This window comes from Oncorhynchus keta, chromosome 13 (assembly GCF_023373465.1).
Source record: "Oncorhynchus keta strain PuntledgeMale-10-30-2019 chromosome 13, Oket_V2, whole genome shotgun sequence".
Classification (NCBI taxonomy): domain Eukaryota; kingdom Metazoa; phylum Chordata; class Actinopteri; order Salmoniformes; family Salmonidae; genus Oncorhynchus; species Oncorhynchus keta.
In genome coordinates, this window is record NC_068433.1 from 2,037,434 (window position 1) to 2,181,612 (window position 144,179).

The 144,179-nt window shown below is 44.2% G+C and overlaps 2 protein-coding genes and 1 long non-coding RNA gene across 6 annotated transcripts; all 3 read right to left on the bottom strand.

Annotated features, from left to right (window-relative positions):
• Positions 1 to 12,595: 12,595 nt before the first annotated feature.
• Positions 12,596 to 66,688, bottom strand: LOC127906908 (voltage-gated potassium channel subunit beta-2-like). The gene is made up of 14 exons (XM_052460714.1): positions 66,399 to 66,688; positions 55,121 to 55,164; positions 54,868 to 54,905; positions 52,489 to 52,568; positions 52,347 to 52,391; positions 50,989 to 51,033; positions 47,026 to 47,069; positions 43,858 to 43,944; positions 33,925 to 34,010; positions 28,728 to 28,848; positions 23,380 to 23,474; positions 21,102 to 21,222; positions 15,799 to 15,887; positions 12,596 to 12,953 (listed from the first exon to the last, which is right to left on the bottom strand). The coding sequence occupies exons 1-14, from the start codon at positions 66,686 to 66,688 to the stop codon at positions 12,864 to 12,866; spliced, it is 1,275 nt and encodes a 424-aa protein (XP_052316674.1). The 3' UTR covers positions 12,596 to 12,863.
• A 51,708-nt stretch (positions 66,689 to 118,396) lies between these two features.
• Positions 118,397 to 119,889, bottom strand: LOC127906880 (uncharacterized). Of its 4 annotated transcripts, none has more exons than XR_008063021.1 (3): positions 119,714 to 119,889; positions 119,074 to 119,243; positions 118,397 to 118,414 (listed from the first exon to the last, which is right to left on the bottom strand). It is a non-coding gene; the product is annotated as an uncharacterized LOC127906880 (long non-coding RNA). The 4 variants fall into 4 exon arrangements; XR_008063020.1 differs by lacking the exon at positions 118,397 to 118,414 and adding an exon at positions 118,605 to 118,661; XR_008063019.1 differs by lacking the exon at positions 118,397 to 118,414 and adding an exon at positions 118,815 to 118,913.
• Positions 119,890 to 124,095: 4,206 nt separating this feature from the next.
• LOC118380518 (leucine-rich repeat and immunoglobulin-like domain-containing nogo receptor-interacting protein 3) lies at positions 124,096 to 139,074 on the bottom strand. Its single transcript, XM_052458955.1, has 3 exons — positions 138,815 to 139,074; positions 136,016 to 136,192; positions 124,096 to 124,416 (listed from the first exon to the last, which is right to left on the bottom strand). The coding sequence occupies exons 2-3, from the start codon at positions 136,172 to 136,174 to the stop codon at positions 124,108 to 124,110; spliced, it is 468 nt and encodes a 155-aa protein (XP_052314915.1). The 5' UTR covers positions 136,175 to 136,192; positions 138,815 to 139,074; the 3' UTR covers positions 124,096 to 124,107.
• Positions 139,075 to 144,179: the final 5,105 nt, after the last annotated feature.

Genomic DNA, 144,179 nt, shown 5'->3' on the forward strand with positions numbered 1-144,179 from the left:
CTCGTTGTCTCTGATTGGGAACCGTATTTAGGTAGCCTGGTTTCACTGTGTATTTCGTGGGTGTTTGTTCCTGTCTCTGTGTAGTGTTCACCATATAGGCTGTATTAGGTTTCATGTTCCGTTTGTTGTTTTTGTATTTATTTAGTTATTTCATGTATCGTCATAGTTTCATTAAAGACATGAGTAACCACCACGCTGCATTTCGGTCCGACTCTCTTTCAACAAACGAAGAACGCCGTTACAGATCCTGATGTTATTTCATAGCAATGTAAAACCGTAAATGTGGGTTTCGTGGTCAAAGGCAATGAGGAGAAAACGAAGGAGGATGAATTATTCGGAGAATGGACAGTTTGGAAGACCTGATGGAGGTGATGGAGGTCATTACAACTTAGAGATGTCAGCAGCAGGTCATGATGAGATTGGTGCCTCATTGGGGAATCAATGTCTTCCTCGATCACCAGAACCTCAGGAGATATATCTTCACCAAATCTATGCAAACTGGTATGGCAAAAGATTTGAAAATCAGACCAAAAAATTAAATCTGTGGGGCTCAAGATCCTTTATAAACTTATGCCAGGTAATATCTGTAAACTCCCTGTGTTACTACCAAGGGTTTATAAGATAAAACATTTTAATCAACACCATTTATATGAGCACCAATGGTTTTGATAAAAACTACTCCACAGATAGGGCTCTTTGCAACTTGTAGATCAAATCTTTACAGCCCTTAACAACAATGAATACGGCTTGGCATCTGTTTCAGAGCTATCCAAAGCCTTTGACACGGTTGGTCATGAAATAGCCACCTCCAAATTGCATTATTATGTTTTTCATGATTAAACACATAATTGGCTTATAGTTATGTTTATGATAGAGAACAATTTGTTTATACAAATGGCCTTGGCATCTACCAGGGCAAGACAGCCAGAGCCGTTCCTTTCCTAATCTATATCAATAACCTGACTGTTCAGCTACAATACTAATCTATATCATTAACCTTACTGCTGGGTCCTCCTGCTAATCTATATCAATAACCTGAGCTGCTGGGTCTGCATGAAGCAGCCAGAGCTAATATATATCAATAACCAGAGCTGCTGGGTCTGCATGAAGCAGCAGAGCTGTCAGTCTAATATATATCAATAACCTGAGCTGCTAGGTCTGCATGGAGCAGCCTATAAATCACCTTACTGCTGTCAGTCTCATGAAAGCCAGAGCTGCCAGTCTGCTACCATACTGTCTATCTAAATGACCTGTCACTGCTGGGCTGTCACCATACATGGATCAGCCAATAACCAGTCTGCTGGGTCTTCCAGTCTGCATATCAATAACAGTCTGCTGGGTGCTGCCAGCCATACTAATCTATATGCAATGCTGCCAGTCTGCTGGGTCTTCTAGCCAGAGCTGCCAGTATCAATAACCTGCCAGTCTGCAAGGTGCTACCAGTCTATATAAATAACCAGAGCTGCTGGGTCTTCAAAGAACTGTCTATATCAATAACCTTTCTGCTGGGTCTGCCAGTCTCTATATCAATAACCTGCTGGGTCTTCTACAATACTGTCTATATCAATAACCTGTCTGCATGGAGCAGCCAGAGCTAATCTATGATGCAGCCAACCTGCTGGGTCTGCATAGAGCAGCTAATCTATATCAATAACCTTCCAGATCTGCCTTCTACCATACTCTTCCAGATCAATCAACCAGAATCTTCCAGATCCGCCAGCCAGCCAGGATTCTACCAGGTCCCACTTTACCTGCCTGAGCTTCATCTCAGTACTGGGCTGCCTCTCAAATACTGGGCTTCCTCCCTCAGTACTGGGCTTCTCCCAGTCCCAGGCTTTACCTCTTCAATGGATTCTTCCAGGTCCCAGTTTACCTAAACCCTTTAATGGATTCTTCCAGTCCCGACAGTTTACCTCAACCCTTTAATGGATTCCCCTCAGGTCCCAGCTGCCCCTAAACCCGAATGCTTCCCCAGGTCCCAGACAGTTTACCTAAACCCTTTAATGGATTCTCCCAGGTCCCAGACAGTTTACCTAAACCCTTTAATGGATTCTCCAGGTCCCGATTCTGACATCCATCATATAAACACAACACACTGCCCCTTCACCCTCCCCAGCTGCCCCTCAGTCAAGCTGCCCACCAGTTCAGTGGGGTTCTGGGTGAGGACTATTAGGCATTGCAAAAACCTGGATTATCCCTCAGGACGCGAAGGGGAGGAACTATGACATTAATGGATAATCCACGTCCCGAACCGGGGGCCACCATGGACAAATGCCCACCCGGTACCCTCCCTATGGTTTTGAGGTGTCAGCCGGAGTCCGCACCTTAGGGGGTAGGTTCTGTCACGCCTGAAGACTTAGGGTTTTTGTGTTTTTGTTTATTATTTGGTCAGGCCAGGGTGTGACATGGGTTTATTTTGATGTATTTCTATTGGTGTTTTGTAGTTATGAAGACTGGGGAGTCAGGGGTGTTGAACCAAACTACCTGAGGCGGTTCCCCCAATCAAAGTGGGGTGATTCTGATGAACCAAACTGATTGGGAACCCCCATGAAGACTGGGGTCAGCATGATGAACCAAACTACCCCATAATTCCCTCTGAAGACTAGGGGTCAGCAGATAGGCTGTACTAGGTTAATCCCCCATGAAGACTGTTTTTGTATTTATTTACCAATTTACATGTAATCCCCATGAAGACTTCATTAACCAAACTATGAGTAATCCCCCATGAAAACTGGGGGTCATTTCTGATGAACCAAACTATCCGATAATCAACAAATGAAGACTGAGGGTCAGCCTGATGTTATTTCAAACTACCAATAAAACCTTTTTGAAATGGGGTTTCTCTCAGTCAAAGAAATGAACCAAACTGATAGAAATCCCCAGGAAGACTGGGGGTCACATTTGAACCAAACTACTGCCATAATCCTCCTGATGGAGACTGGGGAGGTCAGCATGATGAACCAAATGTCAGCAATCCCCCATGAAGACTGGGGGTCATTGATGAACCAAACTGTCTAATCCCCCATGAAGACTGAACCTCTGATGAACCAAATCTTCACCAAATCTATGCAAGACTGGGGGTCAGCCTGATGAACCAAAGATTTGAAAATTGTCAATGAAATCTGGGGATCAAGATCCTTTATAAACTTAATCCCCAATATCTGTACTACCATGATGAACCAAACTACCCCAAATCCCCTTATAAGACTGGGGTCACATTTTAACCAAACACTGATAATCCCCCATGAAGACCAATATGGTTTTGATAAACCAAACTACCCACAGATAATCCTCTTTTGAAGACTTGGGGTCAGATCAAATCTTTCCAGCCCTTAACAACAATGAATACGCTCTGGCACCAAACTATCCAAAGCCCCCATGAAGACTGGGGTCAGCAATGATTAACCAAACTACCCCATAATCCCCTCATGAAGACTGGGGGTTATAGTTATGATGAACCAAAACAATTTGTTAATACCCTCATGAAGACTTGGGGTCTAGCATGATGACAAACTGGACCATTGTTATTCCTAATCTATGAAGACAATAACCATGATGAACCTACTACCCCATAATCCCCTCAATAACCTGACTGGGGTCAGCATGATGAACCAAACTAATCTATATCAATAACCTGAAGACTGGGGGTCACCATATAACCAAATATCAATAACCTGACTGAAGACTAGGTCTGCATGATAACCAAACTATATAAATCACCTTACTGAAGACTGGGTCTTCTACCATACTGAACCTATATCAATAACCCCCCTGAAGACTGGGTCTCAGCATACTGAACCAAACTATCAATAACCTTTCTGCTGGGTCTTCTACCATACTAATATATATCAATAACCTGAAGACTGGGGGTCAGCATGATAACTAAACTATATAAATAACCCCTACTGAAGACTGGGTCTTGAACCAAACTAATCTATATCAATAACCTGGGGGTCTTCTAGCCATAACCAAACTATATCAATAACCTTACTGAAAACTGGGTCTTCTACCATACTCAAACTATATAAATAACCTTGAAGACTGGGGTTCACAATACTAATCTATATCAATAACCTTTCTGAAGACTGGGGGTCTTCTAACCAAACTAATCTATAATCCCCCACCTGCTGGGGGTCAGCATGACTAATCTAACTATCAATAACCCCCCTGAAGACTGGGGGTCAGCCATAACCAAACTATATCAATAACCTTAAAACTGGGTCTTCTAGCCATACTAAATATATCAATAACCCCCATGAAGACTGGGTCTCACCATGATGAACCAAACTATCCCATAATCCCCTACTGAAGACTGGGTCTTCTATGATTCCCCAGGTCCCAGTTTACCTAAACCCTTGAAGGATTCTTCCAGGTCCCAGACAAACTACCTAAACCTTCAATGGATTCTCCCAGGTCCCAGTTTACCTAAACCCTTGAATGGATTCTAGCAGGTTCCAGACAGTTTACCTAAACCCCCATGAATGGATTCTACCAGGTACCAGACAGTTTACCTAAACCCTTCAATGAAGACTTCCAGGTCAGCCTGTTTAACCAAACCCTTTAATGGATTCCCCCAGAAAACTTACCTAAACCCTAATGGATAATCTCCCAGAAGACCCAGGGTCAGTTTAACCAAAACCCTTTAATGGATTCTTCCAGGAAGACTGGGGGTCCATCTATATAAACCAAACACTGTGATAACCCCCCTCCCCACTGGGGGTCACATAGAACAAACTCTCCACCATAATCCCCCATGAAGACTTGTCTTCACATTGAAAAACTATCATCCCTAATCCCTTCATGAAGACTGGGGTCAGCCTGATGAACCAAACTACCCGATAATCCCCCATGAAGACTGGGGGTCAGCCTGATGAACCAAACTACTCAGTAATCCCCCCATGAAGACTGGGGTCAGCATGATGAACCAAACTACCCCATAATCCCCTCATGAAGACTGGGGGTCAGCATGATGAACCAAACTACCCCATAATCCCCTCATGAAGACTGGGGGTCGGCATGATGAACCAAACTACCCCATAATCCCCCCATGAAGACTGAGGGTCAGCATGATGAACCAAACTACCCGATAATCCCCTCATGAAGACTGGGGGTCAGCATGATGAACCAAACTACCCGATAATCCCCTCATGTATCCGAGCACACACGCACACGCACTCATACATGCACGCACATGCAGACATACACGCACACACACACCCACACACACACAGACAGACACAAAAACAAATCATTCCTGGTTTTTCTGGTTTACTGAGTATGTCATGTACAATTATAATGAAAATTATTTGTTCAGGGTTTCCAACCTCACCTACACACCATGTTCAACAGTTTTCTTCTGTACTGTTTTTGTCTTTCACTTCTTTCGAATAAATAAAACCTAATATATATATATATATATATATATATATATAGGGTTAGAGTTATAGATATGTAGGGGAAGAGTTATAGAGAGTATAGAGTTATAGATATCTAGGGTTAGAGTTTTAGATGTGTAGTGTTAGAGTTGTAGATATGTAGGGTTAGAGGTATAGATATGTAGACATAGATTTATAGATATGTAGGGTTAAAGTTATACATATGTAGGGTTAGAGTTATAGATATGTAGGGTTAAAGTTATAGATATGTAGGGTTAGTGTTATAGATATGTAGGATTAGAGTTTTAGAGAGGATAGAGATATAGATATGTAGGGTTAGAGTTATAGATATGTAGGGTTAGAGTTATAGATATGTAGGGTTAGAGTTATAGATATGTAGGATTAGAGTTTTAGAGAGGATAGAGATATAGATATGTAGGGTTAGAGTTATAGATATGTAGGGTTAGAGTTATAGATATGTAGGGTTAGAGTTATAGATATGTAGGGTTAGAGTTATAGATATGTAGGGTTAGAGTTATAGATATGTAGGGTTAGAGTTATAGATATGTAGGGTTAGAGTTATAGATATGTAGGGTTAGAGTTATAGATATGTAGGGTTAGAGTTATAGAGAGGACAGAGTTATAGATATGTAGGGTTAGAGTTATAGATATGTAGGGTTAGAGTTATAGATATGTAGGGTTAGAGTTATAGATATGTAGGGTTAGAGTTATAGAGAGGACAGAGTTATAGATATGTAGGGTTAGAGTTATAGAGAGGATAGAGTTGTAGATATGTAGGGTTAAAGTTATAGATATGTAGGGTTAGAGTTTTAGATATGTAGGGTGAGAGTTATAGATATGTAGGGTTAGAGTTATAGATACAGTGCCTTGCGAAAGTATTCGGCCCCCTTGAACTTTGCGACCTTTTGCCACATTTCAGGCTTCAAACATAAAGATATAAAACTGTATTTTTTTGTGAATAATCAACAACAAGTGGGACACAATCATGAAGTGGAACGACATTTATCTGATATTTCAAACTTTTTTAACAAATCAAAAACTGAAAAATTGGGCGTGCAAAATTATTCAGCCCCTTTACTTTCAGTGCAGCAAACTCTCTCCAGAAGTTCAGTGAGGATCTCCGAATGATCCAATGTTGACCTAAATGACTAATGATGATAAATACAATCCACCTGTGTGTAATCAAGTCTCCGTATAAATGCACCTGCACTGTGATAGTCTCAGAGGTCCGTTAAAAGCTCAGAGAGCATCATGAAGAACAAGGAACACACCAGGCAGGTCCGAGATACTGTTGTGAAGAAGTTTAAAGCCGGATTTGGATACAAAAAGATTTCCCGAGCTTTAAACATCCCAAGGAGCACTGTGCAAGCGATAATATTGAAATGGAAGGAGTATCAGACCACTGCAAATCTACCAAGACCTGGCCGTCCCTCTAAACTTTCAGCTCATACAAGGAGAAGACTGATCAGAGATGCAGCCAAGAGGCCCATGATCACTCTGGATGAACTGCAGAGATCTACAGCTGAGATGGGAGACTCTGTCCATAGGACAACAATCAGTCGTATATTGCACAAATCTGGCCTTTATGGAAGAGTGGCAAGAAGAAAGCCATTTCTTAAAGATATCCATAAAAAGTGTCGTTTAAAGTTTGCCACAAGCCACCTGGGAGACACACCAAACATGTGGAAGAAGGTGCTCTGGTCAGATGAAACCAAAATTGAACTTTTTGGCAACAATGCAAAACGTTATGTTTGGCGTAAAAGCAACACAGCTCATCACCCTGAACACACCATCCCCACTGTCAAACATGGTGGTGGCAGCATCATGGTTTGGGCCTGCTTTTCTTCAGCAGGGACAGGGAAGATGGTTAAAATTGATGGGAAGATGGATGGAGCCAAATAGGACCATTCTGGAAGAAAACCTGATGGAGTCTGCAAAAGACCTGAGACTGGGACGGAGATTTGTCTTCCAACAAGACAATGATCCAAAACATAAAGCAAAATCTACAATGCAATAGTTCAAAAATAAACATATCCAGGTGTTAGAATGGCCAAGTCAAAGTCCAGACCTGAATCCAATCGAGAATCTGTGGAAAGAACTGAAAACTGCTGTTCACAAATGCTCTCGATCCAACCTCACTGAGCTCGAGCTGTTTTGCAAGGAGGAATGGGAAAAAATTTCAGTCTCTCGATGTGCAAAACTGATAGAGACATACCCCAAGCGACTTACAGCTGTAATCGCAGCAAAAGGTGGTGCTACAAACTATTAACTTAAGGGGGCTGAATAATTTTGCACGCCCAATTTTTCAGTTTTTGATTTGTTAAATTTTTTTGAAATATCCAATAAATGTCGTTCCACTTCATGATTGTGTCCCACTTGTTGTTGATTCTTCACAAAAAAATACAGTTTTATATCTTTATGTTTGAAGCCTGAAATGTGGCAAAAGGTCGCAAAGTTCAAGGGGGCCTAATACTTTCGCAAGGCACTGTATGTAGGGTTATAGTTATAGAGAGGACAGAGTTATAGATATGTAGGGTTAGAGTTATAGATATGTAGGGTTAGAGTTATATATATGTAGGGTTAGAGTTATAGATATGTAGGGTTATAGTTATAGATATGTAGGGTTAGAGTTATAGATATGTAGGGTTAGAGTTATAGAGAGGACAGAGTTCTAGATATGTAGGGTTAGAGTTCTAGATATGCAGGGTTAGTTATAGATATGTAGGGTTAGAGTTATAGATATGTAGGGATAGAGTTGTAGATATGTAGGGTTAGAGTTATAGATATGTAGAGTTAGAGTTATAGAAAGGACAGAGCTATAGATATTTAGGGATAGAGTTATAGATATGTAGGGTTAGAGTTATAGAGAGGATAGAGATAGATATGTAGGGTTAGAGTTATAGATATGTAGGGTTAGAGTTATAGAGAGGACAGAGTTATAGATATGTAGGGTTAGAGTTATAGAGAGGACAGAGTTATAGATATGTAGGGTTAGAGTTATAGAGAGGACATAGTTATAGATATGTAGGGTTAGAGTTATAGATATATAGGGTTAGAGTTATAGATATATAGGGTTAGAGTTATAGATAGATATGTAGGGTTAGAGTTCTAGATATGTAGGGTTAGAGTTATATATATGTAGTGTTAGAGTTATAGAAATATAGGGTTAGAGTTATAGATATGTAGGGTTAGAGTTATAGATATATAGGGTTAGAGTTATAGATATGTAGGGTTAGATTTATAGATATATAGTGTTAGAGTTATAGAGAGGACAGCGTTATAGAAATGTAGGGTTAGAGTTTTAGATATGTAGGGTTAGAGTTATAGATATGTAGTGTTAGAGTTATAGAGAGGATAGAGTTGTAGATATGTAGGGTTAGAGTTATAGAGAGGATAGAGTTGTAGATATGTAGGGTTAGAGTTATAGATATGTAGGGTTAGAGTTATAGATATGTAGGGTTAGAGTTATAGATATGTAGTGTTAGAGTTATAGATATGTAGGGTTAGAGTTATAGAGAGGACAGAGTTATAGATATGTAGGGTTAGAGTTATAGATATATAGGGTTAGAGTTATAGATATGTAGGGTTAGAGTTATAGATATATAGGGTTAGAGTTATAGATATGTAGGGTTAGAGTTATAGAAAGGACAGAGCTATAGATATTTAGGGATAGAGTTATAGATATGTAGGGTTAGAGTTATAGAGAGGATAGAGATAGATATGTATAGGGTTAGAGTTATAGATATGTAGGGTTAGAGTTATAGAGAGGACAGAGTTATAGATTTGTAGGGTTAGAGTTATATATATGTAGGGTTAGAGTTATAGATATGTAGGGTTAGAGTTATAGGTATGTAGGGTTAGAGTTATAGATATGTAGTGTTAGAGTTATAGAGAGGACAGAGTTATAGAGAGGATAGAGTTATAGAAATGTAGGGTTAGAGTTATAGATATGTAGGGTTAGAGTTATAGATATGTAGGGTTATAGTTATAGATATGTAGGGTTTGAGTTATAGATATGTAGGGTTAGAGTTATAGAGAGGACAGAGTTATAGATATGTAGGGTTAGAGTTATAGATATGTAGGGTTAGAGTTATAGATATGTAGGGTTAGAGTTATAGAGAGGACAGAGTTATAGAAATGTAGGGTTAGAGTTATAGAGAGGACAGAGTTATAGAAATGTAGGGTTAGAGTTTTAGATATGTAGGGTTAGAGTTATAGATATGTAGGGTTAGAGTTATAGATATGTAGGGTTAGAGTTATAGATATGTAGTGTTAGAGTTATAGAGAGGACAGAGTTATAGAAATGTAGGGTTAGAGTTATAGATATGTAGGGTTAGAGTTATAGATATGTAGGGTTAGAGTTATAGATATGTAGGGTTAGAGTTATAGATATGTAGGGTTAGAGTTATAGATATGTAGGGTTAGAGTTATAGATATGTAGGGTTAGAGTTATAGATATGTAGGGTTAGAGTTATAGAGAGGATAGAGATATAGATATATAGGGTTAGAGTTATAGATATGTAGTGTTAGAGTTATAGAGAGGACAGAGTTATAGAAATGTAGGGTTAGAGTTATAGATATGTGGCGTTAGAGTTATAGATATGTAGGGTTAGAGTTATAGTGAGGATAGAGATATAGATATGTAGTGTTAGAGTTATAGAGAGGACAGAGTTATAGAAATGTAGGGTTAGAGTTTTAGATATGTAGGGTTAGAGTTATAGATATGTAGGGTTAGAGTTATAGAGAGGATAGAGATATAGATATATAGGGTTAGAGTTATAGAGAGGATATAGATATGTAGGGTTAGAGTTATAGATATATAGGGTTAGAGTTATAGATATGTAGGGTTAGAGTTATAGAGAGGATAGAGATATAGATATGTAATGTCAGGGTTGGAGGTACAGATTTATCGGGTCAGGACTACAGTTCTGCAGACATGCGCCATCCATTCTGGTTTGCGCTTTTTTTTTCAACAGTACAATGACCCAACACACCTCCAGGCTGTGTAAGGGCTATTTGACCAAGAAGGAGGGTGATGGAGTGCTGCATCAGATGACCTGGCCTCCACAACCACGTGACCTCAACCCGATTGAGATGGTTTGGGATGAGTTGTACTGCAGAGTGAAGGAAAAGCAGCCAACCAGGGTGTAACAGATACAGTGTGTGTGTTTACGAGGACAGGGAACTTCTCTGGTCTTTATGACAATATTATTTGTATAGCTCCCTCCAAAGATGGACTCTCTGTCTACACACACAGAGGTAGTCTGGTCCTCTTCTCTCCTCTTCTGTCCTTTCTTCTTCTCTCCCCCTGAACAGGCCATAAGTACTTAAACAGAGCCTTGGCCACAGTCTGTGTGCCTTTGGGGGGGGGGTGGAGGGTCTTGGAGGTGAGGTCTGGGGATATTATTTTTGGAAGACGGCTGCTTCCTCTTCTGTCTGCTCCTTTTGTAGCACTGTTCACCCTACAGCCTCCAGTGTTTCTTAAAGGGATGAGTACAGTGTGTGTTAAAGGGATGACCACAGTGTGTATTAAAGGGATGGCCACAGTGTGTGTTAAAGGGATGACCACAGTGTGTATTAAAGGGATGGCCACAGTGTTTCTTAAAGGGATGAGTACAGTGTGTATTAAAGGGATGGCCACAGTGTGTATTAAAGGGATGAGCACAGTGTGTATTAAAGGGATGAGCAAAGTGTGTATTAAAGGGATGAGCACAGTGTGTGTTAAAGGGATGACCACAGTGTGTGTTAAAGGGATGACCACAGTGTGTATTAAAGGGATGACCACAGTGTGTATTAAAGGGATGAGCACAGTGTGTATTAAAGGGATGACCACAGTGTGTATTAAAGGGATGACCACAGTGTGTGTTAAAGGGATGACCACAGTGTGTGTTAAAGGGATGACCACAGTGTGTATTAAAGGGATGAGCAGTGTGTATTAAAGGGATGAGCACAGTGTGTATTAAAGGGATGACCACAGTGTGTATTAAAGGGATGACCACAGTGTGTATTAAAGGGATGACCACAGTGTGTATTAAAGGGATGAGCAGTGTGTATTAAAGGGATGACCACAGTGTGTATTAAAGGGATGAGCACAGTGTGTATTAAAGGGATGACCACAGTGTGTATTAAAGGGATGAGCACAGTGTGTATTAAAGGGATGACCACAGTGTGTATTAAAGGGATGAGCACAGTGTGTATTAAAGGGATGACCACAGTGTGTATTAAAGGGATGAGCACAGTGTGTATTAAAGGGATGACCACAGTGTGTATTAAAGGGATGACCACAGTGTGTATTAAAGGGATGAGCAGTGTGTATTAAAGGGATGACCACAGTGTGTATTAAAGGGATGAGCACAGTGTGTATTAAAGGGATGACCACAGTGTGTATTAAAGGGATGAGCAGAGTGTGTATTAAAGGGATGAGCACAGTGTGTATTAAAGGGATGACCACAGTGTGTATTAAAGGGATGACCACAGTGTGTATTAAAGGGATGACCACAGTGTGTATTAAAGGGATGACCACAGTGTGTATTAAAGGGATGAGCAGTGTGTATTAAAGGGATGACCACAGTGTGTATTAAAGGGATGAGCACAGTGTGTATTAAAGGGATGAGCAGTGTGTATTAAAGGGATGACCACAGTGTGTATTAAAGGGATGAGCACAGTGTCTTAAAGGTGGTGTGCAGTAGAACAATACACTCTTAGAAATCAGGGTACGTATTGTTCCCTGGGGTAAAAAGGAACATCAGAATAGAGGTACACATAATGGTCTCACATTTTGCTACCTTTTAGGGTACATGTGCAGATAAAGAGTATAATGGTATATTTTAAGGGTGCATGTGCAGATAAAGAGTATAATGGTATATTTTAAGGGTGCATGTGCAGATAAAAAGTATAATTGCACATTAGGGGTACAAGTGCAGAAAAAATACTAAAATCCTGTTTTCACCTTGTCATTATGGGGTATTGTGTGTAGAATGATTAGGAAAACTTGAACTTCATCCATTTTTGAATAATGCTGCAATGTAACAAAATGTGGAACGGGTCAAGGGGTCTGAATACTTTCCCAATGCACTGTGCATTTCTGTTACCCAGGGTACGAACATATTTTGGGTACCCTCAATACCCACTATAAGGTACAATGACACCCTAAAAGGAAAAAAGCATGCATTTGTACCTGTGGAGAAAGGTACTCTCTGAGGTATGAACTGGGATACAATTATGTACCTATAACCAAAAGTACAAAGGAGGACCTCAGTAACAACCAGTTGTACCCCTTTAGGAACACATCTAAACCTTTATTTCTGACTTCACTTCAGATTCTCCTTCTACATAGTATTATCTTTGTTTGTCCTTCCTGTCCTCCTTTTCACTCCTCTGCTTTTCGTCTCATTTTTCCCATTCTCTATCTCTCCATCTCTTGGTTCCTTTTTATTTCTCTCCATCTCTCTCATTCCCTCGCTCTCTTTATGCGAGAGCCTCCTTCTTGGGTCGGGGTTTGTTTCCCAGGAGAGCATCCATCTCTGCTACGGTCTGAGGGGAAAGCTGGGAGAGGACCTGAAGGAGACCAGGGTGGATGGGGGAAACGGGGAAGAGAGAGCAGAGGGAAGGAGAGAGTGTGGATGAGGTGATCTTCATAAATAATAACATCAGATTACTCTACTGGACTATACATCACATCTATACATCACATCTACACATCACATCTATACATCTATACATCACATCTATACATCACATCTATACATCACATCTACACATCTATACATCACATCTACACATCTATACATCACATCTACACATCTATACATCACATCTATACATGACATCTACACATCACATCTATACATCACATCTACACATCACATCTATACATCTATACATCACATCTATACATCACGTCTATACATATACATCACATCTATACATCTATACATCACATCTATACATCACATCTACACATCTATACATCACATCTACACATCTATACATCACATCTATACATCACATCTATACATCACATCTATACATCTATACATCACATCTATACATCACATCTATACATCACATCTATACATCACATCTATACATCACATCTATACATCTATACATCACATCTATACATCACGTCTACACATCTATACATCACATCTATACATCACGTCTACACATCTATACATCACATCTACACATCTATACATCACATCTATACATCACATCTATACATCACATCTATACATCTATACATCACATCTATACATCACATCTATACATAATATATAATAATAATAATATATGCCATTTAGCAGACGCTTTTATCCAAAGCGACTTACAGTCATGTGTGCATACATTCTACGTATGGGTGGTCCCGGGGATCGAACCCACTACCCTGGCGTTACAAGCGCCATGCTCTACCAACTGAGCTACAGAGGACCACATCTCTACATCTCTACATCAGATCTATACATCACATCTATACATCACATCTATACATCACATCTATACATCTATACATCACATCTATACATCACATCTATACATCACATCTATACATCTATACATCACATCTATACATAACATCTATACATCTAATCTATACATCTATACATCACATCTATACATCTATACATCACATCTATACATCACATCTATACATCTATACATCACATCTATACATAACATCTATACATACATACATCACATCTATACATCACATATATACATCACATCTATACATCACATCTACACATCTATACATCACATCTATACATCACATCTATACATCTATACATCACATCTATACATAACATCTATACATCACATCTACACATCATACCTATACATCACATCTATACATCACATCTATCTATACATCTAATCTATACATCTATACATCACATCTATACATCACCTCTATACATCACCTCTATACATCTATACATCACATCTACACATCACATCTATACATCAACTCTATACATCACATCTATACATCACATCTATACATCACATCTATACATCTATACATCACATCTATACATCACATCTATACATCACATCTATACATCACATCATCACATCTATACATCACATCTATACATCACATCTATACATCACATCTATACATCTATACATCACATCTATACATCACATCTATACATCACATCTATACATCACATCTATACATCTATACATCACCTCTATACATCACATCTATCTACATCACATCTATACATCACATCTATACATCTATACATCACATCTATACATCTATACATCACCTCTATACATCTATACATCACATCTACACATCACATCTATACATCAACTCTATACATCACATCTATACATCACATCTATACATCACATCTATACATCACATCTATACATCTATACATCACATCTATACATCTATACATCACCTCTATACATCTATACATCACATCTATACATCAACTCTATACATCACATCTATACATCACATCTATACATCACATCTATACATCACATCTATACATCACATCTATACATCTATAAATCACATCTATACATCACATCTATACATCACATCTATACATCTATACATCACATCTATACATCTCACATCTATACATCACATCTATACACCACATCTATACATCACATCTATACATCACATCTATACATCTATACATCACATCTATACATCTATACATCACATCTATACATCACATCTATACATCACATCTATACATCTATACATCACATCTATACATCACATCTATACATCACATCTATACATCTATACATCACATCTATACATCTATACATCACATCTATACATCTATACATCACATCTATACATCACATCTATACATCACATCTATACATCACCTCTATACATCACCTCTATACATCACATCTATACATCACATCTATACATCACATCTATACATCTATACATCACATCTATACATCTATACATCACATCTATACATCTATACATCACATCTATACATCACATCTATACATCACATCTATACATCACATCTATACATCACATCTATACATCTATACATCACATCTATACATCACATTATATCAGTGATACTGGGTTATAAATCACATCTATACATTTATACATCATTTATTACCTATGCTTGGTCACTTTTTCCTACCTACATGTACAAAATAACTTGACTACCCTGTACCCCCGCACATTGACAGGTACCGGTACCCCGTGTATATAGCCTGGCTATTTTTGTTTTATTGTGTTGCTTGTTAATTGTTTAGTCAGTAAATCTTTTCTAACTATATTTGAACTGCAGTGTTGAACTGCAGTGTTGTTTAAGGGCTTGTGAATAAGCATTTCACGGTAAGGTCTACCTACACCTGTTGTTTTGATTTGAGTGGTGTGTGTTACCCTGATACAGCCGAGGTTCTCTTGCAGCTGGTCTGTGTTGGTGATCCCCAGGAGAACACAGCTGACCCTCTCACTACGCAGACACCAGGCTAGATAGAGAGAGAGAGAGATCAGAGACAGACAGACAGACAGACAGACAGACAGACAGACAGACAGACAGACAGACAGACAGTTAGCCAGACAGACAGACAGACAGACAGACAGACAGACAGACAGACAAAGAGACAGAGAGACAGACAAACAGAGAGACAGACAGAGAGAGAGCAAGAGACAGACAGACAGACAGACAGACAGACAGACAGACAGACAGACAGTTAGCCAGACAGACAGACAGACAGACAGACAGACAGACAGACAAAGAGACAGAGAGACAGACAAACAGAGAGACAGACAGAGAGAGAGCAAGAGACAGACAGACAGACAGACAGACAGACAGACAGACAGACAGACAGACAGACATACAGACAGACAGACAGACAGACAGACAGACAGACAGACAGACAGACAGACAAAGAGACAGAGAGACAGACAAACAGAGAGACAGACAGAGAGAGAGCAAGAGACAGACAGACAGACAGACAGACAGACAGACAGACAGACAGACAGACAGACAGACAGACAGACAGACAGACAGACAGACAGACAAAGAGACAGAGAGACAGACAAACAGAGAGACAGACAGAGAGAGAGCAAGAGACAGACAGACAGACAGACAGACAGACAGACAGACAGACAGACAGACAGACAGACAGACAGACAGAAGAAGAGTGAAGGGAGGAAGATATCAATTGACTAACAGTTGTGAAAATATTAACTAATAATAATTCCAGAATGACGAATGAACAAATTGAATACAGTTTACACACACAGTTACCCAGACACACACGCACAAGTGCTGAGCAATTTGTACGATTGTAAAAAATATGTTACTTAAGATCAATCATGTTTTGTTGTATTTTTTAACATTAAATGCACTATGCATTATGTGGGCTGAATGCTGTAACACAGAATAAAACAATTAACCCACTAGAGTCTATTGACGCACTGCTGCATCAATCTAACTAACATAATAAAATATTCCCAGTCTAAATCCGTCAGTTTAAACTAGAGATATCTGTTGTTTAGCGTGGGCTGTGTCTCAGTCCACAGCGTCCGCCTGTCGCACCACCCAATCTTCTGTGGAAAGTGGCAGAGCTACAGAATGGTTTGTCAGACCAGGAGACATACCGGAAATACCAACGGTTTGTCAGACCAGGAGACATACCGGAAATACCAACGGTTTGTCAGACCAGGAGACATACTGGAAATACCAACGGTTTGTCAGACCAGGAGACATACCGGAAATACCAAACGGTTTGTCAGACCAGGAGACATCCCGGAAATACCAACGGTTTCGAACGGTTTGTGCTACGACCCCCACAAGTGTCTAAAGGTAACCCAAATTAATGGAAGTATGGAGGCAGTTTTGTGCCAATAAAAATAAGCGGTTAAAATGTGTTAAAAAGAGCTATATATATATTTCCTGCACTTTCTTAGATTTCCTAGATACAGGACAGACACTTCAAAAACCTTATTCCTTATGCTTTATTTTTTGACTGTCTATTTTACATTTATGAATGGTTATTCAATATGTTCTATGGGCTACAGTAGTAAAGGCCAAATTCAATATTTTATCAAATAAAAAAATGTGATACCTAAGGCGTCCTAAAATTCAAAAACAAACCGTTAAGGCTAGCTTTTTCAAGCAGAAACATTACGTAGCACAAACTTCAAAAAGTTCTGGGATACTGTAAAGTTCTGGGATACTGTAAAGTTCTGGGATACTGTAAAGTTCCGGGATACTGTAAAGTTCTGGGATACTGTAAAGTTCTGGGATACTGTAAAGGAGAATAGCTGCCCACTGCATTGAGGCTAGGAAACACTGTCACCAATGATAAATCCACTATAATTGAGAATTTCAATAAGCATTTTTCTATGGCTGGCCATACTTTCCACCTGGCTACCCCTACACCGATCAACAGCCCTGCACCCCCTGCAGCAACTCGCCCAAGTCTCCCACATTTCTCCTTCACCCAAATCCAGACAGCTGATGTTCTGAAAGAGCTGCAAAATCTGGACCCCTACAAATCAGCGGGGCTAGACAATCTGGACCCTACAAATCAGCCGGACTAGATAATCTGGACCCCTACAAATCAGCCGGACTAGATAATCTGGACCCCTACAAATCAGCCGGACTAGATAATCTGGACCATCTCTTTCTAAAATGATCTGGCGAAATTGTTGCAACCCCTACTACTACCCTGTTCAACCTCTCTGAGATTCCCAAAGATTGGAAAGATGCCCCTCTTCAAAGGGGGAGACACTCTAGACCCAAACTGCTACAGACCTATATCCATCCTGCCCTGCCTTTCTAAAATCTTCCCAAGGAGCACTGTGCAAGCGATAACATCGAAATGGAAGGAGTAACAGACCACTGCAAATCTACCAAGACCTGGCCGTCCCTCTAAACTTTCAGCTCATACAAGTAGAAGACTGATCAGAGATGCAGCCAAGAGGCCCATGATCACTCTGGATGAACTGCAGAGATCTACAGCTGAGGTGGGAGACTCTGTCCATAGGACAACAATCAGTCGTATAATACATAAATCTGGCCTTTATGGAAGAGTGGCAAGAAGAAAGCCATTTCTTAAAGATATCCATAAAAAGTATCGTTTAAAGTTTGCCACAAGCCACCTGGGAGACACACCAAACATGTGGAAGAAAGTGCTCTGGACAGATGAAACCAAAATTGAACTTTTTGGCAACAATGCAAAACGTTATGTTTGGCGTAAAAGCAACACAGCTCATCACCCTGAACACACCATCCCCACTGTCAAACATGGTGGTGGCAGCATCATGGTTTGGGCCTGCTTTTCTTCAGCAGGGACAGGGGAAGATGGTTAAAATTGATGGGAAGATGGATGGAGCCAAATACAGGACCATTCTGGAAGAAAACCTGATGGAGTCTGCAAAAGACCTGAGACTGGGACGGAGAATTTTCTTCCAACAAGACAATGATCCAAAACATAAAGCAAAATCTACAATAGAATGGTTCAAAAATAAACATATCCAGGTGTTAGAATGGCCAAGTCAAAGTCCAGACCTGAATCCAATCGAGAATCTGTGGAAAGAACTGAAAACTGCTGTTCACAAATGCTCTCCATCCAACCTCACTGAGCTTGAGCTGTTTTGCAAGGAGGAATGGGAAGAAATTTCAGTCTCTCGATGTGCAAAACTGATAGAGACATACCCCAAGCGACTTACAGCTGTAATCGCAGCAAAAGGTGGCGCTACAAAGTATTAACTTAAGGGGGCTGAATAATTTTGCACGGCCAATTTTTCAGTTTTTGATTTGTTAAAGGTTTGAAATATCCAATAAATGTCGTTCCACTTCATGATTGTGTCCCACTTGTTGTTGATTCTTCACAAAAATATACAGTTTTATATCTTTATGTTTGAAGCCTGAAATGTGGCAAAAGGTCGCAAAGTTCAAGGGGGCCGAATACTTTCGCAAGGCACTATGTATATATTGGGTATATGTATATGTGTGTATTGGGTATATGTTGTGTATATGTATATATTGGGTATATGTATATGTATATTTTGGGTATATGTATATGTGTGTATTGGGTATATGTTGTGTATATATTGGGTATATGTTGTGTATTGGGTATATGTATATGTATATATTGGGTATATGTTGTGTATTGGGTATATGTTGTGTGTATGTATATGTATATATTGGGTATATGTATATGTGTGTATTGGGTATATGTTGTGTGTATGTATATGTATATATTGGGTATATGTATATGTTGTGTATTTGTATATGTATATGTATATATTGGGTATATGTTGTGTGTATGTATATATTGGGTATATGTTGTGTGTATGTATATATTGGGTATATGTATATGTTGTGTATTTGTATATGTATATGTATATATTGGGTATATGTTGTGTATATGTATATATTGGGTATATGTTGTGTATATGTATATATTGGGTATATGTATATGTTGTGTATTGGGTATATGTATATGTATATATTGGGTATATGTATATGTTGTGTATTTGTATATGTATATATTGGGTATATGTTGTGTATATGTATATATTGGGTATATGTTGTGTGTATGTATATATTGGGTATATGTATATGTTGTGTATTGGGTATATGTTGTGTATATATTGGGTATATGTTGTGTATTTGTATATGTATATATTGGGTATATGTATATGTTGTGTATTGGGTATATGTATATGTATATATTGGGTATATGTTGTGTATATGTATATATTGGGTATATGTATATGTATATATTGGGTATTTGTATATGTATATATTGGGTATATGTATAAGTATATTTTTGGTATGTGTGTGTATTGGGTATATGTATATGTATATATTGGGTATATGTTGTGTATATGTATATATTGGGTATATGTATAAGTATATTTTTGGTATGTGTGTGTATTGGGTATATGTATATATTGGGTATATGTTGTGTATTGGGTATATGTTGTGTGTATGTATATGTATATATTGGGTATATGTTGTGTATTGGGTATATGTTGTGTATTGGGTATATGTTGTGTGTATGTATATGTATATATTGGGTATATGTTGTGTATTGGGTATATGTTGTGTATTGGGTATATGTTGTGTGTATGTATATATTGGGTATATGTATAAGTATATTTTGGTATATGTGTGTATTGGGTATATGTATATGTATATATTGGGTATATGTTGTGTATTGGGTATATGTTGTGTGTATGTATATGTATATATTGGGTATATGTATATGTTGTGTATTGGGTATATATTGTGTATATGTATATATTGTGTATATGTATATGTATATATTGTGTATATGTATATGTGTGTATTGGGTATATGTTGTGTATTGGGTATATGTTGTGTATTGGGTATATGTTGTGTGTATGTGTTTGTATATATTGAGTATATGTATATGTATATATTGGGTATATGTATGTGTATATATTTTTATATATATGTGTATATATTGGGTAAATGTTGTGTATTATTGCACTGTCAGAGCTAAAACATTACGCAGTTCGATCTGATCTCTAGAGAAACTGTGCAATGTGTTAAAAGAAAGAAAGAAAAACACTATGGAATTCAAATAATTCAAGGACATTAGTCAATTAGTTGTTTAAAACCCCCAATTATGACTTTTTCTGTGAATTGCTCAGCACTAACACACCCAAACACAGAGACACACACCACAATACCTTACCTATAGCGAGTTGAGATAGGGTGCAGTTCATCCGATCAGCCAGAGGGAGGAGCTCTTTGATCTTGGCCAGCTGTTTCTGTCCCTCCTCACTGAATATTCGATCCTTCATCCACACATAGCCCTGCAAACACACACACACACACACACACACACACACACACACACACACACACACACACACACACACACACACACACACACACACACACACACACACACACACACACACACACACACACACACACACACACACACACACACACACACACACACACACAGTTTGTATAACTGGGCTTATTGATGTTTGGTAATGGACAGCCATATTGGTGTTGTCTCAGAGAATGGATGAATTCTACTGCAGGTTAGTTTATATGAAATGTCCAGCGGTATTAATACAGCCTCCAGCTCCCTTTATTCTCTCTCTCTCTTGGAGGACCTGAACCCTAGGACCGTGCCTCAGGACTACCTGGCCCTAGGACCATGCCTCAGGACTACCTGGCCCTAGGACCATGCCTCAGGACTACCTGGCCCTAGGACCATGCCTCAGGACTACCTGGCCCTAGGACCGTGCCTCAGGACTACCTGGCCCTAGGACCATGCCTCAGGACTACCTGGCCCTAGGACCGTGCCTCAGGACTACCTGGCCCTAGGACCATGCCTCAGGACTACCTGGCCCTAGGACCATGCCTCAGGACTACCTGGCCCTAGGACCATGCCTCAGGACTACCTGGCCCTAGGACCATGCCTCAGGACTACCTGGCCCTAGGACCGTGCCTCAGGACTACCTGGCCCTAGGACCATGCCTCAGGACTACCTGGCCCTAGGACCGTGCCTCAGGACTACCTGGCCCTAGGACCGTGCCTCAGGACTACCTGGCCCTAGGACCGTGCCTCAGGACTACCTGGCCCTAGGACCGTGCCTCAGGACTACCTGGCCCTAGGACCATGCCTCAGGACTACCTGGCCCTAGGACCATGCCTCAGGACTACCTGGCCCTAGGACCATGCCTCAGGACTACCTGGCCCTAGGACCATGCCTCAGGACTACCTGGCCCTAGGACCATGCCTCAGGACTACCTGGCCCTAGGACCATGCCTCAGGACTACCTGGCCCTAGGACCATGCCTCAGGACTACCTGGCCCTAGGACCGTGCCTCAGGACTACCTGGCCCTAGGACCGTGCCTCAGGACTACCTGGCCCTAGGACCATGCCTCAGGACTACCTGGCCCTAGGACCATGACTCAGGACTACCTGGCCCTAGGACCGTGCCTCAGGACTACCTGGCCCTAGGACCGTGCCTCAGGACTACCTGGCCCTAGGACCGTGCCTCAGGACTACCTGGCCCTAGGACCGTGCCTCAGGACTACCTGGCCCTAGGACCGTGCCTCAGGACTACCTGGCCCTAGGACCGTGCCTCAGGACTACCTGGCCCTAGGACCATGCCTCAGGACTACCTGGCCCTAGGACCATGACTCAGGACTACCTGGCCCTAGGACCATGCCTCAGGACTACCTGGCCCTAGGACCATGCCTCAGGACTACCTGGCCCTAGGACCATGCCTCAGGACTACCTGGCCTGATGACTCCTTGCTGTTCCCAGTCCACCTGGCCCTAGGACCATGTCTCAGGACTACCTGGCCTGATGACTCCTTGCTGTCCCCAGTCCACCTGGCCCTAGGACCATGCCTCAGGACTACCTGGCCTGATGACTCCTTGCTGTCCCCAGTCCACCTGGCCGTGCTGCTGCTCCCGTTTCAACTGTTCTGCCTGCGGCTATGGAACCCTGACCTGTTCACCGGACATGCTACCTGTCCCAGACCTGCTGTTTTCAACTCTCTAGAGACAGCAGGAGTGGTAGAGATACTCCTAATGATCGGCTATGAAAAGCCAGCTGACATTTACTCCTGAGGTGCTGACTTGTTGCACCCTCGACAACTACTGTGATTATTATTATTTGACCGTGCTGGTCATCTATGAACAGAAGAACATCTTGGCCGTGTTCTGTTATAATCTCCACCCGGCACAGCCAGAAGAGGACTGGCCACCCTTCATAGCCTGGTTCCTCTCTAGGTTTCTTCCTAGGTTTTGGCCTTTCTAGGGAGTGTTTGGGGTTTTAGGCTGAGTTTATGTACAGCACTTTGAGATATCAGCTGATGTACGAAGGGCTTTATAAATACATTAGACTGATCTGGTCCAGAAATCTTAAAATACCATAAAAACATATTTGTAAAAAATAAGAAAGTGTGTGTGTGTTGGTACGTGCGGGTTGTTGTGTCTGTACCTTCATGGCAGCTCTAGAGTCTTCAGGAACTCCGTCATGGTATTTCCCTGATAGCAGACCTCCAGCTAGAGGGGACCACGTCATCACTCCTACACCTGAGAACAGAGAGTTACTAATGGCTCTATTCAATCTGTAACCCTGATATCAGACCTCCAGCTAGAGGGGACCACGTCATCACTCCTACACCTGAGAACAGAGAGTTACTAATGGCTCTATTCAACCTGTAACCCTGATATCAGACCTCCAGCTAGAGGGGACCACGTCATCACTCCCACACCTGAGAGCAGATATTTACTAATGGCTCTATTCAACCTGTAACCCTGATATCAGACCTCCAGCTAGAGGGGACCACGTCATCACTCCTACACCTGAGAGCAGATATTTACTAATGGCTCTATTCAACCTGTAACCCTGATATCAGACCTCCAGCTAGAGGGGACCACGTCATCACTCCTACACCTGAGAACAGTTAGTTACTAATGGCTCTATTCAACCTGTAACCCTGATATCAGACCTCCAGCTAGAGGGGACCACGTCATCACTCCTACACCTGAGAACAGATAGATACTAATGGCTCTATTCAACCTGTAACCCTGATATCAGACCTCCAGCTAGAGGGGACCACGTCATCACTCCTACACCTGAGAACAGAGAGTTACTAATGGCTCTATTCAATCTGTAACCCTGATATCAGACCTCCAGCTAGAGGGGACCACGTCATCACTCCTACACCTGAGAACAGATAGATACTAATGGCTCTATTCAACCTGTAACCCTGATATCAGACCTCCAGCTAGAGGGGACCACGTCATCACTCCTACACCTGAGAACAGATAGATACTAATGGCTCTATTCAATCTGTAACCCTGATATCAGACCTCCAGCTAGAGGGGACCACGTCATCACTCCTACACCTGAGAACAGTTAGTTACTAATGGCTCTATTCAATCTGTAACCCTGATATCAGACCCCCAGCTAGAGGGGACCACGTCATCACTCCTACACCTGAGAACAGATAGATACTAATGGCTCTATTCAACCTGTAACCCTGATATCAGACCCCCAGCTAGAGGGGACCCTAGCACCAGGGTCAGCTGTACCCCCTCTAGCACCAGGGTCAGCTGTACCCCCTCTAGCACCAGGGTCATCTGTACCCCCTCTAGCACCAGGGTCAACTGTACCCCCTCTAGCACCAGGGTCAGCTGTACCCCCTCTAGCACCAGGGTCAGCTGTACCCCCTCTAGCACCAGGGTCAGCTGTACCCCCTCTAGCACCAGGGTCAGCTGTACCCCCTCTAGCACCAGGGTCATCTGTACCCCCTCTAGCACCAGGGTCAGCTGTACCCCCTCTAGCACCAGGGTCAGCTGTACCCCCTAGCACCAGGGTCAGCTGTACCCCCTCTAGCACCAGGGTCAGCTGTACCCCTCTAGCACCAGGGTCAGCTGTACCCCTCTATCACCAGGGTCAGCTGTACCCCTCTAGCACCAGGGTCAGCTGTACCCTCTAGCACCAGGGTCAGCTGTACCCCTCTAGCACCAGGGTCAGCTGTACCCCTCTAGCACCAGGGTCAGCTGTACCCCTCTAGCACCAGGGTCATCTGTACCCCCTCTAGCACCAGGGTCAGCTGTACCCTCTATCACCAGGGTCAGCTGTACCCCCTCTAGCACCAGGATCAGCTGTACCCCCTAGCACCAGGGTCAGCTGTACCCCTCTAGCACCAGGGTTAGCTGTACCCCCCTCTAGCACCAGGGTCAGCTGTACCCCTCTAGCACCAGGGTCAGCTGTACCCCCTCTGGACTGAGAGGGATATAACCTCTCTCTCTACTATAACAGTCTATGGTGATTGGACTGAGAGGGATATAACCTCTCTCTCTACTATAACAGTCTATGGTGATTGGACTGAGAGGGATATAACCTCTCTCTCTACTATAACAGTCTATGGTGATTGGACTGAGAGGGATATAACCTCTCTCTCTACTATAACAGTCTATGGTGATTGGACTGAGAGGGATATAACCTCTCTCTCTCTACTACAACAGTCTATGGTGATTGGACTGAGAGGGATATAACCTCTCTCTCTACTATAACAGTCTATGGTGATTGGACTGAGAGGGATATAACCTCTCTCTCTACTATAACAGTCTATGGTGATTGGACTGAGAGGGATATAACCTCTCTCTCTACTACAACAGTCTATGGTGATTGGACTGAGAGGGATATAACCTCTCTCTCTACTACAACAGTCTATGGTGATTGGACTGAGAGGGATATAACCTCTCTCTCTACTATAACAGTCTATGGTGATTGGACTGAGAGGGATATAACCTCTCTCTCTACTATAACAGTCTATGGTGATTGGACTGAGAGGGATATAACCTCTCTCTCTCTACTACAACAGTCTATGGTGATTGGACTGAGAGGGATATAACCTCTCTCTCTACTACAACAGTCTATGGTGATTGGACTGAGAGGGATATAACCTCTCTCTCTACTACAACAGTCTATGGTGATTGGACTGAGAGGGATATAACCTCTCTCTCTACTATAACAGTCTATGGTGATTGGACTGAGAGGGATATAACCTCTCTCTCTACTACAACAGTCTATGGTGATTGGACTGAGAGGGATATAACCTCTCTCTACTATAACAGTCTATGGTGATTGGACTGAGAGGGATATAACCTCTCTCTCTACTATAACAGTCTATGGTGATTGGACTGAGAGGGATATGACCTCTCTCTCTACTATAACAGTCTATGGTGATTGGACTGAGAGGGATATGACCTCTCTCTCTACTACAACAGTCTATGGTGATTGGACTGAGAGGGATATGACCTCTCTCTACTACAACAGTCTATGGTGATTGGACTGAGAGGATATAACCTCGCTCTCTACTACAACAGTCTATGGTGATTGGACTGAGAGGGATATAACCTCTCTCTCTTACAACAGTCTATGGTGATTGGACTGAGAGGGATATAACCTCTCTCTACTACAACAGTCTATGGTGATTGGACTGAGAGGGATATAACCTCTCTCTACTATAACAGTCTATGGTGATTGGACTGAGAGGATATAACCTCTCTCTCTACTATAACAGTCTATGGTGATTGGACTGAGAGGGATATAACCTCTCACCTGCTACACAACAGTCTATGGTGATTGGACTGAGAGGGATATAACCTCTCTCTCTACTATAACAGTCTATGGTGATTGGACTGAGAGGGATATAACCTCTCTCTCTACTATAACAGTCTATGGTGATTGGACTGAGAGGGATATAACCTCTCTCTCTACTATAACAGTCTATGGTGATTGGACTGAGAGGATATAACCTCTCTCTACTACAACAGTCTATGGTGATTGGACTGAGAGGGATATAACCTCTCTCTCTACTACAACAGTCTATGGTGATTGGACTGAGAGGGATATAACCTCTCTCTCTACTACAACAGTCTATGGTGATTGGACTGAGAGGGATATAACCTCTCTCTCTACTATAACAGTCTATGGTGATTGGACTGAGAGGGATATAACCTCTCTCTCTCTCTACTACAACAGTCTATGGTGATTGGACTGAGAGGGATATAACCTCTCTCTCTACTATAACAGTCTATGGTGATTGGACTGAGAGGGATATAACCTCTCTCTCTACTACAACAGTCTATGGTGATTGGACTGAGAGGGATATAACCTCTCTCTCTACTATAACAGTCTATGGTGATTGGACTGAGAGGATATAACCTCTCTCTCTACTATAACAGTCTATGGTGATTGGACTGAGAGGGATATGACCTCTCTCTCTACTACAACAGTCTATGGTGATTGGACTGAGAGGGATATAACCTCTCTCTCTACTATAACAGTCTATGGTGATTGGACTGAGAGGGATATAACCTCTCTCTCTACTACAACAGTCTATGGTGATTGGACTGAGAGGGATATAACCTCTCTCTCTACTACAACAGTCTATGGTGATTGGACTGAGAGGGATATAACCTCTCTCTCTACTATAACAGTCTATGGTGATTGGACTGAGAGGGATATAACCTCTCTCTCTACTATAACAGTCTATGGTGATTGGACTGAGAGGGATATAACCTCTCTCTCTACTATAACAGTCTATGGTGATTGGACTGAGAGGGATATAACCTCTCTCTCTACTATAACAGTCTATGGTGATTGGACTGAGAGGGATATAACCTCTCTCTCTACTATAACAGTCTATGGTGATTGGACTGAGAGGGATATAACCTCTCTCTCTACTACAACAGTCTATGGTGATTGGACTGAGAGGGATATAACCTCTCTCTCTACTATAACAGTCTATGGTGATTGGACTGAGAGGGATATAACCTCTCTCTCTACTATAACAGTCTATGGTGATTGGACTGAGAGGGATATGACCTCTCTCTCTACTACAACAGTCTATGGTGATTGGACTGAGAGGGATATAACCTCTCTCTCTACTATAACAGTCTATGGTGATTGGACTGAGAGGGATATGACCTCTCTCTCTACTACAACAGTCTATGGTGATTGGACTGAGAGGGATATAACCTCTCTCTCTACTACAACAGTCTATGGTGATTGGACTGAGAGGGATATAACCTCTCTCTCTACTATAACAGTCTATGGTGATTGGACTGAGAGGGATATAACCTCTCTCTCTCTACTACAACAGTCTATGGTGATTGGACTGAGAGGGATATAACCTCTCTCTACTATAACAGTCTATGGTGATTGGACTGAGAGGGATATAACCTCTCTCTCTACTATAACAGTCTATGGTGATTGGACTGAGAGGGATATAACCTCTCTCTCTACTATAACAGTCTATGGTGATTGGACTGAGAGGGATATAACCTCTCTCTCTACTACAACAGTCTATGGTGATTGGACTGAGAGGGATATAACCTCTCTCTCTACTATAACAGTCTATGGTGATTGGACTGAGAGGGATATAACCTCTCTCTCTACTATAACAGTCTATGGTGATTGGACTGAGAGGGATATAACCTCTCTCTACTATAACAGTCTATGGTGATTGGACTGAGAGGGATATAACCTCTCTCTCTACTATAACAGTCTATGGTGATTGGACTGAGAGGGATATAACCTCTCTCTCTACTATAACAGTCTATGGTGATTGGACTGAGAGGGATATAACCTCTCTCTCTACTACAACAGTCTATGGTGATTGGACTGAGAGGATGTAAACACAGACAGCTTGCAGCTACGTCATTTAACATGTGATTCATTGTTAAAAGTAAAGTGAATTATCTGTCTTTCATATTTTTATTTGTTTGTGCTAAAGAGATCCACTGTTGTGTGTGTGTGTACTGTACCTATCTTGTGGTATAGTTCAGGTAGCTGGACCTCCACCTTGTCTCTGTGGTAGTAGTGGTATTCTGCCTGCTCACACACTGGAGGGATGAGGTTGAACTGCCGCGCTACTGAGTATGCCTCCTACACACACACACACACACACACACACACACACACACACACACACACACACACACACACACACACACACACACACACACACACACACACACACACACACAGACGACACGCACACACACACACACACACACACACACACACACACACACACACACACACACAGTGAGAAAGTGACACAGACAAGTTGGAAAGGACATAGATTTCTAAACTGAAAGTGAGAAGTACCCGCGTCAAATCATGATGTCTGGTTCAGGGTTAGGGTGAGGTTCAGGGTTAGGGTGAGGTTCAGGGTTAGGGTGAGGTTCAGGGTTAGGTGAGGTTCAGGGTTAGGTTAAGGTTAAGGTTAGGGTTAAGGTGAGGTTCAGGGTTAGGGTGAGGTTCAGGGTTAGGGTGAGGTTCAGGGTTAGGGTGAGGTTCAGGGTTAGGGTTAAGGTTAAGGTTAGGGTTAAGGTGAGGTTCAGGGTTAGGGTGAGGTTCAGGGTTAGGGTGAGGTTCAGGGTTAGGGTGAGGTTAGGGTTAGGGTTAGGGTTAGGGTTAGGGTTAAGGTTAGGGTTAGGTTTAGGGTTAGGTGAGGTTCAGGTTAAGGTTAAGGTTAAGGTTAGAGTTGAGGTTAAGGTTAAGGTTAATGTTATGGTTACGGTTAAGGTTAGGTTAAGGTTTGGGTTAATGGTTAGGGTTAAGGTTAAGGTTAGGGTTAAGGTTAGGGTTAATGGTTAAGGTTAGGGTTAAGGTTAGGGTTAATGGTTAAGGTTAAGGTTAAGGTTAGGGTTAGGGTTAAGGTTAAGGTTAGGGTTAGGGTTAATGGTTAGGGTTAAGGTTAGGGTTAATGGTTAGGGTTAAGGTTAAGGTTAGGGTTAAGGTTAGAGTTGAGGTTAAGGTTAAGGTTAATGTTATGGTTAAGGTTAAGGTTAGGGTTAAGGTTAGGGTTAATGGTTAGGGTTAAGGTTAAGGTTAAGGTTAGGGTTAAGGTTAGAGTTGAGGTTAAGGTTAAGGTTAGGGTTAAGGTTTGGGTTAATGGTTAGGGTTAAGGTTAAGGTTAGAGTTGAGGTTAAGGTTAGGGTTAAGGTTTGGTTAATGGTTAGGGTTAAGGTTAAGGTTTGGGTTAATGGTTAGGGTTAAGGTTAAGGTTAAGGTTAAGGTTAGGGTTAATGGTTAGGGTTAAGGTTAAGGTTAGGGTTAAGGTTAGGGTTAGGGTTAAGGTTAAGGTTAGGGTTAAGGTTAAGGTTAGGGTTAGGGTTAATGGTTAGGGTTAAGGTTAGGGTTAAGGTTAGGGTTAAGGTTAGGGTTAGGGTTAAGGTTAAGGTTAGGGTTAAGGTTAAGGTTAGGGTTAGGGTTAATGGTTAGGGTTAAGGTTAGGGTTAAGGTTAGGGTTAAGGTTAGGGTTAGGGTTAAGGTTAAGGTTAGGGTTAGGGTTAATGGTTAGGGTTAAGGTTAAGGTTAAGGTTAGGGTTAGGTTAGGGTTAGGGTTAGGGTTAGGGTTAAGGTTAGGGTTAAGGTTAAGGTTAGGGTTAGGGTTAAGGTTAAGGTTAAGGTTAGGGTTAGGGTTAGGGTTAAGGTTAGGGTTAGGGTTAGGGTTAGGGTTAATGGTTAGGTTAGGGTTAAGGTTAGGGTTAAGGTTAAGGTTAGGGTTAGGGTTAGGGTTAATGGTTAGGGTTAAGGTTAGGGTTAAGGTTAAGGTTAAGGTTAGGGTTAGGGTTAAGGTTAGGGTTAAGGTTAGGGTTAAGGTTAAGGGAAAATAAGCTGTTACCCTACAGCAGTAGGGTTAAGGTTAGGGTTAAGGTTAAGGTTAAGGTTAAGGTTAGGGTTAGGGTTAATGGTTAGGGTTAAGGTTAGGGTTAAGGTTAAGGTTAAGGTTAGGGTTAGGGTTAAGGTTAGGGTTAAGGTTAAGGTTAGGGTTAAGGTTAGGGTTAAGGTTAAGGGGAAAATAAGCTGTTACCCTACAGCAGTACAGCACTTTTTTCCTCCCAGAGCGCTAAGAACCGTGGCGTGATCCTGGACAACACCCTGTCGTTCTCAACTAACATCAAGGCGGTGGCCCGTTCCTGTAGGTTCATGCTCTACAACATCCGCAGAGTACGACCCTGCCTCACACAGGAAGCGGCGCAGGTCCTAATCCAGGCACTTGTCATCTCCCGTCTGGATTACTGCAACTCGCTGTTGGCTGGGCTCCCTGCCTGTGCCATTAAACCCCTACAACTCATCCAGAACGCCGCAGCCCGTTTGGTGTTCAACCTTCCCAAGTTCTCCCACGTCACCCCGCTCCTCCGCTCTCTCCACTGGCCTCCAGTTGAAGCTCGCATCCGCTACAAGACCATGGTGCTTGCCTACGGAGCTGTGAGGGGAACGGCACCTCAGTACCTCCAGGCTCTGATCAGGCCCTACACCCAAACAAGGGCACTGCGTTCATCCACCTCTGGCCTGCTCGCCTCCCTACCACTGAGGAAGTACAGTTCCCGCTCAGCCCAGTCAAAACTGTTCGCTGCTCTGGCCCCCAATGGTGGAACAAACTCCCTCACGACGCCAGGACAGCGGAGTCAATCACCACCTTCCGGAGACACCTGAAACCCCACCTCTTTAAGGAATACCTAGGATAGGATAAGTAATCCTTCTCACCCCCCTTTTAAGATTTAGATGCACTATTGTAAAGTCACTGTTCCACTGGATGTCATAAGGTGAATGCACCAATTTGTAAGTCGCTCTGGATAAGAGCGTCTGCTAAATGACTTAAATGTAAATGTAAATTTTGATATCCTAATGATTGAATAGACAGAGCTATGGTTGCTTGATATCCTAATGAATAGACAGAGCTATGGTTGCTTGATATCCTAATGATTGAATAGACAGAGCTATGGTTGCTTGATATCCCTATGGTTGCTTGATATCCCTATGGTTGCTTGATATCCCTATGGTTGCTTGATATCCCTATGGTTGTTTGATATCCCTATGGTTGCTTGATATCCCTATGGTTGCTTGATATCCTAATGATTGTTTTAACTTTGAGGCTATACCGTGTTTGTTTACTATTACAATGTTTACAAACATTGGAGAAAACAAGCTTATAGTTTAGGTTGTCATAGAGTGTGACAGTTTAACATTTATAAGTTATATACTTCAAGGATCAATGGATATATATATATATATATATATATATCCATCCAAAATGGATGTAGCAACTACAGATTGGGTTTCTGTACAGCACTTTGAGATATCAGCTGATGTACGAAGGGCTATATAAATACATTAGATTTGATGATTGCCCCTTTAAGTCTATTAAAAGTGTACGAGTTTGAGCATGTGTCCATTAGGCCGATGGATTAAAAAAATAATCAGAATGATTGAGCAATAAAAGCCCCAATTTTATTCCACCGTCTGGGATCCAGACTAATTAGCAGTTGCAAGAACGCATTTTTTCACTGGCTGTCCACTGGTTTCAAATGGAGATGGAGCGAGACATGATGTCCCAGATGTGCTCAACTGGGTTCAGGTCTGGGGAACGGGCGGGCCAGTCCATAGCATCAATGCCTTCCTCTTGCAGGAACTGCTGACACACTCCAGACACATGAGGTCTAGCATTGTCTTGCATTAGGAGAAACCCAGGGCCAACCACACCAGCATATGGTCTCACAAGGTGTCTGAGGATCTCATCTCGGTACGTAATGGCAGTCAGGCTACCTCTGGCGAGCACATGGAGGGCTGTGTGGCCCCCAAAGAAATGCCACCCACACCATGACTGACCCACCGCCAAACCGGTCATGCTGGAGGATGTTGCAGGCAGCAGAACGTTCTCCACGGCGTCTCCAGACTCGGTCACATCTGTAACATGTGCTCAGTGTGAACCTGCTTTCATCTGTGAAGAGCACAGGACGCCAGTGGCGAATTTGCCAATCTTGGTCTTCTCTGGCAAATAGCAAACGTCCTGAACGGTGTTGGGCTGTAAGCACAACCCCACCTGTGGACGTCGGGCCCTCATACCACCCTCATGGAGTCTGTTTCTGACCGTTTGAGCAGACACATGCACATTTGTGGCCTGCTGGAGGTCATTTTGCAGGGCTCTGGCAGTGCTCCTCCTGCTCCTCCTTGCACAAAGGCAGAGGTAGCGATCCTGCTGCTGGGTTGTTGCCCTCCTACGGCCTCCTCCACGTCTCCTGATGTACTGGCCTGTCTCCTGGTAGCGCCTCCATGCTCTGGACACTACGCTGACAGACACAGCAAACCTTCTTGTCACAGCTCGCATTGATGTGCCATCCTGGATGAGCTGCACTACCGGAGCCACTTGTGTGGGTTGTAGACTCCGTCTCATGCTACCACTAGAGTGAAAGCACCGCCGGCATTCAAAAGTGACCAAAACATCAGCCAGGAAGCATAGGAACTGAGAAGTGGTCTGTGGTCCCCACCTGCAGAACCACTCCTTTATTGGGGTGTCTTGCTAATTGCCTATAATTTCCATCTGCTGTCTATTCCATTTGCACAACAGAATGTGAAATGTATTGTCAATCAGTGTTGCTTCCTAAGTGGACAGTTTGATTTCACAGAAGTGTGATTGACTTGGAGTTACATTGTGTTGTTTAAGTGTTCCCTTTAATTTTTTGAGCAGTGTATTTATAAACTTTACAAACTCCCCCATTGCTTGGCACCAAACCCCAAAGATATCATACAAATTCCGCATATATATGGATGGAGGTTTTTGCGCTTGGGGAAGACCGTCTGCTTCCAATCTGCCATGTAAATGACATTTGTAGGTAGTGTTTAGAATCAAATTCAAAGTCATTACACTTTCGTCCAAGTTTTAAGAGAGAAGGGATGGCCTCATCTGGTCTATTTGTATTTTTGGAAACTGTCCGAAGTCCTAGTTGAGTGTCGATATTAGTGTATAGCGAGTCTACATCATGCTCCAGAAGGTAACTCCATTTTCATTAACAAAGGCATCTTTTACATAGCTGAGGTGCTTCTGAGAGGTTGAGAAAGGAGTCAATCTGCCACATTACATGATTCCCTCCCACAATCTGAAACAATGGGATGGGTTCAAGGACTAAAGGTTAGACGGTGAAGGGATTAGGGGTTAAAGGTTATCCTCACCATGATCTCCATTGCGCTCCATCGTGACGTGCCCCAGTACATGGCCATGCCATGGTTGATCACAAACGTCATCGCCCTCACCACCTCTACAACACACGCGCACACACACACACACACACACACACACACACACACACACACACACACACACACACACACACACACACACACACACACACACACACACACACACACACACACACACACACACACACACACACACACACACACACACACACACACACACACACACACGCAGTTAGACCTCACAACCTCTACAACAACACACAGGGTTAGACCTCACAACCTCTAAAACAACACACAGGGTTAGACCTCACAACCTCTACAACAACACACAGGGTTAGACCTCACAACCTCTACAACACACACGGGGTAAGACCTCACAACCTCTACAACAACACACAGGGTTAGACCTCACAACCTCTACAACACACACAGGGTTAGACCTCACAACCTCTACAACACACACAGGGTTAGACCTCACAACCTCTACAACAACACACAGGGTTAGACCTCACAACCTCTACAACAACACACAGGGTTAGACCTCACAACCTCTACAACACATACAGGGTTAGACCTCACAACCTCTACAACAACACACAGGGTTAGACCTCACATCCTCTACAACACACACAGGGTTAGACCTCACATCCTCTACAACAACACACAGGGTTAGACCTCACAACCTCTACAACAACACACAGGGTTAGACCTCACAACCTCTACAACAACACACAGGGTTAGACCTCACAACCTCTACAACAACACACAGGGTTAGACCTCACAACCTCTACAACCCACACAGGGTTAGACCTCACAACCTCTACAACAACACACAGGGTTAGACCTCACAACCTCTACAACAACACACAGGGTTAGACCTCACAACCTCTACAACAACACACAGGGTTAGACAGGGTTAGTCTCTACTGTCCTGTCAGTCTCGTCTCTACTGTCCTGCCAGTCTCGTCTCTACTGCCCTGTCAGTCTCTTCTCTACTGTTCTGGCAGTCTCGTCTCTACTGTCTTGGCAGTCTTGTCTCTGCTCTGGTTTCTATTGTCCTGTCAGTCTTATCTCTACTGTCCTGTCCGTCTCATCTCTACTGTCCTGTCAGTCTTCTCTCTACTGTCCTGCCAGTCTTATCTCTACTGTCCTGTCAGTCTTATCTCTACTGTCCTGTCAGTCTTATCTCTACTGTCCTGCCAGTCTTATCTCTACTGTCCTGTCAGTCTTATCTCTACTGTCCTGCCAGTCTTATCTCTACTGTCCTGTCAGTCTTATCTCTACTGTCCTGTCAGTCTTATCTCTACTGTCCTGTCAGTCTCATCTCTACTGTCCTGTCAGTCTCATCTCTACTGTCCTGTCAGTCTCGTCTCGTCTCTACTGTCCTGTCAGTCTCATCTCTACTGTCCTGTCAGTCTCATCTCTACTGTCCTGTCAGTCTCGTCTCTACTGTCCTGTCAGTCTCGTCTCGTCTCTACTGTCCTGTCAGTCTCGTCTCTACTGTCCTGTCAGTCTCGTCTCGTCTCTACTGTCCTGTCAGTCTCGTCTCGTCTCTACTGTCCTGTCAGTCTCGTCTCGTCTCTACTGTCCTGTCAGTCTGTCTCACTACTGTCCTGTCAGTCTCGTCTCGTCTCTACTGTCCTGTCAGTCTCGTCTCTACTGTCCTGCCAGTCTCGTCTCTACTGCCCTGCCAGTCTGTCTCTACTGCCCTGTCAGTCTCTTCTCTACTGTTCTGGCAGTCTCGTCTCTACTGTCTTGGCAGTCTTGTCTCTGCTCTGGTTTCTATTGTCCTGTCAGTCTTATCTCTACTGTCCTGTCCGTCTCATCTCTACTGTCCTGTCAGTCTTCTCTCTACTGTCCTGCCAGTCTTATCTCTACTGTCCTGTCAGTCTTATCTCTACTGTCCTGTCAGTCTTATCTCTACTGTCCTGCCAGTCTTATCTCTACTGTCCTGTCAGTCTTATCTCTACTGTCCTGCCAGTCTTATCTCTACTGTCCTGTCAGTCTTATCTCTACTGTCCTGTCAGTCTTATCTCTACTGTCCTGTCAGTCTCATCTCTACTGTCCTGTCAGTCTCATCTCTACTGTCCTGTCAGTCTCATCTCTACTGTCCTGTCAGTCTCATCTCTACTGTCCTGTCAGTCTTATCTCTACTGTCCTGTCAGTCTTATCTCTACTGTCCTGTCAGTCTCGTCTCTACTGTCCTGTCAGTCTTATCTCTACTGTCCTGTCAGTCTTATCTCTACTGGCCTGCCACCTGCCAGTCTTACATCTACTGTCCTGCCAGTCTTATCGCTACTGTCCTGCCAGTCTTATCTCTACTGTCCTGTCAGTCTTATCTCTACTGTCCTGTCAGTCTTATCTCTACTGTCCTGCCAGTCTTATCGCTACTGTCCTGCCAGTCTTATCTCTACTGTCCTGTCAGTCGTATCTCTACTGTCCTGTCAGTCTTATCTCTACTGGCCTGCCACCTGCCAGTCTTATCTCTACTGTCCTGCCAGTCTTATCTCTACTGTCCTGCCAGTCTTATCTCTAATGTCCTGCCAGTCTTCTCTCTAATGTCCTGTCAGTCTTATCTCTACTGTCCTGTCAGTCTTCTCTCTAATGTCCTGTCAGTCTTCTCTCTAATGTCCTGCCAGTCTTCTCTCTAATGTCCTGTCAGTCTTCTCTCTAATGTCCTGCCAGTCTTCTCTCTAATGTCCTGCCAGTCTTCTCTCTACTCTCCTGTCAGTCTTATCTCTACTGTCCTGTCAGTTTTATCTCTACTGTCCTGCCAGTCTTATCTCTACTGTCCTGTCAGTCTTATCTCTACTGTCCTGTCAGTCTTATCTCTACTGTCCTGTCAGTCTCATCTCTACTGTCCTGTCAGTCTCATCTCTACTGTCCTGTCAGTCTTATCTCTACTGTCCTGTCAGTCTTATCTCTACTGTCCTGTCAGTCTCGTCTCTACTGTCCTGTCAGTCTTATCTCTACTGTCCTGTCAGTCTTATCTCTACTGGCCTGCCACCTGCCAGTCTTACATCTACTGTCCTGCCAGTCTTATCGCTACTGTCCTGCCAGTCTTATCTCTACTGTCCTGTCAGTCTTATCTCTACTGTCCTGCCAGTCTTATCGCTACTGTCCTGCCAGTCTTATCTCTACTGTCCTGTCAGTCGTATCTCTACTGTCCTGTCAGTCTTATCTCTACTGGCCTGCCACCTGCCAGTCTTATCTCTACTGTCCTGCCAGTCTTATCTCTACTGTCCTGCCAGTCTTATTTCTACTGTCCTGCCAGTCTTATCTCTACTGTCCTGTCAGTCTTATCTCTACTGTCCTGCCAGTCTTATCTCTACTGTCCTGTCAGTCTTCTCTCTACTGTCCTGTCAGTCTTCTCTCTAATGTCCTGTCAGTCTTCTCTCTACTGTCCTGCCAGTCTTCTCTCTAATGTCCTGTCAGTCTTCTCTCTAATGTCCTGCCAGTCTTCTCTCTAATGTCCTGCCAGTCTTCTCTCTACTCTCCTGTCAGTCTTATCTCTACTGTCCTGTCAGTTTTATCTCTACTGTCCTGCCAGTCTTATCTCTAATGTCCTGCCAGTCTTCTCTCTAATGTCCTGCCAGTCTTCTCTCTACTCTCCTGTCAGTCTTCTCTACTGTCCTGTCAGTCTTCTCTCTACTGTCCTGCCAGTCTTCTCTCTAATGTCCTGCCAGTCTTCTCTCTACTCTCCTGTCAGTCTTCTCTCTACTGTCCTGTCAGTCTTCTCTCTACTGTCCTGCCAGTCTTCTCTCTAATGTCCTGCCAGTCTTCTCTACTCTCCTGTCAGTCTTCTCTCTACTGTCCTGTCAGTCTTCTCTACTGTCCTGTCAGTCTTATCTCTACTGTCCTGTCAGTCTCGTCCCTACTGTCCTGTTAGTCTCATCTCTACTGTCCTGTCAGTCTCATCTCTACTGTCCTGTCAGTCTCATCTCTACTGTCCTGTCAGTCTTATCTCTACTGTCCTGTCAGTCTTATCTCTACTGTCCTGTCAGTCTCGTCTCTACTGTCCTGTCAGTCTTATCTCTACTGTCCTGTCAGTCTTATCTCTACTGGCCTGCCACCTGCCAGTCTTACATCTACTGTCCTGCCAGTCTTATCGCTACTGTCCTGCCAGTCTTATCTCTACTGTCCTGTCAGTCTTATCTCTACTGTCCTGCCAGTCTTATCGCTACTGTCCTGCCAGTCTTATCTCTACTGTCCTGTCAGTCTTATCTCTACTGTCCTGCCAGTCTTATCTCTACTGTCCTGTCAGTCTTCTCTCTACTGTCCTTCAGTCTTCTCTCTACTGTCCTGCCAGTCTTCTCTCTACTGTCCTGCCAGTCTTATCTCTACTGTCCTGTCAGTCTTATCTCTAATGTCCTGCCAGTCTTTTCTCTAATGTCCTGCCAGTCTTCTCTCTACTCTCCTGTCAGTCTTATCTCTACTGTCCTGTCAGTTTTATCTCTACTGTCCTGCCAGTCTTATCTCTAATGTCCTGCCAGTCTTCTCTCTAATGTCCTGCCAGTCTTCTCTCTACTCTCCTGTCAGTCTTCTCTCTACTGTCCTGTCAGTCTTCTCTCTACTGTCCTGCCAGTCTTCTCTCTAATGTCCTGCCAGTCTTCTCTCTACTCTCCTGTCAGTCTTCTCTCTACTGTCCTGCCAGTCTTCTCTCTAATGTCCTGCCAGTCTTCTCTCTAATGTCCTGCCAGTCTTCTCTCTACTCTCCTGGCAGTCTTCTCTCTACTGTCCTGTCAGTCTTCTCTCTACTGTCCTGTCAGTCTTATCTCTACTGTCCTGTCAGTCTCGTCCCTACTGTCATGTTAGTCTCATCTCTACTGTCCTGTCAGTCTTATCTCTACTGTCCTGTCTCTACTGTCCTGCCAGTCTTATCTCAACTGTCCTGTCAGTCTTATCTCTACTGTCCTGCCAGTCTCGTCTCTACTGTCCTGTCAGTCTTATCTCTACTGTCCTGTCAGTCTTCTCTCTACTGTCCTGTCAGTCTTCTCTCTACTGTCCTGTCAGTCTTCTCTCTACTGTCCTGCCAGTCTTCTCTCTACTGTCCTGCCAGTCTTATCTCTACTGTCCTGTCAGTCTTATCTCTAATGTCCTGCCAATCTTCTCTCTAATGTCCTGCCAGTCTTCTCTCTACTCTCCTGTCAGTCTTATCGCTACTGTCCTGTCAGTCTTCTCTCTACTGACCTGTCAGTCTCGTCTCTACTGTCCTGTCAGTCTCATCTCTACTCTCCTGTCAGTCTTATCTCTACTGTCCTGCCATTCTTATCTCTACTGTCCTGTCAGTTTTATCTCTACTGTCCTGCCAGTCTTATCTCTAATGTCCTGCCAGTCTTCTCTCTAATGTCCTGCCAGTCTTCTCTCTACTCTCCTGTCAGTCTTCTCTCTACTGTCCTGTCAGTCTTCTCTCTACTGTCCTGTCAGTCTTATCTCTACTGTCCTGTCAGTCTTATCTCTACTGTCCTGTCAGTCTTATCTCTACTGTCCTGTCAGTCTTATCTCTACTGTCCTGCTAGTCTTATCTCTACTGTCCTGTCAGTCTTATCTCCACTGTCCTGTCAGTCTTATCTCTACTGTCCTGTCAGTCTCATCTCTACTGTCCTGTCAGTCTCATCTCTACTGTCCTGTCAGTCTCATCTCTACTGTCCTGTCAGTCTCATCTCTACTGTCCTGTCAGTCTTCTCTCTACTGTCCTGCCAGTCTTCTCTCTACTGTCCTGCCAGTCTTATCTCTACTGTCCTGTCAGTCTTATCTCTAATGTCCTGCCAATCTTCTCTCTAATGTCCTGCCAGTCTTCTCTCTACTCTCCTGTCAGTCTTATCGCTACTGTCCTGTCAGTCTTCTCTCTACTGACCTGTCAGTCTCGTCTCTACTGTCCTGTCAGTCTCATCTCTACTGTCCTGCCAGTCTTATCTCTACTGTCCTGTCAGTCTTATCTCTACTGTCCTGCCAGTCTTATCTCTACTGTCCTGTCAGTCTTCTCTCTACTGTCCTGTCAGTCTTCTCTCTACTGTCCTGCCAGTCTTCTCTCTACTGTCCTGCCAGTCTTATCTCTACTGTCCTGTCAGTCTTATCTCTAATGTCCTGCCAGTCTTCTCTCTAATGTCCTGCCAGTCTTCTCTACTCTCCTGTCAGTCTTATCTCTACTGTCCTGTCAGTTTTATCTCTACTGTCCTGCCAGTCTTATCTCTAATGTCCTGCCAGTCTTCTCTCTAATGTCCTGCCAGTCTTCTCTCTACTCTCCTGTCAGTCTTCTCTCTACTGTCCTGTCAGTCTCTCTCTACTGTCCTGCCAGTCTTCTCTCTAATGTCCTGCCAGTCTTCTCTCTACTCTCCTGTCAGTCTTCTCTACTGTCCTGTCAGTCTTCTCTCTACTGTCCTGCCAGTCTACTCTCTAATGTCCTGCGAGTCTTCTCTCTACTCTCCTGTCAGTCTTCTCTCTACTGTCCTGTCAGTCTTCTCTCTACTGTCCTGTCAGTCTTATCTCTACTGTCCTGTCAGTCTCGTCCCTACTGTCCTGTTAGTCTCATCTCTACTGTCCTGTCAGTCTCATCTCTACTGTCCTGTCAGTCTCATCTCTACTGTCCTGTCAGTCTTATCTCTACTGTCCTGTCAGTCTTATCTCTACTGTCCTGTCAGTCTCGTCTCTACTGTCCTGTCAGTCTTATCTCTACTGTCCTGTCAGTCTTATCTCTACTGGCCTGCCACCTGCCAGTCTTACATCTACTGTCCTGCCAGTCTTATCGCTACTGTCCTGCCAGTCTTATCTCTACTGTCCTGTCAGTCTTATCTCTACTGTCCTGCCAGTCTTATCGCTACTGTCCTGCCAGTCTTATCTCTACTGTCCTGTCAGTCTTATCTCTACTGTCCTGCCAGTCTTATCTCTACTGTCCTGTCAGTCTTCTCTCTACTGTCCTGTCAGTCTTCTCTCTACTGTCCTGCCAGTCTTCTCTCTACTGTCCTGCCAGTCTTATCTCTACTGTCCTGTCAGTCTTATCTCTAATGTCCTGCCAGTCTTTTCTCTAATGTCCTGCCAGTCTTCTCTCTACTCTCCTGTCAGTCTTATCTCTACTGTCCTGTCAGTTTTATCTCTACTGTCCTGCCAGTCTTATCTCTAATGTCCTGCCAGTCTTCTCTCTAATGTCCTGCCAGTCTTCTCTCTACTCTCCTGTCAGTCTTCTCTCTACTGTCCTGTCAGTCTTCTCTCTACTGTCCTGCCAGTCTTCTCTCTAATGTCCTGCCAGTCTTCTCTCTACTCTCCTGTCAGTCTTCTCTCTACTGTCCTGTCAGTCTTCTCTCTACTGTCCTGCCAGTCTTCTCTCTAATGTCCTGCCAGTCTTCTCTCTACTCTCCTGTCAGTCTTCTCTCTACTGTCCTGTCAGTCTTCTCTCTACTGTCCTGTCAGTCTTATCTCTACTGTCCTGTCAGTCTCGTCCCTACTGTCATGTTAGTCTCATCTCTACTGTCCTGTCAGTCTTATCTCTACTGTCCTGTCTCTACTGTCCTGCCAGTCTTATCTCAACTGTCCTGTCAGTCTTATCTCTACTGTCCTGCCAGTCTCGTCTCTACTGTCCTGTCAGTCTTATCTCTACTGTCCTGTCAGTCTTCTCTCTACTGTCCTGTCAGTCTTCTCTCTACTGTCCTGTCAGTCTTCTCTCTACTGTCCTGCCAGTCTTCTCTCTACTGTCCTGCCAGTCTTATCTCTACTGTCCTGTCAGTCTTATCTCTAATGTCCTGCCAATCTTCTCTCTAATGTCCTGCCAGTCTTCTCTCTACTCTCCTGCGAGTCTTCTCTCTACTCTCCTGTCAGTCTTCTCTCTACTGTCCTGTCAGTCTTCTCTCTACTGTCCTGTCAGTCTTATCTCTACTGTCCTGTCAGTCTCGTCCCTACTGTCCTGTTAGTCTCATCTCTACTGTCCTGTCAGTCTCATCTCTACTGTCCTGTCAGTCTCATCTCTACTGTCCTGTCAGTCTTATCTCTACTGTCCTGTCAGTCTTATCTCTACTGTCCTGTCAGTCTTCTCTACTGTCCTGTCAGTCTTATCTCTACTGTCCTGTCAGTCTTATCTCTACTGGCCTGCCACCTGCCAGTCTTACATCTACTGTCCTGCCAGTCTTATCGCTACTGTCCTGCCAGTCTTATCTCTACTGTCCTGTCAGTCTTATCTCTACTGTCCTGCCAGTCTTATCTGCTACTGTCCTGCCAGTCTTATCTCTACTGTCCTGTCAGTCTTATCTCTACTGTCCTGCCAGTCTTATCTCTACTGTCCTGTCAGTCTTCTCTCTACTGTCCTGTCAGTCTTCTCTCTACTGTCCTGCCAGTCTTCTCTCTACTGTCCTGCCAGTCTTATCTCTACTGTCCTGTCAGTCTTATCTCTAATGTCCTGCCAGTCTTTTCTCTAATGTCCTGCCAGTCTTCTCTCTACTCTCCTGTCAGTCTTATCTCTACTGTCCTGTCAGTTTTATCTCTACTGTCCTGCCAGTCTTATCTCTAATGTCCTGCCAGTCTTCTCTCTAATGTCCTGCCAGTCTTCTCTCTACTCTCCTGTCAGTCTTCTCTCTACTGTCCTGTCAGTCTTCTCTCTACTGTCCTGCCAGTCTTCTCTCTAATGTCCTGCCAGTCTTCTCTCTACTCTCCTGTCAGTCTTCTCTCTACTGTCCTGTCAGTCTTCTCTCTACTGTCCTGCCAGTCTTCTCTCTAATGTCCTGCCAGTCTTCTCTCTACTCTCCTGTCAGTCTTCTCTCTACTGTCCTGTCAGTCTTCTCTCTACTGTCCTGTCAGTCTTATCTCTACTGTCCTGTCAGTCTCGTCCCTACTGTCATGTTAGTCTCATCTCTACTGTCCTGTCAGTCTTATCTCTACTGTCCTGTCTCTACTGTCCTGCCAGTCTTATCTCAACTGTCCTGTCAGTCTTATCTCTACTGTCCTGCCAGTCTCGTCTCTACTGTCCTGTCAGTCTTATCTCTACTGTCCTGTCAGTCTTCTCTCTACTGTCCTGTCAGTCTTCTCTCTACTGTCCTGTCAGTCTTCTCTCTACTGTCCTGCCAGTCTTCTCTCTACTGTCCTGCCAGTCTTATCTCTACTGTCCTGTCAGTCTTATCTCTAATGTCCTGCCAATCTTCTCTCTAATGTCCTGCCAGTCTTCTCTCTACTCTCCTGTCAGTCTTATCGCTACTGTCCTGTCAGTCTTCTCTCTACTGACCTGTCAGTCTTCTCTACTGTCCTGTCAGTCTTCATCTCTACTGTCCTGTCAGTCGTATCTCTACTGTCCTGCCATTCTTATCTCTACTGTCCTGTCAGTTTTATCTCTACTGTCCTGCCAGTCTTATCTCTAATGTCCTGCCAGTCTTCTCTCTACTGTCCTGTCAGTCTTCTCTCTACTGTCCTGTCAGTCTTATCTCTACTGTCCTGTCAGTCTTATCTCTACTGTCCTGTCAGTCTTATCTCTACTGTCCTGTCAGTCTTATCTCTACTGTCCTGTCAGTCTTATCTCTACTGTCCTGCTAGTCTTATCTCTACTGTCCTGTCAGTCTTATCTCCACTGTCCTGTCAGTCTTATCTCTACTGTCCTGTCAGTCTCATCTCTACTGTCCTGTCAGTCTCATCTCTACTGTCCTGTCAGTCTCATCTCTACTGTCCTGTCAGTCTCATCTCTACTGTCCTGTCAGTCTTATCTCTACTGTCCTGCCAGTCTTATCTCAACTGTCCTGTCAGTCTTATTTCTAATGTCCTGCCAGTCTTCTCTCTAATGTCCTGTCAGTCTTCTCTCTAATGTCCTGCCAGTCTTCTCTCTAATGTCCTGCCAGTCTTCTCTCTAATGTCCTGTCAGTCTTATCTCTACTGTCCTGTCAGTCTTATCTCTACTGTCCAATCTGTTCAATTAAATATGGTTATGGTTATTACCCTCCATAGGTGAGTTGATGTCTGTGCGGTTTGCGAAGACGATGTCAACATACTCCAATTGCAGCCGAGACAGAGAATCCCTCAGACCTGGATCAAAGAGGTTACATCATCATCACTATGAGACACAGATCCCTCAGACCTGGATCAAAGAGGTTACATCATCATCACTATGAGACACAGATCCCTCAGACCTGGATCAAAGAGGTTACATCATCACTATGAGACACAGATCCCTCAGACCTGGATCAAAGAGGTTACATCATCACTACAACACTGACATTATCTAACATCACTATGAGACACAGATCCCTCAGACCTGGATCAAAGAGGTTACATCATCATCACTATGAGACACAGATCCCTCAGACCTGGAACACGGCTATGACATCATCACTACAACATCATCACTGACAACACTGACATTATCACTACATCATCACTATGACATTAACACTACATCATCACTATGACATTAACACTACATCATCACTATAACATTAACACTACATCATCACTATAACATTAACACTACATCATCACTATGACATTAACACTACATCATCACTATGACATTAACACTACATCATCACTATGACATTAACACTACATCATCACTATGACATTAACACTACATCATCACTATGACATTATCACTACATCATCACTATGACATTAACACTACATCATCACTATGACATTATCACTACATCATCACTATGACATTAACACTACATCATCACTATGACATTATCACTACATCATCACTATGACATTAACACTACATCATCACTATAACATTAACACTATGACATTAAACTACATCATCACTATGACATTAACACTACATCATCACTATAACATTAACACTATGACATTAACACTACATCATCACTATGACATTAACACTACATCATCACTATAACATTAACACTATGACATTAACACTACATCATCACTATGACATTAACACTACATCATCACTATGACATTAATACTACATCATCACTGTGACATCATCACTATGACATTAACACTACATCATCACTATGACATTAACACTACATCATCATTATGACATTAACACTACATCATCACTATGACATTAACACTACATCATCACTATGACATTAACACTACATCATCACTATGACATTAACACTACATCATCACTATGACATTAACACTACATCATCACTATGACATTAACACTACATCATCACTATGACATTAACACTACATCATCACTATGACATTAACACTACATCATCACTATGACATCATCACTATAACATCATCACTGTGACATTTTCACTACATCATCACTATGACATTAACACTACATCATCACTATGACATTAACACTACATCATCACTATGACATTAACACTACATCATCACTATGACATTAACACTACATCATCACTATGACATTAACTCTACATCATCACTTTAACATTTTCACTACATCATCACTGTGACATCATCACTATGACATTAACACCACATCATCACTATGACATCATCACTATGACAGTAACACTACATCATCACTATGACATCATCACTATGACATTAACACTACATCATCACTATAACATTAATACTACATCATCACTATGACATCATCACTATGACATTAACACCACATCATCACTATGACATTAACACTACATCATCACTATGACATTAACACTACATCATCACTATGACATTAACACTACATCATCACTATGACATTAACACTACATCATCACTATGACATTAACACCACATCATCACTATGACATTAACACTACATCATCACTATGACATTAACACTACATCATCACTATGACATTAATACTACATCATCACTGTGACATCATCACTATGACATTAACACCACATCATCACTATGACATCATCACTATGACAGTAACACTACATCATCACTATGACATCATCACTATGACATTAACACTACATCATCACTATGACATTAACACTACATCATCACTATGACATTAACACTACATCATCACTATGACATCATCACTATGACATTAACACTACATCATCACTATGACATTAACACTACATCATCACTATGACATTAACACTACATCATCACTATGACATCATCACTATGCCATCATCACTACATCATCACTATGACATTAACACTACATCATCACTATGACATCATCACTATGATATTTCCACTATGACATCATCACTATGATATTATTACTACATCATCACTATTACATCATCACTATGACATTTCCACTATGACGTAATCACTACATCATCACTATGACATTTCCACTATGACGTAATCACTACATCATCACTATGACATTAACACTACATCATCACTATGACATCATCACTATGATATTTCCACTATGACATCATCACTATGATATTATTACTACATCATCACTATTACATCATCACTATGACATTTCCACTATGACGTAATCACTACATCATCACTATGACATTTCCACTATGACATCATCACTATGACATCATCACTATGACATCATCACTATAACATCATCACTACATTATCGTTCTGCCATTTTTCACACCACATAATCGCTATGACATCATCACTATGACATTATCACTATGATATTTATCACTCCTTTCTCCCTCAATCCCTCTGCTCTCCTTTCTCCCTCAATCCCTCTGCTCTCCTTTCTCCCTCAATCCCTCTGCTCTCCTCTCTCCCTCAATCCCTCTGCTCTCCTCTCTCCCTCAATCCCTCTGCTCTCCTCTCTCCCTCAATCCCTCTGCTCTCCTCTCTCCCTCAATCCCTCTGCTCTCCTCTCTCACTCAATCCCTCTGCTCTCCTCTCTCCCTCAATCCCTCTGCTCTCCTCTCTCCCTCAATCCCTCTGCTCTCCTCTCTCCCTCAATCCCTCTGCTCTCCTCTCTCCCTCAATCCCTCTGCTCTCCTTTCTCCCTCAATCCCTCTGCTCTCCTTTCTCCCTCATTCCCTCTGCTCTCCTTTCTCCCTCAATCCCTCTGCTCTCCTTTGACCCTCAATCCCTCTGCTCTCCTTTCTCCCTCAATCCCTCTCTTTCGGCTTGGTCTCTCTTTCCTCTATGTTCTGAGCTGTCAGCTGTAGATGTCACTGAGCTAGTGGACATAGCTCTGTGAGGAGGAAGTGATGTCATACCTTCAATGATGTGTTTCCGAGACAACCCTCTCTCCGTCTCCGCCCTTCACAGGAAGTAAGAGGAAGTTATGGCTTAGTGTTCAGGTAGACCTTATTGTCCAAACCTTATTGTCCAGACCTTACCCAAACAATTTGAGCATCTACTTTTAAAAATCTACCTTTCCAGAAACAAGCCTCTCACCGTTGCCGCTTGTTACAGTCCTCCCTCTGCCCCCAGCTGTGCCCTGGACACCATATGTGAACGGATTGCCCCCCATCTGTCTTCAGAGCTGCTAGGTGACCTAAACTGGGACACCTCGGCCATCCTATAACTCCAATCCAAAATGATATCTAGAATCGGCTTCCTATTTCGCAACAAAGCATCCTTCACTCCTGCTGTCAAACATACCCTCGTTAAACTGACCATCCTACCAATCCTCGACTTTGGCGATGTCATTACAAAATTACCTCCAACATTCTACTCAACAAATTGGATGCAGTCTATCACAGTGCCATCCATTTTGTCACCAAAGCCCCATATACTACCCACCACTGCAATCTGTACGCTCTCGTTGGCTGGCCCTCGCTTCACTTTCATCGCCAAACCCACTGGCTCCAGGTCATCTATGAGTCTTTTCTAGGTAAAGCCCGCCTTATCTCAGCTCACTGGTCACCATAGCAGCACACACTCGTAGCACGCGCTCCAGCAGGGATATCTCACTGGTCACCCCCAAAGCCAATTCATTCCTTTGGCCGCCTTTCCTTCCAGTTCTCTGCTGCCAATGACTGGAACGAACTGTAATAATCACTGAAGCTGGAGACTCATATTTCCCTCACTAGCTTTAAGCACCAGCTGTCAGAGCAGCTCACAGATCACTGCACCTGTACAAAGCCAATCTGTAAACAGCCCACCCAACTACCTCATCCCCATACTGTATTTATTGATTTATCTTGCTCCTTTGCACCCCAGTATCCCTACTTGCACATTCATCTTCTGCACATTGTGGAGGATGAATCAGAATTAGTTGGGTAACATAGATAAGTAAGATGTTTTATTTACATAATATGCTTATGAGAGATACTTGTCATTAGAATGTCTCCCTTTGTACTATACTGTTGGCAGTTACACTTTTCCCTTCTCAGCTAGTCACTTGGGGCCCAGAGAGGGGAGAGGTCAGGCTTGTCTTTTACACGTCTCTGGTAATATGCAGAATATCAGAAAGGGAGAGGTCAGAATGGAACATTGTCTTCATACGTGAATTTATCTGTTAAACCATGTGAAGGGATGGTGTGATTAAGGGGGAACCAATTATCTCTTGGCTCCACAATGTCTGTGCACAAGTCACTCCCCTCAGTGAGCTTGTCCAGGAGTGGGGAGAAGAGGGGGTTTACTTGAGATGGGTGTACATAGAGTTGACAATTGAGTTATGCCTTGGATGAGGTAATGTTTTGGTATTATGAAGTACAAGGAACGAGATTAGAACCTCGTCTTAGAGACCAAACTGAACAATAATTTATAGCTAATGCTATCTGGCTATGGGATACTCCTCTCTCAAGTAAAAGGCTTAGAGACCAAACTGAACAATAATTTATAGCTAATGCTAATGCTATCTGGCTATGGGATACTCCTCTCTCAAGTAAAAGGTTTAGAGAGCAAACTGAATGATAATTTATAGCTAATGCTATCTGGCTATGGGATACTCCTCTCTCAAGTAAAAGGCTTAGAGACCAAACTGAACAATAATTTATAGCTAATGCTATCTGGCTATGGGATACTCCTCTCTCAAGTAAAAGGTTTAGAGAGCAAACTGAATGCTAATTTATAGCTAATGCTAATGCTATCTGGCTATGGGATACTCCTCTCTCAAGTAAAAGGCCCTTTGTGAAGTTTTCCTAAGATCTGTAGTTTTCCTAGATCTGTAGTTTTCCTAGATCTGTAGTTTTCCTAAGATCTGTAGTTTTCCTAGATCTGTAGTTTTCCTAGATCTGTAGTTTTCCTAGATCTGTAGTTTTCCTAGATCTGTAGTTTTCCTAAGATCTGTAGTTTTCCTAAGATCTGTAGTTTTCCTAGATCTGTAGTTTTCCTAAGATCTGTAGTTTTCCTAAGATCTGTAGTTTTCCTAGATCTGTAGTTTTCCTAAGATCTGTAGTTTTCCTAAGATCTGTAGTTTTCCTAGATCTGTAGTTTTCCTAAGATCTGGTCCTTCTGTAGCTCAGTTGGTAGAGCATGGCGCTTGTAACGCCAGGGTAGTTTTCGATCTGGACCACCCATCTGTAGAATGTATGCACACATGACTGTAAGTTTTCCTGGATAAAAGCGTTTTCTAAATGGCATATATTATTATTATTATTATTATTATCTGTAGTTTTCCTAAGATCTGTAGTTTTCCTAGATCTGTAGTTTTCCTAGATCTGTAGTTTTCCTAGATCTGTAGTTTTCCTAGATCTGTAGTTTTCCTAGATCCGTCATGTGAGTTGAGGGGGTGTATCTTTACTATGAAAGACTTCAGTTTTCCATTATGTTGACACTCTCAACTTTTCCTAAGATCTGTAGTTTTCCTAAGATCTGTAGTTTTCCTAGATCTGTAGTTTTCCTAAGATCTGTAGTTTTCCTAAGATCTGTAGTTTTCCTAGATCTGTAGTTTTCCTAAGATCTGTAGTTTTCCTAAGATCTGTAGTTTTCCTAGATCTGTAGTTTTCCTAAGATCTGGTCCTTCTGTAGCTCAGTTGGTAGAGCATGGCGCTTGTAACGCCAGGGTAGTGGGTTCGATCCCGGGACCACCCATACGTAGAATGTATGCACACATGACTGTAAGTCGCTTTGGATAAAAGCGTCTGCTAAATGGCATATATTATTATTATTATTATTATTATCTGTAGTTTTCCTAGATCTGTAGTTTTCCTAGATCTGTAGTTTTCCTAAGATCTGTAGTTTTCCTAGATCTGTAGTTTTCCTAGATCTGTAGTTTTCCTAGATCCGTCATGTGAGTTGAGGGGGGTGTATCTTTACTATGAAAGACTTCAGTTGCCATTATGTTGACACTCTCAACTTTTCATTAGAGATAGTGAATTGTTGAGAGTCAAATGCTATTACAAAAGCTTAATTATTATTAAAGGTGAAGTTTAAGTATAACCCTGACTGGTGTGTGGTTTGTAACTCTCCCCATTTGGTAAATACAGGAAATTGCCACGGCAACATCTACCATTCCAGTGTTTAATTGTTATATTGTAATTACTTCGCCACCATGTCCTATTTATTGCCTGATCTTACCTCAAATGCACTCACTGTATATATACTTTTTGTTTCCTTTTGTTCTACTGTATTATTGACTGTATGTTTTGTTTACTCCATGTGTAACTCTGTGTTGTTGTATATGTTAAACTGCTTTGCTTTATCTTGGCCAGGTCTCAGTTGTAAATGAGAACTTGTTCTCAACTCGCTTACCTAGTTAAATAAAGGTGAAATAAATAAATAAACATTGTCCTCTTTTGGACATTCTGTCAGTTTAAGGGGATAGTTTTGGAATGAAGCCCTTTATCTTCTTCCCCAGAGTCAGATGAGCTCATGGATACTTGGCTCTCGATGCTGCTTGCTTCATTGTTTCGGAAAACTACATTTAAAAAAACACTCTTATCCAGAGCGACGTAATGTGCATACATTTTTGTTATGGTCCCCCGTGGGAATTGAACCCACAACCCTGGCATTGCAAGTGCTCGACCAACTGAGCCACATTGAACAGTCTCAAACTTCCTTCATACTGGACACAGAGACATACAAATGGTATCCACTGGTTCATCTGACTCTGGGGAAGTAGATAAAGGGCTTCATTGCCAAAATCCTGAAGTATCCCTTTAAGGTTAAAAGACATTTCCAACAGAAACAAAATAACTGATTTAAGAGACAGAGTCAAACTATTAAACGTTTGCTTTTAGAGACACACAACAGAGTCAAACAATGAAACATCTGCTTTTAGAGACACTTACTGTCCTCCCCAGTAGATCTTAGTGGTCACCACATAACTAGACCTCCTGATGGATACAGAGAGAAAGAGAGGGGGGAGAGAGAGAGAGGAGGAGGAGAGGGAGGAAAGAGAGAGAGAGGAGGAGGAGAGGGAGGAGGAGGAGAGGGAGGAAAGAGAGAGGGGGAGAGAGAGAGAGGAGGAGGAGGAGAGGGAGGAAAGAGAGAGGGGGAGAGAGAGAGGGAGGAGGAGGAGAGGGAGGAAAGAGAGAGGGGGGGAGAGAGAGAGGGAGGAGGAGGAGAGGGAGGAAAGAGAGAGGGGGGGAGAGAGAGAGGGAGGAGGAGGAGAGGGAGGAAAGAGAGGGGGGGAGAGAGAGAGGGAGGAGGAGGAGAGGGAGGAAAGAGAGAGGGGGAGAGAGAGAGAGGGAGGAGGAGGAGAGGGAGGAAAGAGAGAGGGAGGATAGAGAGAGAGGGAGGAGGAGGAGAGGGAGGAAAGAGAGAGGGAGGAGGAGGAGAGGGAGGAGGAGGAGAGGGAGGAAAGAGAGAGGGAGGATAGAGAGAGAGGGAGGAGGAGGAGAGGGAGGAAAGAGAGAGGGAGGAGGAGGAGAGGGAGGAGGAGGAGAGGGAGGAAAGAGAGAGGGGGAGAGAGAGAGAGGTGGGAGAGAGAGAGGGAGGAAAGAGAGAGGGGGGAGAGAGAGAGGGGAAGAGAAAGAGAAAGGAGAGAGAGAGAGAAGTTAGAGAGAGGGTAGAGAGAGTGGAGAAAGAGGGGGAGAGGGGGGAGAAGAGGGATGGATGATTAATAGAGGAAGGGGGATGAGATGGAGTTGGAGGAGAGGGGGAGAAGTAAGGTATTAGATGGAGTTGGAGGAGGAGAGGGGGAGAAGTAAGGTATTAGATGGAGCGAAGGAGGAGATGGGGAGAAGTAAGGTATTAGATGGAGCGAAGGAGGAGAGGGGGAAGAAAGGTATTAGATGGAGCGAAGGAGGAGAGGGGGAGAAGAAAGGTATTAGAAGGAGGAGAGGGGGAGAAGAAAGGTATTAGATGGAGCGAAGGAGGAGAGGAGGAGAAGAAAGGTATTAGATGGAGCGAAGGAGGAGAGGGGGAGAAGAAAGGTATTAGATGGAGCGAAGGAGGAGAGGGGGAGAAGAAAGGTATTAGATGGAGTGAAGGAGGAGAGGGGGAAGAAAGGTATTAGATGGAGTGAAGGAGGAGAGGGGGAGAAGAAAGGTATTAGATGGAGCGAAGGAGGAGAGGGGGAGAAGAAAGGTATTAGATGGAGTGAAGGAGGAGAGGGGGATAGACATTATTTCAGTATTATTGCTGAGCTGTCACCATCAGTGACTGAGACGGATGGAGAGAATGAGTGAAAGAGTGTGGGCCTCACCTCCATTCCTTCTTCTTTAGGATTTTACCCAATGTCGTCTCAGCCCTGAGCAAGAGAGACACACACACAAATCACTACATTTAGCCATCTATGAATTATTTGCTTGCCTACTGGGTGGAGAAGGGGAGAGAGAGTAGCGTACCTTCCTGAAGCGTAAACCTCTGCTGTGTCAAACAGGTTCACTCCGTTGTCATAGGCTATGGTCATCAGGCTCTCTGCCATCTACACACACACACACACACACACACACACACACACACACACACACACACACACACACACACACACACACACACACACACACACACACACACACACACACACACACACACACACACACACACACACACACACACACACACGCATAAAGAATGAATGAAAACACACACATACAGTGGGTATAGAGAGTCACCACCCCTTTTCAAAATGTTCACCTTGAGTTGCCTTACAGTAACCCACAATGTCCAAGTGAAAAAATAAATTAAAACAACAATTAAAAATAAAACAATACCCTATTTGTGTCACTCCCTCTCCGGCCTCGAGGTCCTCAGGCTGCTGACTACCCCGCACACCTGTCACCATCGTCTCGCGCACCTGCGCCTCATGACACCCCTGGACTCTATCACCTCCTTGATTATCTCCCCTATATCTGTCATTCACCTTGTCAAGTCCTGACCTTAGTTCCTTTTTTTATGTCTCCATTTTAGTTTGGTCAGGGCCATCAGTGGGATACATACAAATCGATCCCACTTCAGAGTACTGGCCTCGGTGTAACGCTCATTCCTTCAACTATAAGCGCGAATCCGACCATCACCTCTGGTGAGACAAAACCGCGACTCGTAGGTGAAGAGCACTTTTTGCCAGTCCTGTCTGGTCCAGCGACAGTGAGTTGTGCCCATAGGCAACGTTGTTGTCGGTGATGTCTGGTGAGGACCTGCCTTACTATAACAGGCCTACAAGCCCTCAGTCCAGCCTCTCTGACTATTGCGGACCGCCTGAGCACTGATGGAGGGATTGTGCGTTCCTGGTGTAACTCGGGCAGTTGTTGTTGCCATCCTGTACCTGTCCTGCAGCTGTGATGTTCTTAGGCATCTCACAGTATAGACATTGCAAGTTATTGCCCTGGCCGCATGCCTAAGGCACGTTCACGTAGATGAGCATGGACCCTGGGCATCTTTCTTTTGGTGTTTTTTTAGAGTCAGTATAAAGGCCTCTTTAGTGTCTTAAGTTTTCACAACTGTGACCTTAATTGCCTACCATCAGTTGTTAGTGTCTTAATTATGGCTAGGGGGCAGTATTTCAACGTCCGGATGAAAAGCGTGCCCAAAGTAAACTGCCTGTTACTCAGGCCCAGAAGCTAGGATATGCATGTAATTGGTAGTATTGGATAGAAAACACTCTAACGTTTCTAAAACTGTTTAAATAATGTCTGTGAGTATTACATAACTCATAAGAAAACCTGAGGACAATCCATACAGGAAGTGGGATTTGTTTTATGTGGGTATTTTCAATTGAATTCCTATGCAGTATCTAATGGGTTAGGACCAAGATTGCAGTTCCTATGGCTTCCAATAGATGTCAACAGTCTTTAGACATTGTTTCAGGCTGGTTTTCTGAAAAACGAAGAAGAATGAGACCTTTTGGTCAGTGGACTGAGGAAGAATGCAGAGCTGGTTTGCGGGCGTGACCGATTGCGCGGCCTTCGTTGTTTTTCCTTTCTATTGAATATGCTATTGTCCGGTTTAAATATGATCGATAATTTTGACAATTGAAAACCTGACGATTAATTAATTACCGGTACTAATAGGATGTATTAGTCTGCATGTTTTGTCTTGGAGCCAGTGGATTACTGAACAAAACGCGCCAACAAAACATCGTTTTTGGGATATAAAGAGGGACTTTATCGAACAAAAATAACATTTACTGTGTAGCTGGGACTCTTGTGACTGCAACCATATGAAGATCTTCAAAGGTAAGTGATTAATTATATCTGATTACAAAAGTTTATCTGACTTTTGTAATTCCTTTACTTGGCTGTAAAATGCTTTTGTAAGCAGGGCGTCCTCAGATAATCACATGGTGTGCTTTCGCCGTAAAGCCTTTTTGAAATCTGACAAAGCGGCTGGATTAACAAGAAGTTCATCTTTAAGCCGATGTATAACACTTGTATTATTTATGAATGTTTATTATGAGTATTTCTGTGTTTTGAATATGGAGCTGTGCAATTTCACCGGATGTTGTCGAGGTGGGTCGCTAGCGGAACGCCTGCGGGAGAAAGGTTAACGACCGTTCCACAGTTGCATGTTCATTCATTGTTTATGGTTCATTGAACAAGCATGGGAAACAGTGTTTAAACCCTTTACAATGAAGATCTGTGAAGTTACGTAGATTTTTACGAATTATCTTTGACAGACAGGGTGCTGAAAAAGGGACGTTTATTTTTTTGCTGAGTTTATAAAGACACACACATATATACACACACAACCACATACCAACAGAATTAATGATAACACACACATACCTCATCTGTGATCTGTGAACCAAACGTCACCCATGTTCCTGTGGAAAGAGAAAACTGTCAAACATGTGTGTGTGTGTGTGTGTGTGTGTGTGTGTGTGTGTGTGTGTGTGTGTGTGTGTGTGTGTGTGTGTGTGTGTGTGTGTGTGTGTGTGTGTGTGTGTGTGTGTGTGTGTGGTGTGGGTGTGTGTGGTGTGTGTGTTGTGTGTGTGTGTGTGTGGGTGTGTGTGGGTGTGGGTGTGTGTGTTCTACTCACCTAACCCTAAACATGAAACTCTGAGACCAGATTTTCCCAGATTCCTGAAACAGATCAATCAATCATTTAACATCCTCAGTGTGTGTGTGATTGGTTAGCTGAACTGAATCACATGATCAATCAGTCACTCACCCATCTGTGCTCTTTGACATTGCATTGCTCAGATAACAAATGTGTTTTTCCGAATGTCTACATATCCTGCATTACTCATGTCATACGTATATACTGTATTCTATACTATCTACTGTATCTCAGTCTATGCCTGCATTACTCATGTCATATGTATATAGTGTATTCTATACTATCTACTGTATCTCAGCCGCTCTGACATTGCCCGTCCATAAAGCATAACTACAAAGATTACATCATCACACAAAACGCTAATTGTTTTGCACATTATGCTCTCATAGTCTCACTGCAGAATTAGACGTTTATCCAAAGTCACGTTTATAAGACTTTTAGTTGCTCCTGATGCTCTGGATCGTTACATTTCTCCAAACGTCACATTAAGAGAGTTAAGTTTAGGCCCTCATTCTGAATGTTTAGGGTAAGGGTTAAGGTGTGGTATAGGGTTAGGGTTAGGAGACCCAACAATCAGGAAACAACAGGCCCAACAATCAGGAAACATCAGGCCCAACAATCAGGAAACATCAGGCCCAACAATCAGGAAACATCAGGCCCAACAATCAGGAAACAACAATCAGGAAACATCAGGCCCAACAATCAGGAAACATCAGGCCCAACAATCAGGCAACATCAATCAGGAAACATCAGGCCCAACAATCAGGAAACATCAGGCCCAACAATCAGGAAACATCAGGCCCAACAATCAGGAAACATCAATCAGGAAACATCAGGCCCAACAATCAGGAAACAACAATCAGGAAACATCAGGCCCAACAATCAGGAAACATCAGGCCCAACAATCAGGAAACATCAGGCCCAACAATCAGGAAACAACAATCAGGAAACATCAGGCCCAACAATCAGGAAACATCAGGCCCAACAATCAGGAAACAACAATCAGGAAACAACATGCCCAACAATCAGGAAACATCAGGTCCAACAATCAGGAAACAACAGGCCCAACAATCAGGAAACATCAGGCCCAACAATCAGGAAACATCAGGTCCAACAATCAGGAAACAACAGGCCCAACAATCAGGAAACAACAATCAGGAAACATCAGGCCCAACAATCAGGAAACAACAGGCCCAACAATCAGGAAACAACAGGCCCAACAATCAGGAAACAACAGGCCCAACAATCAGGAAACAACAGGCCCAACAATCAGGAAACATCAGGCCCAACAATCAGGAAACATCAGGCCCAACAATCAGGAAACAACAATCAGGAAACATCAGGCCCAACAATCAGGAAACAACAGGCCCAACAATCAGGAAACAACAGGCCCAACAATCAGGAAACAACAGGCCCAACAATCAGGAAACAACAGGCCCAACAATCAGGAAACAACAGGCCCAACAATCAGGAAACAACAGGCCCAACAATCAGGAAACATCAGGCCCAACAATCAGGAAACATCAGGCCCAACAATCGGGAAACAACAGGCCCAACAATCCGGAAACAACAGGCCCAACAATCCGGCCCAAACAACATGCCCAACAATCAGGAAACAACAGGCCCAACAATCAGGAAACATCAGGCCCAACAATCAGGAAACAACAGGCCCAACAATCAGGAAACAACAGGCCCAACAATCAGGAAACAACAGGCCCAACAATGAGGAAACATCAGGCCCAACAATCAGGAAACATCAGGCCCAACAATCAGGAAACAACAGGCCCAACAATCAGGAAACAACAGGCCCAACAATCAGGAAACAACATGCCCAACAATCAGGAAACATCAAGCCCAACAATCAGGAAACAACAGGCCCAACAATCAGGAAACATCAGGCCCAACAATCAGGAAACATCAGGCCCAACAATCAGGAAACAACAGGCCCAACAATCAGGAAACATCAGGCCCAACAATCAGGAAACATCAGGCCCAACAATCAGGAAACAACAATCAGGAAACATCAGGCCCAACAACCAGGAAACAACAGGCCCAACAATCAGGAAACATCAGACCCAACAATCATGAAACATCAGGCCCAACAATCAGGAAACATCAGGCCCAACAATCAGGAAACAACAATCAGGAAACATCAGGCCCAACAATCAGGAAACATCAGGCCCAACAATCAGGAAACATCAGGCCCAACAATCAGGAAACATCAGGCCCAACAATCAGGAAACATCAGGCCCAACAATCAGGAAACATCAGGTCCAACAATCAGGAAACAACAGGCCCAACAATCAGGAAACAACAATCAGGAAACATCAGGCCCAACAATCAGGAAACAACAGGCCCAACAATCAGGAAACAACAGGCCCAACAATCAATCTCTCTCTCTCTTTCTTTTACACTGAGGATATTTTTGCAGAACTCTTAGTTGTACACTGAGTCTCAATTTGGTTTTTGTCCCATTTTGTGAATTCTTGGTTGGTGAGCGGACCCTAGACCTCACAACCATGAAGGGCAATGGGTTATATAAACGATCCAAAATATTACACACTCACACACACAGATACACACACAGATACAAACACACACACACAGATACACACACAGATACACACACAGATACACACACAGATACAAACACACACACACACAGATACACACACAGATACACACACACACACACACAGAGACACACAGATACACACACAGATACAAACACACACACACACAGATACACACACAGATACAAACACACACACACACAGATACACACACACAGATACACACACAGATACACACACAGATACACACACAGATACACACACAGATACAAACACACACACACACGGAGAGACACAAACACACACACACACACAGATACAAACACACACACACGGAGAGACAAAAACACACACAGACACAAACACACACACAGGGAGAGACATACACACACACAGATACAGATAAACACACAAACACGCACGCACACACACACAAACACACACACACAGAGATACAAACACACACAAACAAACACACACGCACGCACACACAAACACAAAGATACAAACACACACAAACACACACACACACAAAGATACAAACACACACACACACACACACACACACACACACACACACACACACACACACACACACACACACACACACACACACACACACACACACACAAAAGATACAACACACACACAAGACACACACACACACAACACACACACACACACACACACACACACACACACACACACACACACACACACACACACACACACACACACACACACAAACACACACACACACACACACACACACACAAAATCTGACAATCAAAATCTGGCAGCATTTTCACTTTTAGATAAATAGCGTGCCCAATTTCAACTTCCTGCTACTCATGCCAACAATATAAGATATTAATATTATTAGTAAATTTGGATAGAAAAAACTGTGGAGTTTCTAAAACTGTTTGAATCATGTCTGTGAGAATAACAGAATATATGAGGCAGGCAAACCCCTGAGGACTAACCGTTCAGATTATTGAGGTCTGTCTGTTCAGTGAGTTCTCATTGGGAAACTATATTTCTTAGGCACCGCTTCCACTGGATGTCACCAGTCTTTGGAAGTTGGTTATTAGGTTATTCCTTTGTGTAATGAAGAAGTACGGTCATCTAGGAAATGGGTAACACTTGAAAAGTAGAGTTAGGGTTAGGGTTTCCTCTCATCCTCTATTGAAAACAGATAGACCCGTCTTCAATTTGATTCATTATTAACGTTTAAAAATACCTCAAATTGTATTACAAAAGTAGTTTGAAATGTTTTGGCAAAGTTTACAGACAACTTTAGAGATATTTTGTAGTGATGTTGTGCAATTTGGAAGCTGTTTTTTTCTGGATCAAATGCGCCAAATAAATTGACATTTTGGATATATATGGACGGATTTAATCGAACATAAGGATCAATTGTCATGTTTCAAGAAGACACTGGATGAACACCAGAGAGTGTAGCAGGAGCAGATGTGACAGTACCCCCCTACAGACGCCACCTGGCGCACGACCTGGCTTGTCTGGGTGTGAGGTATGATAATCCTGTAAGAGGGAGGGATCCAGAATGTGACGACGGGGCACCTAGCAACGCTCCTCCGGCCCGTATCTGCGACCCCAATGGCGCACATCCAAAAGCTGCTGGACGGTATAGGCAGGATGGTTGAGAGAGGAGCTGCCAAACAAGTGTAGTCACGGATGAATCTTCTATAAAAATTGGTAAACCCCAGGAAACGCTGTAACTGCTTCAGATTCGCCACTCTGTGACCTAACCTTGGCAGGGTCCATTCATAGCTGACCTTGAGAAATAATGTAACCCAAGAAGGACACAGAGGAAACCTGAAACTCACATTTCTCAGCCTTAACAAATAGCTTATTCTCCAACAGCCTTTCGAGAACTTAGTGGACGTGTTGCTTGTGAGCCTCAAGGTCCTTCGAAAAAATAAGACTGTCATCCACATAGATAAAAACAAAACGCCCAATGACATCCCTCAGGACATCATTAACCAGGGATACTTGCTCCTGACAGTGATACTATTCAAACCACAGAAGTCTATGCATGGCCTCAGTGACCCATCCTTCTTCTTGACAAAGAAAAACCCAGCTCCCAACAGAGTGGAAAAATGCCTGATATGTCCGACAGCCAGGGAGTTCTGGATGTATTCTTCCATGGCCTCTTGCTCGGGGCGAGAGAGGTTATACAACCTGCTACTAGGGAGTGGAGCTCCAGGCTGAAGCTTGATAGCACAGTCGTACGGCCGATAAGGCGGCTGAGATGGGGTGTGGTACAGCAGAGTAACAGGATCATGAATAATCATAAATGGCTAGAATCATGAACTGACTGACTGAGCAGAGATTACAATCTGGCAGCTTGGAAGAGTCAGGACTGAGTATTTGTAGAGGTCTTGATTATGGAACAAGTTGCAGCTGGTAGGGATTTGCTCTGACTCCACCACACCTGTCTCCAACCACACATTCACACAGAGAAGGAGAGGGAGAGTGTACAGTGGGAGTAACTGCAGGTCAAGAAGACACGAGATGAACACCAGAGAGTGGAGCAGGAGCAGATGTGACATTACTGGGGCCGAGCTCCCTGCTATCCAGGACCTCTACACCACGCAGTGTCAGAGGAAGACCCTAAAAATGGTCAGACTCCAGCCACCCAAGTCATAGACTGTTCTCTCTCCCCCTGCATGGCACCAAGTCTGGAACCAACAGGACCCGGAAGAGCTTCTATCCCCGAGCCATAAGAATGTAAATAGTTAACAAAATAGCTACCAGGACTATCTGCATTTACCCTTTTTACACTAACTTTTTGAGACTTCTTTTTTTTAAATAAGCTGCTGCTACTGTTTATTATCTCTTTATTTCTAGTTGTATGTATATATCTACTTCCATTACCTCATACCCCTGCACATCCACTCTGTACTGGTACCCTGTTCATATAGCCATGTTAATACTTCATACCCCTGCACATCCACTCTGTACTGGTACCCTGTTCATATAGCCATGTTACTGCCTCATACCCCTGCACATTCACTCTGTACTGGTACCTGCTTATATAGCCATGTTACTACCTCATACCCCTGCACATCCACTCTGTACTGGTACCCTGTTCATATAGCCATGTTACCTCATACCCCTCATCCACCCCCCTGCAGCCATGTTACTACACCCCTGCTGACTGGTACTGGTACCCTGTTCATATAGACAAGCCATGTTACTACCTCATACCCCTGCACATCCACTCTGTACTGGTACCCTGTTTATACAGCCATGTTACTACCTCATACCCCTGCACATCGACTGGTACTGGTACCCTGTTCATATAGACAAGTTACTACCTCATACCCCTGCACATCCGCTCTGCACTGGTACCCTGTTCATATAGCCATGTTACTACCTCATACCCCTGCACATTCACTCTGTACTGGTACCTGCTTATATAGCCATGTTACTACCTCATACCCCTGCACATCCACTCTGTACTGGTACCCTGTTTATATAGCCATGTTACTACCTCATACCCCTGCACATCTGGTACTCTGCCATGTTACTGGTTCACCTGTACTTATATAGCCATGTTACTCATACCCCAGCACATCCGCTCTGCACCCCTGCACATGTTACTACCTCACCCCTGCTCCACTCTGTACTGGTACCCTGTTCATATAGCCATGTTACTACCTCATACCCCTGCACATCGACTGGTACTGGTACCCTGTTTATATAGCCATGTTACTACCTCATACCCCTGCACATTCACTCTGTACTGGTACCTGCTTATATAGCCATGTTACTACCTCATACCCCTGCACATCCACTCTGTACTGGTACCCTGTTTATACAGCCATGTTACTACCTCATACCCCTGCACATCCGCTCTGCACTGGTACCCTGTTCATATAGCCATGTTACTGCCTCATACCCCTGCACATCAACTGGTACCCTGTTTATATAGCTGCTATAACTTCTGCACTGGTGGGGATACTGGGGTACCCTGTTCATATAGCCATGTTAGTTTCCCCTGCACATCAACTGGTATGATAACTTGTTGGGGATAGGGGCAGTGCCCATAGTGAACGGCATCCTACTCTGTCCTAGATTGCTAATATATGCATATTATTATTATTATTGGATAGAAAACACTCTGAAGTTTCTAAAACTGTTTGAATTATGTCTGTGAGTATAACAGAACTCATAGGGCAGGCAATCTTCCAAACAAGGAGTGAACTTCTGTCCCAACAAGATATGGATCTGGAAGCACTTCCTACGCCTTCCACTAGATGTCCTCATTCAGTAGAAAGTGTAATGGAGCATTTGCTGTGAACTTTGACCTAATGGGAGGGAAAATAGTCAGTGTCCCGACAGAATGCCATTTTCCTGTGGCGCATTTCTCTGTGGGTGCCACCGTCGTTCCATTTGGCTCCAGATGAAAACGTATGGTCCGGTTGGAACGTTATTGGATATATATGAAAATAACATCCTGAAGATTGATTCTCTACTTAGTTTGACCAGTTTTTTCGACCTGGGATATATCTTTTGGAAGTTTTCGTGCGAGTTATCTTGGACCAGCAGTCAGTTTTTGGGCACCTGAGCTGAAAGTGATAGCAAATGCAACTACTTGAACACTAGAATTGGACATTATGGAACAAAACAACGATTTATTGTGGAACTAGGACTCCTTGCACTACATTCTGATGAAAGATCATCAAAGGTAAGGGAATATTTATGTTTATTTATGTTTCTGTTGACTCCAACATGGCGGAGAAATACTGACCGCCGTCTCAGATTGTTGCAATGTTAGGCTTTTTCCGTAACGTTTGTAAAAAATCTGACACAGCGGTTGCATTAAGAACCAGTGTATCTTTAATCATATGTAGAACATGTATCTTTAGTCAAAGTTTATGATGAGTATTTCTGTTATCTGGCGTAGCTTTCTATAATTCCTCTGGATATTTTGGAGGAATTTCTGAACATGCATATTATCGAACAAAACAAATGTACTGTGTAACATGTCATATGAGTGTCATCTGATGAAGATTGTCAAAAGGTTAGTGATTCATTTTATCTCTAATCCTGCTTTTGTGATTTAATCTTTGGCTGGAAAAAATGGCTGTGTTTTCCCTTTGATTTGGTGGTGGTCTAACATAAATATATGTTGTGTTTTCGCTGTAAAACATTTTACAAATCTGACATGATGGGTAGATGAACAAGATGTTTGTCTTTCATTTGAGGTATTGGACTTGTTAATGTGTGAAAGTTAAATATTTCTAAAGAATATTTTTGAATTCCCTGCGCCACCTTTTCAGCTGAACAGGGGGGGTGGGGGAGTTAATAATAAATAATATAATAATAATAATATATGGCATTTTAGCAGACGCTTTTATCCAAAGCGACTTACAGTCATGTGTGCATACATTCTACGTATGGGTGGTCCCGGGAATCGAACCCACTACCCTGGCGTTACAAGCGCCATGCTCTACCAACTGAGCTACAGAAGGACCACGAGTTCTCCTTGCCATAACAGTAACAGCCTCCAATCTTCTGGGAAGGCTTTCCATTAGATGTTGGAACATTGCTTTGGGGGCTTCCATTTAGCCACAAGAGTATTAGTGAGGTTGGGTACTGATGTTGGGTGATTAGGCCTGGCTCGCAGTCAGGGTTCCAATTCATCCCAAAGGTGTTTGATTGGGTTGAGGTCAGGGTTCTGTGCAGGCCAGTCAAGTTCTTCCACACTAATTTCGACAAACCATTTTCGTATGGACCTCACTTTATGCATGGGGGCGTTGTCATGCTGAAACAGGAAAGGCCTTCCCCAAACTGTTGCCACAAAATTGTAAGCACAGAATCATCTTGAATGTCATTGTATGCTGTTTCACTAAGATGTCACTTCACTGGAACTAAGGGGTATTGCCCGAACCATTAAAAACAGCTCCAGGAAATTATTCCTCCTTCACCAAACTTTCCAGTTGGCACGATGCATTGGGTCAGGTAGCGTTCTCCTCCAAACCCAGATTGGTCCTTTGGACAGGCAGATGGTGAAGCGTGATTCATCACGCCAAGGAACACGTTTCCACTGCTCCAGAGCCCAATGGCGGTGAGCTTTACACAACTCCAGTTGACGCTTGGCATTGCACATAGTGATCTTAGGCTATTGTGCGGCTGTTCGGCCATGGAAGCCCATTTCCTGAAGCTCCCGACGAACAGTTATTGTGCCGACATTGATTCCAGAGGCAGTTTGGAACTCGGAGTTTTGCAACCGAGGACAGACGATTTTTACACACCTACCACTGAGCCGTTGTTGCTTAGATGTTTCCACTTCACAATAACAGCACTTACAGTTGACCGGGGCAGCTCTAGCAGGGCAGAAATGTGACAAACTGACTTGTTGGAAAGGTGACATCCTTGCCACTTTGAAAGTCACTGAGCTTTGCAGTAAGACCATTCTACTGCCAATGGTTGTTTATGGAGATTGCATGGCCGTGTGCTTGATTTTATACACCTGTCAGCAATGGGTGTGGCTGAAATAGCGGAATCCACCAATTTGAAAGTGTGTCCACATACTTTTGTATATATTGTGTAGTTAAAAAAAGCATTTTTGCGGATTGTAGTGTTTTTTGCAGATAATACTGTGGTATACTACAACATTCTACAGTAAGATCAACACATGATTGAGGGATACTAAAATGTGTAGTATGATATTCTAAAGTATACTACAGTTTACTATAGTAAGTACTGTAGTATTCTGGTTTTACTGGTTTTGTTTGGGGGCCATGATGCCTTTAGTTTTAGCGTTTGAACCTTTAGTTTAGGCATGCCTGTTTGAACTTTCCTTTTTGGGATACTTAGCTATTTATTTTAGTCTGAACAAATAATAACCAACTTGGACTGGCCGGCTGTAACGTTTGTCGTCCTCGTCTGAGGAGTATGAAGGATCGGAGGACCAATACGCAGCGTGGTATGTGTTCATGATGATATTTATTAAACTCAGAACACTAAAACAAAAATAACGATACAGACCTGTCTGGTGAAGACACAAAACAGAAAACAATCACCCACACCACACAGGTGGGAAAAGGCTACCTAAGTATGATTCTCAATCAGAGACAACGAACGACACCTGCCTCTGATTGAGAACCATACCAGGCCAAACACAAAACCACAACATAGAAAAACTAACATAGACTACCCACCCAACTCACGCTCTGACCATACTAAATCAAAGACATAACAAAATAACTAAGGTCAGAACGTGACAGTCCCCCCCCCCCCAACGGTCCGGACTCCGGCCGCAAAACCTGAACCTATAGGGGAGGGTCTGGGTGGGAGTCTTTCCACAGTGGCGACTCTGGCACAGGACGTGGACCTCACTCCATCATAGTCTCGGCCCACTTAAGTGGCGCATTGGGAGCGGCGACCCTCGCCGCTGGCCTCGGACTGGGGACCCCTGCAGCGGGCCCCATATTGGACAAGAGATTCCGGCAGCACCGGACAGAAGGGAGGCGATTCCGGCAGCGCCGGAGTGAAGGGCGATTCCGGCAGCTCCTGACTGACGGATGGCTCTGGCAGCTCAGGCCAGACGGGCGGCTCTGGCAGCTCAGGCCAGACGGGAGACTCTGGCAGCTCTTCATGGCACCTGGCTCGATGCCCACTCTAGCACGGCCGATACAAGGCGCTCCGATGTAACGCACCGGGCTATGCCTGCGCACCGGGGACACCGTGCACCTCATGGCATAACATGGTGCCTGCCCGGTCCACCTCTCTCCACGGTAAGCACGGGGACTTGGCTCAGGTCTGCTTAGAAACACCCCCCGTGTGCCCCCACCCAATACATTTTTGGGGCTGCCTCTCTTCCCAGCCGCACTGCCATGCTACCTCCTCATACCACCGCCGCTCAGCTTTCGCTGCCTCCAGCTCTGCCTTGGAGCAGCGATATTCCCCAGCCTGTGCCCAGGGTCCTTCTCCATTCCAGAATCACCAACCAAAAGGAATCAAGACAGCGCTGGCCCTGGACCAAGGTAATGTGCTGTTGCCCTGGACCAAGGTAAGATAGCTGGCCCTGGACTAATGTAAGCCTGCTGTCGCCCTGCACCAAGGACAGGTTGCTGTCACCCTTGACCAAGGTAAGGTGTTGTCACCCTTGACAAAGGTAAGGTGCTGTCGCCCTGCACCAAGGACAGGTTGCTGTCGCCCTGGACCAAGGAAAGGTAATGTCGTCATGCACCAAGGACAGGTTGCTGTCGCCCTGGACCAAGGTAAGGTAATGTCGTCATGCACCAAGGACAGGTTGTTGTCGCCCTGGACCAAGGTAAGGTAATGTCGTCATGCACCAAGGACAGGTTGTTGTCGCCCTGGACCATGGTAAGGTAATGTCGCCCTGGTCCAAGGTAAGGTGCTGTCGCCATGGACCAAGGTAAGATAGCTGTAACTCTGGTACAAGGTAAGATAGCTGTCGCCGTGGACCAAGGTAAGGTTGCAGTCGCCCTGGACCAAGGACAGGTTGCTGTCGCCCTGGACCGGTAAGGTTGCTGTCCCCTTGGTCCAAGGTACGGCTGCTATCTCCCTGGACCAAGGAAAGGTTGCTGTACATCCAACATCTGGTTGCATACCCTTACATTCACATTAAAGCATACATTCAGTCAGGTTACTGAACCATTCCGTGTGTGTGTCTACTGTCTACCCACCTGTATGGCATAGCGGTCTGTTCTGCAGTACACTCCGTCACCGTGAGGTCACATTCTCTGAGATAGAGTTCCAGCCTCCGTCGCTCCATAAGTGTCCTGGCAGCCTGTAGTATCTGTCCTGCTAGAGCCGACTCCTCCTTCCCTCCTCCCCCTCTCTTACCCGACCCACTCTTAGCGGTGGCGGATGTTTTGGGTTTCTTACTGAACCCATATAGTGCCTCCACACTGAACTTACCCCCTTTACCGGCTGATGAGCCACAGCCTGCACCCGACGGTCGCCCTGCGGACATGGTGAATCACGGACTGTTACCCCTGGCAGCGAACCCCCTGGCAACCCCTACCTCTGACCCTTGACCCAAAACCCCTCACCCCTCTACTCAGCAGAGTCCTAGACCTTCAGTGTGTTCAGCTTGTCCTGTTCCAGGTGATCCTAGACCCAAAAAGCAGCAGACTCTCTGGTTGAATGTTCTACAAACTCTTTGGTAAATGTTTCTTAACATCCCGGTATCATACCCTCCATGGGTTAAGGATAGACCAACAGGTCACAGTTCTGCCCTCCAACAAGTCAGGGCGAGGGGAGGTCAGGTTCAAACAGCAGCAGGTTCAAAGGTTACTTCCTCTTCCCAAAATGGAGTCTGGCCGGAGAGTTGAGGGTCCAGAAACAACACTCTATTCTCTTTCTCTCCTGCCATCCATCTGTTCTCCTCACCTCTTTCCGTCGTCCGTTTCTCTTTCACACACTCTCTTTGTCTCTTTCTTTGTCTCTCATTCACTCTCTCCGTCTCTCTCTATCCATCCGGATATCTCTCTGTATATGTTTATTATCCCTCTATATCTATTCCTCTAACACCTCTGTCCTTCTCTGTCTCCTCTCTCTCTCACCCTCCTCTCTCTCCTCGCTCTCTCCCTCCCTCCTTTTTTTTTATCTCTACCTCCCTCTCTTCTCTCTCTCTCCTCTCTTTTTTGCTTTCCCTCTGCTTGATTGACAACAGGATTTGGTAAAAAATACATTTAATGCCCCCCATTACCGTGTGTGTCCAGATTAAGTGAGAGAAACTGGGCAAACCGCCATACCTGACATCTGCACCCAGATTAACATAGTAACACAAACACACACTAGGGTTGTCATGATACCAGTATTGCCATACTCAGAGGTTTCATGCAAGGAAACAAAACATGAAGCAGAAAACATTGCCTGAGGAAAACAGTCCTAATGTCGGGAACAAGCAGCCTTAAATTGTCCCACAGAATCCTGTTTGTTTTCCAAGCTGCAGTACAGTTGAAGTGGGAAGTTTACATACACTTAGGTTGGAGTCATTAAAACTTGCTTTTCAACCACTCCACACATTTCTTGTCAACAAACTATAGTGTCGGATAGTCGGTTAGGACATCTACTTCGTGCATGACAGAACTAATTATTCCAACAATTGTTGAGACAGATGATTTCTGTCTCAACAACATACACTAAGTTGACTCTGCCTATAAACAGCTTGGAAAATTCCAGAAAATTATGCCATGGCTTTAGAAGCTTCTGATAGGCTAATTGACATAATTTGAGTCAATTGGAGGTGTACCTGTGGATGTATTTCAAGGCCTACAAACTCAGTGCCTCTTAGCTTGACATCATGGGAAAATCAAAAGAAATCACCCAAGACCTCAGAAAAAAATTGTAGACCTCCACAAGTCTGGTTCATCCTTGGGAGAAATTTCCAAACACCTGACGTTACCACGTTCATCTGTACAAACGATAGTATGCAAGTATAAACACCATGGGACCACTCAGCCGACAAAACGCTCAGGAATGAGACACGTTCTGTCTCCTAGAGATGAACGTACTTTGGTGCAAATAGTGAAAAATCAATCCCAGAACAACAGCAAAGGACCTTGTGAAGATGCTGGAGGAAACAGGTGCAAAAGTATCTATATCCACAGTAAAACGAGTCCTATATTGACAAAACCTGAAAGGCTGCTCAGCAAGGAAGAATACACTGCTCCAAAACCGCCACAAAAAAGCCAAACTACGGTTTGCACCAGCAGATGGGGACAAATATCTTTAAAAAAAATTTTTTTGAAATGTCCTCTGGTCTGATGAAACAAAAATAGAACTGTTTGGCCATAATGACCATCGTTACGTTTGGAGGAAAACGGGTGAGGCTTGCAAGCGGAAGAACACCATCCCAACCGTGAAGCACGGGGGTGGCAGCATCATGTTGTGGGGGTGCTTTGCTGCGGGAGGGACTGGTGCACTTCACAAAATAGATGGCGTCATGAGGAAAAGAAAAGCATGTGGATATATTGAAGCAAAATAAAAGCTTGGTCGCAAATGGGTCTTACAAATGGACAATGACCCCAAGCATACTTCCAAAGTTGTGGCAAAATGGCTAAAGGACAACAAAGTCAAGGTATTGGAGTGGCCATCACAAAGCCCTGACCTCAATCCTGTATAAAATGTGTGGGCAGAACTGAAAAAGCCTCTGCGAGCAAGGAGGCCTACAATCCTGACTCAGTGACACCAGCTCTGGGCCAAAATTCACCCAACTTATTGTGGGAAGCTTGTGGAAGGCTATCCAAAATGTTTGACCCAAGTTAAACAATTTAATGGCAATGCTACCAAATACTAATTGCATGTATGTAAACTTCTGACCCACTGGGAATGTGATGAAAGAAATAAAAGCTGAAATGAATTATTCTCTCTACTATTATTCTGGCATTTCACATTCTTAATTAAAAGAAAGTGGTGATCCTAACTGACCTAAGAAAGGGATTTTTTTTCAAGTATTAAATGTCAGGATTTGTGAAAAACTGAGTTTAAATGTATTTGGCTAAGGTGTATGTCTCAGGATGGTAAGTTGGTGGTTGAAGATATCCCTCTAGTGGTGTGGGGGCTGTGCTTTGGCAAAGTGGGTGGGGTTATATCCTTCCTGTTTGGCCCTGTCCGGGGGTGTCCTCGGATGGGGCCACAGTGTCTCCTGACCCCTCCTGTCTCAGCCTCCAGTATTTATGCTGCAGTACTTTATGTGCCGGGGGGCTAGGGTCTGTTTGTTATATCTGGAGTACTTCTGTCCTATTCGGTGTCCTGTGTGAATTTAAGTGTGCTCTCTCTAATTCTCTCTTTCTCTCTTTCTTTCTCTCTCTCGGAGGACCTGAGCCCTAGGACCATGCCTCAGGACTACCTGACATGATGACTCCTTGCTGTCCCCAGTCCACCTGGCTGTGCTGCTGCTCCAGTTTCAACTGTTCTGCCTTGTTATTATTCAACCATGCTGGTCATTTATGAACATTTGAACATCTTGGCCATGTTCTGTTATAATCTCCACCCGGCACAGCCAGAAGAGGACTGGCCACCCCACATAGCCTGGTTCCTCTCTAGGTTTCTTCCTAGGTTTTGGCCTTTCTAGGGAGTTTTTCCTAGCCACCGTGCTTCTACACCTGCATTGCTTGCTGTTTGGGGTTTTAGACTGGATTTCTGTACAACACTGTACAAAGCTGATGTACGAAGGGCTATATAAATACATTTGATTTGTGTATGTAAACTTCCAATGTCAACTGTATATCACACTATGTTACATATGCTAGGTTTTAAAGGACCAAAGAGATTAGGTTGCTTTGTATTTTTCCCTTGGAAAATACTGGTACCGTGACAACCCTAACACACCCACAATATACAGAGGCTCTTACTGCCCTGTTGGTCCTCTGCTCTATATACAGAGTCCTGTTACTGTCCTGTTGGTCCTCTGCTCTATATACAGAGTCCTGTTACTGCCCTGTTGGTCCTCTGCTCTATATACAGTCCTGTTACTGCCCTGTTGGTCCTCTGCTCTATATACAGAGTCCTGTTACTGTCCTGTTGGTCCTCTGCTCTATATACAGAGTCCTGTTACTGCCCTGTTGGTCCTCTGCTCTATATACAGAGTCCTGTTACTGCCCTGTTGGTCCTCTGCTCTATATACAGAGTCCTGTTACCCTGTTGGTCCTCTGCTCTATATACAGAGTCCTGTTACTGTCCTGTTGGTCCTCTGCTCTATATACAGAGTCCTGTTACTGTCCTGTTGGTCCTCTGCTCTATATACAGAGTCCTGTTACTGCCCTGTTGGTCCTCTGCTCTATATACAGAGTCCTGTTACTGCCCTGTTGGTCCTCTGCTCTATATACAGAGTCCTGTTACTGCCCTGTTGGTCCTCTGCTCTATATACAGAGTCCTGTTACTGCCCTGTTGGTCCTCTGCTCTATATACAGAGTCCTGTTACTGCCCTGTTGGTCCTCTGCTCTATATACAGAGTCCTGTTACTGCCCTGCTCTGGTCCTCTGCCCTGTTGGTCTCTGCTCTATATACAGAGTCCTGTTACTGCCCTGTTGGTCCTCTGCTCTATATACAGAGTCCTGTTACTGCCCTGTTGGTCCTCTGCTCTATATACAGAGTCCTGTTACTGCCCCTGTTGGTCCTGTTACCTCTGCTCTATATACAGAGTCCTGTTACTGCCCTGTTGGTCCTCTGCTCTATATACAGAGTCCTGTTACTGTCCTGTTGGTCCTCTGCTCTATATACAGAGTCCTGTTACTGCCCTGTTGGTCCTCTGCTCTATATACAGAGTCCTGTTACTGCCCTGTTGGTCCTCTGCTCTATATACAGAGTCCTGTTACTGCCCTGTTGGTCCTCTGCTCTATATACAGAGTCCTGTTACTGCCCTGTTGGTCCTCTGCTCTATATACAGAGTCCTGTTACTGCCCTGTTGGTCCTCTGCTCTATATACAGAGTCCTGTTACTGCCCTGTTGGTCCTCTGCTCTATATACAGAGTCCTGTTACTGTCCTGTTGGTCCTCTGCTCTATATACAGAGTCCTGTTACTGTCCTGTTGGTCCTCTGCTCTATATACAGAGTCCTGTTACTGCCCTGTTGGTCCTCTGCTCTATATACAGAGTCCTGTTACTGCCCTGTTGGTCCTCTGCTCTATATACAGAGTCCTGTTACTGCCCTGTTGGTCCTCTGCTCTATATACAGAGTCCTGTTACTGCCCTGTTGGTCCTCTGCTCTATATACAGAGTCCTGTTACTGCCCTGTTGGTCCTCTGCTCTATATACAGAGTCCTGTTACTGCCCTGTTGGTCCTCTGCTCTATATACAGAGTCCTGTTACTGCCCTGTTGGTCCTCTGCTCTATATACAGAGTCCTGTTACTGCCCTGTTGGTCCTCTGCTCTATATACAGAGTCCTGTTACTGCCCTGTTGGTCCTCTGCTCTATATACAGAGTCCTGTTACTGCCCTGTTGGTCCTCTGCTCTATATACAGAGTCCTGTTACTGTCCTGTTGGTCCTCTGCTCTATATACAGAGTCCTGTTACTGTCCTGTTGGTCCTCTGCTCTATATACAGAGTCCTGTTACTGCCCTGTTGGTCCTCTGCTCTATATACAGAGTCCTGTTACTGCCCTGTTGGTCCTCTGCTCTATATACAGAGTCCTGTTACTGCCCTGTTGGTCCTCTGCTCTATATACAGAGTCCTGTTACTGTCCTGTTGGTCCTCTGCTCTATATACAGAGTCCTGTTACTGCCCTGTTGGTCCTCTGCTCTATATACAGAGTCCTGTTACTGCCCTGTTGGTCCTCTGCTCTATATACAGAGTCCTGTTACTGCCCTGTTGGTCCTCTGCTCTATATACAGAGTCCTGTTACTGCCCTGTTGGTCCTCTGCTATTTATACAGAGTCCTGTTACTGCCCTGTTGGTCCTCTGCTCTATATACAGTCCTGTTACTGCCCTGTTGGTCCTCTGCTCTATATACAGAGTCCTGTTACTGCCCTGTTGGTCCTCTGCTCTATATACAGAGTCCTGTAACTGCCCTGTTGGTCCTCTGCTCTATATACAGAGTCCTGTTACTGTCCTGTTGGTCCCCTGCTCTATATACAGAGTCCTGTTACTGCCCTGTTGGTCCTCTGCTCTATATACAGAGTCCTGTTACTGTCCTGTTGGTCCCCTGCTCTATATACAGAGTCCTGTTACTGTCCTGTTGGTCCTCTGCTCTATATACAGAGTCCTGTTACTGCCCTGTTGGTCCTCTGCTCTATATACAGAGTCCTGTTACTGTCCTGTTGGTCCTCTGCTCTATATACAGAGTCCTGTTACTGCCCTGTTGGTCCTCTGCTCTATATACAGAGTCCTGTTACTGCCCTGTTGGTCCTCTGCTCTATATACAGAGTCCTGTTACTGCCCTGTTGGTCCTCTGCTCTATATACAGAGTCCTGTTACTGCCTGTTGGTCCTCTGCTCTATATACAGAGTCCTGTTACTGCCCTGTTGGTCCTCTGCTCTATATACAGAGTCCTGTTACTGCCCTGTTGGTCCTCTGCTCTATATACAGAGTCCTGTTACTGCCCTGTTGGTCCTCTGCTCTATATACAGAGTCCTGTTACTGCCCTGTTGGTCCTCTGCTCTATATACAGAGTCCTGTTACTGCCCTGTTGGTCCTCTGCTCTATATACAGAGTCCTGTTACTGCCCTGTTGGTCCTCTGCTCTATATACAGAGTCCTGTTACTGCCCTGTTGGTCCTCTGCTCTATATACAGAGTCCTGTTACTGCCCTGTTGGTCCTCTGCTCTATATACAGAGTCCTGTTACTGCCCTGTTGGTCCTCTGCTCTATATACAGAGTCCTGTTACTGTCCTGTTGGTCCCCTGCTCTATATACAGAGTCCTGTTACTGCCCTGTTGGTCCTCTGCTCTATATACAGAGTCCTGTTACTGCCCTGTTGGTCCTCTGCTATTTATACAGAGTCCTGTTACTGTCCTGTTGGTCCTCTGCTAGAGTTTATACAGAGTCCTGTTACTGCCCTGTTGGTCCTCTGCTCTATATACAGAGTCCTGTTACTGCCCTGTTGGTCCTCTGCTCTATATACAGAGTCCTGTTACTGCCCTGTTGGTCCTCTGCTCTATATACAGAGTCCTGTTACTGCCCTGTTGGTCCTCTGCTCTATATACAGAGTCCTGTTACTGCCCTGTTGGTCCTCTGCTCTATATACAGAGTCCTGTTACTGCCCTGTTGGTCCTCTGCTCTATATACAGAGTCCTGTTACTGCCCTGTTGGTCCTCTGCTCTATATACAGAGTCCTGTTACTGCCCTGTTGGTCCTCTGCTCTATATACAGAGTCCTGTTACTGCCCTGTTGGTCCTCTGCTATTTATACAGAGTCCTGTTACTGTCCTGTTGGTCCTCTGCTATTTATACAGAGTCCTGTTACTGCCCTGTTACTGCCCTCTGCTCTATATACAGAGTCCTGTTACTGCCCTGTTGGTCCTCTGCTATTTATACAGAGTCCTGTTACTGCCCTGTTGGTCCTCTGCTCTATATACAGAGTCCTGTTACTGCCCTGTTGGTCCTCTGCTCTATATACAGAGTCCTGTTACTGCCCTGTTGGTCCTCTGCTCTATATACAGAGTCCTGTTACTGCCCTGTTGGTCCTCTGCTCTATATACAGAGTCCTGTTACTGCCCTGTTGGTCCTCTGCTCTATATACAGAGTCCTGTTACTGCCCTGTTGGTCCTCTGCTCTATATACAGAGTACTGTTACTGCCCTGTTGGTCCTCTGCTATTTATACAGAGGCTGTTACTGCCCTGTTGGTCCTCTGCTCTATATACAGAGTCCTGTTACTGCCCTGTTGGTCCTCTGCTCTATATACAGAGTCCTGTTACTGCCCTGTTGGTCCTCTGCTCTATATACAGAGTCCTGTTACTGTCCTGTTGGTCCTCTGCTCTATATACAGAGTCCTGTTACTGCCCTGTTGGTCCTCTGCTCTATATACAGAGTCCTGTTACTGCCCTGTTGGTCCTCTGCTCTATATACAGAGTACTGTTACTGCCCTGTTGGTCCTCTGCTATTTATACAGAGGCTGTTACTGCCCTGTTGGTCCTCTGCTCTATATACAGAGTCCTGTTACTGTCCTGTTGGTCCTCTGCTCTATATACAGAGTCCTGTTACTGCCCTGTTGGTCCTCTGCTCTATATACAGAGTCCTGTTACTGTCCTGTTGGTCCTCTGCTCTATATACAGAGTCCTGTTACTGCCCTGTTGGTCCTCTGCTCTATATACAGAGTCCTGTTACTGCCCTGTTGGTCCTCTGCTCTATATACAGAGTCCTGTTACTGCCCTGTTGGTCCTCTGCTATTTATACAGAGTCCTGTTACTGCCCTGTTGGTCCTCTGCTCTATATACAGAGTCCTGTTACTGTCCTGTTGGTCCCCTGCTCTATATACAGAGTCCTGTTACTGCCCTGTTGGTCCTCTGCTATTTATACAGAGGCTGTTACTGCCCTGTTGGTCCTCCGCTATCAGAATGGCCTGTGCTGCCTGGAACTGTCAAGGAAGTCGTCTTCATCTGCTCCTCCTCCATCCTGTGATGAAGTAGACGGAGAACAGCAAGACGATTGTTCCAAACAGCGCTGGTCACATGACACAAGTCATGGAAACTGAAGGCAACGGTTGCTACAGTGCCTTGCGAAAGTATTCGGCCCCCTTGAACTTTGTGACCTTTTGCCACATTTCAGGCTTCAAACATAAAGATATAAAACTATTTTTTGTGAAGAATCAACAACAATCATGGGACACAATCATGAAGTGGAACGACATTTATTGGATATTTCAAACTTTTTTAACAAATCAAAAACTGAAAAATTGGGGAGGCAAAATTATTCAGCCCCCTTAATAACTTAATACTTTGTAGCGCCACCTTTTGCTGCGATTACAGCTGTAAGTCGCTTGGGGTATGTCTCTATCAGTTTTGCACATCGAGAGACTGACATTTTTTCCCATTCCTCCTTGCAAAACAGCTCGAGCTCAGTGAGGTTGGATGGAGAGCATTTGTGAACAGCAGTTTTCAGTTCTTTCCACAGATTCTCAATTGGATTCAGGTCTGTCCCACTTGTTGTTGATTCTTCACAAAAAAATACAGTTTTATATCTTTATGTTTGAAGCCTGAAATGTGGCAAAAGGTCACAAAGTTCAAGGGGGCCGAATACTTTCGCAAGGCACTGTAAGTGGACTGGAGTGACTGAGAGGTTCGGACCAGAAATAGCTTCTCTGCACTGGTTCCCGATCTCCTCTAACTGACTACCAGACTGTTATCCCTCTAACTGACTACCAGACTGTTATCCCTCTAACTGACTACCAGACTGTTATCCCTCTAACTGGCTACCAGACTGTTATCCCTCTAACTGGCTACCAGACTGTTATCCCTCTAACTGACTACCAGACTGTTATCCCTCTAACTGGCTACCAGACTGTTATCCCTCTAACTGACTACCAGACTGTTATCCCTCTAACTGACTACCAGACTGTTATCCCTCTAACTGACTACCAGACTGTTATCCCTCTAACTGGCTACCAGACTGTTATCCCTCTAACTGGCTACCAGACTGTTATCCCTCTAACTGACTACCAGACTGTTATCCCTCTAACTGGCTACCAGACTGTTATCCCTCTAACTGACTACCAGACTGTTATCCCTCTAACTGACTACCAGACTGTTATCCCTCTAACTGACTACCAGACTGTTATCCCTCTAACTGGCTACCAGACTGTTATCCCTCTAACTGGCTACCAGACTGTTATCCCTCTAACTGGCTACCAGACTGTTATCCCTCTAACTGGCTACCAGACTGTTATCCCTCTAACTGGCTACCAGACTGTTATCCCTCTAACTGGCTACCAGACTGTTATCCCTCTAACTGACTACCAGACTGTTATCCCTCTAACTGACTACCAGACTGTTATCCCTCTAACTGACTACCAGACTGTTATCCCTCTAACTGACTACCAGACTGTTATCCCTCTAACTGACTACCAGACTGTTATCCCTCTAACTGGCTACCAGACTGTTATCCCTCTAACTGGCTACCAGACTGGTATCCCTCTAACTGGCTACCAGACTGTTATCCCTCTAACTGGCTACCAGACTGTTATCCCTCTAACTGGCTACCAGACTGTTATCCCTCAGACTGACTACCAGACTGTTATCCCTCTAACTGACTACCAGACTGTTATCCCTCTAACTGGCTACCAGACAGTTATCCCTCTAACTGACTACCAGACTGTTATCCCTCTAACTGACTACCAGACTGTTATCCCTCTAACTGACTACCAGACTGTTATCCCTCTAACTGACTACCAGACTGTTATCCCTCTAACTGGCTACCAGACTGTTATCCCTCTAACGGACTACCAGACTGTTATCCCTCTAACGGACTACCAGACTGTTATCCCTCTAACTGACTACCAGACTGTTATCCCTCTAACTGGCTACCAGACTGTTATTCCTCTAACTGACTACCAGACTGTTATCCCTCTAACTGACTACCAGACTGTTATCCCTATAACTGGCTACCAGAATATCAGCAGACTGTTATCCCTCTAACTGGCTACCAGACTGTTATCCCTCTAACTGACTACCAGACTGTTATCCCTCTAACTGACTACCAGACTATCAGCAGACTGTTATCCCTCTAACTGACTACCAGACTATCAGCAGACTGTTATCCCTCTAACTGACTACCAGACTATCAGCAGACTGTTATCCCTCTAACTGACTACCATACTATCAGCAGACTGTTATCCCTCTAACTGACTACCAGACTATCAGCAGACTGTTATCCCTCTAACTGACTACCAGACTATCAGCAGACTGTTATCCCTCTAACTGACTACCAGACTATCAGCAGACTGTTATCCCTCTCTAACTGACTACCAGACTGTTATCCCTCTAACTGACTACCAGACTGTTATCCCTCTAACTGACTACCAGACTATCAGCAGACTGTTATCCCTCTAACTGACTACCAGACTATCAGCAGACTGTTATCCCTCTATAACTGACTACTAGACTATCAGCAGACTGTTATCCCTCTAACTGAATACCAGACTGTTATCCCTCTAACTGACTACCAGACTATCAGCAGACTGTTATCCCTCTAACTGACTACCAGACTATCAGCAGACTGTTATCCCTCTATAACTGACTACCAGACTATCAGCAGACTGTTATCCCTCTAACTGACTACCAGACTATCAGCAGACTGTTATCCCTCTATAACTGACTACCAGACTATCAGCAGACTGTTATCCCTCTAACTGACTACCAGACTATCAGCAGACTGTTATCCCTCTATAACTGACTACCAGACTATCAGCAGACTGTTATCCCTCTAACTGACTACCAGACTATCAGCAGACTGTTATCCTTCTAACTGACTACCAGACTATCAGCAGACTGTTATCCCTCTAACTGACTACCAGACTATCAGCAGACTGTTATCCCTCTATAACTGACTACTAGACTATCAGCAGACTGTTATCCCTCTAACTGACTACCAGACTGTTGAACAGTTTTTCTATGATTTCTATGTTTCGGCCGAGTATGGTTCTCAATCAGAGGCAGGTGTCGTGAGTTGTCTTTGATTGAGAATCATTCTTAGGTAGCCTGGGTTTCACTGTTTGTTTGTGGGTGTTTGTTTCCGTGTCTGTGTTTGTCGCCACACGGTACTGTTTCAGTTTGTTCACGTTTATCGTTATTGTATTCATAGTGTTCAGTTTATGTTTTTAAATAAACAACCATGGACACTTACCACGCCACATCTTGGTCCGATCCTTGCTACACCTCTTCAGAGGAAGAGGAAGAAATCAGCAGTTACACAAAGTAACCTAATTTATGTCCCTCTAACTACCCTGAATATCTCTGCTGATCCTACAGCTGTTGTATGTAGTAATCATGTGCCTATGAACCAGAGTTATACTCTTAGCACTGAGGCAGTATTCTCTCAGTGCTGAAGTCCACTGTGTGCAGCTCACCCTGTACTAACATAAATAACATAAGCATGTCTACCTCTGCTAAGCTTCCCAGTAAAGCAAAGAAAACAACCAAGCATCCCGGAAAAGTGCTAAAAATAGCCTACGTTAACATACGGGGGCAAGAAAAAGTATATGAACACTTTGGAAATACCTGGATTTCTGCATAAATTGGTCATAACATTTTATCTGATCTTCATCTAGGTCACAACAATAGACAAACAGTCTGCTTTAACTAATAACACACAAACAATTACATGTTTTGATGTCTTTATTGAACACACTGTGTAAACATTCACAGTGCAGGGTGGAAAAAGTATGAGAATAACTGGTTGACCCTCCTTTGGCAACAATAACCTGCACCAAACATTGTCTTTAGTTGCAGATCAGACCTGCACAACGGTCAGGAGAAATCATTCCTCTTTACCGTTTCAGTTCAGCAATATTCTTTGGATGTCTGGTGTGAACAGATTGGTCGTCTATTCAATGTCCAAGATGGCGTAACAGTGAATACGTGTTTTGTTCGTGTCTCGTGTACTTTTGTATTTTTCGGGATATTTTTAATTCGATTATACCTTCCGGTAACCTGCCTCACCCAATGTGATACGGTCTCGCTATTATTTATTTATTTATTTTAAATTTTAGAACACATTCAAGAACCTCCAGAAGCTATCCAGCTAATTAGCTACAAGCTATTTAGTCATTGTTAGCCACTGCTAGCGGCTTTTACCTACTGCACAGACACCAGCCCTGTTCTTAGCCTGGATAATACTCGCCAGTCTACCAGTATCGGACTGTCTCTCCACAACAACGCCGGATTCCTGCCGTAATCCCTGGACCACTACTCCTGATCTTCACAGATAGCTTGCAGCTAGCTAGCTCACAGCTTGCAGCTAGCTAGTTCACAGCTAGCTTGCACTCACCGTGGCACCCAGTACCGAAGCTATCCCTGAGGTCCACCTCCCGGCCTACTCAGCTGTTCACCCGAACCCCACTCATACACGGCTAGAGCCCAATACTCCACCGGATCCTTGTTAATCCGACCCTCTCTGCCTAGTCAACTCCATTTTACCTGCTGTTGTTGTCTCACCTGTTGTTTTAGCTAGCTCTCCCAATCAACACCTGCGATTACTTTATGCTTCGCTGTATGTCTCTCTCAAATATCAATATACCTTGTATACTGTTGTTCAGGTTAGTTATCATTGTTTTAGTTTACAATGGAGCCCCTAGTTCCACTCTTCATACCTCTAATACCTCCTATGTCGCAACTCCCACACATGTGGTGACCTCACCCATTACAACCAGCATGTCCAGAGATACACCCAGTGCCTGGGCTTACCTCCGCTGTACCCGCACCCCACCATACCCCTGTCTGCGCGTTATGCCCTAAATATATTCTACCATGCCCAGAAATCTGCTCCTTTTATTCTTTGTCCCCAACGCTCTAGGCGACCAGTTTTGATAGCCTTTAGCCGTACCCTCATACTACTCCTCCTTTGTTCCGCGGGTGATGTGGAGGTAAACCCAGGCCCTGCATGTCCCCAGGCACCCTCATTTGTTGACTTCTGTGATCGAAAAAGCCTTGGTTTTATGCATGTCAACATCAGAAGCCTCCTACCTAAGTTTGTTTTCCTCACTGCTTTAACACACTCTGCCAACCCTGATGTCCTTGCCGTGTCTGAATCCTGGCTTAGGAAGGCCACCAAAAATTCTGAGATTTCCATACCCAACTCTAACATTTTCCGTCTAGATAGAACTGCCAAAGGGGGCAGAGTTGCAGTCTACTGCAGAGATAGCCTGCAAAGTAATGTCATACTTTCCAGGTCCATACCCAAACAGTTCGAACTACTAATTAAAAAAATTACTCTCCAAAAATAAGTCTCTCACTGTTGCCGCCTGCTACCGACCCCCCTCAGCTCCCAGCTGTGCCCTGGACACCATTTGTGAATTGATTGCCCCCCATCTAGCTTCAGAGTTTGTTCTGTTAGGTGACCTAAACTGGGATATGCTTAACACCCCGGCAGTCCTACAATCTAAGCTAGATGCCCTCAATCTCACACAAATAATCAAGGAACCCACCAGGTACAGCCCTAAATATGTAAACAAGGGCACCCTCATAGATGTTACCCTGACCAACTGACCCTCCAAATACACCTCCGCTGTCTTCAATCAGGATCTCAGCGATCACTGCCTCATTGCCTGTATCCGCTATGGGTCCGCAGTCAAACGACCACCCCTCATCACTGTCAAACGCTCCCTAAAACACTTCTGCGAGCAGGCCTTTCTAATTGACCTGGCCCGGGTATCCTGGAAGGACATTGACCTCATCCCGTCAGTTGAGGATGCCTGGTCATTCTTTAAAAGTAACTTCCTCACCATATTAGATAAGCATGCTAAGTTCAGAAAATGCAGAACTAAGAACAGATATAGCCCTTGGTTCACTCCAGACTTGACTGCCCTCGACCAGCACAAAAACATCCTGTGGCGGACTGCAATAGCATCGAATAGTCCCCGCGATATGCAACTGTTCAGGGAAGTCAGGAACCAATACATGCAGTCAGTCAGGAAACCAAAGGCCAGCTTTTTCAAGCAGAAATTTGCATCCTGTAGCTCCAACTCCAAAAAGTTCTGGAACACTGTAAAGTCCATGGAGAACAAGAGCACCTCCTCCCAGCTGCCCACTGCACTGAGGCTGGTAACACGGTCACCACCAATAAATCCGATAAATCCATGATAATGGAACATTTCAATAAGCATTTCTCAACGGCTGACCATGCCTTCCTCCTGGCTACTTCAACCTCAGCCAACAGCTCCGTCCCCCCCACAGTTACTCGCCGAAGCCTCCCCAGCTTCTCCTTTACCCAAATGCAGATAGCAGATGTTCTGAAAGAGCTGCAAACCTGGACCCGTACAAATCAGCTGGTCTTGACAATCTGGACCCTCTATTTCTGAAACTATCCGCCGCCATTGTCGCAACCCCTATTACCAGCCTGTTCAACCTCTCTTTCATATCGTCTGAGATCCCCAAGGATTGGAAAGCTGCCGCAGTCATCCCCCTTTTCAAAGGGGGAGACACCCTGGACCCAAACTGTTACAGACCTATATCCATCCTGCCCTGCCTATCTAAGGTCTTCGAAAGCCTAGTCAACAAATAGATCACTGACCATCTCGAATCCCACCGTACCTTCTCCGCTGTGCAATCTGGTTTCCGAGCCGGTCACGGGTGCACCTCAGCCACGCTCAAGGTACTAAACAATATCATAACCACCATCGATAAAAGACAGTACTGTGCAGCCGTCTTCACCGACCTGGCCAAGGCTTTCGACTCTGTCAATCACCATATTCTTATCGACAGACTCAGTAGCCTCGGTTTTTCTAATGACTGCCTTGCCTGGTTCACCAACTACTTTGCAGACAGAGTTCAGTGTGTCAAATCGGAGGGCAAGTTTTCCGGCCCGATGGCAGTCTCTATGGGGGTGCCACAGGGTTCAATTCTTGGGCCGACTCTTTTCTCTGTATATATCAATGATGTTGCTCTTGTTGCGGGCGATTCCCTGATCCACCTCTACGCAGACGACACCATTCTGTATACTTCTGGCCCTTCCTTGGACACTGTGCTATCTAACCTCCAAATGAGCTTCAATGCCATACAACACTCCTTCCGTGGCCTCCAACTGCTCTTATACGCTAGTAAAACCAAATGCATGCTTTTCAACCGTTCGCTGCCTGCACCTGCACGCCTGACTAGCATCACCACCCTGGATGGTTCCAACCTTGAATATGTGGACATCTATAAGTACCTAGATGTCTGGATAGACTGTAAACTCTCCTTCCAGACTTATATCAAACATCTTCAAACTAAAATCAAATCTAGAGTTGGCTTTCTATTCCGCAACAAAGCCTCCTTCACTCACGCTGCCAAACTTACCCTAGTAAAACTGACTATTCTACCGATCCTCGACTTCGGCGATGTCATCTACAAAATAGCTTCCAATACTCTACTCAGCAAACTGGATGCAGTTTATCACGTTTTGTTACTAAAGCACCTTATACCACCCACCACGGCGACCTGTATGCTCTAGTTGGCTGGCCCTCGCTACATATTCGTCGCCAGACCCACTGGCTCGAGGTAATCTACAAGTCCATGCTAGGTAAAGCTCCCCCTTATCTCAGTTCACTGGTCACGATGGTAACACCCACCCATAGCACGCGCTCCAGCAGGTGTATCTCACTGATCATCCGTAAAGCCAACACCTCTTTGGCCGCCTTTCCTTCCAGTTCTCTGCTGCCTGTGACGAATTGCAAAAACAAGACTTTTATTTCACTCACCAACTTTAAACATCTGCTATCTGAGCAGCTAACCGATCGCTGCAGCCATCGGTTAATAGCCCACCCAATTGACCTACCTCATTATTTTTTTATTTGTCTTTATTTATTTAACTAGGCAAGTCAGTTAAGAACACATTCTTATTTTCAATGACGGCCTAGGAACAGTGGGTTAACCGCCTGTTCAGGGGCAGAACGACAGATTTGTACCTTGTCAGCTCGGGGGTTTGAACTTGCAACCTTCCGGTTACTAGTCCAATGCTCTAACCACTAGGCTACCCTGCCGCCCATACTGTCTAACCACTGGGCAACCCCGCTCATCCCCATACTGTTTTTATTTATTTACTTTTCTGCTCGTTTGCACACCAATACCTCTACCTGTACATGACCATCTGATCATTTATCACTCCAGTGTTAATCTGCTAAATTGTAATTATTCACCTACCTCCTCATGCCTTTTGCACACAATGTGTATAGACTCTTTTTATATTTATTTTCTACTGTGTTATTGACTTGTTAATTGTTTACTCCATGTGTAACTCTGTGTTGTTGTCTGTTCACACTGCTATGCTTTATCTTGGCCAGGTCGCAGTTGTAAATGAGAACTTGTTCTCAACTAGCCTACCTGGTTAAATAAAGGTGATTTTTTTTTTAAATAGCCTAACATTCTCCTGCAAAATGTCTTGATAAAATTGGGAAATAATTTTTCCGTTGATGACAGCAACCTAAGGAAGCAAAAAAGCCCCAAACCATGATGCACCCTCCACCATACTTTACAGTTGGGATGAGGTGTCGATGTTGGTGTGCTGTGCCTTTTTTTCTCCACACATAGTGTTGTGTGTTTCCTTCCAAACAACTCAACTGTAGTTTCATCTGGCCACAGAATATTTTTCCAGTACCACTGTTTAGCATCCAGATGCACTTTTGCAAACTTCAGACATGCAGCAATGTTTTTTGGGACAGCAGTGGCTTCTTCCATGGTGTCCTCCCATGAACACCATTCTGACACTCTAGGATTCTTCTTAACTTCTTGACGTTACCCATCCCTTAAGCGGGATAATTGTCATCAGCAACTGTTGAATAGCATAGCGCCAAGTGCAATATTGCAAAACACAGCTTAGCCTTTTGTTAATCCACCTGTCATCTCAGATGTTGAAATTATGCTTTACAGCGAAAGCAATCCAAGCGTTTGTGTAAGTTTATCGATCGCATGACAAAACCTTAAGGACACTTAGCATCAGGTAGCTTGGTCACGAAAATCAGAAAAGCTATCAAATTAATCGTTTACCTTTGATGATCTTCAAATGTTTTTACTCACGAGACTCCCAGTTACACAACAAATGTTCCTTTTGTTCCATAAAGATTATTTTAATACCCAAAATACCTCTGTTTGTTTGTCGCGTTATGTTCAGAAATCCACAGGAAAGAGCGGTCATGACAACGCAGACGAAAATTCCAAATAATATCCCATGTCCACAGAAACATGTCAAACGTTTTTTATAATCAATCCACAGGTTGTTTTTAAAATATATATTCGATAATATATCAACCGGGAGTGTAGGTTTTTCAATAGGACAGGGAGGAACAATGGCCACTTTACTCTGATGCGCAAAACTCACTCTGAGAGCCCCCACCTATCCACTTACGCAATGTGATCTTTCTCGCTAATTTTTCAAAATGAGGATAGGCATGCATAGGAACAGAGAGGTTTCAAAATACCGAGCTGTCTGTTTGAACTACTGGCACACAGCACAGACACCCATGCATTCCCCACAGGACACGCCACCAGTGGTCTCTTCACAATCCCCAAGTCCAGAACAGACCATGACTACATGGCACTTTATTCCACATCAAGTAACTCATGTAAGCAGTACAATTAGATCCATAATATATACAAACAGTCTCAATTAATGTTATTGATTGGCTGTTGATGAGGATTTAGAGAACTGAATTGGTTGGTGAATCTGTTGATGAGAAGCCAACACTCTTACCATCATCATCTCTCTCTCCCCTCTGTTCCGGAGGTAATCCAGAGACCACTTCCTCTTCTCATCTGTCCATTCTGAAATATTTTCAGATGAAGGTCAACTAAACATCTGGGAGGCTAGCACGCACGCAGGCAGGCAGGCAGGCAGGCAGGCAGGCAGGCAGGCACGCACGCACGCAGGCAGGCAGGCAGGCAGGCAGGCAGGCACGCACGCAGGCAGGCAGGCAGGCAGGCAGGCAGGCAGGCACGCACGCAGGCAGGCAGGCAGGCAGGCAGGCAGGCAGGCAGGCAGGCAGGCAGGCAGGCAGGCACGCAGGCAGGCAGGCAGGCAGGCAGGCAGGCAGGCAGGCACGCAGGCAGGCAGGCAGGCAGGCAGGCAGGCAGGCAGGCAGGCAGGCAGGCAGGCAGGCAGGCAGGCAGGCAGGCAGGCAGGCACGCAGGCAGGCAGGCAGGCAGGCAGGCAGGCAGGCAGGCACGCAGGCAGGCAGGCAGGCAGGCAGGCAGGCAGGCAGGCACGCAGGCAGGCAGGCAGGCAGGCAGGCAGGCAGGCACGCAGGCAGGCAGGCAGGCAGGCAGGCAGGCAGGCAGGCAGGCAGGCAGGCAGGCAGGCACGCACGCAGGCAGGCAGGCAGGCAGGCAGGCAGGCAGGCAGGCAGGCAGGCAGGCAGGCAGGCAGGCAGGCAGGCAGGCAGGCAGGCAGGCAGGCAGGCAGGCAGACATACAATGAGACAGAGAGACAGACAAAGAAACAGAGAACCATCAGAGAGAAAGACAGAAAAAGGCAAAGAGAGAGAGAGAGACAGACAGACAGACAGACAGACAGACAGACAGACAGACAGACAGACAGACAGACAGACAGACAGACAGAGATTGAGACAGACAAACAGACAGACAGAGAGAGATTGAGACAGAGATTGAGACAGACAAACAGAGAGATAGACAGAAACAGATGAGAGAGAGGCAGGCAGGCAGGCAGGCAGGCAGGCAGGCAGGCAGGCAGGCAGGCAGGCAGACAGACAGACAGTATAATATGCATGCCCTGCATTCCGTGTTCACTAATTCCGGGGGATTAATGCACTGTAAATGCATTAATTCCGGGGGATTAAAGTGATATTCCATAATACGTCCCCTGATCACCACGGTAACACATCCTGTTATCCAGAACCCCCAAGGTCAGAGGTCAACAGTGATGATGTAATCATCCTTAATCAATCAGCTAATTAATCAATAACCTGATTAAGGGCTGAGCAATCAAAAGGTTGTCACTAATACAATGTTGACAGTGTAATGTTAATGTTGAATGTGTGTGTTCTGTAGGGGAGAGCCTCCAGGTTTAATAAGGGAAGGTATTTATCTCTGTAGGGGAGAGCCTCCAGGTTTAAGGGAAGGTATTTATCTCTGTAGGGTAGAGCCTCCAGGTTTAAGGGAAGGTATTTATCTCTGTAGTGGAGAGCCTCCAGGTTTAAGGGAAGGTATTTATCTCTGTAGTGGAGAGCCTCCAGGTTTAAGGGAATGTATTTATCTCTGTAGTGGTTTAAGGGAAGATCTCTGCCTCCAGGTTTAAGGGAAGGTATTTATCTCTGTAGGGGAGAGCCTCCAGGTTTAATAAGGGAAGGTATTTATCTCTGTAGGGGAGAGCCTCCAGGTTTAAGGGAAGGTATTTATCTCTGTAGGGGAGAGCCTCCAGGTTTAAGGGAAGGTATTTATCTCTGTAGTGGAGAGCCTCCAGGTTTAAGGGAAGGTATTTATCTCTGTAGTGGAGAGCCTCCAGGTTTAAGGGAAGGTATTTATCTCTGTAGTGGAGAGCCTCCAGGTTTAAGGGAAGGTATTTATCTCTGTAGTGGAGAGCCTCCAGGTTTAAGGGAAGGTATTTATCTCTGTAGTGGAGAGCCTCCAGGTTTAAGGGAAGGTATTTATCTCTGTAGTGGAGAGCCTCCAGGTTTAAGGGAAGGTATTTATCTCTGTAGGGGAGAGCCTCCAGGTTTAAAGGAAGGTATTTATCTCTGTAGGGGAGAGCCTCCAGGTTTAAGGGAAGGTATTTATCTCTGTAGGGGAGAGCCTCCAGGTTTAAGGGAAGGTATTTATCTCTGTAGTGGAGAGCCTCCAGGTTTAAGGGAAGGTATTTATCTCTGTAGTGTAGAGCCTCCAGGTTTAAGGGAAGGTATTTATCTCTGTAGTGGAGAGCCTCCAGGTTTAAGGGAAGGTATTTATCTCTGTAGGGTAGAGCCTCCAGGTTTAAGGGAAGGTATTTATCTCTGTAGTGGAGAGCCTCCAGGTTTAAGGGAAGGTATTTATCTCTGTAGGGTAGAGCCTCCAGGTTTAATAAGGGAAGGTATTTATCTCTGTAGTGGAGAGCCTCCAGGTTTAAGGGAAGGTATTTATCTCTGTAGGGGAGAGCCTCCAGGTTTAATAAGGGAAGGTATTTATCTCTGTAGGGGAGAGCCTCCAGGTTTAAGGGAAGGTATTTATCTCTGTAGTGGAGAGCCTCCAGGTTTAATAAGGGAAGGTATTTATCTCTGTAGGGGAGAGCCTCCAGGTTTAAGGGAAGGTATTTATCTCTGTAGGGGAGAGCCTCCAGGTTTAATAAGGGAAGGTATTTATCTCTGTAGTGGAGAGCCTCCAGGTTTAAGGGAAGGTATTTATCTCTGTAGTGGAGAGCCTCCAGGTTTAAGGGAAGGTATTTATCTCTGTAGTGGAGAGCCTCCAGGTTTAAAGGAAGGTATTTATCTCTGTAGTGGAGAGCCTCCAGGTTTAAGGGAAGGTATTTATCTCTGTAGGGGAGAGCCTCCAGGTTTAATAAGGGAAGGTATTTATCTCTGTAGTGGAGAGCCTCCAGGTTTAAGGGAAGGTATTTATCTCTGTAGGGGAGAGCCTCCAGGTTTAATAAGGGAAGGTATTTATCTCTGTAGTGGAGAGCCTCCAGGTTTAAGGGAAGGTATTTATCTCTGTAGGGAGAGCCTCCAGGTTTAAGGGAAGGTATTTATCTCTGTAGTGGAGAGCCTCCAGGTTTAAGGGAAGGTATTTATCTCTGTAGTGGAGAGCCTCCAGGTTTAAGGGAAGGTATTTATCTCTGTAGTGGAGAGCCTCAGGTTTAAGGGAAGGTATTTATCTCTGTATCCAGCCTCCAGGTTTAATAAGGAAGGTATTTATCTCTGTAGTGGAGAGCCTCCAGGTTTAAGGGAAGGTATTTATCTCTGTAGTGGAGAGCCTCCAGGTTTAATAAGGAAGGTATTTATCTCTGTAGGGAGAGCCTCCAGGTTTAAGGGAAGGTATTTATCTCTGTAGGGGAGAGCCTCCAGGTTTAATAAGGGAGTGGAGAGCCTCCAGGTTTAAGGGAAGGTATTTATCTCTGTAGTGGAGAGCCTCCAGGTTTAAGGGAAGGTATTTATCTCTGTAGTGGGAGAGCCTCCAGGTTTAAGGGAAGGTATTTATCTCTGTAGGGAGAGCCTCCAGGTTTAAGGAAGGTATTTATCTCTGTAGGGAGAGCCTCCAGGTTTAAGGGAAGGTATTTATCTCTGTAGTGGAGAGCCTCCAGGTTTAAGGGAAGGTATTTATCTCTGTAGTGGAGAGCCTCCAGGTTTAAAGGGAAGGTATTTATCTCTGTAGTGGAGAGCCTCCAGGTTTAAGGGAAGGTATTTATCTCTGTAGTGGAGAGCCTCCAGGTTTAAGGGAAGGTATTTATCTCTGTAGTGGAGAGCCTCCAGGTTTAAGGGAAGGTATTTATCTCTGTAGTGGAGAGCCTCCAGGTTTAAGGGAAGGTATTTATCTCTGTAGTGGAGAGCCTCCAGGTTTAATAAGGGAAGGTATTTATCTCTGTAGGGAGAGCCTCCAGGTTTAAGGGAAGGTATTTATCTCTGTAGTGGAGAGCCTCCAGGTTTAAGGGAAGGTATTTATCTCTGTAGTGGAGAGCCTCCAGGTTTAAGGGAAGGTATTTATCTCTGTAGTGGAGAGCCTCCAGGTTTAAGGGAAGGTATTTATCTCTGTAGTGGAGAGCCTCCAGGTTTAAGGGAAGGTATTTATCTCTGTAGGGAGAGCCTCCAGGTTTAAGGGAAGGTATTTATCTCTGTAGTGGAGAGCCTCCAGGTTTAATAAGGAAGGTATTTATCTCTGTAGTGGAGAGCCTCCAGGTTTAAGGGAAGGTATTTATCTCTGTAGTGGAGAGCCTCCAGGTTTAAGGGAAGGTATTTATCTCTGTAGTGGAGAGCCTCCAGGTTTAAGGGAAGGTATTTATCTCTGTAGTGGAGAGCCTCCAGGTTTAAGGGAAGGTATTTATCTCTGTAGTGGAGAGCCTCCAGGTTTAAGGGAAGGTATTTATCTCTGTAGTGGAGAGCCTCCAGGTTTAAGGGAAGGTATTTATCTCTGTAGTGGAGAGCCTCCAGGTTTAAGGGAAGGTATTTATCTCTGTAGGGGAGAGCCTCCAGGTTTAAGGGAAGGTATTTATCTCTGTAGGGTAGAGCCTCCAGGTTTAAGGGAAGGTATTTATCTCTGTAGTGGAGAGCCTCCAGGTTTAAGGGAAGGTATTTATCTCTGTAGTGGAGAGCCTCCAGGTTTAAGGGAAGGTATTTATCTCTGTAGTGGAGAGCCTCCAGGTTTAAGGGAAGGTATTTATCTCTGTAGTGGAGAGCCTCCAGGTTTAAGGGAAGGTATTTATCTCTGTAGTGGAGAGCCTCCAGGTTTAAGGGAAGGTATTTATCTCTGTAGTGGAGAGCCTCCAGGTTTAAGGGAAGGTATTTATCTCTGTAGTGGAGAGCCTCCAGGTTTAAGGGAAGGTATTTATCTCTGTAGTGGAGAGCCTCCAGGTTTAAGGGAAGGTATTTATCTCTGTAGGGGAGAGCCTCCAGGTTTAAGGGAAGGTATTTATCTCTGTAGTGGAGAGCCTCCAGGTTTAATAAGGGAAGGTATTTATCTCTGTAGTGGAGAGCCTCCAGGTTTAAGGGAAGGTATTTATCTCTGTAGTGGAGAGCCTCCAGGTTTAAGGGAAGGTATTTATCTCTGTAGTGGAGAGCCTCCAGGTTTAAGGGAAGGTATTTATCTCTGTAGTGGAGAGCCTCCAGGTTTAAGGGAAGGTATTTATCTCTGTAGTGGAGAGCCTCCAGGTTTAAGGGAAGGTATTTATCTCTGTAGTGGAGAGCCTCCAGGTTTAAGGGAAGGTATTTATCTCTGTAGGGGAGAGCCTCCAGGTTTAAGGGAAGGTATTTATCTCTGTAGTGGAGAGCCTCCAGGTTTAAGGGAAGGTATTTATCTCTGTAGTGGAGAGCCTCCAGGTTTAAGGGAAGGTATTTATCTCTGTAGTGGAGAGCCTCCAGGTTTAAGGGAAGGTATTTATCTCTGTAGTGGAGAGCCTCCAGGTTTAATAAGGGAAGGTATTTATCTCTGTAGTGGAGAGCCTCCAGGTTTAAGGGAAGGTATTTATCTCTGTAGGGGAGAGCCTCCAGGTTTAAGGGAAGGTATTTATCTCTGTAGTGGAGAGCCTCCAGGTTTAAGGGAAGGTATTTATCTCTGTAGTGGAGAGCCTCCAGGTTTAAGGGAAGGTATTTATCTCTGTAGTGGAGAGCCTCCAGGTTTAAGGGAAGGTATTTATCTCTGTAGTGGAGAGCCTCCAGGTTTAAGGGAAGGTATTTATCTCTGTAGTGGAGAGCCTCCAGGTTTAAGGGAAGGTATTTATCTCTGTAGTGGAGAGCCTCCAGGTTTAAGGGAAGGTATTTATCTCTGTAGTGGAGAGCCTCCAGGTTTAAGGGAAGGTATTTATCTCTGTAGTGGAGAGCCTCCAGGTTTAAGGGAAGGTATTTATCTCTGTAGGGGAGAGCCTCCAGGTTTAAGGGAAGGTATTTATCTCTGTAGTGGAGAGCCTCCAGGTTTAAGGGAAGGTATTTATCTCTGTAGGGTAGAGCCTCCAGGTTTAAGGGAAGGTATTTATCTCTGTAGTGGAGAGCCTCCAGGTTTAAGGGAAGGTATTTATCTCTGTAGTGGAGAGCCTCCAGGTTTAAGGGAAGGTATTTATCTCTGTAGGGAGAGCCTCCAGGTTTAATAAGGAAGGTATTTATCTCTGTAGTGAGAGCCTCCAGGTTTAAGGGAAGGTATTTATCTCTGTAGTGGAGAGCCTCCAGGTTTAATAAGGGAAGGTATTTATCTCTGTAGTGGAGAGCCTCCAGGTTTAAGGGAAGGTATTTATCTCTGTAGTGGAGAGCCTCCAGGTTTAAGGGAAGGTATTTATCTCTGTAGGGGAGAGCCTCCAGGTTTAAGGGAAGGTATTTATCTCTGTAGGGGAGAGCCTCCAGGTTTAATAAGGGAAGGTATTTATCTCTGTAGTGGAGAGCCTCCAGGTTTAAGGGAAGGTATTTATCTCTGTAGTGGAGAGCCTCCAGGTTTAATAAGGGAAGGTATTTATCTCTGTAGTGGAGAGCCTCCAGGTTTAAGGGAAGGTATTTATCTCTGTAGTGGAGAGCCTCCAGGTTTAAGGGAAGGTATTTATCTCTGTAGTGGAGAGCCTCCAGGTTTAAGGGAAGGTATTTATCTCTGTAGTGGAGAGCCTCCAGGTTTAAGGGAAGGTATTTATCTCTGTAGTGGAGAGCCTCCAGGTTTAAGGGAAGGTATTTATCTCTGTAGTGGAGAGCCTCCAGGTTTAAGGGAAGGTATTTATCTCTGTAGTGGAGAGCCTCCAGGTTTAAGGGAAGGTATTTATCTCTGTAGTGGAGAGCCTCCAGGTTTAAGGGAAGGTATTTATCTCTGTAGTGGAGAGCCTCCAGGTTTAATAAGGGAAGGTATTTATCTCTGTAGGGGAGAGCCTCCAGGTTTAATAAGGGAAGGTATTTATCTCTGTAGGGTAGAGCCTCCAGGTTTAAGGGAAGGTATTTATCTCTGTAGTGGAGAGCCTCCAGGTTTAAGGGAAGGTATTTATCTCTGTAGTGGAGAGCCTCCAGGTTTAAGGGAAGGTATTTATCTCTGTAGTGGAGAGCCTCCAGGTTTAAGGGAAGGTATTTATCTCTGTAGTGGAGAGACTCCAGGTTTAAGGGAAGGTATTTATCTCTGTAGTGGAGAGCCTCCAGGTTTAAGGGAAGGTATTTATCTCTGTAGTGGAGAGCCTCCAGGTTTAAGGGAAGGTATTTATCTCTGTAGTGGAGAGCCTCCAGGTTTAAGGGAAGGTATTTATCTCTGTAGTGGAGAGCCTCCAGGTTTAAGGGAAGGTATTTATCTCTGTAGTGGAGAGCCTCCAGGTTTAAGGGAAGGTATTTATCTCTGTAGTGGAGAGCCTCCAGGTTTAAGGGAAGGTATTTATCTCTGTAGTGGAGAGCCTCCAGGTTTAAGGGAAGGTATTTATCTCTGTAGTGGAGAGCCTCCAGGTTTAAGGGAAGGTATTTATCTCTGTAGTGGAGAGCCTCCAGGTTTAAGGGAAGGTATTTATCTCTGTAGTGGAGAGCCTCCAGGTTTAAGGGAAGGTATTTATCTCTGTAGTGGAGAGCCTCCAGGTTTAAGGGAAGGTATTTATCTCTGTAGTGGAGAGCCTCCAGGTTTAAGGGAAGGTATTTATCTCTGTAGTGGAGAGCCTCCAGGTTTAAGGGAAGGTATTTATCTCTGTAGGGAGAGCCTCCAGGTTTAAGGGAAGGTATTTATCTCTGTAGGAGAGCCTCCAGGTTTAAGGGAAGGTATTTATCTCTGTAGTGGAGAGCCTCCAGGTTTAAGGGAAGGTATTTATCTCTGTAGTGGAGAGCCTCCAGGTTTAAGGGAAGGTATTTATCTCTGTAGTGGAGAGCCTCCAGGTTTAATAAGGGAAGGTATTTATCTCTGTAGTGGAGAGCCTCCAGGTTTAAGGGAAGGTATTTATCTCTGTAGTGGAGAGCCTCCAGGTTTAAGGGAAGGTATTTATCTCTGTAGTGGAGAGCCTCCAGGTTTAATAAGGGAAGGTATTTATCTCTGTAGGGTAGAGCCTCCAGGTTTAAGGGAAGGTATTTATCTCTGTAGTGGAGAGCCTCCAGGTTTAAGGGAAGGTATTTATCTCTGTAGTGGAGAGCCTCCAGGTTTAAGGGAATGTATTTATCTCTGTAGTGGAGAGCCTCCAGGTTTAAGGGAAGGTATTTATCTCTGTAGTGGAGAGCCTCCAGGTTTAAGGGAAGGTATTTATCTCTGTAGGGAGAGCCTCCAGGTTTAAGGGAAGGTATTTATCTCTGTAGTGGAGAGCCTCCAGGTTTAATAAGGGAAGGTATTTATCTCTGTAGTGGAGAGCCTCCAGGTTTAAGGGAAGGTATTTATCTCTGTAGGGAGAGCCTCCAGGTTTAAGGGAAGGTATTTATCTCTGTAGTGGAGAGCCTCCAGGTTTAAGGGAAGGTATTTATCTCTGTAGTGGAGAGCCTCCAGGTTTAAGGGAAGGTATTTATCTCTGTAGGGAGAGCCTCCAGGTTTAAGGGAAGGTATTTATCTCTGTAGTGGAGAGCCTCCAGGTTTAAGGGAAGGTATTTATCTCTGTAGTGGAGAGCCTCCAGGTTTAATAAGGGAAGGTATTTATCTCTGTAGTGAGAGCCTCCAGGTTTAAGGGAAGGTATTTATCTCTGTAGGGAGAGCCTCCAGGTTTAAGGGAAGGTATTTATCTCTGTAGTGGAGAGCCTCCAGGTTTAAGGGAAGGTATTTATCTCTGTAGGGAGAGCCTCCAGGTTTAAGGGAAGGTATTTATCTCTGTAGTGGAGAGCCTCCAGGTTTAAGGGAAGGTATTTATCTCTGTAGTGGAGAGCCTCCAGGTTTAAGGGAAGGTATTTATCTCTGTAGTGGAGAGCCTCCAGGTTTAAGGGAAGGTATTTATCTCTGTAGTGGAGAGCCTCCAGGTTTAAGGGAAGGTATTTATCTCTGTAGTGGAGAGCCTCCAGGTTTAAGGGAAGGTATTTATCTCTGTAGTGGAGAGCCTCCAGGTTTAAGGGAAGGTATTTATCTCTGTAGTGGAGAGCCTCCAGGTTTAAGGGAAGGTATTTATCTCTGTAGTGGAGAGCCTCCAGGTTTAAGGGAAGGTATTTATCTCTGTAGTGGAGAGCCTCCAGGTTTAAGGGAAGGTATTTATCTCTGTAGTGGAGAGCCTCCAGGTTTAAGGGAAGGTATTTATCTCTGTAGTGGAGAGCCTCCAGGTTTAAGGGAAGGTATTTATCTCTGTAGTGGAGAGCCTCCAGGTTTAAGGGAAGGTATTTATCTCTGTAGTGGAGAGCCTCCAGGTTTAAGGGAAGGTATTTATCTCTGTAGTGGAGAGCCTCCAGGTTTAAGGGAAGGTATTTATCTCTGTAGGGAGAGCCTCCAGGTTTAAGGGAAGGTATTTATCTCTGTAGTGGAGAGCCTCCAGGTTTAAGGGAAGGTATTTATCTCTGTAGTGGAGAGCCTCCAGGTTTAAGGGAAGGTATTTATCTCTGTAGTGGAGAGCCTCCAGGTTTAAGGGAAGGTATTTATCTCTGTAGTGGAGAGCCTCCAGGTTTAAGGGAAGGTATTTATCTCTGTAGTGGAGAGCCTCCAGGTTTAAGGGAAGGTATTTATCTCTGTAGTGGAGAGCCTCCAGGTTTAAGGGAAGGTATTTATCTCTGTAGTGGAGAGCCTCCAGGTTTAAGGGAAGGTATTTATCTCTGTAGTGGAGAGCCTCCAGGTTTAAGGGAAGGTATTTATCTCTGTAGTGGAGAGCCTCCAGGTTTAAGGGAAGGTATTTATCTCTGTAGTGGAGAGCCTCCAGGTTTAAGGGAAGGTATTTATCTCTGTAGTGGAGAGCCTCCAGGTTTAAGGGAAGGTATTTATCTCTGTAGGGGAGAGCCTCCAGGTTTAAGGGAAGGTATTTATCTCTGTAGGGTAGAGCCTCCAGGTTTAAGGGAAGGTATTTATCTCTGTAGTGGAGAGCCTCCAGGTTTAAGGGAAGGTATTTATCTCTGTAGGGGAGAGCCTCCAGGTTTAAGGGAAGGTATTTATCTCTGTAGTGGAGAGCCTCCAGGTTTAAGGGAAGGTATTTATCTCTGTAGGGGAGAGCCTCCAGGTTTAAGGGAAGGTATTTATCTCTGTAGGGTAGAGCCTCCAGGTTTAAGGGAAGGTATTTATCTCTGTAGTGGAGAGCCTCCAGGTTTAAGGGAAGGTATTTATCTCTGTAGTGGAGAGCCTCCAGGTTTAAGGGAAGGTATTTATCTCTGTAGTGGAGAGCCTCCAGGTTTAAGGGAAGGTATTTATCTCTGTAGTGGAGAGCCTCCAGGTTTAAGGGAAGGTATTTATCTCTGTAGTGGAGAGCCTCCAGGTTTAAGGGAAGGTATTTATCTCTGTAGTGGAGAGCCTCCAGGTTTAAGGGAAGGTATTTATCTCTGTAGTGGAGAGCCTCCAGGTTTAAGGGAAGGTATTTATCTCTGTAGTGGAGAGCCTCCAGGTTTAAGGGAAGGTATTTATCTCTGTAGTGGAGAGCCTCCAGGTTTAAGGGAAGGTATTTATCTCTGTAGTGGAGAGCCTCCAGGTTTAAGGGAAGGTATTTATCTCTGTAGTGGAGAGCCTCCAGGTTTAAGGGAAGGTATTTATCTCTGTAGTGGAGAGCCTCCAGGTTTAAGGGAAGGTATTTATCTCTGTAGTGGAGAGCCTCCAGGTTTAAGGGAAGGTATTTATCTCTGTAGTGGAGAGCCTCCAGGTTTAAGGGAAGGTATTTATCTCTGTAGGGAGAGCCTCCAGGTTTAAGGGAAGGTATTTATCTCTGTAGTGGAGAGCCTCCAGGTTTAAGGGAAGGTATTTATCTCTGTAGTGGAGAGCCTCCAGGTTTAAGGGAAGGTATTTATCTCTGTAGTGGAGAGCCTCCAGGTTTAAGGGAAGGTATTTATCTCTGTAGTGGAGAGCCTCCAGGTTTAAGGGAAGGTATTTATCTCTGTAGTGGAGAGCCTCCAGGTTTAAGGGAAGGTATTTATCTCTGTAGTGGAGAGCCTCCAGGTTTAAGGGAAGGTATTTATCTCTGTAGTGGAGAGCCTCCAGGTTTAAGGGAAGGTATTTATCTCTGTAGTGGAGAGCCTCCAGGTTTAAGGGAAGGTATTTATCTCTGTAGTGGAGAGCCTCCAGGTTTAAGGGAAGGTATTTATCTCTGTAGTGGAGAGCCTCCAGGTTTAAGGGAAGGTATTTATCTCTGTAGTGGAGAGCCTCCAGGTTTAAGGGAAGGTATTTATCTCTGTAGTGGAGAGCCTCCAGGTTTAAGGGAAGGTATTTATCTCTGTAGTGGAGAGCCTCCAGGTTTAAGGGAAGGTATTTATCTCTGTAGTGGAGAGCCTCCAGGTTTAAGGAAGGTATTTATCTCTGGGAGAGCCTCCAGGTTTAAGGGAAGGTATTTATCTCTGTAGTGGAGAGCCTCCAGGTTTAAGGGAAGGTATTTATCTCTGTAGTGGAGAGCCTCCAGGTTTAAGGGAAGGTATTTATCTCTGTAGTGGAGAGCCTCCAGGTTTAAGGGAAGGTATTTATCTCTGTAGGGGAGAGCCTCCAGGTTTAAGGGAAGGTATTTATCTCTGTAGTGGAGAGCCTCCAGGTTTAAGGGAAGGTATTTATCTCTGTAGTGGAGAGCCTCCAGGTTTAAGGGAAGGTATTTATCTCTGTAGTGGAGAGCCTCCAGGTTTAAGGGAAGGTATTTATCTCTGTAGTGGAGAGCCTCCAGGTTTAAGGGAAGGTATTTATCTCTGTAGTGGAGAGCCTCCAGGTTTAATAAGGGAAGGTATTTATCTCTGTAGGGGAGAGCCTCCAGGTTTAAGGGAAGGTATTTATCTCTGTAGTGGAGAGCCTCCAGGTTTAAGGGAAGGTATTTATCTCTGTAGTGGAGAGCCTCCAGGTTTAAGGGAAGGTATTTATCTCTGTAGTGGAGAGCCTCCAGGTTTAAGGGAAGGTATTTATCTCTGTAGTGGAGAGCCTCCAGGTTTAAGGGAAGGTATTTATCTCTGTAGGGGAGAGCCTCCAGGTTTAAGGGAAGGTATTTATCTCTGTAGGGGAGAGCCTCCAGGTTTAATAAGGGAAGGTATTTATCTCTGTAGTGGAGAGCCTCCAGGTTTAAGGGAAGGTATTTATCTCTGTAGTGGAGAGCCTCCAGGTTTAAGGGAAGGTATTTATCTCTGTAGTGGAGAGCCTCCAGGTTTAAGGGAAGGTATTTATCTCTGTAGTGGAGAGCCTCCAGGTTTAAGGGAAGGTATTTATCTCTGTAGTGGAGAGCCTCCAGGTTTAATAAGGGAAGGTATTTATCTCTGTAGTGGAGAGCCTCCAGGTTTAAGGGAAGGTATTTATCTCTGTAGTGGAGAGCCTCCAGGTTTAAGGGAAGGTATTTATCTCTGTAGTGGAGAGCCTCCAGGTTTAAGGGAAGGTATTTATCTCTGTAGTGGAGAGCCTCCAGGTTTAAGGGAAGGTATTTATCTCTGTAGGGTAGAGCCTCCAGGTTTAAGGGAAGGTATTTATCTCTGTAGGGAGAGCCTCCAGGTTTAATAAGGGAAGGTATTTATCTCTGTAGTGGAGAGCCTCCAGGTTTAAGGGAAGGTATTTATCTCTGTAGTGGAGAGCCTCCAGGTTTAAGGGAAGGTATTTATCTCTGTAGTGGAGAGCCTCCAGGTTTAAGGGAAGGTATTTATCTCTGTAGGGAGAGCCTCCAGGTTTAAGGGAAGGTATTTATCTCTGTAGGGAGAGCCTCCAGGTTTAAGGGAAGGTATTTATCTCTGTAGTGGAGAGCCTCCAGGTTTAAGGGAAGGTATTTATCTCTGTAGTGGAGAGCCTCCAGGTTTAAGGGAAGGTATTTATCTCTGTAGTGGAGAGCCTCCAGGTTTAAGGGAAGGTATTTATCTCTGTAGTGGAGAGCCTCCAGGTTTAAGGGAAGGTATTTATCTCTGTAGTGGAGAGCCTCCAGGTTTAAGGGAAGGTATTTATCTCTGTAGTGGAGAGCCTCCAGGTTTAAGGGAAGGTATTTATCTCTGTAGGGAGAGCCTCCAGGTTTAAGGGAAGGTATTTATCTCTGTAGTGGAGAGCCTCCAGGTTTAAGGGAAGGTATTTATCTCTGTAGGGAGAGCCTCCAGGTTTAAGGGAAGGTATTTATCTCTGTAGTGGAGAGCCTCCAGGTTTAAGGGAAGGTATTTATCTCTGTAGTGGAGAGCCTCCAGGTTTAAGGGAAGGTATTTATCTCTGTAGTGGAGAGCCTCCAGGTTTAAGGGAAGGTATTTATCTCTGTAGTGGAGAGCCTCCAGGTTTAAGGGAAGGTATTTATCTCTGTAGTGGTTTCCAGGTTTAAGAGCCTCCAGGTTTAAGGGAAGGTATTTATCTCTGTAGTGGAGAGCCTCCAGGTTTAAGGGAAGGTATTTATCTCTGTAGTGGAGAGCCTCCAGGTTTAAGGGAAGGTATTTATCTCTGTAGTGGAGAGCCTCCAGGTTTAAGGGAAGGTATTTATCTCTGTAGTGGAGAGCCTCCAGGTTTAAGGGAAGGTATTTATCTCTGTAGGGAGAGCCTCCAGGTTTAAGGAAGGTATTTATCTCTGTAGTGGAGAGCCTCCAGGTTTAAGGGAAGGTATTTATCTCTGTAGTGGAGAGCCTCCAGGTTTAAGGGAAGGTATTTATCTCTGTAGGGGAGAGCCTCCAGGTTTAAGGGAAGGTATTTATCTCTGTAGGGAGAGCCTCCAGGTTTAAGGGAAGGTATTTATCTCTGTAGTGGAGAGCCTCCAGGTTTAAGGGAAGGTATTTATCTCTGTAGTGGAGAGCCTCCAGGTTTAAGGGAAGGTATTTATCTCTGTAGTGGAGAGCCTCCAGGTTTAAGGGAAGGTATTTATCTCTGTAGTGGAGAGCCTCCAGGTTTAAGGGAAGGTATTTATCTCTGTAGTGGAGAGCCTCCAGGTTTAAGGGAAGGTATTTATCTCTGTAGTGGAGAGCCTCCAGGTTTAAGGAAGGTATTTATCTCTGTAGTGGAGAGCCTCCAGGTTTAAGGGAAGGTATTTATCTCTGTAGGGAGAGCCTCCAGGTTTAAGGGAAGGTATTTATCTCTGTAGTGGAGAGCCTCCAGGTTTAAGGGAAGGTATTTATCTCTGTAGGGAGAGCCTCCAGGTTTAAGGGAAGGTATTTATCTCTGTAGGGGAGAGCCTCCAGGTTTAAGGGAAGGTATTTATCTCTGTAGTGGAGAGCCTCCAGGTTTAAGGGAAGGTATTTATCTCTGTAGTGGAGAGCCTCCAGGTTTAAGGGAAGGTATTTATCTCTGTAGTGGAGAGCCTCCAGGTTTAAGGGAAGGTATTTATCTCTGTAGGGTAGAGCCTCCAGGTTTAAGGGAAGGTATTTATCTCTGTAGTGGAGAGCCTCCAGGTTTAAGGGAAGGTATTTATCTCTGTAGTGGAGAGCCTCCAGGTTTAAGGGAAGGTATTTATCTCTGTAGTGGAGAGCCTCCAGGTTTAAGGGAAGGTATTTATCTCTGTAGTGGAGAGCCTCCAGGTTTAATAAGGGAAGGTATTTATCTCTGTAGTGGAGAGCCTCCAGGTTTAAGGGAAGGTATTTATCTCTGTAGTGGAGAGCCTCCAGGTTTAAGGGAAGGTATTTATCTCTGTAGGGTAGAGCCTCCAGGTTTAAGGGAAGGTATTTATCTCTGTAGTGGAGAGCCTCCAGGTTTAAGGGAAGGTATTTATCTCTGTAGGGGAGAGCCTCCAGGTTTAAGGGAAGGTATTTATCTCTGTAGTGGAGAGCCTCCAGGTTTAAGGGAAGGTATTTATCTCTGTAGTGGAGAGCCTCCAGGTTTAAGGGAAGGTATTTATCTCTGTAGTGGAGAGCCTCCAGGTTTAAGGGAAGGTATTTATCTCTGTAGTGGAGAGCCTCCAGGTTTAAGGGAAGGTATTTATCTCTGTAGTGGAGAGCCTCCAGGTTTAAGGGAAGGTATTTATCTCTGTAGGGAGAGCCTCCAGGTTTAAGGGAAGGTATTTATCTCTGTAGGGAGAGCCTCCAGGTTTAAGGGAAGGTATTTATCTCTGTAGTGGAGAGCCTCCAGGTTTAAGGGAAGGTATTTATCTCTGTAGTGGAGAGCCTCCAGGTTTAAGGGAAGGTATTTATCTCTGTAGGGAGAGCCTCAGGTTTAAGGGAAGGTATTTATCTCTGTAGTGGAGAGCCTCCAGGTTTAAGGGAAGGTATTTATCTCTGTAGTGGAGAGCCTCCAGGTTTAAGGGAAGGTATTTATCTCTGTAGTGGAGAGCCTCCAGGTTTAAGGGAAGGTATTTATCTCTGTAGTGGAGAGCCTCCAGGTTTAAGGGAAGGTATTTATCTCTGTAGTGGAGAGCCTCCAGGTTTAATAAGGGAAGGTATTTATCTCTGTAGTGGAGAGCCTCCAGGTTTAAGGGAAGGTATTTATCTCTGTAGTGGAGAGCCTCCAGGTTTAAGGGAAGGTATTTATCTCTGTAGTGGAGAGCCTCCAGGTTTAAGGGAAGGTATTTATCTCTGTAGTGGAGAGCCTCCAGGTTTAAGGGAAGGTATTTATCTCTGTAGTGGAGAGCCTCCAGGTTTAAGGGAAGGTATTTATCTCTGTAGTGGAGAGCCTCCAGGTTTAAGGGAAGGTATTTATCTCTGTAGTGGAGAGCCTCCAGGTTTAAGGGAAGGTATTTATCTCTGTAGTGGAGAGCCTCCAGGTTTAAGGGAAGGTATTTATCTCTGTAGTGGAGAGCCTCCAGGTTTAAGGGAAGGTATTTATCTCTGTAGTGGAGAGCCTCCAGGTTTAAGGGAAGGTATTTATCTCTGTAGTGGAGAGCCTCCAGGTTTAAGGGAAGGTATTTATCTCTGTAGTGGAGAGCCTCCAGGTTTAAGGGAAGGTATTTATCTCTGTAGTGGAGAGCCTCCAGGTTTAAGGGAAGGTATTTATCTCTGTAGTGGAGAGCCTCCAGGTTTAAGGGAAGGTATTTATCTCTGTAGTGGAGAGCCTCCAGGTTTAAGGGAAGGTATTTATCTCTGTAGTGGAGAGCCTCCAGGTTTAAGGGAAGGTATTTATCTCTGTAGTGGAGAGCCTCCAGGTTTAAGGGAAGGTATTTATCTCTGTAGTGGAGAGCCTCCAGGTTTAAGGGAAGGTATTTATCTCTGTAGTGGAGAGCCTCCAGGTTTAAGGGAAGGTATTTATCTCTGTAGTGGAGAGCCTCCAGGTTTAAGGGAAGGTATTTATCTCTGTAGTGGAGAGCCTCCAGGTTTAAGGGAAGGTATTTATCTCTGTAGTGGAGAGCCTCCAGGTTTAAGGGAAGGTATTTATCTCTGTAGTGGAGAGCCTCCAGGTTTAAGGGAAGGTATTTATCTCTGTAGTGGAGAGCCTCCAGGTTTAAGGGAAGGTATTTATCTCTGTAGTGGAGAGCCTCCAGGTTTAAGGGAAGGTATTTATCTCTGTAGTGGAGAGCCTCCAGGTTTAAGGGAAGGTATTTATCTCTGTAGTGGAGAGCCTCCAGGTTTAAGGGAAGGTATTTATCTCTGTAGGGAGAGCCTCCAGGTTTAAGGGAAGGTATTTATCTCTGTAGTGGAGAGCCTCCAGGTTTAAGGGAAGGTATTTATCTCTGTAGTGGAGAGCCTCCAGGTTTAAGGGAAGGTATTTATCTCTGTAGTGGAGAGCCTCCAGGTTTAAGGGAAGGTATTTATCTCTGTAGTGGAGAGCCTCCAGGTTTAAGGGAAGGTATTTATCTCTGTAGTGGAGAGCCTCCAGGTTTAAGGGAAGGTATTTATCTCTGTAGTGGAGAGCCTCCAGGTTTAAGGGAAGGTATTTATCTCTGTAGTGGAGAGCCTCCAGGTTTAAGGGAAGGTATTTATCTCTGTAGTGGAGAGCCTCCAGGTTTAAGGGAAGGTATTTATCTCTGTAGTGGAGAGCCTCCAGGTTTAAGGGAAGGTATTTATCTCTGTAGGGGAGAGCCTCCAGGTTTAAGGGAAGGTATTTATCTCTGTAGTGGAGAGCCTCCAGGTTTAAGGGAAGGTATTTATCTCTGTAGTGGAGAGCCTCCAGGTTTAAGGGAAGGTATTTATCTCTGTAGTGGAGAGCCTCCAGGTTTAAGGGAAGGTATTTATCTCTGTAGTGGAGAGCCTCCAGGTTTAAGGGAAGGTATTTATCTCTGTAGGGTAGAGCCTCCAGGTTTAAGGGAAGGTATTTATCTCTGTAGGGAGAGCCTCCAGGTTTAAGGGAAGGTATTTATCTCTGTAGTGGAGAGCCTCCAGGTTTAAGGGAAGGTATTTATCTCTGTAGTGGAGAGCCTCCAGGTTTAAGGGAAGGTATTTATCTCTGTAGGGAGAGCCTCCAGGTTTAAGGGAAGGTATTTATCTCTGTAGTGGAGAGCCTCCAGGTTTAAGGAAGAGCTCTGTAGTGGAGAGCCAGGTTTAAGGGAAGGTATTTATCTCTGTAGTGGAGAGCCTCCAGGTTTAAGGGAAGGTATTTATCTCTGTAGTGGAGAGCCTCCAGGTTTAAGGGAAGGTATTTATCTCTGTAGTGGAGAGCCTCCAGGTTTAAGGGAAGGTATTTATCTCTGTAGTGGAGAGCCTCCAGGTTTAAGGGAAGGTATTTATCTCTGTAGGGGAGAGCCTCCAGGTTTAAGGGAAGGTATTTATCTCTGTAGGGTAGAGCCTCCAGGTTTAAGGGAAGGTATTTATCTCTGTAGTGGAGAGCCTCCAGGTTTAAGGGAAGGTATTTATCTCTGTAGTGGAGAGCCTCCAGGTTTAAGGGAAGGTATTTATCTCTGTAGGGGAGAGCCTCCAGGTTTAAGGGAAGGTATTTATCTCTGTAGTGGAGAGCCTCCAGGTTTAAGGGAAGGTATTTATCTCTGTAGTGGAGAGCCTCCAGGTTTAAGGGAAGGTATTTATCTCTGTAGTGGAGAGCCTCCAGGTTTAAGGGAAGGTATTTATCTCTGTAGTGGAGAGCCTCAGGTTTAATAAGGAAGGTATTTATCTCTGTAGTGGAGAGCCTCCAGGTTTAAGGGAAGGTATTTATCTCTGTAGTGGAGAGCCTCCAGGTTTAAGGAAGGTATTTATCTCTGTAGTGGAGAGCCTCCAGGTTTAAGGGAAGGTATTTATCTCTGTAGTGGAGAGCCTCCAGGTTTAAGGGAAGGTATTTATCTCTGTAGTGGAGAGCCTCCAGGTTTAAGGGAAGGTATTTATCTCTGTAGTGGAGAGCCTCCAGGTTTAAGGGAAGGTATTTATCTCTGTAGTGGAGAGCCTCCAGGTTTAAGGGAAGGTATTTATCTCTGTAGTGGAGAGCCTCCAGGTTTAAGGGAAGGTATTTATCTCTGTAGTGGAGAGCCTCCAGGTTTAAGGGAAGGTATTTATCTCTGTAGGGAGAGCCTCCAGGTTTAAGGGAAGGTATTTATCTCTGTAGTGGAGAGCCTCCAGGTTTAAGGGAAGGTATTTATCTCTGTAGTGGAGAGCCTCCAGGTTTAAGGGAAGGTATTTATCTCTGTAGTGGAGAGCCTCCAGGTTTAAGGGAAGGTATTTATCTCTGTAGTGGAGAGCCTCCAGGTTTAAGGGAAGGTATTTATCTCTGTAGTGGAGAGCCTCCAGGTTTAAGGGAAGGTATTTATCTCTGTAGTGGAGAGCCTCCAGGTTTAAGGGAAGGTATTTATCTCTGTAGTGGAGAGCCTCCAGGTTTAAGGGAAGGTATTTATCTCTGTAGTGGAGAGCCTCCAGGTTTAAGGGAAGGTATTTATCTCTGTAGTGGAGAGCCTCCAGGTTTAATAAGGGAAGGTATTTATCTCTGTAGTGGAGAGCCTCCAGGTTTAAGGGAAGGTATTTATCTCTGTAGTGGAGAGCCTCCAGGTTTAAGGGAAGGTATTTATCTCTGTAGTGGAGAGCCTCCAGGTTTAAGGGAAGGTATTTATCTCTGTAGTGGAGAGCCTCCAGGTTTAAGGGAAGGTATTTATCTCTGTAGTGGAGAGCCTCCAGGTTTAAGGGAAGGTATTTATCTCTGTAGTGGAGAGCCTCCAGGTTTAAGGGAAGGTATTTATCTCTGTAGTGGAGAGCCTCCAGGTTTAAGGGAAGGTATTTATCTCTGTAGTGGTTTAGAGCCTCCAGGTTTAAGGGAAGGTATTTATCTCTGTAGTGGAGAGCCTCCAGGTTTAAGGGAAGGTATTTATCTCTGTAGTGGAGAGCCTCCAGGTTTAAGGGAAGGTATTTATCTCTGTAGTGGAGAGCCTCCAGGTTTAAGGGAAGGTATTTATCTCTGTAGTGGAGAGCCTCCAGGTTTAAGGGAAGGTATTTATCTCTGTAGTGGAGAGCCTCCAGGTTTAAGGGAAGGTATTTATCTCTGTAGGGAGAGAGCCTCCAGGTTTAAGGGAAGGTATTTATCTCTGTAGTGGAGAGCCTCCAGGTTTAAGGGAAGGTATTTATCTCTGTAGTGGAGAGCCTCCAGGTTTAAGGGAAGGTATTTATCTCTGTAGTGGAGAGCCTCCAGGTTTAAGGGAAGGTATTTATCTCTGTAGTGGAGAGCCTCCAGGTTTAAGGGAAGGTATTTATCTCTGTAGTGGAGAGCCTCCAGGTTTAAGGGAAGGTATTTATCTCTGTAGTGGAGAGCCTCCAGGTTTAAGGGAAGGTATTTATCTCTGTAGTGGAGAGCCTCCAGGTTTAAGGGAAGGTATTTATCTCTGTAGTGGAGAGCCTCCAGGTTTAAGGGAAGGTATTTATCTCTGTAGTGGAGAGCCTCCAGGTTTAAGGGAAGGTATTTATCTCTGTAGTGGAGAGCCTCCAGGTTTAAGGGAAGGTATTTATCTCTGTAGTGGAGAGCCTCCAGGTTTAAGGGAAGGTATTTATCTCTGTAGTGGAGAGCCTCCAGGTTTAAGGGAAGGTATTTATCTCTGTAGTGGAGAGCCTCCAGGTTTAAGGGAAGGTATTTATCTCTGTAGTGGAGAGCCTCCAGGTTTAAGGGAAGGTATTTATCTCTGTAGTGGAGAGCCTCCAGGTTTAAGGGAAGGTATTTATCTCTGTAGTGGAGAGCCTCCAGGTTTAAGGGAAGGTATTTATCTCTGTAGTGGAGAGCCTCCAGGTTTAAGGGAAGGTATTTATCTCTGTAGTGGAGAGCCTCCAGGTTTAAGGGAAGGTATTTATCTCTGTAGTGGAGAGCCTCCAGGTTTAAGGGAAGGTATTTATCTCTGTAGTGGAGAGCCTCCAGGTTTAAGGGAAGGTATTTATCTCTGTAGGGAGAGCCTCCAGGTTTAAGGGAAGGTATTTATCTCTGTAGTGGAGAGCCTCCAGGTTTAAGGGAAGGTATTTATCTCTGTAGTGGAGAGCCTCCAGGTTTAAGGGAAGGTATTTATCTCTGTAGGTTTAAGGGAAGGTATTTATCTCTGTAGGAGAGCCTCCAGGTTTAAGGGAAGGTATTTATCTCTGTAGTGGAGAGCCTCCAGGTTTAATAAGGGAAGGTATTTATCTCTGTAGGGTAGAGCCTCCAGGTTTAAGGGAAGGTATTTATCTCTGTAGTGGAGAGCCTCCAGGTTTAAGGGAAGGTATTTATCTCTGTAGTGGAGAGCCTCCAGGTTTAAGGGAAGGTATTTATCTCTGTAGTGGAGAGCCTCCAGGTTTAAGGGAAGGTATTTATCTCTGTAGTGGAGAGCCTCCAGGTTTAATAAGGGAAGGTATTTATCTCTGTAGTGGAGAGCCTCCAGGTTTAAGGGAAGGTATTTATCTCTGTAGTGGAGAGCCTCCAGGTTTAAGGGAAGGTATTTATCTCTGTAGTGGAGAGCCTCCAGGTTTAATAAGGGAAGGTATTTATCTCTGTAGTGGAGAGCCTCCAGGTTTAAGGGAAGGTATTTATCTCTGTAGTGGAGAGCCTCCAGGTTTAAGGGAAGGTATTTATCTCTGTAGTGGAGAGCCTCCAGGTTTAAGGGAAGGTATTTATCTCTGTAGTGGAGAGCCTCCAGGTTTAAGGGAAGGTATTTATCTCTGTAGGGAGAGCCTCCAGGTTTAATAAGGAAGGTATTTATCTCTGTAGTGGAGAGCCTCCAGGTTTAAGGGAAGGTATTTATCTCTGTAGTGGAGAGCCTCCAGGTTTAAGGGAAGGTATTTATCTCTGTAGTGGAGAGCCTCCAGGTTTAAGGGAAGGTATTTATCTCTGTAGTGGAGAGCCTCCAGGTTTAAGGGAAGGTATTTATCTCTGTAGTGGAGAGCCTCCAGGTTTAAGGGAAGGTATTTATCTCTGTAGTGGAGAGCCTCCAGGTTTAAGGGAAGGTATTTATCTCTGTAGTGGAGAGCCTCCAGGTTTAAGGGAAGGTATTTATCTCTGTAGTGGAGAGCCTCCAGGTTTAAGGGAAGGTATTTATCTCTGTAGTGGAGAGCCTCCAGGTTTAAGGGAAGGTATTTATCTCTGTAGTGGAGAGCCTCCAGGTTTAAGGGAAGGTATTTATCTCTGTAGTGGAGAGCCTCCAGGTTTAAGGGAAGGTATTTATCTCTGTAGTGGAGAGCCTCCAGGTTTAAGGGAAGGTATTTATCTCTGTAGTGGAGAGCCTCCAGGTTTAAGGGAAGGTATTTATCTCTGTAGTGGAGAGCCTCCAGGTTTAAGGGAAGGTATTTATCTCTGTAGGGGAGAGCCTCCAGGTTTAAGGGAAGGTATTTATCTCTGTAGTGGAGAGCCTCCAGGTTTAAGGGAAGGTATTTATCTCTGTAGGGTAGAGCCTCCAGGTTTAAAGGAAGGTATTTATCTCTGTAGTGGAGAGCCTCCAGGTTTAAGGGAAGGTATTTATCTCTGTAGTGGAGAGCCTCCAGGTTTAAGGGAAGGTATTTATCTCTGTAGTGGAGAGCCTCCAGGTTTAAGGGAAGGTATTTATCTCTGTAGGGGAGAGCCTCCAGGTTTAAGGGAAGGTATTTATCTCTGTAGTGGAGAGCCTCCAGGTTTAAGGGAAGGTATTTATCTCTGTAGTGGAGAGCCTCCAGGTTTAAGGGAAGGTATTTATCTCTGTAGTGGAGAGCCTCCAGGTTTAAGGGAAGGTATTTATCTCTGTAGTGGAGAGCCTCCAGGTTTAAGGGAAGGTATTTATCTCTGTAGTGGAGAGCCTCCAGGTTTAAGGGAAGGTATTTATCTCTGTAGTGGAGAGCCTCCAGGTTTAAGGGAAGGTATTTATCTCTGTAGTGGAGAGCCTCCAGGTTTAAGGGAAGGTATTTATCTCTGTAGTGGAGAGCCTCCAGGTTTAAGGGAAGGTATTTATCTCTGTAGTGGAGAGCCTCCAGGTTTAAGGGAAGGTATTTATCTCTGTAGTGGAGAGCCTCCAGGTTTAAGGGAAGGTATTTATCTCTGTAGTGGAGAGCCTCCAGGTTTAAGGGAAGGTATTTATCTCTGTAGTGGAGAGCCTCCAGGTTTAAGGGAAGGTATTTATCTCTGTAGTGGAGAGCCTCCAGGTTTAAGGGAAGGTATTTATCTCTGTAGTGGAGAGCCTCCAGGTTTAAGGGAAGGTATTTATCTCTGTAGTGGAGAGCCTCCAGGTTTAATAAGGGAAGGTATTTATCTCTGTAGTGGAGAGCCTCCAGGTTTAAGGGAAGGTATTTATCTCTGTAGGGTAGAGCCTCCAGGTTTAATAAGGGAAGGTATTTATCTCTGTAGGGTAGAGCCTCCAGGTTTAAGGGAAGGTATTTATCTCTGTAGTGGAGAGCCTCCAGGTTTAAGGGAAGGTATTTATCTCTGTAGTGGAGAGCCTCCAGGTTTAAGGGAAGGTATTTATCTCTGTAGTGGAGAGCCTCCAGGTTTAAGGGAAGGTATTTATCTCTGTAGGGGAGAGCCTCCAGGTTTAAGGGAATGTATTTATCTCTGTAGTGGAGATCCCCCCCCCCCTATAAAGATTGTGCAGATGGGTGGCAAGTTACTTAGCTCCAGAGGCTCAAAAGGGGGCTAATCTGAATAAACAGGGCCTGAGAGGACAGGCGGTTGTATTTGGATGAGCCAGTTTTGCCATAAGGTTGTGTGGCTCAGGGCCCTCCTCCCCAAACATTTACTGTGGCAACAGTGCTCCCAAGTGGCTAGGTCAATAGGGTTACTGGTTGCCGAGGTCCCTGAACCCGTTGTGGGCTGGCTATCAGAACACAATGTTCTTTCCCCACATTCAGACACACAGTTGTCAAGCAGGAAAAAAACAAAATCTCAAAACCTCAGGGTGGCGCTCGGCCACATCAGGACATAATATATAGGGTCAGTTCATCAGAGAGGCCCCCCTGTGTTCAGGGTCAGTTCATCAGAGAGGCCCCCCTGTGTTCAGGGTCAGTTCATCAGAGAGGGCCCCCCTGTGTTCAGGGTCAGTTCATCAGAGAGGCCCCCCTGTGTTCAGGGTCAGTTCATCAGAGAGGCCCTCCTGTGTTCAGGGTCAGTTCATCAGAGAGGCCCCTGGGGGCTAATCTGAATGATCAGGGTCAGTTCATCAGAGAGGGCCCCCCAAGTGGCTAGGTCAATAGTGTACAGGGTCAGTTCATCAGAAGGGCCCCCTGTGATCAGGGTCACATCAGAGAGGGCCCCCCTGTGTACAGGGTCAGGAAAAGAGGGCCCCCTGTGTCAGGGTCAGTTCATCAGAGAGGGCCCCCTGTGTTCAGGGTCAGTTCATCAGGACCCCTGTCAGGGTCAGTTCATCAGAGAGGGCCCCCTGTGTACAGGGTCAGTTCATCAGAGAGGCCCCCTGTGTTCAGGGTCAGTTCATCAGAGAGGGCCCCTGTGTTCAGAGGTCAGTTCATCAGAGAGGGCCCCCTGTGTTCAGGGTCAGTTCATCAGAGAGGCCCTCCTGTGTTCAGGGTCAGTTCATCAGAGAGGGCCCCTGTGATCAGGGTCAGTTCATCAGAGAGGGCCCCCCTGTGTACAGGGTCAGTTCATCAGAGAGGGCCCCCCTGTGATCAGGGTCAGTTCATCAGAGAGGGCCCCCCTGTGTACAGGGTCAGTTCATCAGAGAGGGCCCCCCTGTGTTCAGGGTCAGTTCATCAGAGAGGGCCCCTGTGTTCAGGGTCAGTTCATCAGAGAGGGCCCCCTGTGATCAGGGTCAGTTCATCAGAGAGGGCCCCCCTGTGTACAGGGTCAGTTCATCAGAGAGGGCCCCCCTGTGTTCAGAGTCAGTTCATCAGAGAGGGCCCCTGTGTTCAGAGTCAGTTCATCAGAGAGGGCCCCCCTGTGTACAGGGTCAGTTCATCAGAGAGGGCCCCCCTGTGTTCAGAGTCAGTTCATCAGAGAGGCCCCCTGTGTTCAGGGTCAGTTCATCAGAGAGGGCCCCCTGTGTACAGGGTCAGTTCATCAGAGAGGGCCCCCCTGTGTACAGGGTCAGTTCATCAGAGAGGGCCCCCCTGTGTTCAGGGTCAGTTCATCAGAGAGGCCCCCCTGTGTTCAGGGTCAGTTCATCAGAGAGGGCCCCCCTGTGTACAGGGTCAGTTCATCAGAGAGGGCCCCCCTGTGTACAGGGTCAGTTCATCAGAGAGGGCCCCCCTGTGATCAGGGTCAGTTCATCAGAGAGGGCCCCCCTGTGTACAGGGTCAGTTCATCAGAGAGGGCCCCCCTGTGTACAGGGTCAGTTCATCAGAGAGGGCCCCCCTGTGTTCAGGGTCAGTTCATCAGAGAGGGCCCCCCTGTGTTCAGGGTCAGTTCATCAGAGAGGGCCCCTGTGATCAGGGTCAGTTCATCAGAGAGGGCCCCCCTGTGTACAGGGTCAGTTCATCAGAGAGGGCCCCCCTGTGTTCAGAGTCAGTTCATCAGAGAGGGCCCCTGTGTTCAGAGTCAGTTCATCAGAGAGGGCCCCCCTGTGTACAGGGTCAGTTCATCAGAGAGGGCCCCCCTGTGTTCAGAGTCAGTTCATCAGAGAGGCCCCCTGTGTTCAGAGTCAGTTCATCAGAGAGGGCCCCCCTGTGTACAGGGTCAGTTCATCAGAGAGGGCCCCCCTGTGTACAGGGTCAGTTCATCAGAGAGGGCCCCCCTGTGTTCAGGGTCAGTTCATCAGAGAGGCCCCCCTGTGTTCAGGGTCAGTTCATCAGAGAGGCCCCCTGTGTTCAGGGTCAGTTCATCAGAGAGGGCCCCCCTGTGTACAGGGTCAGTTCATCAGAGAGGGCCCCCCTGTGTACAGGGTCAGTTCATCAGAGAGGGCCCCCCTGTGTTCAGGGTCAGTTCATCAGAGAGGGACCAATTCATGGGACTTCTGTGGGCGGTCAGTTGAAGTCCATCTATCCACTTACCTGGATGTTCAGGTCCAGTAGTCATTTCAGCAGTGTGTGGATTTGCATTGTATTGAAACCTGAACTAAAATAAATAAATAAAATGTGATGATGTGATTTAGCATGTTGAAAGTGACTAGCAACCGTGTTCAACAAGGTCAGAGTAGCATCCTCAGTCCCCCTCTGTGATGATATTATTTAGCATGTTGAAGGTGTCTAGCCACCATGTTCACCAAGGTCAGGGTAGCAACAACCCATGTGGAATTCCTGGTCTTTGGCTGTGTCTGGAACTGCAAATATGTGGTCAAGAACGCTGAGTTCCTCTTAGCCTATGCTGCCCTTCAGTCCCTTGACTTCCCCCCCACACTGCTACTCCAGCTGCTCGTTCTTCATGTGACTATGTTTTCTCTCATAGTCTGAGAGCATCTGGTTGTCTCGTGGTTGAACAGGGCTACTCATTTCTCCTACCTGGAGATTATCTCTTATCTCCATCTGTCACCTGTCAAATCAAATCAAACCAAATGTATCTATATAGCCCTTCGTACGTCAGCTGATATCTCAAAGTGCTGTACAGAAACCCAGCCTAAAACCCCAAACAGCAAGCAATGCAGGTGTAGAAGCACGGTGGCTAGGAAAAACTCCCTAGAAAGGCCAAAACCTAGGAAGAAACCTAGAGAGGAACCAGGCTATGTGGGGTGGCCAGTCCTCTTCTGGCTGTGCCGGGTGGAGATTATAACAGAACATGGCCAAGATATTCAAATGTTCATAAATGACCAGCATGGTCGAATAATAATAAGGCAGAACAGTTGAAACTGGAGCAGCAGCACGGCCAGGTGGACTGGGGACAGCAAGGAGTCATCATGTCAGGTAGTCCTGGGGCATGGTCCTAGGGCTCAGGTCCTCCGAGAGAGAGAGAGAAAGAGAGAAAGAGAGAATTAGAGAACGCACTCTTAGATTCACACAGGACACCGAATAGGTCAGGAAAGGTACTCCAGATATAACAAACTGACCCTAGCCCCCCGACACATAAACTACTGCAGCATAAATACTGGAGGCTGAGACAGGATGGGTCAGGAGACACTGTGGCCCCATCCGAGGACAGCCCCGGACAGGGCCAAACAGGAAGGATATAACCCCACCCACTCTGCCAAAGCACAGCCCCCACACCACTAGAGGGATATCTTCAACCACCAACCTACCATTCTGAGACAAGGCTGAGTATAGCCCACAAAGATCTCCGCCACGGCACAACCCAAGGGGGGGCGCCAACCCAGACAGGATGACCACATCAGTGAATCAACCCACTCAGGTGACGCACCCCTTTCAGGGACGGCATGAGAGAGCCCCAGTAAGCCAGTGACTCAGCCCCTGTAATAGGGTTAGAGGCAGAGAATCCCAGTGGAAAGAGGGGAACCGGCCAGGCAGAGACAGCAAGGGCGGTTCGTTGCTCCAGAGCCTTTCCGTTCACCTTCCCACTCCTGGGCCAGACTACACTCAATCATATGACCCACTGAAGAGATGAGTCTTCAGTAAAGACTTAAAGGTTGAGACCGAGTTTGCGTCTCTGACATGGGTAGGCAGACCGTTCCATAAAAATGGAGCTCTATAGGAGAAAGCCCTGCCTCCAGCTGTTTGCTTAGAAATTCTAGGGACAATTATGAGGCCTGCGTCTTGTGACCGTAGCGTACGTGTAGGTATGTACGGCAGGACCAAATCAGAGAGATAGGTAGGAGCAAGCCCATGTAATGCTTTGTAGGTTAACAGTAAAACCTTGAAATCAGCCCTTGCTTTGACAGGAAGCCAGTGTAGAGAGGCTAGCACTGGAGTAATATGATCAAATCTTTTGGTTCTAGTCAGGATTCTAGCAGCCGTATTTAGCACCAACTGAAGTTTATTTAGTGCTTTATCCGGATAGCCGGAAAGTAGAGCATTGCAGTAGTCTAACCTAGAAATGACAAAAGCATGGATTCATTTTTCTGTATCATTTTTGGACAGAAAGTTTCTGATTTTTGCAATGTTACGTAGATGGAAAAAAGCTGTCCTTGAAATGGTCTTGATATGTTCTTCAAAAGAGAGATCAGGGTCCAGAGTAACGCCGAGGTCCTTCACAGTTTTATTTGAGACGACTGTACAACCATTAAGATTCATTGTCAGATTCAACAGAAGATCTCTTTGTTTCTTGGGACCTAGAACAAGCATCTCTGTTTTGTCCGAGTTTAAAAGTAGAACGTTTGCAGCCATCCACTTCCTTATGTCTGAAACACATGCTTCTAGCGAGGGCAATTTTGGGGCTTCACCATGTTTCATTGAAATGTACAGCTGTGTGTCATCCGCATAGCAGTGGATGTTAACATTATGTTTTCAAATAACATCCCCAAGAGGTAAAATATATAGTGAAAACAATAGTGGTCCTAAAATGGAACCTTGAGGAACACCGAAATTTACAGTTGATTTGTCAGAGGACAAACCATTCACAGAGACAAACTGATATCTTTCCGACAGATAAGATCTAAACCAGGCCAGAACATGTCTGTGTAGACCAATTTGGGTTTCCAATCTCTCCAAAAGAATGTGGTGATCGATGGTATCAAAAGCAGCACTAAGGTCTAGGAGCACGAGGACAGATGCAGAGCCTCGGTCCGATGCCATTAAAATGTCATTTACCACCTTCACAAGTGCCGTCTCAGTGCTATGATGGGGTCTATAAAACCAGACTGAAGCATTTCGTATACATTGTTTGTCTTCAGGAAGTCAGTAAGTTGCTGCGCAACAGCCTTTTCTAAAATTTTTGAGAGGAATGGAAGATTCGATATAGGCCGATAGTTTTTATATTTTCTGGGTCAAGGTTTGGCTTTTTCAAGAGAGGCTTTATTACTGCCACTTTTAGTGAGTTTGGTACACATCCGGTGGATAGAGAGCTGTTTATTATGTTCAACATAGGAGGGCCAAGCACAGGAAGCAGCTCTTTCAGTAGTTTAGTTGGAATAGGGTCCAGTATGCAGCTTGAAGGTTTAGAGGCCATGATTATTTTCATCATTGTGTCAAGAGATACAGTACTAAAACACTTGAGTGTCTCTCTTGATCCTAGGTCCTGGCAGAGTTGTGCAGACTCAGGACAACTGAGCTTTGAAGGAATACACAGATTTAAAGAGGAGTCCGTAATTTGCTTTCTAATAATCACAATCTTTTCCTCAAAGAAGTTCATGAATTTATCACTGCTAAAGTGAAAGTCATCCTCTCTTGGGGAATGCTGCTTTTTAGTTAGCTTTGCGACAGTATCAAAAAGGAATTTCGAATTGTTCTTATTTTCCTCAATTAAGTTCGAAAAATAGGATGATCGAGCAGCAGTAAGGGCTCTTTGGGTTGACAGAGGGAATCTGGAAGGACATCAAGGAATCTTTGTGTCACTCCAGTGTTAATGCTAAATTGTAATTATTTCGCCACCATGTCCAATTTATTGCCTTACCTCTGTCATATAAGAGACAGTAGATCTAGCTGGTCCCTAATCTTATTTAATTTCCACACTGTATATCAACCTTTCTATTGTGTTATTGACTGTACGTTTGTTTATTCCATGTTCAACTCTGTTTTGCACTGCTTTGCTTTATCTTGGCCAGGTCGCAGTTGTAAATGAGAACTTGTTCTCAACTGGCCTACCTGGTTAAATAAAGGTAAATACAGGACAATGACCCAAAACACACCTCCAGGCTGTGTAAGGGCCATTTGACCAAGGATAGTGATGGAGTGCGGCATCAGAAACACACTACACACTCCACAGAACACACACAGAACACACTCCGCAGAACCGACACAGAACACACTCCACAGAACACACACAGAACACACACCGAGAACCGTTCAGAACACACTACCTGGTTAGAACACACACAGAACACACACCGCAGAACCGACACAGAACACACACAGAACACACTCCACAGAACCGACACAGAACACACACCACAGAACACACACAGAACACACTCACAGAACCGACACAGAACACACACAGAACACACTCCGCAGAACCGACACAGAACACACTCCACAGAACACACACAGAACACACTCCACAGAACACACTCCACAGAACCGACACAGAACACACTCCACAGAACCGACACAGAACACACTCCACAGAACCGACACAGAACACACTCCACAGAACCGACACATGCTCCAGTTATGTTAGTAAGACCAGGCTCAGTGATGCAGCATGTCTTTGTAAAGCTCTTCAGATTTCTAATTTAAAAAAAAGCACATTTCATTCAAGTTGTTTTGGAAATAAGTTTAGCTTCTGTGTGTTCGCTGAGAAGGAACAGCCTGTGTCAATGTTAATCAGGAAGAAAGAGAGAGAACTTTCTTTCCTTTGTTTGAGATGTTCTTATATTATATTATTATTATTATTATTATATATTATGTTCTGTAAATATATATATATATATATAGGTCTTGAACAAGTTTTTGTGACATAGATGTTTATTATTTATATAAAGCATAACAGGTTGTGTTAACATATTTAAACCAAACACTGTTTAAGAATATAGAGTGGTTACATGCCAACAGGTCCCAGGTCATTGATGAAGGCCGAGATACAATCCTGGCTCCAAAGATTTGTGCTATAGCGAGATTGACATTTAAAGCCAAGGTAAAGGTCACCCTACACTGGGACAGAGCTGACAGGATGGTAAAGGTCACCCTACACTGGGACAGAGCTGACAGGATGGTAAAGGTCACCCTACACTGGGACAGAGCTGACAGGATGGTAAAGGTCACCCTACACTGGGACAGAGCTGACAGGATGGTAAAGGTCACCCTACACTGGGACAGAGCTGACAGGATGGTAAAGGTCACCCTACACTGGGACAGAGCTGACAGGATGGTAAAGGTCACCCTACACTGGGACAGAGCTGACAGGATGGTAAAGGTCACCCTACACTGGGACAGAGCTGATAGGATGGTAAAGGTCACCCTACACTGGGACAGAGCTGACAGGATGGTAAAGGTCACCCTACACTGGGACAGAGCTGACAGGATGGTAAAGGTCACTCTAAGCCCATTTTACATCATCATAATGCTTCATAGATACCCAGCCTAAAACCCAAAGAGCAAGCAGTGCAGAGACAGAATAAGTATAGTTAGGAAAAGCTTCCTACAAAGCAGGAAGTTAGGAAGAAACCTAGAGAGGATTTGGTGTGATGACATCCTTCAGGTGTGCCCCTCAGGTGGGGGGTTAGGGTGAGGGTCAGGTGGGGGGTTGCACCAAGGCATGCTGGGTAAGAGAGACCACCAGTCTCCCTCTCCGTTCCCCCTCTCCTCCCTCCTCTCTCCCCCAGACATCTCCCATCCTCCCACTACCCATTCCTTCTCCTGCCTCTCTCTCTCCCTCCCTCTCATCCCCTCTACACTCTCCTCCCTCAGAACCAAACTGTATCGCTTCTTAGCCTCTCTCCCTCCTCCTCCTCCTCTCTCTCTACCTCCCTTCCTCCCTCCTTCCTCTGTCTGCCAGCTCTCCTCTACATCCCTCAATCCCTCTATCTTCTCCTCCCTACTGTACACTCTGTAGAGACTCTTCCTATACACATCCTTCCTCTCCACCCCTCCCACTATTCCTCCCTCACTTCCTTCTTCTTTTCCCTCCCTCCTGTTTTTTAGTGACATCCCCACAGCTGTCCCTTTTATTGCTGAGTCCAACATCTCAATCACACCCTCTCCCTCCTCCATATCTGCCTCCTCCCCCTCTCCTTCTCCCTCCTCTCTAGAGATGAATAGAACAGAGCGATAGACGGCCTGTACCCCCCCTCCTCCAACCCCTCCTCCTAGAGGCAGGGATATGGCTTTGACTCCCCCGTTCTCCCCATTGACCTCCCCTTTGTCTCCCCCCTCGTGGCATTTGAACCTGAGCAGCCGGACTCCCCTCCCTCCCCCACCCCTCCCCCTGTTCAGTAGAGGCCTATAGACAGTCCTATACATCCTCCATAGCCATAGGCCGCTCACACACACCCACCCCCCAGACAGAACACACAACAAAACACACCCTGCAAACAGCCACCAGCAGAACACAGCTCTGCCTCCTGCCGCACTACCACCCCCCCGTCCCAGCTGATCCCCCCAGGGATCTGAACCTCCAACCTGTCTGACTGTGGTCACTGGGGCGGTCAGGGTCTGGGTTCTAGGTAGTGGGGGTTGAGTTGGGGTCCTAGGTGGTTGAGTTGGGGTTCTAGGGGGTTGAGTTGGGGTTCTAGGTGGTTGAGTTGGGGTTCTAGGTGGTTGTGTTGGGGTCCTAGGTGGGGTCCTAGGTGGTTGAGTTGGGGTCCTAGGTGGTTGAGATGGGGCTCTAGGTGTGACGGTTGTGGTCATGGTGGGGTGTGGTGAGAGTCTGGAAGATCCTCTATCGAGACCATGATGCTCCCAGCTGTTCCCTCCCACGACCCTCCCCTCCTTTGTCCCCGCCCTGCTCTCCTCCCACTCCACCAGGATGGTCACTATCTCCCACCAAGACCATGTGACTGACTCATTCAGCAGGAGGGGCAGGTGGGTGGGGTCGGTAGGGTGTAGAGGAGGGGTGGTGGGTTTCAGGGTAGCTGTGGTGGTAGTAGTGGGTACCACAGTAGTAGTAGCAGTAGTAGTGGTAGTAGGAGTAGTAGTGGTAGTAGGAGTAGTGGGTACCACAGTAGTAGTAGTAGTAGCAGTAGTAGTAGCAGGAGTAGTGGGTACCACAGTAGTAGTAGTGGTAGCAGGAGTAGTAGTGGTGGGGAAGGTAGTAGGAACTGTGGTTGTGGCTCCTGTGGTTGGTGGCATAGTGGTGGTGGGGGGTAGTGTAGGGGTAGGTTGAGGTTCAGAGTCTCCAGGGGGGCCATCAGGTTTGGCACCAGGTGAGCAGTACTCCTCATCCTCCAGCCCCACGATTGGTCGGCCGGCCAGGGAGGGAGGTGTGGCACAGGTAACACTCTCTTCGTCCGGAGTGATGATTATTCCATCCCTCGTGTACACGTTGAAGCCCTGATCATCCAGGTGTTTCTTCAGGTAATCCACCTTCAAATACAATACAACTTTATTTAAACACACCTAGAGAACGTACCTTACATGGTTCTGGAAAAGAATAGAGAACATACCTTACAGGGTTCTAGACTAGACTAGATAACATTACTTACATGGTTCTGGAATAGAATAGAGAACATACCTTACAGGGTTCTAGACTAGACAACATTTCTTACAGGGCTCTAGACTAGAGAGCTTACATGGTTCTAGACTAGATAATGTACCTTACAGCGTTTTAGACTATAGATAACATTCCTTACAGGGTTCTAGACTAGAATAGATAACATTCCTTACAGGGTTCTAGACTAGAATAGATAACATTCCTTACAGGGTTCTAGACTAGAATAGATAACATTCCTTACAGGGTTCTAGACTAGAATAGATAACATTCCTTACAGGGTTCTAGACTAGAATAGATAACATTCCTTACAGGGTTCTAGACTAGAATAGATAACATTCCTTACAGGGTTCTAGACTAGAATAGATAACATTCCTTACAGGGTTCTAGACTAGAATAGAGAACACACCTTACAGGGTTCTAGACTAGATAACGTACCTTACAGAGTTCTAGACTAGACTAGATAACATTACATACAGGGTTCTAGACTAGACAACATTTCTTACAGGGCTCTAGACTAGAGAGCTTACATGGTTCTAGACTAGATAATGTACCTTACAGTGTTTTAGACTAGAATAGATAACACTCCTTCCAGGGTTCTAGACTAGAATAGATAACATTCCTTACAGGGTTCTAGACTAGAATAGATAACATTCCTTACAGGGTTCTAGACTAGAATAGATAACATTCCTTACAGGGTTTTAGACTAGAATAGATAATGTACCTTACAGGGTTCTAGACTAGAATAGATAACATTCCTTACAGGGTTCTAGACTAGAATAGATAACATTCCTTGCAGGGTTCTAGACTAGAATAGATAACATTCCTTACAGGGTTCTAGACTAGAATAGATAACATTCCTTACAGGGTTCTAGACTAGAATAGAGAACATACCTTACAGGGTCTAGACTAGACTAGAGAACATACCTTACAGGGTTCTCTAGACTAGGCTAGATAGACATTACCTTACAGGGTTCTAGACTAGGCATAGAACATACCTTACAGGGCTCTAGACTAGAATAGAACATACCTTACAGGGTTCTAGACTAGATAGAACATACCTTACAGGGTTCTAGACTAGGCTATAGATAACATACCTTACAGGGTTCTAGACTAGAATAGATAACATTCCTTACAGGGTTCTAGACTAGAATAGATACATACCTTACAGGGTTCTAGACTAGGCTATAGAACATTCCTTACAGGGCTCTAGACTAGAATAGAGAACATACCTTACAGGGCTTCTAGACTAGAATAGATAACATACCATACAGGGCTCTAGACTAGGCTAAAGAACATACCTTACAGGGTTCTAGACTAGAATAGATAACATTACTTACAGGGTTCTAGACTAGAGAACACACCTTACAGGGTTCTAGACTAGATAATATACCTTACAGAGTTCTAGACTAGACTAGATAACATAACTTACAGGGCTCTAGACTAGGCTATAGAACATACCTTACAGGGCTCTAGACTAGGCTATAGAACATACCTTACAGGGCTCTAGACTAGGCTATAGAACATACCTTACAGGGCTCTAGACTAGGCTATAGAACATACCTTACAGGGCTCTAGACTAGGCTAGAGAACATACCTTACAGGGCTCTAGACTAGGCTATAGAACATACCTTACAGGGCTCTAGACTAGGCTATAGAACATACCTTACAGGGCTCTAGACTAGACTAGAGAACATACCTTACAGGGCTCTAGACTAGAGAACATACCTTACAGGGTTCTAGACTAGGCTATAGAACATACCTTACAGGGCTCTAGACTAGAGAACATACCTTACAGGGCTCTAGACTAGAGAACATACCTTACAGGGCTCTAGACTAGAGAACATACCTTACAGGGCTCTAGACTAGAGAACATACCTTACAGGGCTCTAGACTAGGCTATAGAACATACCTTACAGGGCTCTAGACTAGACTAGAGAACATACCTTACAGGGCTCTAGACTAGAGAACATACCTTACAGGGCTCTAGACTAGGCTATAGAACATACCTTACAGGGCTCTAGACTAGAGAACATACCTTACAGGGCTCTAGACTAGAGAACATACCTTACAGGGCTCTAGACTAGGCTATAGAACATACCTTACAGGGCTCTAGACTAGAGAACATACCTTACAGGGCTCTAGACTAGGCTATAGAACATACCTTACAGGGCTCTAGACTAGACTAGAGAACATACCTTACAGGGCTCTAGACTAGAGAACATACCTTACAGGGCTCTAGACTAGGCTATAGAACATACCTTACAGGGCTCTAGACTAGAGAACATACCTTACAGGGCTCTAGACTAGACTAGAGAACATACCTTACAGGGCTCTAGACTAGACTATAGAACATACCTTACAGGGCTCTAGACTAGACTAGAGAACATACCTTACAGGGCTCTAGACTAGACTATAGAACATACCTTACAGGGCTCTAGACTAGGCTATAGAACATACCTTACAGGGCTCTAGACTAGACTATAGAACATACCTTACAGGGCTCTAGACTAGACTATAGAACATACCTTACAGGGCTCTAGACTAGACTAGAGAACATACCTTACAGGGCTCTAGACTAGGCTATAGAACATACCTTACAGGGCTCTAGACTAGACTATAGAACATACCTTACAGGGCTCTAGACTATAGAACATACCTTACAGGGCTCTAGACTAGACTAGAAACATACCTTACAGGGCTCTAGACTAGGCTATAGAACATACCTTACAGGGCTCTAGACTAGACTATAGAACATACCTTACAGGGCTCTAGACTAGGCTATAGAACATACCTTACAGGGCTCTAGACTAGGCTATAGAACATACCTTACAGGGCTCTAGACTAGGCTATAGAACATACCTTACAGGGCTCTAGACTAGACTATAGAACATACCTTACAGGGCTCTAGACTAGACTATAGAACATACCTTACAGGGCTCTAGACTAGGCTATAGAACATACCTTACAGGGCTCTAGACTAGGCTATAGAACATACCTTACAGGGTTCTAGACTAGGCTATAGAACATACCTTACAGGGCTCTAGACTAGAGAACATACCTTACAGGGCTCTAGACTAGAGAACATACCTTACAGGGTTCTAGACTAGGCTATAGAACATACCTTACAGGGCTCTAGACTAGACTAGAGAACATACCTTACAGGGCTCTAGACTAGGCTATAGAACATACCTTACAGGGCTCTAGACTAGGCTATAGAACATACCTTACAGGGCTCTAGACTAGGCTATAGAACATACCTTACAGGGTTCTAGACTAGGCTATAGAACATACCTTACAGGGCTCTAGACTAGGCTATAGAACATACCTTACAGGGCTCTAGACTAGGCTATAGAACATACCTTACAGGGCTCTAGACTAGGCTATAGAACATACCTTACAGGGCTCTAGACTAGGCTATAGAACATACCTTACAGGGCTCTAGACTAGGCTATAGAACATACCTTACAGGGCTCTAGACTAGGCTATAGAACATACCTTACAGGGCTCTAGACTAGGCTAGAGAACATACCTTACAGGGTTCTAGACTAGGCTATAGAACATACCTTACAGGGCTCTAGACTAGGCTATAGAACATACCTTACAGGGCTCTAGACTAGGCTATAGAACATACCTTACAGGGTTCTAGACTAGGCTATAGAACATACCTTACAGGGCTCTAGACTAGGCTATAGAACATACCTTACAGGGCTCTAGACTAGAGAACATACCTTACAGGGCTCTAGACTAGGCTAAAGAACATACCTTACAGGGCTCTAGACTAGACTAGAGAACATACATTACAGGGCTCTAGACTAGGCTATAGAACATACCTTACAGGGCTCTAGACTAGAGAACATACCTTACAGGGCTCTAGACTAGGCTATAGAACATACCTTACAGGGCTCTAGACTAGGCTATAGAACATACCTTACAGAGTTCTAGACTAGTGAACATGCCTTACAGTGTTCTAGATTAGAGATTGTACCGCACAGGGTTCTTGACTGCAGAACATACCATACAGGGTTCTAGACTAGACTTACGAACATACCTTACAGGGTTCTAGACTAGAACAGAGATCATACCTTATAGGGTTCTAGACATACCTTACAGGGCTCTAGACTAGGCTATAGAACATACCTTACAGGGCTCTAGACTAGACTAGAGAACATACCTTACAGGGTTCTAGACTAGGCTATAGAACATACCTTACAGGGTTCTAGACTAGAGAACATAATATATGTTATGTGTTGCTGTTTGTGTCGCACTGCTTTGCTTTATCTTGGCCAGGTCACTGGTGTAAATGAGAACTTGTTCTCAACTAGCCTACCTGGTTAAATAAAGGTGAAATAAAAATAAATAAAAAATGTAATAGGGGTTTCTAGACTAGACTAGATAATGTATTTTACAGGGCTCTAGACTAGAGAGCATACCTTACAGGGTTTCTAGACTAGATAATGTATTTTAAGGGTTCTAGAATAGAGAACTTACCCCACAGGGTTCTTGACTAGAGAACATACCTTACAGGGTTCTAGACTAGAGAACATACCTTACAGGGTTCTAGACTAGAGAACATACCTCAAGAGAACTTGTTCTCAGACTAGAGAACATGGTTAAATACAGGTGAAATAAACTAAATAACAAAATGTAATAGGGGTTTCTAGACTAGACTAGAACATGTATTTTACAGGGCTCTAGACTAGAGAATGTACCTTACAGAAGGTTTCTAGACTAGATAATGTAGGGAACTTCAGGGTTCTGGAATAGAGAACCACTTCAGGCATGGTTCTGATGAGAACTACCTTACAGGGTTCTATGGCTGGGAGAACAAACATCAGAGGGTTCTAGAACAGAGAACATACGGTTCTGGAAAGTTCCAGACTAGAACAAACAACATGGGTTTAATTGACTGACTAGCTGAACTAGCATACAGCTGACTACAAGCTACTGACTAGCTAACCAACTAGCTGACTGACTAGCTAACTGACTAGCTGACTGACAGCTGTTCTGACTAGCTAACTGACTAGCTGACTGACTAGCTAACCCTAGCTGACAGAAGACTAGCTGACTGACTAGCTGACTGAACTAGCTAACTGACTAGCTGAACTGACTAGCTCCAGGCATGATTCTGATGTGGTTCTGCTGACTGAACTAGCTAACTGACTAGCTGACTGACTAGCTAACCAACAGAGGGGCTAACAGACTGAACAGAGATACGGTTCTGACTGAAAGCTGACAGGATCTAGAACAAACAACATGACTGACTAGCTAACTGACTAGCTGACTGACTAGCTGACTGACTAGCTGACTGACTAGCTGACTGACAAGCTGACTGACTAGCTAACCAACTAGCTGACTGACTAGCTGACTGACTAGCTGACTGACTAGCTGACTGACTAGCTAACTGACTAGCTGACCGACTAGCTGACTGACTAGCTGACTGACTAGCTGACTGACTAGCTGACTGACTAGCTAACTGACTAGCTGACTGACTAGCTAACTGACTAGCTGACTGACTAGCTAACTGACTAGCTGACTGACTAGCTGACTAGCTGACTGACTAGCTAACTGACTAGCTGACTGACTAGCTGACTGACTAGCTAACTGACTAGCTGACTGACTAGCTAACTGACTAGCTGACTGACTAGCTAACCGACTAGCTGACTGACTAGCTAACTGACTAGCTGACTGACTAGCTGACTGACTAGCTGACTGACTAGCTGACTGACTAGCTGAAGCTGACTGACTAGCTAACTGACTAGCTGACTGACTAGCTGACTGAGCTAACCGACTAGCTGACTGACTAGCTAACTGACTAGCTGACTGACTACTGACTAACTGACTAGCTGACTGACTAGCTAACTGACTAGCTGACTGACTAGCTAACCGACTAGCTGACTGACTAGCTAACTGACTAGCTGACTGACTAGCTGACTGACTAGCTGACTGACTAGCTAACTGACTAGCTGACTGACTAGCTAACCGACTAGCTGACTGACTAGCTAACCAACTAGCTGACTAGCTAGCTGACTAGCTGACTGACTAGCTAACTGACTGACTAGCTGACTGACTAGCTGACTGACTAGCTGACTGACTAGCTAACTGACTAGCTAACCGACTAGCTGACCGACTAGCTGACCGACTAGCTAACCGACTAGCTAACCGACTAGCTGACTGACTAGCTGACTGACTAGCTGACTGACTAGCTGACTGACTAGCTGACTGACTAGCTGACTGACTAGCTGACTGACTAGCTAACTGACTAGCTGACTGACTAGCTGACTGACTAGCTAACTGACTAGCTGACTGACTAGCTAACCAGCTAAATAACTAACTGACTAGCTAACTGACTAGCTAACCAGCTAAATAACTAACTGACTAGCTAACTAGCTAACCAACTAGCTGACTGACTAGCTAACTGACTAGCTAGCTAGCTAACTAACTAGCTAACTAGATAACTTACTAACAAACCAACTGACTAACTGACTAGCTAAATAACTAACTGACTAGCTAACTGACTCACTAGCTAGCTAACCAACTAGCTGACTGACTAGCTAACTAGCTAAATAACTAACTGACTAGCTAACTGACTAGCTAACTGACTAGCTAACCAGCTAAATAACTAACTGACTAGCTAACCAACTAGCTGACTGACTAGCTAACTGACTAGCTAACTGACTAGCTAGCTAGCTAACTAACTAGCTAACTAGATAACTTACTAACAAACCAACTGACTAACTGACTAGCTAAATAACTAACTGACTAGCTAACTGACTCACTAGCTAGCTAACCAACTAGCTGACTGACTAGCTAACTAGCTAAATAACTAACTGACTAGCTAACTGACTAGCTGACTGACTAGCTAACTGACTAGCTAACCAACTAGCTGACTGACTAGCTAACTAGCTAAATAACTAACTGACTAGCTAACTGACTAGCTGACTGACTAGCTAACTAGCTAAATAACTAACTGACTAGCTAACTGACTAGCTGACTGACTAGCTAACTGATTCACTAGCTAGCTAACCAACTAGCTGACTGACTAGCTAACTAGCTAAATAACTAACTGACTAGCTAACTGACTCACTAGCTAGCTAACTAACTAGCTAACTTACTAACAAACCAACTGACTAACTGACTAGCTAAATAACTAACTGACTGACAAGCTAACTAACTAGTTAACTTACTGACTAGCTAACTAACTAACTGACTGACTAACTATCTAGGTAACTAACTAACTGACTAGATAACTGACTAGCTAACTAACTAACTAACTAGATAACTAAATGGCTAGCTAACTAGATAACTAACTAACTAGCGAATCAGGTAACCAAACAATTAACCAATAAACAAATCAACTAATTAAGTGGCGTACTGACCTGTAGCAGCCTGAGCCCAGAGAAGGACAGGTCGTCTAGTGTCTCCAGAATGTTCTGGTCCAGATAGAGTTCTAGCAGGCCCGGCGTGGCCCTGAAGGAGTGAGGGGGCAGGGTTCTAATGCGGTTCCCTACCAGGCGTAGAACCCCTAGAGTGGGGAGAATCGGGCCGGGGGACAGGGGAACCTCTGGAACTGCGTTGTGGCTCAGATCTATTTCATAGAGCTCTGGGAAGTGACTATAGGAGGACCAGGTTAGACTGGAGAACTGGTTCTGGGTGAAGATCAGCACCTAGAACACAGGAGAGATGATGATAATGTAGTATAGTATAGTAGAATAGAGGAGATATGATGATAATGTAGTATAGTAGATGAGAAATGATAATGTAGTATAGTATAGTATATAATATAAATATGCCCTGTATATACAACACAAATACACCCTGTATATACAATATAAACACACCCTGTATATACAGTATAAACACACCCTGTATATACAACACAAAATACACCCTGTATATACAATATAAACACACCCTGTATATACAGTATAAACACACCCTGTATATACAGTATAAACACACCCTGTATATACAATATAAACACACCCTGTATATATACAATATAAACACACCCTGTATATACAGTACAAATACACCCTGTATATACAATATAAACACACCCTGTATATACAGTATAAACACACCCTGTATATACAATATAAACACACCCTGTATATACAATATAAACACACCCTGTATATACAGTATAAACACACCCTGTATATACAGTATAAACACACCCTGTATATACAATATAAACACACCCTGTATATACAATATAAACACACCCTGTATATACAATATAAACACACCCTGTATATACAATATAAACACACCCTGTATATACAATATAAACACACCCTGTATATACAACATAAACACACCCTGTATATACAGTATAAACACACCCTGTATATACAGTATAAACACACCCTGTATATACAGTATAAACACACCCTGTATATACAGTATAAACACACCCTGTATATACAGTATAAACACACCCTGTATATACAGTATAAACACACCCTGTATATACAGTATAAACACACCCTGTATATACAATATAAACACACCCTGTATATACAGTATAAACACACCCTGTACATACAGTATAAATACACCCTGTATATACAATATAAACACACCCTGTACATACAATATAAACACACCCTGTATATACAGTATAAACACACCCTGTATATACAATATAAACACACCCTGTATATACAGTATAAATACACCCTGTATATACAATATAAACACACCCTGTATATACAATATAAACACACCCTGTATATACAGTATAAACACACCCTGTATATACAGTATAAACACACCCTGTATATACAATATAAACACACCCTGTATATACAGTATAAACACACCCTGTATATACAGTATAAACACACCCTGTATATACAGTATAAACACACCCTGTATATACAGTATAAACACACCCTGTATATACAATATAAACACACCCTGTATATACAATATAAACACACCCTGTATATACAATATAAACACACCCTGTATATATACAGTATAAACACACCCTGTATAAACACACCCAGTATATACCTGTATATATACAGTATAAACACACCCTGTATATACAGTATAAACACACCCTGTATATACAGTATAAACACACCCTGTATATACAGTATAAACACACCCTGTATATACAGTACAAACACACCCTGTATATACAGTATAAAACACACCCTGTATATACAGTACAAATACACCCTGTATATACAGTATAAACACACCCTGTATATACAGTATAAACACACCCTGTATATACAATATAAACACACCCTGTATATACAGTATAAACACACCCTGTATATACAATATAAACACACCCTGTATATACAATATAAACACACCCTGTATATACAATATAAACACACCCTGTATATACAATATAAACACACCCTGTATATACAATATAAACACACCCTGTATATACAATATAAACACACCCTGTATATACAATATAAACACACCCTGTATACATACAGTATAAACACACCCTGTATATACAGTATAAACACACCCTGTATATACAGTATAAACACACCCTGTATATACAATATAAACACACCCTGTATATACAATATAAACACACCCTGTATATACAATATAAACACACCCTGTATATACAATATAAACACACCCTGTATATACAATATAAACACACCCTGTATATACAATATAAACACACCCTGTATATACAACATAAATACACCCTGTATATACAATATAAACACACCCTGTATATACAATATAAACACACCCTGTATATACAGTACAAATACACCCTGTATATACAATATAAACACACCCTGTATATACAATATAAACACACCCTGTATATACAGTATAAACACACCCTGTATATACAGTATAAACACACCCTGTATATACAATATAAACACACCCTGTATATACAGTACAAATACACCCTGTATATACAATATAAACACACCCTGTATATACAGTATAAACACACCCTGTATATACAGTATAAACACACCCTGTATATACAGTATAAACACACCCTGTATATACAGTATAAACACACCCTGTATATACAATATAAACACACCCTGTATATACAGTATAAACACACCCTGTATATACAATATAAACACACCCTGTATATACAATATAAACACACCCTGTATATACAGTATAAACACACCCTGTATATACAATATAAACACACCCTGTATATACAATATAAACACACCCTGTATATACAGTATAAACACACCCTGTATATACAGTATAAACACACCCTGTATATACAGTATAAACACACCCTGTATATACAGTATAAACACACCCTGTATATACAATATAAACACACCCTGTATATACAGTATAAACACACCCTGTATATACAATATAAACACACCCTGTATATACAGTATAAACACACCCTGTATATACAATATAAACACACCCTGTATATACAGTATAAACACACCCTGTATATACAGTATAAACACACCCTGTATATACAATATAAACACACCCTGTATATACAATATAAACACACCCTGTATATACAGTATAAACACACCCTGTATATACAGTATAAACACACCCTGTATATACAGTATAAACACACCCTGTATATACAATATAAACACACCCTGTATATACAATATAAACACACCCTGTATATACAGTATAAACACACCCTGTATATACAGTATAAACACACCCTGTATATACAATATAAACACACCCTGTATATACAGTATAAACACACCCTGTATATACAGTATAAACACACCCTGTATATACAGTATAAACACACCCTGTATATACAATATAAACACACCCTGTATATACAATATAAACACACCCTGTATATACAGTATAAACACACCCTGTATATACAGTATAAACACACCCTGTATATACAGTATAAACACACCCTGTATATACAGTATAAACACACCCTGTATATACAGTATAAACACACCCTGTATATACAGTATAAACACACCCTGTATATACAGTATAAACACACCCTGTATATACAGTATAAACACACCCTGTATATACAGTATAAACACACCCTGTATATACAGTATAAACACACCCTGTATATACAATATAAACACACCCTGTATATACAATATAAACACACCCTGTATATACAATATAAACACACCCTGTATATACAGTATAAACACACCCTGTATATACAATATAAACACACCCTGTATATACAATATAAACACACCCTGTATATACAATATAAACACACCCTGTATATACAATATAAACACACCCTGTATATACAGTATAAACACACCCTGTATATACAGTATAAACACACCCTGTATATACAATATAAACACACCCTGTATATACAATATAAACACACCCTGTATATACAGTATAAACACACCCTGTATATACAATATAAACACACCCTGTATATACAGTATAAACACACCCTGTATATACAATATAAACACACCCTGTATATACAGTATAAACACACCCTGTATATACAATATAAACACACCCTGTATATACAGTATAAACACACCCTGTATATACAACACAAATAGACCCTGTACATACAATACAAATACCCTGTATATACAATATAAATATGCCCTGCATATACAGTATAATATATACCAAATCAAATTTTATTAGTCACATGCGCTGAATACAAGAGTTGTAGTAGACCTTACGGTGAAATGCTTAGTTACGAGCCCCTAACAAACAATGCCGTTTAAAAAAAGACATAAGAATAAGAAATAAAAGTAACAATTAATTGAAGAGCAGAAGTAACATAACAATGTGGAGGCTATATACAGGGTGTTACGGTACAGAGTCAATGTGGAGGCTATATACAGGGTGTTACGGTACAGAGTCAATGTGGAGGCTATATACAGGGTGTTACGGCAAACAATGCCGTTAAAAAAGACATGTGAGGTTATATACAGGGTATTAATTGAAGTACAGAGTCAATGTGGAGGCTATATACAGGGTGTTACGGTACAGAGTCAATGTGGAGGCTATATACAGGGTGTTACGGTACAGAGTCAATGTGGAGGCTATATACAGGGTGTTACGGTACAGAGTCAATGTGGAGGCTATATACAGGGTGTTACGGTACAGAGTCAATGTGGAGGCTATATACAGGGTGTTACGGTACAGAGTCAATGTGAGGCTATATACAGGGTGTTACGGTACAGAGTCAATGTGGAGGCTATATACAGGGTGTTACGGTACAGAGTCAATGTGGAGGCTATATACAGGGTGTTACGGTACAGAGTCAATGTGGAGGCTATATACAGGGTGTTACGGTACAGAGTCAATGTGGAGGCTATATACAGGGTGTTACGGTACAGAGTCAATGTGGAGGCTATATACAGGGTGTTACGGTACAGAGTCAATGTGGAGGCTATATACAGGGTGTTACGGTACAGAGTCAATGTGGAGGCTATAGGGGCCTCCCAGGTGGCGCAGTGGTTAAGGGCACTGTACTGCAGCGCCAGCTGTGCCACCAGAGACTCTGGGCTTGCGCCCAGGCTCTGTCGTAACCGGCCGCGACCGGGAGGTCCGTGGGGCAACGCACAATTGGCCTAGCGTTGTCTGGGTTAGGGAGGGTTTGGCCAGTAGGGATATCCTTGTCTCATCGCACACACCAGCGACTCCTGTGGCGGTCCGGGTGCAGTGCACACTGTTTCCTCGGACCATGTCAATTTGTTGGTGATGTGGACACCAAGGAACTTGAAGCTCTCAACCTGCTCCACTGCTGCCCTGTCGATGAGAATGGGGGCGTGCTCGGTCCTCTTTTTCTTGTACTCCACAATCATCTCCTTTGTCTTGATCATGTTGAAGGAGACAGTGTTGTCCTGGCACCACACGGCCAGGTCTCTAACCTCCTCCATAAGGGCTGTCTCTTCATTGTCTGTGATCAATCCTACCACTGTTGTGTCATCGGCAAACTTAATGATGGTGTTGGCTGTGCAGTCATGCCTGGCCGTGCAGTCATGAGTGAACAGGGAGTGCAGGAGGGGACTGAGCACGCACCCCTGAGGGGCCCCTGTGTTGAGGATCAACGTATCAGATGTGTTGTTACCTACCCTTACCACCTGGAGGCTGCCCGCCAGGAAGTCCAGGATCCAGTTAGTCTTAGGGACCTTAGCTTATTGATGAGCTTTGAGGTCACTATGAGGTCACTATGGGGTTGAACACTGATCTGTAGTTGATGAATAGCATTCTCACATTGGTGTTCCTTTTGTCCAGGTGGGAAAGGGCAGTGTGGAGTGCAGTAGAGATTGCATCATCTGTGGATCTGTTGGGTCGGTATGCAAATTAGAGTGTATTAAGTATTTCTGGGATAATGGTGTTGATGTGGTCCATGACCAGACTTTCAAAGCACTTCATGGCTACAGATGTGAGTGCTACGGGTCGGTAGTCATTTAGGCAGGTTACCTTAGTGTTCTTGAGCACAGGCACTATGGTGGTCTGCTTAAAACATGTTAGTATTACAGACTCGGACAGGGAGAGGTTGAAAATGTCAGTGAAGACACTTGCCAGTTGGTCAGCGCATGCTCGCAGTACAGGTCCTGGTAATCCGTCTGGCCCTGCGGCCTTGTGAATGTTGACCTGATTATAAGTCTTACTCACATCAGCTGCGGAGAGCGTGATCACAGTCTTCCGGAACAGCTGGTGCTCTCATGCATGTTTTAGTGTTATTTACCTCGATGCGAGCAGAGAAGTAGTTTAGCTTGTCTGGTAGGCTCGTGTCAGTGGGCAGTTCTCAGCTGTTCTTCCCTTTCTTGTCTGTAATGTGGATATGGATTTGCAAGCCCTGCCACATCTGACGAGCTGGTGTAGTATGATTCAATCTTAGTCCTGTATTGATGCTTTGGCTATTTGATGGTTTGTCAGAGTTCATAGCTGGATTTCTTATAAGCTTCCGGGTTAGAGTTCCACTCCTTGAAAATGGAAGCTCTAGCCTTTAGCTCAGTGGGAATGTTGCCTGTAATCCATGGCTTCTGGTTGGGGTATGTACGTACGCTCACTGTGGGGATGACGTCATCGATACACTTATTAATGGAGCCAATGACTGAAGTGATGTACTGCTTAATGCCATCGGAGGAATCCCGGAACATATTCTAGTCTGTGCTAGCAAAACAGTCCTGTAGCTTAGCATCTGCTTCATCTGACCACTTAGCAACTGCTTCCTCCGTTTAATTTTTGCAAGTAAGCAGGAATGAGAAGGATAGAATTGTGGTCAGATTTTCCAAATGGAGGGCTAGGGAGAGCTTTGTATGCGTCTCTGTGTGTGGAGTAAAGGTGGTTCAGAGTTTTTTTTCCCTCTGGTTGCACATTTAACATGCTAGTAGAAATGAGGTCAAACGGATTTAGGGTTTCCCTGCATTAAAGTCCCCTGTTTGCTTATGGCCTTCTGCAGCTCATTGAGTGCGGCCTTGGTGCCAGCATCGGGTTGTGGTCAAGAGTTAACCAATCCTGTGCCAGCATCGGGTTGTGGTCAAGAGTTAACCAATCCTGTGAACGGGTTAGGCAACTCAGGTGTCTTCTACTTCAACAGCAAAGTTAGATAAGATGGACGTTTATGAAGTGGGGTCTTGTGTGAACAAAAAGGGAGTCAAGTAGCGATCTACGGATCTTTAGCGAAGTCCAGCCAACCTTTTGATACAGGCTGCAGTAATGAGTATCAAACATGTCACCTGTAACAAAACAAAGGGCTATGGTAGATGGAATCCAAAGGTTTAAGTAGCAGCTGCACTTTGATAAATAATATCACCATAATCTGTTCAGGGACTTTCCTAAACTCTATCTGTCTGTAACGAACTACTTATATCTAAACTCAGCAAAAAAAAGAAACGTCTTCACTGTCAACTGCGTTTATTTTCAGCAAACTTAAAATGTGTAAATATTTGTATGAACATAAGATTCAACAACTGAGACATAAATTGAACAAGTTCCACAGACATGTGACTAAAAGCAACGGAATAATGTGTCCCTGAAGAAAGGGGGTTGGTCAAAATCAAAAGTAACAGTCAGTATCTGGTGTGGCCACCAGCTGCATTAAGTACTGCAGTGCATCTCCTCCTCACTGCACCAGATTTGCCAGTTCTTGCTGTGAGATGTTACCCCACTCTTCCACCAAGGCACCTGCAAGTTCCCAGAAATTTCTGGGGGGAATGGCCCTAGCCCTCACCCTCCGATCCAACAGGTCACAGACATGCTCAATGGGATTGAGATCCAGGCTCTTCGCTGGCCATGGCAGAACACTGACATTCCTGTCTTGCAGGAAATCCTGCACAGAACGAGCAGTATGGCTGGTGGCATTGTCATGCTGGAGGGTCATGTCAGGATGAGCCTGCAAGAAGGGTACCACATGAGGGAGGAGGAGGTCTTCCCTGTAACGCACAGCATTGAGATTGCCTGCAATGACAACAAGCTCAGTCTGATGATGCTGTGATAGACTGTCCCAGACCATGATGGACCCTCCACCTCCAAATCGTTCCTGCTCCAGAGTACAGGCCTCAGTGTAACGCTCATTCCTTTGACGATAAATGTGATTCTGACCATCACCCCTGGTGAGACAAGACCGCGACTTGGCAGTGAAGAGCACTTTTTGCCAGTCCTGTCTGGTCCAGCGACGGTGGGTTTGTGCTGCCCTCAGTCCAGCCTCTCTCTGAACATCATCAAAGGTTAGTGATTAATTTTATCTATATTTCTGCTTTTTGTGACTCCTATATTTGGCTGGAAAAATGGCTGTGTGTTTTTCGACTTGGCGGTGATCTAACATAATCATATGTTGTGCTTTAGCTGTAAAGCATTTTTTGAAATTGGACACGATGGGTAGATTAACAAGACGCTTATCTTTACCTAGCAGAGACTTCAAATCAAATCAAATCCAATTTTATTTGTCACATACACATGGTTAGCAGATGTTAATGCGAGTGTAGCGAAATGCTTGTGCTTCTAGTTCCGACAATGCAGTGATAACCAACAAGTAATCTAACTAACAATTCCAAAACTACTGTCTTATACACAGTGTAAGGGGATAAAGAATATGTACATAAGGATATATGAATGAGTGATCGTACAGAGCAGCATACAGTAGATGGTATCGAGTACAGTATATACATATGAGATGAGTATGTAGACAAAGTAAACAAAGTGGCATAGACTTGTAGATGACCTGGAGCCAGTGGGTTTGGCAACGAGTATGAAGCGATGGCCAGCCAACGAGAGCGTACAGGTCGCAGTGGTGGGTAATTTAATGGGGCTTTGGTGAAAAAATGGATGGCACTGTGATAGACTGCATCCAATTTGTTGAGTAGAGTGTTGGAGGATATTTTATAGATGACATCACCCAAGTCGAGGATCGGTAGGATGGTCAGTTTTTTACGAGGGTATGTTTGGCAGCATGAGTGAAGGATGCTTTGTTGCGAAATAGGGAGTTGATTCTAGATTTAATTTTTGATTGGAGATGCTTAATGTGAGTCTGGAAGATGCCTACAATGAAGATTGTGAAGTTCTTTGGATTTTTACGATCTATCTTTGATAGACAGGGATAGACAGGGTCCTGAAAAGGTTTATTTTTTTGCTGAGTTTACATGAGTTTCTATGAGCCAGGTGATGTTGCAGCCTGGAAGGAGGATGGAGAGATTCTGGAAAGAGGGGAGAGGTTCTGGAAAAAGGAGGAGAGGTTCTGGAAAAAGGAGGAGAGGTTCTGGAAAAAGGAAGGAGAGGTTCTGGAAAAAGGAAGGAGAGGTTCTGGAAAAAGGAAGGAGAGGTTCTGGAAAAAGGAGGAGATGTTCTGGAAAAAGGAAGGAGAGGTTCTGGAAAAAGGAGGAGATGTTCTGGAAAAAGGAAGGAGAGGTTCTGGAAAGAGGGGAGAGGTTCTGGAAAAAGGAGGAGAGGTTCTGGAAAAAGGAGGAGAGATTCTGGAAAAAGGAAGGAGAGGTTCTGGAAAAAGGAGGAGATGTTCTGGAAAAAGGAAGGAGAGGTTCTGGAAAAAGGAAGGAGAGGTTCTGGAAAAAGGAGGAGAGATTCTGGAAAAAGGAAGGAGAGGTTCTGGAAAGAGATTCTGGAAAGAGGAGGAGAGGTTCTGGAAAAAGGAAGGAGAGGTTCTGGAAAAAGGAAGGAGAGGTTCTGGAAAGAGATTCTGGAAAGAGGAGGAGAGGTTCTGGAAAAAGGAAGGAGAGGTTCTGGAAAAAGGAAGGAGAGGTTCTGGAAAAAGGAAGGAGAGGTTCTGGAAAAAGGAAGGAGAGGTTCTGGAAAAAGGAAGGAGAGGTTCTGGAAAAAGGAGGAGATGTTCTGGAAAAAGGAAGGAGAGGTTCTGGAAAGAGATTCTGGAAAGAGGAGGAGAGGTTCTGGAAAGAGGAGGCGCGAGTGAGTGTGATGCAAAAGGAGGAGAGAGTTAGTCTCCAAAAACACTCACACAACACTCACTTCTACAGATGCACAATCGAGAGAATCCTGTCGGGCTGTATCACCGCCTGGTATGGCAACTGCTCCACCCACAACCGTAAGGCTCTCCAGAGGTTAGTGAGGTCTGCACAACGCATCACTGGGGGCAAACTACCTGCCCTCCAGGACACCTACACCACCCGATGTTACAGGAAGGCCATAAAGATCATCAAGGACATCAACCACCCGAACCACTGCCTGTTCACCCCGCTATCATCCAGAAGGCGAGGTCAGTACAGGTGCATCAAAGCTGGGACCGAGAGACTGAAAAACAGCTTCTATCTCAAGGCCATCAGACTGTTAAACAGCCACCACTAACATTGAGTGGCTGCTGCCAACATACTAACTCAAATCTCTAGCCACTTTAATCATTAAAAATTGGATTTAATAAATGTATCACTAGTCACTTTAAACAATGACACTTTATATAATGTTTACATACCCTACATTACTCATCTCATATGTACATACTGTACTCTATACCATCTACTGCATCTTGCCTATGCCGTTCAGACATCGCTCATCCATGTATTTATATTTACATATTCTTATTCATTCCTTTACACTTGTGTGTAAAAGGTAGTTGTTGTGAAATAGTTTGAAAACTTGTTAGATATTACTGCATGGTGTGAACTAGAAGCACAAGCATTTCGCTACACTCACATTAACATCTGCTAACCATGTATACAGATATATTTTACTTGATATTGAATTTATATTGATTTATTTCACCTTTATTTAAGGACTGAATGCTAAATTCAGGCTACCAAGCTTGCTAGGACAGAACAGATCCGACATGTGTATGTGACCAATAACATTCGATTTGATTTAGCTACCAGCCCAGAGTGGTGCCAGCTGTCTTCTGCCAGAGTGATGGACATCAAAGAATTGTTACCAACATCAAAAGAGAGCTGTGAATTTAAGTGTTTTAGTTATAAACGTTTCCAGTGAAGTAATTGGACTTGCTGATTCCTTCCTGAAAGAAGAAGACATCTGAAGATGTAGACCTTTTCAGTTGTTTGACATTACATAGCAGGGCACCGATGAGACACTGTTAATAATGGACATTAATGGATAATTAGTCATTCAAAGGTGAAGAAAATGACTGTGACAACGTCGCAGACTGCTTGTTTTATTTGACAGCTCTCATACAGACTACATGAACATCCTTTGTGCTTGTTATTGATATAATATATAGAAATGCTGTAAGACTGCTAGGTTGGGTTGCTATGTTTCATTGGTTGTCTTCAAGCGAGGCTACACATGAAGTAGGTTACAGTAGGCTATTCTGTGAACCGTTGTGTTGTTGCCTAAAACTGACAATGTATTTTCATTATTTTCAAGCAGAACTGTCTTGTCATTACCACGGTATTGGGGTAGGGGGCCTAACCTGTCTTAGGGCTGTTTACCAGGTGGGGAGCTATGCTATTAACCAGACACTATGAGGGGCTGTATACAGTGGGTTATTCTGAACCTTTTAGGAAAGGTGCAACTACTACTAAGTAGTAGGTTAAATGTGTTGGGCTCTGGTTGTCACTCAACCTCTCAAGACTGATCTGAGAAAAACCATAAACAGCTACGTATATCCTACCTCTTACATGTAGAAAAAACTAACTTTAAATCTTAGCTTCCATTCTACTCTACTTGTAGAGTAAAGAGGAGAGTATTGTCCTGAACTTTCTTTTACAATCATTGGACTGAGAACCTATTCAGCAGTCCAGACAACTTCTGAAATCTTGGTTAAAGCCAGAATAACTATTGAGTTTAGGTGAGTTTAGATGAATTTTGTTCTGTTGTTATAGAGATGTATAGCAGTACCTTGGTTGTCGTGTCGATGCTGGCGGGGACGTCACTAAGGTTGGTTGCCGTGCAGTTGACCCGGGGGCGGTGGTCTTTGTCACGGTCACTATGGCAACCAGTCATGGCATTGGAGTGGTGAGAGAGGGGGAGGAAGAGGAGGAGGAAGACGAGTGCCATGCTGACGGACTGAAAACCCTAGAGGAGAAACAGGTGAGAGAATCATTATGGCACCCATATGTAGTTCCCTACCGGGACCCATAGTGGCTATACAGTCGTGGCCAAAAGTTTTGAGAATGACACAAATATACATTTTCACAAAGTCTGCTGCCTCAGTTTGTATGATGGCAATTTGCATATACTCCAGAATGTTTTGAAGAGTGATCAGATGAATTGCAAAGTCCCTCTTTGCCATGTAAACTAACTGAATCCCCCAAAAAACATTTCCACTGCATTTCAGCCCTGCCACAAAAGGACCAGCTGACATCATGTCAGTGATTCTCTCGTTAACACAGGTGTGAGTGTTGACGAGGACAAGGCTGGAGATCACTCTGTCATGCTGATTGAGTTTGAATAACAGACTGGAAACTTCAAAAAAGGAGGGTGGTGCTTGGAAACATTGTTCTTCCTCTGTCAATCATGGTTACCTGCAAGGAAACACGTGCCGTCATCATTGCTTTGATCGAAAAGGGCTTCACAGGCAAGGATATTGCTGCCAGTAATATTGCACCTAAATCAAACATTTATCGGATCATCAAGAACTTCAAGGAGAGCGGTTCAATTGTTGTGAAGAAGGCTTCAGGGTGCCCAAGAAAGTCCAGCAAGCACCAGGACCGTCTCCTAAAGTTGATTCAGCTGCGGGATCTGGGCACCACCAGTACAAAGCTTGCTCAGGAATGGCAGCAGGGAGGTGAGTGCATCTGCACTCACAGTGAGGCGAAGACTTTTGGAGGATGGCCTGGTGTCAAGAAGGGCAGCAAAGAAGCCACTTCTCTCCAGGAAAAACATCAGGGACAGACTGATATTCTGCAAAAGGTGTGTGTCATGCCAACAGTAAAGCATCCTGAGACCATTCATGTGTGGGGTTGCTTCTCAGCCATGAATAAAGAATGGTACCAACACATCCTCCGAGAGCAACTTCTCCCAACCATCCAGGAACAGTTTGGTGATGAACAGTGCCTTTTCCAGCATGATGGAATACTTTGCTATAAGGCAAAAGTGATAAGGCATAACTGAAAACTAAGTGGCTCGGGGAACAAAACATCGATATTTTGGGTCCTTGATCAGGAAACTCTCCAGACCTTAATCCCATTGAGAACTTGTGGTCAATCCTCAAGAGGCGGGTGGGCAAACAAAAACCCACAAATTCTGACAAACTCCAAGCATTGATTATTCAAGAATGGGCTGCCGTCAGTCAGGATGTGGCCCAGAAGTGAATTGACAGCATGCCGGGGTGGATTGCAGAGGTCTTGAAAAAGAAGGGTCAACACTGCAAATACTGACTCTTTGCATGACCTTCATGTAATTGTCAATAAAAGCCTTTGACACTTATGAAATGCTTGTAATTATACTTCAGTATTCCATAGTAACTTCTGACAAAATATCTAAAGACACTGAAGCAGCAACTTTGAGGAAATTAATATTTGTTTCATTCTCAAAACTTTTGGTCACGATTGTACAGTATATTTACTGTAATATACACAGTCAATATATAGGGAATAGGTGGGCATTTGGGACACACTTCATGTTGATATGTTTCTACCATATTACCAGGTCATTTACAATAGAGACTGATGTTTCTACCATATTACCAGGTCATTTACAATAGAGACTGATGTTTCTACCATATTACCAGGTCATTTATAATAGAGACTGATGTTTCTACCATATTACCAGGTCATTTATAATAGAGACTGATGTTTCTACCATATTACCAGGTCATTTATAATAGAGACTGATGTTTCTACCATATTACCAGGTCATTTATAATAGAGACTGATGTTTCTACCATATTACCAGGTCATTTATAATAGAGACTGATGTTTCTACCATATTACCAGGTCATTTATAATAGAGACTGATGTTTCTACCATATTACCAGGTCATTTATAATAGAGACTGATGTTTCTACCATATTACCAGGTCATTTATAATAGAGACTGATGTTTCTACCATATTACCAGGTCATTTATAATAGAGACTGATGTTTCTACCATATTACCAGGTCATTTATAATAGAGACTGATGTTTCTACCATATTACCAGGTCATTTATAATAGAGACTGATGTTTCTACCATATTACCAGGTCATTTATAATAGAGACTGATGTTTCTACCATATTACCAGGTCATTTATAATAGAGACTGATGTTTCTACCATATTACCAGGTCATTTATAATAGAGACTGATGTTTCTACCATATTACCAGGTCATTTATAATAGAGACTGATGTTTCTACCATATTACCAGGTCATTTATAATAGAGACAGATGTTTCTACCATATTACCAGGTCATTTATAATAGAGACTGATGTTTCTACCATATTACCAGGTCATTTATAATAGAGACTGATGTTTCTACCATATTACCAGGTCATTTATAATAGAGACTGATGTTTCTACCATATTACCAGGTCATTTATAATAGAGACTGATGTTTCTACCATATTACCAGGTCATTTATAATAGAGACTGATGTTTCTACCATATTACCAGGTCATTTATAATAGAGACTGATGTTTCTACCATATTACCAGGTCATTTATAATAGAGACAGATGTTTCTACCATATTACCAGGTCATTTATAATAGAGACTTACCGTGTTGCTCCTCCTTAGACTTCAATCTGCAGCTGGTCCAGAGTCCAACACAAACATCATAGCTGGCTGAAGATATACCCAACTGTCTGGGTGTGTCTGTGTTTGTGTGCTGTGTGTTTGCTGTTTCCTGTTTCTGTGTCTGTGTGTGTGTGTATGTGTGTGTGCTGTGTATTGCGTGTATGTGTGTGTGCTGTGTATTGCGTGTATGTGTGTGTGCTGTCTATTGTGTGTATGTGTGTGTGTGTGTGCTGTCTATTGTGTCTGTGTGCTGGGTGTGTGTGTGTGTGTGTGCTGTCTATTGTGTCTGTGTGCTGGGTGTGTGTGTGTGCTGTCTATTGTGTCTGTGTGCTGGGTGTGTGTGTGTGTGTGCTGTGTGTTTGCTGTTTCCTGTTTCTGTGTGTGTGTATGTGTTGTGTATTGTGTGTATGTGTGTGTGCTGTGTATTGCGTGTATGTGTGTGTGCTGCGTATTGCGTGTATGTGTGTGTGCTGTGTGTGTGTGCTGTCTATTGTGTGTATGTGTGTGTGTGTGTGTGTGCTGTCTATTGTGTGTATGTGTGTGTGCTGTGTGTGAAGACCCGTGGTCTCTCTATGAATGACAGACAGGAAGAGATATGTCTGACAGGAAAGCTGCCTGATAGTTGATTGGATATTCTCTTCACTCCAAAAAGACCCTACATTATATTTATACATTATATTTATACATTATATTTATACATTATATTTATACATTATATTTAAAAAATACACTTATGCTTTGACACACTTGTATCATTACACACACACATCACACACATTACACACATTACACACCACAAACACACACACACATTACACATTCACACATTACACACCACAAACACACATTACACACATTACACACATTACACACATTACACACCACAAACACACACACACACACACATTACACACATTACACACCACACACATTACACACCACAAACACACACACACATTACACACATTATTCACCACACACATTAAATTCTGTGCTCACACACTGTCCCTAACACACTGTCCCTAACACACTGTCCCTAACACACTGTCCCTAACCATAACACACTGTCCCTAACCATAACACACTGTCCCTAACAACACACTGTCCCTAACTGTCAACCAACACACTGTCCCTAACACACTGTCCCTAACCATAACACACTGTCCCTAACCATAACACACGGTCCCTAACACACTGTCCCTAACCATAACACACTGGCCCCAACCACAACATACAACACACTGTCCCTAACACACTGTCCCTAACACACTGTCCCTAACACACTGTCCCTAACCAGAACACACTGTCCCTAACCATAACACACTGTCCCTAACCACAACACACTGTCCCTAACACACTGTCCCCAACCATAACACACTGTCCCCAACCATAACACACTGTCCCTAACCATAACACACTGTCCCCAACCATAACACACTGTCCCTAACCATAACCATAACCACAACATACAACACACTGTCCCTAACCATAACACACTGTCCCTAACCATAACACACTGTCCCTAACCATAACACACTGTCCCTAACCACCATAACAAACACACTGTCCCTAACCACAACACACTGTCCCTAACACACTGTCCCTAACCATAACACACTGTCCCTAACCACAACACACTGTCCCTAACCACACACTGTCCCTAACCATAACACACTGTCCCTAACCATAACACACTGTCCCTAACCACAACACACTGTCCCTAACCACAACACACTGTCCCTAACACACTGTCCAACCATAACACACTGTCCCAACCATAACACACTGTCCCTAACACACTGTCCCTAACCATAACACACTGTCCCTAACCACAACACACTGTCCCTAACCATAACACACTGTCCCTAACCATAACACACTGTCCCTAACCACAACACACTGTCCCTGTCCCCAACCATAACACACTGTCCCTAACACACACTGTCCCTAACCATAACACACTGTCCCTAACCCAACCATAACACACTGTCCCCAACCATAACACACTGTCCCTAACCATAACACACTGTCCCTAACCATAACACACTGTCCCTAACCACAACACACTGTCCCTAACACACTAAACACACTGTCCCTAACCACTAAACACACTGTCCCTAACCATAACACACTGTCCCTAACCATAACACACTGTCCCTAACAACTGTCCCTAACCATAACACACTGTCCCCAACCACAACACACTGTCCCTAACCATAACACACTGTCCCTAACCACAACACACTGTCCCTAACACACTGTCCCTAACCATAACACACTGTCCCTAACCACAACACACTGTCCCTAACCATAACACACTGTCCCTAACCATAACACACTGTCCCTAACCACAACACACTGTCCCTAACACACTGTCCCCAACCATAACACACTGTCCCTAACCACAACACACTGTCCCTAACCACAACACACTGTCCCTAACCACAACACACTGTCCCTAACACACTGTCCCTAACCATAACACACTGTCCCCAACCATAACACACTGTCCCTAACCACAACACACTGTCCCTAACCACAACACACTGTCCCTAACACACTGTCCCTAACACACTGTCCATAACACACTGTCCCTAACCATAACACACTGTCCCTAACCACAACACACTGTCCCTAACCACAACACACTGTCCCTAACCATAACACACTGTCCCTAACCATAACACACTGTCCCTAACCATAACACACTGTCCCCAACCATAACACACTGTCCCTAACCACAACACACTGTCCCTAACACACTGTCCCTAACCATAACACACTGTCCCCAACCATAACACACTGTCCCCAACCACAACACACTGTCCCTAACACACTGTCCATAACACACTGTCCCTAACCATAACACACTGTCCCTAACTAACACACTGTCCCTAACACACTGTCCCCAACCATAACACACTGTCCCTAACCACAACACACTGTCCCTAACCACAACACACTGTCCCTAACACACTGTCCCTAACCATAACACACTGTCCATAACACACTGTCCCTAACCATAACACACTGTCCCTAACCATAACACACTGTCCCTAACCATAACACACTGTCCCTAACCACAACACACACTGTCCCTAACCACAACACACTGTCCCTAACCACAACACACTGTCCCTAACCATACACACTGTCCCATAACACATGTCCCTAACACACTGTCCCTAACCATAACACACTGTCCCTAACCACAACACACTGTCCCTAACACTGTCCCCATAACACACTGTCCCCAACCATAACACACTGTCCCCAACCATAACACACTGTCCCTAACCATAACACACTGTCCCTAACCACAACACACTGTCCCTAACACACTGTCCCTACATAACACACTGTCCCTAACCACACACACTATCCCTAACCATAACACACTGTCCCTAACCATAACACACTGTCCCTAACAACACACTGTCCCTAACCATAACACACTGTCCCTAACCATAACACACTGTCCCTAACCATAACACACTGTCCCTAACCATAACACACACTGTCCTAACACACTGTCCCTAACACACTGTCCCTAACCATAACACACTGTCCCTAACCATAACACACTGTCCCTAACACACTGTCCCCAACCATAACACACTGTCCCCAACCATAACACACTGTCCCTAACCATAACACACTGTCCCTAACCATAACACACTGTCCCTAACCATAACACACTGTCCCTAACCATAACACACTGTCCCCAACCATAACACACTGTCCCTAACCATAACACACTGTCCCTAACACACTGTCCCTAACCATAACACACTGTCCCTAACCATAACACACTGTCCCTAACCACAACACACTGTCCCTAACCATAACACACTGTCCCTAACCATAACACACTGTCCCTAACCATAACACACTGTCCCTAACCATAACACACTGTCCCTAACCATAACACACTGTCCCTAACACACACAACACACTGTCCCTAACCATAACACACTGTCCCTAACCATAACCCTAAACACACTGTCCCTAACCATAACACACTGTCCCTAACCATAACACACTGTCCCTAACCATAACACACTGGCCCTCCACTGTAAACCATAACACACTGTCCCTAACCATAACACACTGTCCCTAACCATAACACACTGTCCCTAACCATAACACACTGTCCCTAACCACTAACACACTGTCCCTAACCATAACACACTGTCCCTAACCATAACACACTGTCCCTAACCATAACACACTGTCCCTAACCATAACACACTGTCCCTAACTAAACCATAACACACTGTCCCTAACACACTGTCCCCAACCATAACACACTGTCCCAACCATAACACACTGTCCCCAACCATAACACACTGTCCCTAACACATTGTCCCTAACCACACAACACACTGTCCCTAGCCATAACACACTGTCCCCAACCATAACCACTAACCCCAACCATAACACACTGTCCCTAACCATAACACACTGTCCCTAACCACAACACACTGTCCCACACTGTCCCTAACACACTGTCCCTAACCATAACACACTGTCCCTAACCATAACACACTGTCCCTAACCATAACACACTGTCCCTAACCATAACACACTGTCCCTAACCATAACACACTGTCCCTAACCATAACACACTGTCACACTGTCCCTAACCATAACACACTGTCCCTATCCATAACACACTGTCCCCAACCATAACACACTGTCCCTAACCATAACACACTGTCCCTAACCATAACACACTGTCCCTAACACACTGTCCCTAACCATAACACACTGTCCCTAACCATAACACACTGTCCCTAACCATAACACACTGTCCCTAACCATAACACACTGTCCCCAACCATAACACACTGTCCCTAACCACAACACACTGTCCCTAACCACAACACACTGTCCCTAACACACTGTCCCTAACCATAACACACTGTCCCTAACCATAACACACTGTCCCTAACCATAACACACTGTCCCTAACCATAACACACTGTCCCTAACCATAACACTGTCCCTAACCATAACACACTGTCCCTAACCATAACACACTGTCCCTAACACACTGTCCCAACCACACACTGTCCCAAACAATAACACACTGTCCCTAACCATAACACACTGTCCCTAAACATAACACACTGTCCCTAACAATAACACACTGTCCCTAACACACTGTCCCTAACCATAACACACTGTCCCTAACCACAACACACTGTCCCCTAACCATAACACACTGTCCCTAACCATAACACTGTCCCTAACCATAACACACTGTCCCTAACCAAAACACACTGTCCCTAACCATAACACACTGTCCCTAACACACTGTACCTAACACACTGTCCCTAACCAT

Excerpts from the sequence above, each read along its gene's own strand:
- LOC127906908 (XM_052460714.1), bottom strand. The coding sequence starts at position 66,688 with ATGTCCGCAGGGCGACCGTCGGGTGCAGGCTGTGGCTCATCAGCCGGT. Across the intron at positions 52,392-52,488 it reads GAGGTTTACGCTTCAGGAAG|GGCTGAGACGACATTGGGTA; the intron begins GTACGCTACTCT and ends TCTCTTGCTCAG. Across the intron at positions 28,849-33,924 it reads GGAGCGCAATGGAGATCATG|GAGGCATACTCAGTAGCGCG; the intron begins GTGAGGATAACC and ends GTGTGTGTGTAG.
- LOC118380518 (XM_052458955.1), bottom strand. The coding sequence starts at position 136,174 with ATGGCACTCGTCTTCCTCCTCCTCTTCCTCCCCCTCTCTCACCACTCC. Across the intron at positions 124,417-136,015 it reads GCATCGACACGACAACCAAG|GTGCTGATCTTCACCCAGAA; the intron begins GTACTGCTATAC and ends CCTGTGTTCTAG.